Source organism: Cavia porcellus, unplaced genomic scaffold, assembly GCF_034190915.1.
Source record: "Cavia porcellus strain 051 isolate PalLab524CR breed Dunkin Hartley unplaced genomic scaffold, mCavPor4.1 scaffold_2, whole genome shotgun sequence".
Classification (NCBI taxonomy): Eukaryota; Metazoa; Chordata; class Mammalia; order Rodentia; family Caviidae; genus Cavia; species Cavia porcellus.
In genome coordinates, this window is record NW_026947485.1 from 51445002 (window position 1) to 51589180 (window position 144179).

The window sequence follows — 144179 nt, forward strand, 5'->3', positions numbered from 1 at the left end:
TGATCCAGGAGAGGTAAATACAAAAGAGACTGAGGGCAGCAAACATGCAACACCAGGCACGGCATCAGTGGACATAAAGAGATATCTTCAGGACCTCATAGATGAGCTCAAAAATGAAATATTTAATCAAATAAAGCAAGAATAAATAGATTAATAAAAGAAATGTTAAGCAACTCTCATGAAGATGCAGACAGAAGAATGGAGGAACACAAAAAAAGGAGAGAAATGTTTGCTGAAGAATATAAAGAAAACATAGAATACATGAAACAGGTCCAAAACATTACCAGGAAATAAAAAACTCCATTGAAAGCTGGCAAAATAGCTTGAAATAAACTAAGGATAGATTGTCAGAATTTGAAGACAGGTTTGCAATGTCATGAAAGGAAAAATTTCTTAAAAATAACAAAAAAAACAGGCAGTAACAATACAAAGGCTAGAAGATGACAAGAGGATCTACAACTTGAGAATATTGAATGTGAATGAAGAATCAGGGGTACAAACAAAAGAACTACAAAGGCTATTCACAGAAATAATTAATGAAAACTTCCCAAACATAGGAAAAGGAAATGATATTCTGATGTATGAGGCATATAGAACTCCAGCCACCTACAGCCAAAACAGAGCCACACCCAGACATATAAGAATCAAGATCTCAGAAATACGATATAAGAACACAATATTAAAAGCCATCAAAGAAAGGAAACAGATCATCTATAAAGAAAGCCCATCAAAGTCATGGCAGACTTCTCAACACAAACCATCAAATCAAGAAGAGCATGGAGCAAAGTATTCCAAGCCCTGAAAGAAAATAATCACCAGCCCAGATTGATGTATCCTGAAAAACTGTCTCTAGAAATTAATGGAGAAACAAGATGCTTCCAAGACAAAGAGGAACTGGAGAATTCGTGACCACCAATTAAACCCTACAAGAGAATACTGAAGGACATTCTACACAGAGAGAAAAGTACCAGGATTACAGGAACAATGGCAGAGAGACCTCAATGAATGGAGCAGAAAGGGAAATGAAGGAGAAAATCAGACAAATAATGGCAGAAAAAGAGCACAACAGAAACGAGGCAGAGAAGATTGGCTATAATCTCAAGTATAGATGGCCTTGCTACACTAAAAAAAAAAAAAAAAAGAAAAAGAAAAAGAAAAACAGAAAAAAGAGAGAAACACAGGCAGAGTAGATCAGGAGGCAGGGTCCACCAAGGTGCTCCTTATAGGAAATATAATTAACCTGAAAAAGGGTTTACAGATTGAAAATCAAATATGAGAAAACAATGCTCTATGTGACAGAGAGGAATAGGGGCAACTCAATCAGCACCTGCAGATAAGTTGGAAAGACAGGCTTTAATAGGTAAAGGAATACAACCTGATATCAAGTCCAGGAGGGAGAAGGTTTGGAAGCACTTAGGTAAATAACAGGTTGCCCTCCCAATCTAAAAACTGAAGGAGGGGGCAGGGCAAAGATGGCAGATAGATAACAGCTCGCTACAGAGCCTCCTTGAGATAGTCCATTTAGAATTCAACATAATACAGCATAGGGAGCCCTGAATAGAGGGAGATGACTTCTCTCATCCCAAGAAGAAACTAAGGTGAGAAGAACCAATTAAACATACAGTCCTGGTGCTATTATTGGAACAGCTAAAGGTTCAGTGCTCCTACCACAGCGGTGACTTGCCAAGTTGTCCAAGGTCCCACCGCTTGGACTCACTGGAGGCGCAGTCACACTGATGTCAGGAGTCAGCCATCCGAATGGAGAGCTGAGCTGGCCGGAGTCTGCATTGACCTGTGGTGAGTGATGGGAGTGGAGGCATTCCACAGAAAGGGGGGCTCTGGGATAACATTCTGGGACCAGGCAGGACTGGCAAGTACAAACGGCAGCAGTGACTTCAGTCAGCTGTTCTCTTCCTGAACGGGATTGGTGGAGTGAGCTAGGCCTGGGACATGTGACCTGGCTGAGATACAATAGGTTATCCAAAATCAATTGCCTATGTGGTGGCACACACTAATGCAGTAAAGCCTCAGAAGTTTGACTAACCCAGAGGACAGGTGGTGCATAGTAATACAGTTCAGGCCTCAGCAGCTTGACTGATCTGGAGGGCAGGGCCCAGCATATGCTACCACTGTTTGCAACTTACTAGCAAACTGCAGTGGGAAGGGTCACCTAGCCAGTGTGCTTCAGAAGAATTGTAACCAACAAAGAAAGAAACTGGGGCCTCCTGGAAGAAACAAAAAAGATGGGAAGAAGAAGCAACAACAAAAAGTCCCCAAGTCCCAAACAGAGAACACTGACCCAGGACTGGTAAATACAAAGGAGAATGAGAACAGCAAACATGCAATACTGGACACGGCACCAGTGAACACAAAGATATCTTTGGGACCTCATAGATAAGTTCAAAAGAGAAATATTGAGCCAAGTGGAGCAAGATATAAGAAAATTAATAAAATAGGTGCTAAGCACCCCTCAAGAAGACACAGATGGAAGAAGGGAGGAACTCAAATAAAAGAGAGAATCATTCGATGAAGAATATAAAGAAAATATAGAATACATGAAGCAGATTCAAAGAGATTACCAGGAAATTAAAAACTCTATGGAAAGATGGCAAATCTGCTTGAAAGAAACTAAGGATAGATTATCCAAACTGGAGGATAGTTTTACAATGTGCTAATATGAAATGAAAAACTTTAAAAATAACAAGGAAACAAGCAGTAACGATACAAAGGCTAGAAGATGACAAGAGGATCTACAATATGAGAATAAAGAATGTGAATTGTCGGGGTCGCTCCCGGCCGGCAGGAAAGACACACGACAAAGTCTGGCGGTGTGCAACCTTGCCTTTATTTGTCTCCGCGTGGGCCCCGTGAGGCCTCCTCTCTGCCACCAGCCCTTTCTCGCCGGTGGACTTTCTCTATCTCTCTCTGTGCTTTCTCTCTGTGCTTCTCCCTCATGGCGGGAGAGGCATTTACTTTTATAGGGTAACAGTGGCCAATCAGTTCAAAGCGCGCGATGCGGGCTGATTGGCTAACATCAGTTGTTGCTAGGCAGACTATTCTATTGCGCGGGCTGCTTACGTCGCCAGGGCAATCAGGGGGCAGGAAGCAGGCGCCAACTTGGCTCACTCGATGGGAGGGGCAATCTAGCTCAGGCTCCGCTCCCACCCACAGGCCCTACGTCCGCCAAGTAAGGCGACCGGTGTCGGCCGCGGCTCCCAACATCTCCCCCTATTTTATTTACTTTGAATGAATGTATGCATCGCAGCCCGCCCTGGATCGAGTGCAGAGGCTTATGCCCTGTGTTGAGGCCCACCGTAGGCCCTTGGCTTGGACCCTGGTCGGCCGCCCCCGGGTCCGCCAAGGCCTTGAGACCCTCGTCCTTTTTCCAGGGCCAGGAGTGAACTGGACGGAACCTGGATGCACATAGGCATGCACTCATGCCCCTCCGTGTGATCCCCTCGGAGAGGCATCTAGATCTGGTCAGATTCTAGTAATCCAGCGGCTTTCGTGCGCCATGGGGTAGGGCCTGGCTTAGGTCGAGTCGTGCTGGGGAGGCACGCTCTTACCCGTCATTGACTCACCTACCCTGCTGTGTGGTGTCATTAGGGAAGGAATGCGGAAGACCCGCCACACCTAGACCCAGTCGTAGGCCAGTCGAGCGAGCCATGCGTAAGCCTGGGGGTCATTGTGCCCATCACGGGCTGATGCCAGGGCCGCATGGGCAACCAGGCGTACTTGACGCCGGGCCGCCGCAAGGCGCCCATTAATAAATGATGTAACCCATCGGAGCAAGAATGGTCCTATAAGCAGGAGCAAGAACAAGGAGCATAGAGGGCCTAACAAGGGTAGCACATAGGGGAGCAAGCTGTTCCAGGCCCCCAAAAAGGGATTGTCCTGCAGTTCTTTTAGGGCTCATCTTGTTGTTGGGTCTGCGGTTGGCCTCTGGTGGAACAGGCCTGATCTTCAGTCGAGGGACTTGTCGCGTCAACCTCTCTGGGACCCACAGTGGTTCTCGTCCCGATTCCTGCAGAAAAACACAAACCGCGCCTCGGTTCCAGCTAACCACCGGATCCGGGCCCATCCATTGTCATGCCATAGATAACCGCGCCTTTGGAGGCAGGCCTTGGCTTACTCCCCCTTTTTGTTTTTTATTTTTTATTTTTTATTTTTTTTTATTTTTGGTCTTTTTCGTTTTTTTTTTTTTTTTTTTTATCGGTGCCAGGGATCGAACTCGCGATTGCCTGCTTACAAGGCAGGCGCTTATGCCGCTGAGCTAAATCCCCAGCCCCCGTTTCCTCAACCGGCGTTTTTCTCAGCCTGCTCGGCAGAGTAGCCGCCCATGAAAATACCGTCCGCCCCGCAGCGCAACGTCATAGGACGGCGGTCGCGACAGAGTGGAACGGGGCGTCACTTCCTGTGCCGGCTGAGAGAAGGGAGGGTTCCCTGTAGCGGCCTCTCGGCGGGGAGCCGCTTCTGGAGAAGAGCTCCAGGGCGGAGCGGATGGCTCTCTATCTCCTCCCCGCCAGAGAGCGCTCGGGGGCCCTTTTTCCTCTCTCTGCTTTTTTCGAGCGGCGCACGCACACAATTCGCGGCGCAACTCGGCATAGGAGTCAAGGCACGCATGTATCATTTCCCACAGGGGGCGAATAGCCGGCGAAATATCCCCTTCCAATTCCGCCGAGGCGAGGTCCCCGCCTAACTTCTCCCATGACGGCAGGTTTAAATGCCCCGTGGGTAAAAACCAGGGAGCCACCCTATTTACCTCTGTTATGAATAGTTCCAGTGTTTTTTGACCTACCCTGAGGTCTCTAGCTTTTAAAAGCTTTCTAAGGGCCTTTACCAAGGGCCGCGCCTCCGCGCTCGGTAAATTACCCATCCTCAACCTCTAAGGGCTGTTACTCACCGCGTGTGACTTAAAGAACCCGTCACCTACGCGTGAGCCTGAGGGGAGTCTAAAAGCCCTGTAGGTGCGCGCCACCCAGAGCCCAGGCTTATCCCCAACTCACCTGTCCGGCAGCACCACGCTGGAGCGTTGCACACCACCGCCGTGTCTCGGGGTTGATCAGTCCCCGTGCGGGTCACCAAATGTCGGGTTCGCTCCCGGCCGGCAGGAAAGACACACGACAAAGTCTGGCGGTGTGCAACCTTGCCTTTATTTGTCTCCGCGTGGGCCCCGCGAGGCCTCCTCTCTGCCACCAGCCCTTTCTCGCCGGTGGACTTTCTCTATCTCTCTCTGTGCTTTCTCTCTGTGCTTCTCCCTCGTGGCGGGAGAGGCATTTACTTTTATAGGGTAACAGTGGCCAATCAGTTCAAAGCGCGCGATGCGGGCTGATTGGCTAACATCAGTTGTTGCTAGGCAGACTATTCTATTGCGTGGGCTGCTTACGTCGCCAGGGCAATCAGGGGGCAGGAAGCAGGCACCAACTTGGCTCACTCGATGGGAGGGGCAATCTAGCTCAGGCTCCGCTCCCACCCACAGGCCCTACGTCCGCCAAGTAAGGCGACCGGTGTCGGCCGCGGCTCCCAACAGTGAATGAAGAAGCAGGGTTCAAACAAAAGAACTACAAAGTCTATTCACAGAAATAATTAAAGAAAACTTCCCAAACATAGGAAAAGGAAATGATATTCTGATGTATGAGGCATATAGCCAGCCACCTACAGCCAAAACAGAGCTACACCCAAGCATATAATAATCAAAGATCCCAGAAATTCAGCTTAAGAACAGGATATTAAAAGCTATTAGAGACAAGAAATAGATCACCTATAAATGAAGGCCCATCAGAATAACAGCAGACTTCTTGACACAAACCATTGAGTTAAGAAGAGCGTGGAGCAAAATATTCCAAGCCCTCAAAGAAAATGACCTCCAACCCAGATTGATATACCCTGATAAACTGTCTCTAGAAATTAATGGAGAAACAAGATGCTTCCAAGACAAAGAGGAACTTGGGAAATTCACAACCACCCATACAGCTCTACAGAGAATACTGCAGGGCATTCTAGAGAAAGAGAAAGTACTAGGATTCCAGGAACAGTGGCAGAGAGGACTCAATGAATGGAGCAGAAAACAGAATGAAGAAGATAAAGTGACAACTGATAGCAAAAAAAGAGCATAACAGAAATGAGGCAGAGAAGGTTGGTTATAATCTCTAATATAGATGCCCTTAATACACTACATTAAAACAAAAAAGAACCACATGTGGAGTACATCAGGAGGCAAGTTCCACTGAGATGCTTTTTATAGGAAATATAATTAGCATGAAAAAGAGTACATAGACTGAAAATCAAATATGAGAAAACAATGCTCTGTGTGACAGAATGAGAGAGTAATAGGGGCAACTCAACCAGCACCTGCAGCTAGGTTGGAAAGACAGGCTTTAATAGGTAAAGGAATACAATTAGAGATCAAGTCCAGGAGAGAGAAGGTTCAGAACCACTTAGGTAAATAGCAAGTTGCCCCCCCCCCCAATTTAAAACCAAGGGTCTTCATGAGGCCCCAAAATGCACAGTATATCCTGGGGAAGTGAAAGGGAAGGGAGAATCTTAAGATGGCCGAAGATATTGTTAATAGTGTGTCAGGATTTAAAACTCACATTACTCGCACCACTCTGCTTAGATAGATTTGATTCTGTCCCAGTTTGTCTACTTTCATTAGATTTGAGGGCACAGATAGCTCTCCCCAAAATAACAGGATATAGTACAGTAATCATCCTTAATTTCCTATTAACTTAATCTGGAGCCCTGTAAAACTTATAATGTTTTACAATAACTGATCTTAGTTAAATCTGATTTGTTTGATTGCTATTTGGTATCGACAGATTTTATTCAAAACTATTATGGTTGATAGTATCAAGTCTGAGAGTATAGGCAACTACACTGAAGTTGACAAGATTCACTATGATACTCATTCTGGTTTGATTATGAGCAGTTTTTGAAGTTTTACACTATCTACAAATTTTTGTCTTTATTCATATTATTATGTACTGCTATATACAATTATACTATGTCTGATGATATAGACAATTCTATTGAAGATAACAAGAGACAACACAGTAACCATTGTAGAACATCTTGTACAGTGGTTGTATATGATTTTTTCATTTCATGTGTTTATAGGAATATGTTTTGTTTTGTCTTGCTTTGTTTTGTTTCTCCCTCTAATATAGAAAGGATAGAAATATATTTTGAGACTCATGCATGCATACAGCCTATAAACAGTTTACAGAACTGATCTTATGACACATGATGAAATGAACAGATACTTTGAAGAAAAAAAGAAACTAAATTATCCAGTGCTGATCCTGGAGGGTCATGATGTGAAATTCAGCAAGACTATTATTCTTTGTAGAGTGATTTCAGCCTGCTTTGGTTTGTTTAATCTTAACATAAATAAAGGCATGGATAACTGCATGCATGTTTAAGTGTACAGGATTGATAACCATATTACTAAGTTTTGGTTGGATAGTTGAACAGAACTGTTTGCAGTCTCGCTGTTTGAATGCCCACTTTGTATGCTTCACTTTTGTAACTTGAACAACTATTTGTAAGAGGACAATATGTATCAACTAGTGATTTTTTTACTGTTTATTTTTTCATTGAAAGTATGTATTATTTCTACCCCTTTTCTGCTTTGTTTAGTCTTTCTTTAAATAAAATTTAAAAAAAAGAAAACATCTATAAGCTATTTTAGAGAATTTGGAATTAAAGTTTAGACAGTAGGAAGTTTCTGATGGTTATAAATAAAAGAAATTAATGGAATGTGTGTTAGAAAGATGAATTGGAAGCAAGATGGGAATAGGAAAGGACTTTCATAGGAGATAGGTCAACAAGATCAGTTAAGCAGCTAACTCAATTCTTTATTTAAAACATGTGCATTGAGAAACAGCTACATGTTGCCCTGAGTGCTTTGGATATGCCAGTGCCCAAACAGGGAATCTCATTCATGTGAGGCCTAGTTTCCAGGAGCTGGTACAAAGTAAACAGTAAACTCAATATGTAATGGGATCTATCCAAAAAGTAATAAGCAAGAAACATTGAGTGACAGGGAGGGAAGTTGGGGGAAAGGAAAGAGGGGTGTACTTTTAGGCCATTTAAAAATGTATTTCAGTGAGAAGTTGAAGTTGGCATTTCATGAATACTAGAGCAAGTTGGATAGGTTTATGATTTTAGGAGTCATTTTTAAGAAATTGAAATTAGTTTTTATTTTGAGTATAGAGGGATGCTATGAGAGAGAATTTTGAATAGAAAGGTTATAGAACTAGCTTTGGGTTAAAAAGAACATTTGATTACCTTTGAGAATGAATTGTGTATATTGGTGAATGGAAGAGTAGCAACCAAGAATATGAAACGACAGTTAGAAAGTCAGTCCTTGCATAATCCAGGTGAACAGAGCTAACAGTCAAGTTAGCTCTGACCAGTATGGTAGCAATGGGAGTTGGCTGAAGCAGGTACATTTTGAATATTTTGATACTAATATTCACAGAAGTTACTGGGGGATATGCTAAGGTATATAAAAGAAGATGAGTTAAGAATATCTTCGATGTTTTGAATCTGAGTTCCTGAAGAGATGAAGATGCCAGGAAGGCAGTTAGTGAAGGTTGTAAATGGGGTAAAGCTGGAGGGAAAGACAGATTGGGCTACACAGGAAAATGCAGATGAAGACAAAGTGGTTGGATGTACGTGTATGGAAAACAGAGAGAGGTCAGGCATGAAGACCTGACCATGGAGGCATCAGCACACAGATGATCTAAAGTCATGTGAGCAAATGAATAGAGCCAGAGGAAATAACAGGCTGCCATTTTGAGCACTTTGGTATTAGTAGATTAGGCAGAAGAGATGGAAATAGAACAGACAGAACAAATTTGAAGTGAAGTAGAATATCTGATGGTTTATCAGATTGGAATTGAAGTTGGTATCTCAAAAACCTATAAAGAAAGCTAATCAATGGAGGAAAGAATTGTCAAAAATGTGCTGTCGATAGCAAAATTTGAGACTGAGAACTGATCTCTTGGCTTACCCGATAGAAGACACTGGAAATATTGACAAGGTCAATTTTGGTCCTCTGGTAAGAGTTTTCAAGATTGGAATGGGTTTTACAGAGAATAAATAAAAAGGAATTGAAGACAGTAAATACAGATAATTCTTACATTTTTCTAAAGTATAAAGAAGTAGAAAGAAATGTGGCAAAATTGGCACCAAATGAAGGTGTCGTGGGTCCCCCCACCCCCAGGAGAGAGAAAGAACACACCTTTGTATTCTAATGGATGATGATAGGAGGAAATTGCTCCATGATGTTTCTGGATAGGCAAGGAGGATGACATTTAGCATACGTGTATGGAGCTCTTTTCTGGATAAGATGATGTATCATCTGTGTTAACAAATGGGAACTTAAATTATTTGAGTATAAAAACTGGCATTGAGTAGATCTGGTAGAGGGTAAAAGATAACAGGGACAGCATAAAGAGATGACAGAAACAATTAGGTAAATGTGGCAACCTTACATTGCATTTACTCATGATCTGGCACTGTTGAATTGACTTCTAATAACCATTTAATATACAAAATAGTTCTGCTGTATGTACCATTATAATTTCTGTTTTAGAGATTAGGAGACTGAGAGAAAGAGGTGTTAACTATTTTGATCAATATGCCACAGCTAAGCACAGGCTAAGATTTGAACCAAAGCACTAAAATGCAAGTAGAACTTCCGGGTGAGAAGCATTTCATACATAGGCTTGCCAAGACTCAAGGAATAGTGGGAGTACTCTCCCTGCCATAAACAAAGATTTTTTTTTTTTTTTTTTTTGGTGAATCATGAGAAGGTAACTTGGCTTTTTCTTCCATATATGATTAATTAACTGAAATACTTTGTTCAGGGAGTTCCTTAACATCAACCAGGTGATAACAAAAGACAGTATTTAAATTAGGGGTGAGTCATTTCAAGATCTCATTCTTTTCTTAAGAAAGCAGATAATTTGTGATAAAATTATTTCATGACAAGTTGTATGCTATGATATTTCTAAAAGTTTTGATATATATTATTTTTAAACAAGATTAAATTTTATTGCAAATGTCTACACTTGTTGTGTAAAATATGGGAATAATAGATAAAAAGTTTAAAATCATGTCTGTGCCATTGGGTCATCACTAAAGATAAATCACTATTAGCGCATCAATTTTAGCTGTGAGTTTGTGTTTTATATTTCCAATTTGTGAATACCAAATGTACACCCATATAGTAGTATAGTTTAAAGCTTTAAAATCTCTCATATATAATTTAAACAAATGTATTATATGTATTAAACACATTGGATAACACAAATATATTAATTTCAATTTAGTTTCTATTATAAATTAAAATACTAAAGCTTTCCTTTCTTGACAGTGCTTATGACATGTATCTTATTTCTTTTATATCAATCTAAACTAATTTTATATAAATTAGCTATTTACTACTTCCAAAGACCCCAGAAGATTTAGAAATACAATAAAATAACCAGAAAATATGAGGCATTTTAAACATTTTCTATTGACAGTACTAGAACCTTTTAAAAATAGTGTGGAAGTTCTTAAAGCAAGCCACAAAGTGCTAACATACAGTGTTTTTATATAATTTTTAGTCGTTTGAAACCATTAACACCAGCTTAGTTGCTCAATTTTAAAACCCAAGGAGAAGAAACATTTGAATGTAATATTTACATGAAAGGCTAGTAATTTATTTAAACATCTTGCTTTCTATATTTTTAAAGTACAGATAAAATAAGCAAATCTTGCAAAAATGCAGTTTCATAGCAAAAATTACTGGGCTAGAACAAAGTGGTAACTTTTGGGTTTTAAATTTCTACAGGTAACTGACACATGAAATAAGAACATAGTAGTTTCACTTCTAAAGCAGTTTGTAACCAGTGCTATGTCCCTTTATTTATAAACTATGTTATAAATAATGCTGATAATGATAATAATAATGATAGAAATAGAAATCTGGGCAAGATAGTAATTATCCTGTAGTCACCTTGAGAACAAGAAAATATTTAAGAAATATTTTATTTTGTGAAATATAGGAATTTAAAAAGTCTTATACAAAACTCTGTGCCTTTTAAATAGAAGGACAGTTCTTAAGAACTAAAACATGATGTGGGTCAGTTTAAGAAATGTTACTTGTGAACCATAATATGTTGCAATAGATGTGGGATCTTAGTCTATTCTGATAGTAACCATAGCCTGCTTCTGTAAAGTTAATGATGGGGCAATAATGGACTCAACAAGAATTTTTACTGCAGCCACACCACTGTGGAGTAATTTTGTTGGAGAGCTGTTTCTCAAATTAGTAGAATATTTCAGATAAAGAAAGGAAGTCGCCTTAACTTGAAACTGCTGTGTCATTTCTTCTTCCTTAACTGAAATTCCAACCAGGGTTCAGGAAATGCCCTAATGAGCAACTTCTCTTTTCTTTTTCCCCAACTAAGTGGATTCCAACCAGCCCAACTATTCATTACACACGATCAGATCATTTGCTTTGCTTGCCTCATTGGACATGGTGCTTGTGCTATGGGAAGAGGGATTGTAATTTGGTGCTGTTTGTAGAGGTGATTGTACTGATAGAACCCAATTGTTGCTGGTAGGTAACTAAATGGCAAGTCAGTTCTCTGTACATTAAACAAAGTAAGAGGGCCATTCTAATCAATACCTGTTTTACTTGATACGTGTAGCTTGCTTATAATTTTGTCTTGTATGATAACTAAGTATCAGGATGTTAGAGTAGTCAAGCTGTGATTTGCTGTAATTTGGGTAAAATATAATGTAATCTCTATGAATGTCTTATTTTAATCAAGATAGAAATCGCTGTTTTTAGTTCATGACAACCAAAGGAATTTCATCTTGCAGTTTAATATTCTCAGATATTTACTAAATTGGAACATGATTTAATATTTTATTGCCTCATGTTATTTTATGAGTAAATGTTAATTTCTATTTACATTCTAGCAATATCTATTTTATTAGCTTTTAGAGGTAAGAAAATATAAGCTCTGCTCATAGAGGAAAGGACACCAGACAGTATATTCAGCATGTGTATTTTTCCTTCCTGGGTTAATAGCTTATTCTTGCTTTTTATGCAGATGTAAATCTAAACAGTTTATTTAGGAGATTTCAAGTATTCTAATATAATTAGCATTTAAAAATAATAATTTCAATTATAATAACTTGAAAAATTATAAGAGGGACTTAAATTTTATTTATATAATTCTGTTTATATACAGTATACATATATTTATTTGTATGAATTATTACTGCATAGTTTCAATATTATCTCAGAATGTTTCATTAGAAGAAGCCATGTTGAGAAAAATAAGAAACATGACATAAGCTTTAATTCATCTTGAACAGTTTATTAGTAACTTATTTACTGGAAACTTCATTGAGTATTGAGACTTTAAAATAACTTTAATGGTTTTTCCTGTTCGGAAATTGTGTCAACAAAGCAAAGTGAAACAGAACAAGGAGTTGATTGCTAAGGTTATTCAGATAATTCTGCTTAATTTTTACTGTAGAAACTGAGTGTAGCTATACTGTTTCAAGTAACTTTGAATTAATACCGTCATAATTTGTTGGGGAAGGCTACCTACAATACTCTAAACTTTATGGTTTATATTTTGGGAATTAGAAAAGAAACATTTGTGTAATTCCAAAGTAAATACAACACATGCAATCTTCATCCTATTCATTACATTGGTTTTATTATTATTATTTTGTGTTTCAGTTTTATTCTAAAGAAATAGAATAGTGCAGTGTGAGTACATTTTGTTGAAGTGAAACTTGGAGTTGATGTAAAAAAATGAAACATATTTCGCAAAGTCAGCTTAATTTTAATGACTTATGTGCGAGTTGTATGTAGATACTCCAAATAATTACAAACTGTTTGAAGATAAAGAAAAACTTTCAGCATAAGTAACCTTTCCATTAATCACACTGATTAGCATGGTAAAAGTAGAAAATAACTTTTAAAACTGGTTTGGATAATAAGAAAGGAGAAATAAGAAAAGAAAGTCAAAGAAATGTGAGGTTCTTACACAATAATTTCAAATAAGCTACCAAAATATGGTTCAAATAGAATCATGTTGGATATTGATAAAATAATAAACATTGTATACATGTGGAAATGCAATCAATCTTTTATGCATTGTATAAATAAAACTATACAGATTCATCATGAAAATAATCTCTTATTGTGTAAAGAAATGGATTTCTTGATGTATAAGAAATAGAGTGGCAGAAGATACAGAGAGGTAATATTTACAAATAGCAGGTTGATATTTTTGACTACTCAGCAACAAACCCAACCAAACAGAATGTAGCTATGGGTTCCTTCCTGTATTCCTGGTGATGTTTACTAAAGTCAAAGAGAAGAACTTATGAGGCACCGAGGAGTAGAAATGACAAACACCTACAGGAACATAACCTGTGAAGACAGAGGTTACCATTAGTTTTACAGGGAAGGAAGAGAGAGAAAGAGAGAGAGAGAGAGAGAGAGAGAGAGAGAGAGAGAGAGAGAGAGACAAAACTAATAAGCAAAATGTAATCCTTACTTTACAGAGCTGTGAAGTACCAGGCAATTGAGGGAGCTGTGGAGTTGAGTTGTGGCTATTTGGAGATAAAGCAAAATTTGGCAGCCATTTACTTTGCAAGTGTAACGGATGACAGAGTTTGTGTTTTCCATTAAATTGGATTCATTGAAACATGGAAAGCCTTCGCTACTTCCTAACAAAAATGAGGCAGTTCATGTTAAAACTGGGGAGTAAATGTGAGTGGAAAAGCGAAATACTATAATAGATTATGGATTCTTTTCATGTTAAAGGAAGGCTGGTCAAGGGGAGAAAGCCTTTGTTTCTATATTCAGTTGAGGTTGAGTTGGGTTGCATTTTTCTCTTATTTTTCAGGTTTGAAAGAATAAGTAAGAGTTTGATCTGAAAATGTCTTATTGGACCTCTTTTTGAAGGCACAAATGAGCCATAGTAGGACATTAACCTGGGAATAGAAGCGGACTTTTAGTAATGTTTTTCCTGCCTCTTCCTTCTGTTCTTTTTTAAGAGTTGCCATGGAAAATTATTTTCAAATTTATTCTTCATTCTTTGTCTCTGTCTCTCTCCCCTCTTCGCCAGCTTGCCTGTTGAAGCAAAGAAAGTTCTATCCTTGTGTTCATTTCACTTTCTAGTTCTTCCTTATACAAACATTCTCCAAATGCAGAAAATTGTACATTTATGAATAAATTAAGTTTCAAATGATATTTGTCTTCTTTAGACACATTCTTACCAAATAAGAATGTAAACCATGAGTTTCTGTAACTAGATATTTGGTTCTATCCCCCATGCTTACTTCTAATACACTTTGCTGATACTCATTGTATCAAAATTATTTCATCAGTCAACCAAATCTAGACTGGTATTGACTACATTGGGTTTCTGACTTTAGGCAGGTGACACTGGTGTCTATCTTGAATTTCTAGGTAGCTAAGATGTTTACCCTCCCTGATCCCTCTGAACCTGTGTAAATTCAAGAACATTTAAACTACTGAACTATCTAAGGTTTACAACAAAAATTTTGTTGTCAGAATCTTCACAATGACACTAAATTTTGGTAGAATTCTACTTTTCTCCTTATTCTTAAGAGGTATCTGATCTTTTAATCAAACTCTCAAATATCTTTTCCATTTAGCTAACAACTTTTTCTCTTCAGTAGCTACGATTCTTTTGCATTTGCAAGAAAATTTTCACACAAAGGATGATTTGATTTTTTTCTATCTAAATTGCATCTGCCATTAAATTTTTTTCCTGTAAGCATGTTCAATCTTATAAAATTTTTCTCATTTTTTAAAAATATAAAGTATTTATTGTTTTAGTAAGATGTTTGCAACTCTAGCCATTTGGAAGACAGATTGGATGGTGAAAAACTTTATTTGCACTGCAGATAGAGCAAATACGAATTTGTGAGGTATCGCTGTGTAACACCTTGCAACTAGATGAACTTTTGAAATGAACAGAGGGAAAGAGCTTTGCTGAAAATACTACTGCCTCTATTTCATGAGAGATTTGAAGGTAATATACAGAAACATATTTCGATGTAGAGATAATCATTTAGCTGAATGTATCTAGAGATGTTTCTGTATCCTCTATTCTGTCCATTGATCCACCGATTTATTTTGTTCCAGTACCATGCCATTTTTTTTTTTTGTACCAGGGTTCAAATGCATGACCCTGTTATAAGGCAAAGCAATAGCGATTTAAAAAAAATGGTATCCCCAGAGATTTAGCACCTCCTTGCAAACGTGGGGTCTGTAACTGCTGCTAAATCCTATTTTTAAAAAATCGCTATTGCTTTGCCCTATAGCTTGAAATCAGATATAGCAAGGCCTTCTGTTTTGCTCTTGTTGCCCCGAATTGCTTTTTCTATTTATCTTAGTTACTTTTAACTCATTGCTGAGACACAATACCTGAAGCCCAAAGTTGGGAAAGGAAAGGTTTATTTCTTACAGTTTTTGGAGGTTTTAGTCCACATTCAGTTGGCTCCAAGGCAGGCTGGCATGGCTGAACTACAGTTCATGGCGGCTGCAAACAGCAAGCCGGAACCAGCAAAGAGAAAAACATACCTTTTTCCTTCCATTACATCACATCCTGGCTCCACCCCTACGTGGAGGGTGGACTGACACCAATCCAAGCACTAGACAATGAATGAATAACAAATGTACAATTCAAACTCATGAAGTCTGCGGGACACAGACATAAACCATGACACTATTCTAGGTCTCTTCTGGTTCTATATGAATTTTAGGATATTTTTTCTAGTTCTATAAAGTAAGCTGTTGGTATTTTGATTGGAATTTCATTGAATTTGTATAACAGTTTTGGGAATATGATTATTTTGATAATATTGGACATATTTCCATTTTCTGATGTATTTTTCAACATCCATTTTCAGATTACTGTAGTTTTCTTAGTAAAGGTCCTTTACTTCCTTGCTCAGGTTAAGTCCTAGGTATTTCATTTTTCTTGAAGCTACTGTGAAGTGTTACTGTTTTCATAATTTTTTTCTCATCAAGTTCATTATTGGTGTACACAAATGCAAATGACTTCTGTCTGTTGATCTTTTACTCTGCTATGTTGCTGAAGTTGGTTATTAATTCAAAGATTTTTTTTGGTGGAATTCTTTGGATCTTCTGTTTAGAGTATCATGTCATCAGCAAATAATGATGCTTTGAGTTCTTTCTTTCATATATGTGTCCCTTTTATTTCTTTCTCCTGCCTGATTGCTCTGGCTAATGTTTCAAGTCCTGTGTTGAATATTAGTGATGACTGTGGACATCCTTGTCTTGTTACTGATTTAAGGTGGAAGGCTTTTAGTTTTTTACTATTTAGTGTGATTCTGGCTGTTGGTTTATCATAAATGGCTTTTATCATAGTTATTTATAGATCTTCTCTACCTGTTTTCTTCAGGGTTTTTATTATTAGGGAGTTTTGGATTTTGACAAAAGTGTTTTGTATATCTATTAATACGATCATGTTTTTGACCTTGTTTCTGTTTATATAATGCATTACGTTTATTTATGTATGTTGAGTCATTCTTGTATTTCTGGCATAAAATCTACTTGATCATTATGTGTAATCTTTTTGATGATGTGCTACTTTTTTTTTGATAACATCTTCTTGAATATTTTTGCATCTATGTTCATTAAGAAGAATGGCCTATAATATTATTTTTTAGTTGGTTTTTTCTCTGGCTTGGGATTCACAGTGATATTGGCTTCCTTAAGTAAATTTGGGAACAGTCTGTCCCTTTCAATTTTCTTGAAGAGTTTGAGTACTATTAGTGATATAATATCCTTAAAGTTTTTATAGAATTCAGCAGTAAAGTCAGCAGGTCCTGGGTTTTCTTTTTTAGTGGGTAGATTCTTCATTATTTTGTCAATTTCATTGCTTTTTATTGGATTGTTAAATATATTTATGACTTCTTGGGTTAGTTTTGGCAATTTGTTTGTGTATAGGAATCTGTTAAAAATTTGGTGATTTGTTAGAATATAATTTTTCTAAGTAGGTACTATCTTCTGGATTTTGAGTATCTGTTGTGATTTCACCTTTTAAATTTCTAATTGCATTGATGTGAGTTTTTTTTTCCTATCATTTTCTTGGTAAGAGCTCATCTGTTTTACTTATTCTTGCTAAGAGCCAGATATTTGGGTCATTGATTTTTTTTTTTTTTTACTGTTTTTTAGCCTCAATTTCTTATCTTTTTAATTTTCTTTAATTTAAGTTTGGGGCTGAGTTGTCATTTCTTAAGTGTCTTAAGATTTCTCATAAGGTTATTTATTTGGACTTACTTTGTTTTCCTAATGTGAGCATAGATCATGATGAATTTTCCTCTTCTAACTGCTTTTATAGTGTCCCAAAGGTTTCACTGAGTTGAGCATTTATTGTCATTAACTTCCAGAAATTTTTAATTTCTTCTTTGATTTCTCCTGTGACCCACTGGGTTTTTAGGAGTGTGCTCTTAATTTTCCAGGACCTTTTGCCTCTTCCAAAATTTCTCCTGTTGATTTCAATTTTCGTTTCACAGCCATTTGATAGTATACATGGAGTAATTTCAGTTCCTTTATGTTTACTTAAGCAGGCTCTGTGGACTAGTATGTGATCTATTTTGGAAAAAGGACTATGTGGGGAATTAGAGGAGGAGGGAGGGAGCTGGGAAGAAGGGGATTTCAAAAGAGAAACAATCTGCAGTACATGCATGTACTTTCTCTCCAAGATGATTATAAACTACATTACTGTAACATGTGCAAATAATTTTTAAAAAGTTGAAAAGAAGAAATCATTTACACTGGCCATACACTGACTAGCTCCCATACAAGTTAACCAACTTAGTAAGTGCCGATGATTCAGTGATTTCTGTTGTTGCTTGATGTGCAGTTGGTAGGACACACTGTGAAATAGGAAGTCAGAAGTTCAGCATTTTTAGCTTGTTCCTAACTTTCCATGTGACTCTGAATAAGTCTTAGTGTGTCTTAAGGATTTAGAGTTAGATTGATGTCTGAAAGGAGAATGAAGGTTTGGAGTCAGGCTAGAGGGCAAAAGCCGAGGAACATGTGGTGCTTAGAAGAGTAGCTCCAAATTTGTTCCCTGGAGACCAAACTTGTACTGGACACAGGAGCTTACAGTACGGAAAGAAGTCTTTTCTCTTCCTCAGTTTCATGGGAGGTCTCAATTTCATGTTACCAACAGATTTACATAGCATGAAACATACAACAACCACTTCTCCCAAATCTGGCCTTTTCCTTCTTGTTACAATTTCCTATCAAAACAGCCGTCGAGGATTCTGCTTTTGGAGAAAAATGAAGCAACACTTTGTATAATTTGGCAGGTAACTGCTAATATGCCTTTTCTCCACAGGGAAGGACTGCTTTTCCAAATTTTTTCAAAATGCATTTCTAATTCACTTACACTTCTATTGATTTGCAGTAAAATCCATGGTTGTCTCTGAATTCACTTTGTTTTATCCTACTGTACGCATCTACAGTGGGCTGTGGGACAAAGCTTTTGAGTATTCACTTAGGATGGATTTATGTAATAATGAAGCAAACAACAATAACAAATAGCGAGTAAAGTTATTCCAGAATGTGCTAAGAGATAGACACATTTTGTAAAATAGGGAATGTAAAATATTACATCCTTTACTGAAAGATAAAAGGAGACTCCGAATGATAGGACTCATGACTGAGTATGGTTGCTTTAGAAGAGTTTGAGCATCAGAGTCATCTACAATGTCACTAATGATTTTTTGCCCCCCCCCCAGCTCCTCTCCCTCCCCTCCCCTAGCCCACCTCTGGCCTGATCTGCCCTGCCCTCCCTCCTTTTTCCCCTTCCCTCTGCTCCCTTCATCTTTCGTTTCTCTCTTCTGTTTTCTTCTCTAGGTGTCACTAGGCAACATCCTCAATTAGGTTTTTTTCATATACATAAAACATTGCCAGGTAACACCTCAATTTAGTCTGACAATATCCTTGGGCAAGTGCTGTAGAGAAAATATGTTATGTTTTCTGGGGCACTTAAATTTAAATTTTGTTGTTATCTTTCACTCATTTTTACTGAGATCTCATTGTTATAGCTTGGATGGGGAAACGGTCTGAATGGGAAAGTTTCGGGGCATTAGAAATCATGGTCATGCTAAAGAAGTTTCCTAAACTTGCACGTGAATAAAAAGGCCTTCGACTGTATTCCATTTACAGAAATAGCAGATGCAGACGTAGCAATGGACCAGAAGAGATGGCTTATTTCATAAGAGACAGGGATAAAATGAAGAAACTCATTAATGTCAAAGCAGTAGATGGATAACCAGTGACAAATATCAAGTAGGTTTGCTTCAGTATGGGCAGAGAAAGGTCATTGATTATTTTTGGTTAAACTGGTTCACAGAGGCCAGGTCTCTAGTAAAAAAGGGAATTAATTGCTTCCATTTCCAACTAATTGCCTCAACATTTCCCTTTGCTTTGTCATTGGAGATTTGGTCAGAGAGGGGAAAAGTCAAAAGTCAGAGTCTGATGGAATCTACATAAAAAGGGAATCTGAAGAGACCAAATTATGGCATTTGGTGTAATAATGATAATGATATTTAGCATTTTTCCCTGGGAGTACTGTGGAGTGTTAGAGCCCTTTTCAATCTTTAATCAGACCATAGGGCACATTTAAAAGAGTTCACTGTTTTTATTTCCACCTAGAGGATAAAGCATCACAGAGAGATGAGCTGACCCAGGGCAAGACTCTTGAGATGTTCATCCTGTATGTTAGATTGCACCCTCCGATGTTAAGTTTTAGCTAGCAGCCTGGGCTCTTCCCAGCGGTACCGTTCATTCATGCTTCCTCAGAGTCTAGATTTTTGCATGTTACTGTCTGAGATTACTACCTGTATCAGTGGATGAAAAATTGCTCAAGAACACAATATGAAACCAATTTGATACTGCAAAGCTTGTTAGTTTTCTGACTACTAATTTATGCATCAAATGCTTTCATGTAACAAGATATTCTCATGGGTGTTCTTTGAAATCTGTTCACTTCCCAGTTCTTGGGAATATGTGAGTTTTGTGATTCAGGCATTTACAGTTTTGTTGTTTTGAAACAAAAAGAAGTAATTTTGAATGTGGAAATAGCACAGAATTCAGGAAATGATAGATCAGTAAGGAATCATTCTGGATCCTATGATGCACGTCAAAGGCTCAGTAGATAACTGTTTCTCTTTATTAAATTTCAAAACTTCAATATCAATCCCTCTTCTTTGTTAGAATGCCCCAAAATACATGTCATTGATAATTAGGTATTTACTACATTGTAAGTTTTAAAAAATAATTCTTAAAAAAGAACACAGGTTTTAAAGCAAGATGGTTATGTATCAAAACAGCTCTGACGTGATCAGTTGTTTAATCTCGACAATTTATATAATTTGATTATGATTTCATTTCTTCATCTGTAAATCTGTTCTACTTCTTAGCATTTTATGGTTATGAAATGTGAAAGTGAATAAAATAGCTTAATTCCTGTGTAGAATGGGGATCTTATACCTTTAGTGATTGTTTCTTACTGTTATTATTAAATATTATGAAAATATTGAATGATTGAAAGAAGCAAAGCTTAAACATAACATGCTCATACAAAAAGAATCCAATACTCGTAAAGTTTTTTATTTAAACAAAATGCTTTCAGTTATGTTTCATTTTCTTTCTATTCTATGCGTCTACAGCAAGTCTTCATTACCCCACCATTTTGGAAAGTCTTTATCTATATTAAATCATTTAGTACTTAGAGCAGCAACCTTGGGAATTGAACAGTGCCATTGCATCAACTGCACATATTAAAGTACTTGCCTAGTGGCAGGTACTCTATGTGACCTCAAGGCACACAGCTTGTTAGTTGGGAACCCAGGTTTGAAATCAAGTGAGTTTTTTTCAAAACCTGTATTTTTAACTGTCGTTCTAACAATGTTTGTTGAAGATCAGAATATATTTTAGCACTGGCATTTGTGTAAACTGAGAAATTAAATAGTCTTTATTCTCACTTTTAAGTTCATAAGGAGATTGCAAAGCTATTTTTTTTCTGTTCATACGAAGAATAAAGAACTACTGTCAACAGTTGTATCAATGTTACCAAAAATGTCTGTTTTTATACTGTTTATTTTTAAATTAATTTTACTAGTGCATTTTAGGTACACATAATAATTACATTCATCCATAGGGAATTTTAAGTGTTTTTATTTAACCTCAGGAAATGTAATAAGTCCATTCCTTTGTTGAGATACATTTTAGTCCCCTATGAAGGAAATATCAGCAGCTGGGCAAGATTTTCTCTTGGCCACCTCTACCCTCTTGCCTCCTTTCCATACCTGTCAGATAGGGCAATGAGCCTTTTCCCCCAAGTGCTAAAGCTGAGGATCAACTCTGAGGGGAGAGCTAATTGTCAAACTCATTACTCACAACTTTTTTGTCTTATTTCTCTTATACCGGGTAACTTAATACAACTCCTGTCAAATATACAAACAGGATACACCTACTAAAACAGCAAGTGTTGTGACTGTGTATACATGGGAAACTTGGTGAAGATATTTTGATTAACTTGACTGCTCAAGTCAGTCAAAATGTAATCACCAGTGAAGCCAACCATTCTGACAGATTTTAGGCCTCCTTACAGCTTATTTGACTGGCTTGTCTGTCAAGTTGAAGTGGTCAGATTGATTGGAGATAGTCTACAAGAAAAATTTAACTTAGGAGGATGTGGGTGTCTGTATACCAGAATGTACTTTAAATAACTTTATTTGAAATCTATAGCTATTTTCCTGGGCCCAGGAAAAGTTTGAAATGACACATTGCAGTATTTGACTTTCTAGAATGGGATGTCTTGTGCTTGTTAAAGCTAGCAATATATTTATAGGCCACAATACAAGCACATCTCCCCTGTGCACATAGAAGGTTCAATATGATTAAAATTCTACCTTAACTTGGGTATTGTATTAATAAGGTATCATATTATCTTACTTTTTTTATAGAATGTTGATAGATGTGTGAACATAAAAGGTTTTTTTCCAATATTAAATTACTAATTGAGCCATTAGTGACTTGAGGTAAGCAGAGTTGATTTTGCCATTAATAGTAGCCCTAAAAAGAATTTTAGGGAGAAACAAAAACAAAATACCAAACAAAACCTTTTATGAGAGGCAAGAGAATTTGGTTAAATCACTTAAGTTATTTTTTAAAGTAAGTCTTTGTATATGTCATTTATTATGTTCCATTAGAAATGAACTTCCAGATACGGGCAGGACAAAAATAACACTACAAGGTTGAAAAGAATTATTTATGCTCGTGTTATAGTGTTGGGTTTTATGAGGCGAACATAATGAGGTAATTTTCTGTGGTAAGCACATTTTCATAAAGTCTGGTTTATGTTGGTTCTAAATGTATTTACATTATTGGTCTTAATGTGTTTACACTGATAATTTGAAATATTGTGCTATTGTTTGAAAGATTTACTTGTGTGTTGCTGCTCCTTAACCCACTTAAAATTCTGACTTTTCCTGTGAAAATGTTTTATAAATGTTGAGGTCTTAGATGATATCTTATGTACATTTCAGAAATAAATTCAATACTAGCATTAAATAGAAGCTAAGTGTAGAATGTCAGTAATAACTTTTAAATAATGACAGCTCTCAAATTAGCTGAATAGTCATATTTACTTTATGTTAGAGTCACTTTATATATCACTATTTTTCTTTAAATTTCATGATTAATAGAGGGAAAGGAAGCTTATTTTAGGTTTGCTTTCCAATTTTATGTTTTCTAGTTATTTTATGAGTAAATGCTCTCAGTAAGAGAACTCTTTGATCTGAGTAAGAAAGAAAATTAAATCAAATCTTACACTCTACCTGGTGCTATAAGTGGGCCATTGGGGTGTATACTTAAATTTTATATGTTTCTTACATGTTAGCACCATTATTCATATTTCAATGGTCATCCTGATGCTTTAAATCTTTTACATATTTGGGACTACTTTCTTAGGTTATGCAAATATGTTGTACAGATTTACCTCCTGGCAGCAATTAAAGGGGATATTTTTGTAATGTTTTCTTCTCTGTGCTGTATATTCATATTACAATATGAGATAATTTGAGAAGCAACATTATTTGAATGATTGCCATGATTGGCGCAAAGGTTCAGTAGTGAGCTCAGTTTGGGTTTGAGTTCCTTCCTTGCTTCAGAGCTGCTTCTCTTACTCTCTAGCTTCACTTTGTCTTGTGTTGTAGTGGGCAGACAGAATAAGACTCTTTGTCTCATATTTTAATGAAATGCTTATAACAGACAAAGTAGCTTCAAACAATGTGCCCAATTCAAAGCAAACGTTCTATACTTGTTCCTCTAAGTAGTAAATTACTCTATTTAATTCAGATTAATATAATTTTAACTTTGAAATCAGCACCCAGAGTGTCAAGTAGATCTATCTGATTCTAGAATCTGTGTATTTTGTGAATTCCTTGAACCTTAGCTGGTTCATTGGAAAATGCATGAAATAAGAAACCATAACCATAAAGAATCAAGTAAGCCATCATAAAATGGATCAAATGTGCTTTTTAATTAGCAAAATACTTTATAGGTGTAAACATTCTTTCTGCTAGGTGCTGTCTTTGGATTCAATGTGATTTGCCTGATTTTCCTATAATTTCGTGATTGTATTTTACAAAATTCAGTTTCGATGACAGGAAAAGCATATATAAACTGTGCCACTGATGGCAGAAACTATGAAATTATACAAACATTTCAAAAACAAATTATCAATGTGATATGTCATGTTTTTAGTTCAGTAGGCTTGTGTTTAGATGTCGTCTCAAAGCCCGTTGTGAACATAGTTGAGGCTTTTTCAGAGGTGGCTGGATCTACAGTGTATGAGGCTGGACTTGATTCATGGTGCAATGCTGGGACCAAGGCACTAGGATTAGAGGTGTGAATGCTACTCACCCTAGGTAACCTGGATAAGATATAAGGATAGAGATACTTGCAGTTGTCTCTTGTTGCCTTGCTGCCTTCTGCCCACAATGAAGAGAAACCATGAACAGTTTCTCTTCTGTGAAGCCTGTCTGCCCCACTACCTTTTACTGGCGCCAGCTGATTATGGACTGAAACATCTACAAACTGTAGGCTAAATAAACCTTTCCTCCCTTAGCTTTGAGTGTCAGCATTTTGTCAAGGCAACAAGTAAAGAATATAAGACAGATGTAAGCTAATTGTATTCAGAGTTAAGAAAATGGTTATCATTTTGATAGTTGAAGATATTTCATATATGGTAAGGAACTGATTAAAATAATGCTTGACACTGCAACTTTTTGAGATGATTTCTCTATGAAGATGAAGAAGAAGCATGGTAGATACCCAAGTTTACGCTACCAATAAATCATTTATGATAGAATTTTTGTTACCATCCAAGCAAGTGATCGATGCTAACCAACATGCGCATTTATTGCAATGTAACATAGTTCCCTTAAACACAGTCCTAGTGAGTAATTGAAGAGAAGGATGAAATTGTAAAAGTCAGTGAAGTTCTGGAGCATTTAGAGGGTGACATCGTGTTTTAGGTTGGACCAATATTCTTAGCCTTCAACTCTGTTTATCTCTTTCTGTACATTCTCTATGAGCTGATAGAGTCTTCTAATCTATTGACTATTTTACTTTTTTACATTTTGGAAATGTCTTCACTGTCTTCTGGATCTAGCCTTTTTCTTTTTTCTTGAAGATCAATACACCCAGTTACATGTCTTGCTTCATTGTTCTCTTGCTTCACTTGATCATTCTTGGCTAGCATAAGCTCTTAGCTCAGTCTCTGGGCTGCTATTATGGGAGACAGCCCCATAATAGTACATAGATTAGTGCTTTTACAAAGCCCAGGTCTTCAGTCTCAGTTGGGCCCTCTGCTCCCACATCGCAATTTAATCCATTCTCTTCCATTCTACTTAGTAGATGTTGTATATTTTACTTCTTTTATTCTCTTTTCCTTTGTACCCATTAATAAATAAATGTTAAACTCCTTCATCAGAAGTCTAAAATATTAGATTCTATGTCATAGAAACAGAATGATTCTGTCAAAGTCAGGTTTTTCATTTTAGGTCTAACTTATTTTTTAGTCACCTGTTTTATTTGTCATCTTTTTGCACGTGTCTTATAACTCTTCTTAATAACATGCTACCTGCTGTTTATACTCATGGTTTTCTGTGTTTGTAAACGCATACATACATACATAGACATACACACATTCCTATAAACCCTAATATCATCTGTAATAACTAAAATTTTGAGGATTTTTCCTTTTTTCTGTCAGATAATATGAAATATTTAAAACAAGATAAAAATATGAGCTTTGAAACCAATCTTCCTGAATCCAAATTCTATACCTGTTAGCTGTTTGTTACTCAGCATACTACTTTCTTTTTGTCTTAGTATCATCATAGTTGAAGTGGGATAGTAATAATTCCTACCTCATAGAATTTTAAATTCATTAAAAGATCAATGCATGTAAAGGCTTGAACAATTCTTGAGATATAACAAGAATTCCATATGTAGTAGTCATTACTATTGTTGTTTTTCTTCCTATCATTCTTTTATTTTACAAGAGTTTATTGAAAATCTACCATTGAGCAAGCATGAATCAGAGACTGACATCAGAACACTTGCTTTCCAATACTTGATGAAACAGGCAAATCCTTTATTTGTTTATTTAAATAAACATGAAATTTATTTCACATTTATTTATTAAATAAATGTGACAAAGTCCTGAGAAGAGAAAAGGCAGTCCTTTAAAAAATTCACAAAAGCACATGTATAGATTCTATGGATGGCACAGTACTAGGCAGAGTCCAGTGTAACTGGACGAGGGTAAGCCAGGGAAAACAGTAGGAGAAGTTTGTGTGGATAACTCTGGGGCCACCTATTCAATTTGAAGCTATGGTTAGGGAGCCAGATTCTGTGTTAGATAAAATGGAAAGCAACTGAACAATTTTAGACAAGAGAGAGTAACCCACTTTGTGAATTTAAAAACCCTCATCCTGAAAGATGTATGGGGGATGGCTTGTGAGACCAATGGAGGGAAGTGGAAAATCGTAATGAAGGTTCACAGTAGGTGATGAGGAGTTAGCCTAGAGCTCTGGTGGGAGGGATAAAGATGGATCTAAGTGAGACGTGCTTGACACCTAGAATAAACGGGGAGGTGATAAGTTGGGGAGGAAGGAAAATGAAGAAATAAGAGAAGATACTGGTTTTAAACAGGGAAAAATGGGGACAAGCAGATTTTAGGTGATGAGAATGAGTTTATGGGGCATGGAAATTTTAAGTTTTAAAATGTTTGTGATGATCAATAATGATAAAGTATAAAATGCATATAGCCTATCATATATTTAGAGCTGGTTTCATATATATATATATATATATATATATATATATATATATATATGCTACATAAAGCATAAGAAAACTCAATTTGCATATATACATACACATTAAAATACATATATGAAAATTGAATCACATTTCTCCATAAGGTCAACATTAAATCTAGTCATTGAATTTTACTTGGTTATCATTCTGTTTGGTTTGCAACCAGAATTGTGTAAAGAATTAAGTGTGTGAACTGTGGTGCTAATACATACACACAGAAACTCTCTCTTTCTCTCTGTCTCTCGTCTCTGTCTCTGTCTCTGTCTCTCTCTCTCTCTCTCTCTCTCTCTCTCTCTCTCTCTCTATATATATATATATATATATATATATATATATATATATAGCTGGGTGCCCAGCTTTCCTATATATAACACCATATATGTATACATATATATGGTGTTATATATAGAAAGATGGGTATCCAAGAAAGTATGCAAAATCCCAAAGTGGAAATATGACTTTAAGATTCATGGCAATAGATGGTGTTATTGATACAGAAGTAAACAGAAGCAAGGTACAGGTGCTGAGCCCTGTGCACCTCCCATTAATTGTCGCAATCATTGCATTCTACCTCGATCCAGGAATGGAAATTAAAATTAGGGAGTCATTAGCACAAACATATGTTGGAATTTCAACCTCGAGAATAGATGAGTGCCCCCGTCTGGAGTGTGAAGACAGAGGAACCCCAAGGCTTCCTCAGAATGCGTAGTCCCTCTAGCCCTACAGCTGACTTCTGCTCTGACTGTGTCCCTGAAAGTGTTCTTCTGGGGATGACCAGTGGCCCAGTTACTTCCATTCTGCGGCTCTGTCTTCTGCTCTTTCTCTTCATTCATCTCTGTGGCATTTGACCTTCACTACTGTTTTTGTTCTTGGTTCTTTCCTAACTTGGCTTTGTAATAGTGCACTGTCCCCTTGTCCTTGTGCTTTTTGAAGTTCCTTCAGTTTCTCCACCCCTTACATGTTGATTTTCTTCAGCATTCTTAACATCTTGTCCTTCAGTGTTTCATCCTTATCCTTCTAATGTCCATCCCATGTGACTTTATTTAAAGCCCTAATTCAATGACCTCTAAACTGGTGGCCAAGTCAGTCTCTAACAGTTAGCTGTGCATAGGTCTCTTTTTTGGATGTTTCAGAGGGACTATGACTTCATTAAGTCAACCTTGAATTCAGTATCTTTCCTTTAAAACTTATACTTTTATTTCTTATCTGGAAAATGTATCTTCTCTACTTCATGCTGTAGTATTGTACATGAATCTTCCTTCCCTTTCTCTTCCTGTATAAACCAATCAGAGGGTAACATGAGAGCGCATAGTGTTTCTTTAATTTTCCTATTTTATGGATAATATTTGGCTTATTTTCGAATAATTCTAAGGTTTGGGGTTTTTTATTTTTTATCTTTTTTTGGTACCTGCAATCAAACTCAGGACCTCACACTTGTCAAGGAGATGCTGTGCCACTAAGTTGGATCCCTGGCCCTCTGAGCAGCATTGATTTAGCCTTGGGTTTCTGTTTTTCTCTCTCAGAATGTTACTGAATTCTTACTCATTTCTTTATGTCTAGGATGGTTTTTCAATAATTGTTTTGAAATGTTAATTGATCATGTTAATATTCTACTAAAAGTTTTAAATGATTTAATTGGGTGGCAAGAACAAAGTTTAGAGGTACTTTATAGTCTTTAATCTGCCTGGTTTTCTGTTTCACTTCTTTTTATCTATAGACTACTGAGGGGAGAGAAAGAGGAGAAAAGAGAGGGAGAGAGAAAGGGAGAGAGAAGGGATGAGGGGGAGAGAGATATGTATATATCAAGCATTCTGCCTATGTAACTTCAGCTACTGGAACACTGTGATAACTTTGAGAGGTTAAAGACATTTGATTTAGGGAACTGATCTTTGTTAAGATTTCCCTCAAGTAACTTCAGCTATGATTGGGAAATCTAACGTTACTAACATTTCTAGGCAGACTGTTTCTTAGAAGTCATCAAAATTCATAATGTTACAAGAATGACAAAATTAAACTTAGAGTTGAGCATTGCATGTTAGTTTCTTTCCGATTGCTTCTATAGCAAATTTAACATAAATTTAGTGATTTAAAATCAGGACATAAATTTATTATCTTATAATTCTAGGGAACACAAGTCCTAAAGGAGTTGCAGGGGCTGTCAGCACAGTTTTGACTAGGTGTAGTGCTTTCCGGAGGCTCTGGGGTTGTTTCCTGTCTTTTCCAGCTTCTGGAAGAAGCCTGCCCTCCGGCTCAGTGGTCTGCATCACCCTGGCCTCTGCTTCCACAGTGTCACCTCCTGTCTCCCTCTGACTGTCTGTCTCTTTTTATGAGGATCCTTGAGATTACATTGGACTTCACTAGATAATCCTGGAAAATTCTTCCATCTCAACAATTTTAATTTAATTACATCCATCAAGTTCCTTGTGTGTTAATAATTATGTATCAGGTGTTAAAATTCAGATATTTTTGTTGAGGGAGGCATTATTTTATGCACTATGGAGTCATTGCAAATAATAATTGGTACATGTTTGATGAGGCTAAAATATATTTTTGGACATGTTTTCATTTTTTTTACTTTAAATGAAAAAAAGTATTTCTTTCCTTTTTAAAAGGTTTGCCTGCTCAAATCATTATGGGAAAAGAATGTTGACTCCTCCCATCTAACATTATAGTAAAATATTTTTCATATATTCCAAAACTATACTATTACACATTATGTTGATTTTTTATTTCTCAAAAGCAATTAATGTAAAAGAAAGATTTTATGAAGAACTTTTCTATCAATTTAATTTATACTAATTTCTATATGCATTTGCTCATTTCTCAAATTCATTCTTCAGAGAAAGACGTTTAAATATACAACATAGAATAGTCATTTGGTTAGAATAAGCTGAAATGAAAATAAAATCATTTCATGCCTTCTGTTCCTTTTCTCTGAGCACATCCCTGAATCTCTTCTGAAGAGCAGACTGAGATTTTCTATAAGTGAAACATTGAGATAAGACAAACATGATATAAGGAAACTAAAATTTATTCTTGGGTTGAAGGCTGGACCTCCAAATTATGAGTTTTTATTACTTAGATCTAGAGTCTAGAATTGAAGAAACAACCTAAAAGAAATGAAATACTGCTCTACATTATGGTGATAGGTTTCAGGTACAGCATTGTCCCATATAATATGATGAACCCAAATCTTGCAGTATAAGGTGGATACAGGATAAACTTAGTGAGACACAAAATAAAACAAAATTGTGCATGAATCCAGTCAAGTTCCACCAATATTAGGGAAGCAATTTCAATAGTTATTTTCCCCTTAATATTTTTAACTAATATGTTTACATCTCTAAGTACAAATAGAGTATATAATTCTTTTCTAATAGACTAATCTTAACTTTATTATATTTGGGAACTAAAATCAAAATTTGAAAGAATACCCTACTTGAAATCAAAAAATAAAAAACTGACTTCATTTGTGGCTTGTGTAATTTTAAGTGCATCTGGGAACCTGATTGGATTCAGTTTCTTCATCTATAATCATCTTTTATTTGAATTATGACCTATGCATGGAGGTAGACGGGAAATGGAGGGGGAAAGACAAATTATGATCATGACTACTATTATTTTGCGTTCTGGGGTTTTCATTTAGTCTATGAGGTCTTATGAATCTTTTCTGTAAATTAACATTTCATGCCTATGCACTTTTTATATTCATAAAGAATTGAAAGCAGAAGTTTTTTTTTATTATGAAGGAACATTGTTCTTCATTTACAAGGGTAAAATGAAGTTATGACAACTATATACTTGAAGGCCTCTCTTAGGGAAAGGCACAAAACTTGGATTTTATTAACATAGATATTCTAAACATAAGTCCACTTAAAATAGGGAAAACCAAAACCAATCATATTTACTAGCTGAATAATATAAAGACAAGATGTATTTTACTCTTTACTCAGAAAACTAGCAACATCTACAGAAATGGAGTGATGGAAACATACTTAGGAACAAAACCATTTCCAGTGTTTGTCAATCAGAATGAATAATCACAAAGTCTCATTTTCAATGAGATTATTTTAATATTTAACTACCTAAAATGCTCCAACCATATTCTTTAGAAAATTGTTAGACTAGAATATGACAGTTCTAATGATGACATTTTATTATGATAGAAATGACTTCATTAATTGATGATCATATATCAATGCATAAAATAAGTAAATGAAGGATGTAAAAAGCTTGCTAATCAAAGATACTATAGAAGCATTTGAATTTTTAAGGACCTTTTTGTTTTTTGCTTGTTTGTTTAGGACTTTTTTTTTGTCTTTTTGAGACAGGGTCTCGCTGTGCAGTTCAGGCTGGCCTTGAGCTCACTTTGTAGCCTAGGTTGGTCTCGAACTCACAACCATCCTCCCACCTCAGCCTCCTGAGTGCTGGGATTACAGGCATGAGTTACCACGCCTGGCCTGTTTAGGACTTTTTTCAACATTATGCTTTTTCAATTCTTTTCTTCTTAAAAATACATGTACATGGGGCTGGGGATTTAGCTCAGTGGCATAAACACCTGCCTTGAAAGTAGGCAGTCATGAGTTCGATCCCTGGTACCGATAAAAAAAAAATACATGTACATTTTTATAACATATTAAACTATATTAATTGTCCTGCAAAATTCTTTTGCAAGATCTGAATAGAATATTGTATTAGCATCATCTCAAATGTAACTATTTTAATAAAGATGATAAATATATATTTATGACAACAATATGAGAGATGCCAAAATAGGTTTGATTTTTATTACAGTTGTTCCCATTTTTCACCTTGGATATATTTTAGAACATATAGTATTGTTAACGCATTGATGATTTTCCATGATATTTGAAATATGACCTTTTAAGGAAGCCAGACTTGTTTCTCTTTTCTTATCTGCATCCTTGAAAGAACATTCACAACATAATAATGAAATTGATATCGAAAGGTCACTGTTCTTAGGATGAAAAATATTACACTTACGCATTGCCTGAGAGCTTTATTTTAACCTGAAAGTAACTGAAGTATAAAGCATCATCTAAACATAATTGTTGGTTTCTGAAGCAGAATATAGTTTTGCTTGATGTATGTCTTCTTGGTAAATATTAGTGTTTAAACTCTAATGCAGTCAGATAAATAACTTTTGAAAAAGTGAAGATATTTTACTAAATTTAGCTTAAGTAAATAATTTGTACATTTCTGCATGTATTGGAAATTGTTGAATTCTACGAGACTTTAAGCTTCCAAAAAACATAATTTTGACCCTAACATATTTAAATATAGGTATACATTCTAAATACAAATATATTTAATAACACCATAATGTGCCATTGTGCTTAGACAGTGGATTCTTATTAAATGAAAAATTCATTTTCATTCAGTCAGTTAGTTTGTTGAATTGGAAAAGACAATTTATCTCATTTCTTTAAGACATAAATATGTGAAGCACTCAGTTTTAATTTTACTTATTGATACCTTATAATTTCTAAAAACAATTAGCAATTAACTGTTGTACTGGAGTTTTAAATTATTTATTTATTTGCATACTTTAAGAGGCAGGATCTTGCTATAGGAATCAGGCTAGCCTTGAAAATCTGGACTCAAGTGATCCTCCTGCCTCAGGCTCTAGATACTGGTAGTAGATGTGTACGTCGTCAACCTGTATTGAAGTTTTTAAAAACAAATGTGTAAGTCCATTTGAATTGTATGATATTGGAAGATTTTATGGTACCATAAATAAGCTAATATATATATGTATGTATATATAAGTAAATATATATAAAATATGCAGCATAATTTTTTTTTGTCTGCTGGTCACTAAATAAACAGAGACAACAAAAACATATAAAGATAGTATCCAGAACTTAGGACTAGAGATGTTTCAAAATTCTCAGTGTTTCAGATCTAGAAATACAGTCCATGTTATTTATTACTTGACAACCCCTGATGATTCCAAGGGAACCCTCTCTAATCAAACCTATTTGTGTATCTGTGGCACATCATATGATTTTTAGTTTTAATGAATCAAGAAAAGCTATACAAATAACCCCACTGCAGTTCATGTGTGACTGTTATCATTAAATGTGGTTATTCTAATCTTTTAAAACTGTGATTTTCAAAACTTTTTGAATGTTGGAACTGCAGATAAGGGTGGAGAGCTGGAAAGATGACAGTAGTAGCTCAGCTGGACTATGAGAATAAAGCTGCATCTGTTTTGAAACAGTGAATGAAGGATTTGGCAAAAAACAAATAGCCCAGTAGTGTGGTGCATGCCTGTAATCCCAGAAATTAGGAGGTTGAGGCAGGAGGATCGCCACCATTTTGAGGCCGGCCTACATTTACATAAGGAAGTTCAAGTCCAGGCTGAACTACATAGCAAGATCCTGTCTCAAAACCAAAAATAAAAACAAAAGCAAGCCAAAAAACAAACCAAATAATTAGCTAGCTAAAGAGACCCCACTTGACAATGTAACACATATAAACTTGAAATAAACATTGTGTGAAATGTGCAAAAAAATCAATGAGACTAATAGGGAAAGATTTTAGTATCAGAATAGATTTTTCCTTTGTGTGGAGTAGTAGATGCAAGTCTATCACATGCAGTTCTAAGTCCTCTCATCCTTCTCTGTTTATTCCCTCCATTATCACATAGGTCTAGATGTCATGTAAATTATATTCCTGAGATAATTAATCCCAGATTTACTTCTGAGTTCTACACACATATGCCTACCTATGTCTTCATCTTCGCTCCAGAACTCCTTCAAGGAATCAAAAATGCATTGAATTAAAATGAAAAGGATTCCTTGTCCTGCAAACCGCAGTCTTCTAAATACAGGACATTGCTGTCCATCTCACTACTTAAGCAGGGAACCCTGGAGTCAATCCTTAACTCCTTTATAAACATTCTTTCAATCTAATTACTTGTATGTACATGACCACCTTACTAATCTCAGGGTTTAAAGGACCTTTTCTTTTTGCTTGAAATCCTTCACTTACCTTTTTAAAATTCATCTGACTTAACTTCTGTTGCATCACCTTTGCGATAATGAAAATAAGATATATTTCAATACCTAGAGGATTTGCAAGAGCTGATCCTGCAGGCCTGGCAGCTTTAGAGTAGGCTACAATCTTTTGGCTCTGGCCACATTGCCTCCATTCAGTGTATTTTCCCAACTTCACACATGCAGTTTTGCTTTTCCTTATATTCTTCTTCTTCTTACTCTCAGCCCTGCATTAGAGAAGCATGCTTTCACCTCTGCCTAAATAGTACATATTTTCCACACATTCATCATCATCTTTATGTCTCCTTCCTTGTAGCACTTGAAAATCTATAGTCATTTGTGTGGTGATCTGATTAAATTCTGTCTCTTCTATCTTGCATAAGCTCCATGAGGATAGGGTTCATGCTGGGCTTTGCTGACCATTGTTACCTCCTGACCGTCTACCATATTTAGGCATGCATACTTTTGAAATTAATATTGGGGATGGAGTTTTATTTAAATGACTTATTCATATTTCATCTAAGTATTTCTTCTTGATTTTATGACAGCCTTTTACTTTTGTAAGACTTGTCACATTATAATTATATGTTTAAATTCTGATTTCTTCTAATAGTGAACTCTTCAAATAATGTGTTCTGTCTATTTCGTTACTCTGATCCCTCCTAAACTATTATAGTAGAATAAAACCTGACATGTAACAGGCATTCAAAAATATGTATAGAAATGACTAATGTTAAATTTATGAACAATGTCAATTATATTTTAAAGTAAATATAGCTTAAGTTTTCTGAGTGTTTCATACCATTGTATTTTGGTTTTTGATGTGACAGTTTGACTACAGTGTCTGTGGTGATTGTGTTGTTTTGAAACCAATGTGAAGTTTCTGAACTGACTTTTTTATGATACTTAAAACTGAACACAGGGACATGCTAGCACTAAGCTCTACCTTTAACCTTCCTTCCTTCCTTCCTTCCTTCCTTCCTTCCTTCCTTCCTTCCTTCCTTTCTTCCTTCCTTCCCTTCCTCCCTTCCTCCCTTCCTTTTTTCTATCTTTCTCTCTTTCTTTATTATTTTTTCAATGCTGGGGATAGAATCCAGGACCTTCACACTGTGCTATATGTTCAATCCTTTTAAAGAATTTTCTTTGAAATTTTGAGACAAGATCACCTTCAGTCACTGATGTTGCCTAAGTTGGGCTTGCACTGGTGGCTTTCTTGACTCAGCTTCCTTAGAAGCTAGTATTACACATCACACTTAGTTGCTGATTCTTGATTAATGTTTACTGCTCCAAAATGGTCAAATGCACATACTCTTAAAAAATAGGTTGGATTAAGTAAGCAATATCTGTTTTGGTATTTGTTCTGTTTTATTTTAAAGTTTTAGTTTAGCTTTATGGAGAAACTAATCTGAACAAAACAAATGAATAGATATATAAATGGAGCGAGATGGGATCTGTAAGAGAAGCTAGAAGTATGAGCTCTTGTTAAGCACAAGAATTTCACTGCTAGAATACTAGCAAATTAGGAGAACTGCTTAATAACATTCGTGTCTTTCTAAACTCTTTTAAGAGTGGATCTCTCCTTGAAGAGAGAGAATTATCCAAATTCTGGAATTATCCAATTATCTGGAATTATCCAAATTCAAGTGAGTGGGAGTGAAGGAACATGTTCAATTACATTTTATATTATTATCCATTAAATAGCTGTGGGTTATATAATACTCAACAGAAATATGCTGACAATTATTCACAAAGCTAAGTAAAACTTTTGATGAACGGAGTCTTACTTTAGTTCAGAAGTTATATCTCAATCAGACAAGCTAGACGGTATAATTTTAGGTTTAGTCAAGATGAGATTTATGGGTATATCACATCCACAGACTGCTGTGAGGAAAGTAAAATTTGGAGAAATGAGTTATTAATCTTTACTGTAGAACATTAACAAATGTCATGTGGCTTTTATAAGTTGGTACCTAGGAGGTGGTAGATTCATAAACCCCCAAAATAGATTTTTCTCTTATATACCTCTACTATCTGGAACATAATTAATAGTTACCTATTACTCATTTGTGAAGTCCAAACTTTTTACTTCATTTGTTAAATTAAAACTTAGTATAAAATTAACAAAACTGAATAAGGACTGTCATACTAAAATGAATAGGATTGTCTTCCTCTTTGGATGTGTGTGTGTGTGTGTGTGTGTGTGTGTGTGTGTGCATTCAGGCTTATGTGTGTTTGGTGAAGATGCATAAATATTTATTATACATATTAAGATGCATAAATATTTATCACCGATAATATATTTAAAATAGATCTATCTGTAGCTCATGATATTTTTCACTCCTATTCATACTGGTATTTTAAAATGGTGTATTTTGCAGGTGGCAGGTCTGCTTGTTTGATTAGACTAGTCCAAGTAGTAGTTATGACTATTATTGCAATAATTGCTTGTGTGACGTTTACTGTCACTTCACACTTTTGAGTTTCTAAAACCGGGAACCAGAAGCTGACTCATCTCCTCCCAGATTCTCTGCTCTCAATTTAAATAAGTGGTCTCCAGGTAGATGGTGACATTAGGGTCATGGCTCTGCTTCCTGTTGAGGAATAACTTTTCCTTGTAACTAGCTTTACCAAAAAGTGAACACTCATTAAATATTTGCTCTGTGAATGTTGAAAGAATTAGCTAAGAGCATTTATCATTATTTTATGCTCTGACATAAAAAGATAACCCTTTAAAGAAGCCAAAGTTGTAAAGTCTGCCTAAATACATGAGTTGTATTTAAAAACATTTATATGATGTATAAAAATTGAAGGAGGTATGATATGAGAAAATGGTCTTAGACTAGAAAATCATGAGTTAGTGGAGTCTTTAAAAATTTTTGGTAAGGGGCTGGGGATTTAGCTCAGCAGCATAAGCGTCTGCCTTGCAAGCAGGCAGTCGTGAGTTCGATCCCTGGTACCGATAAAAACGAAGACAAAAAAAGTTTTTTTTGGTAAAATTACCATTATTTCTTAATTTTTCTTCATAGAATATATTCTTTCTATTTGGTAAGACCTAAAACTCATAAAAACTAGATGGATAGACTGCAGTATGGGATACTGAGATGTAACTGAGGAGAATGAATGCATTTGTTTATGAGAAAAATTGAACTACTCTATTAATATAGAGATTTCCTCCAGCCAGTAACAGTGGCCTGACCTGCATTCCTCCACAGCTCTTGTCCTTACTAGAGATTGTAAACCTGAGGCAAATAGATCATTTCATAGCATTTAGTTACCTTAATTCATTTACAACTAAATTATTGGTGATTTGTATGTTCAACTGCTCCTATGACTTATCTGAACCTTAGGATTTAAATCAGTGCTGTAGACCCTAAAATCCTCTTTCGTGTTGTTTCAACTGCTATTACCAGATAATAATGTCTGACTTATTTCTGTGGGTAAGATTGTTTTCTCATAGATTCCAATCAATTCTCTCAACAACCAGAATTCCTACATTGATTCTACTCAAAACATAAATAGAAAAGGAAAGAAATGAAGTCATAGATGCATATATTTTATATTTTTGATTGTGATTCTTGAATGATTATGTTTCCTGAAACTTACAGATGGCTTTTTTCTTCCTGATCAGCTCTTTTGATCAGCTCATTGTATTTTCTGTGTTGTGCATAACTCTGATTTTTCTTACTTTTGTTTACTCATTAAACACATTGCCCCTGGTTTTCTTATTAGTGAGTTTTTTTTTTAATTTTAAAATTTTTTGTGAATTTTATTTTTTAAAATACTTTTAGATTCACTTTGCTTTGTGGAGCACTTTTGGGTTCATGACAAAGTTGAGCATATGAGGAGGACTCATATACTCTCTGCCCGCACATATGCCAGCCTCCCTCACTGTCAACATCCCCTACCAGAGTGCTGTACTTATTAGAATTCACAAAGATCCAGTAACACCTCTCTATGATTCAATGTCTTTAGTTTACATTAAGGGTTCCTCTGGTTTTGTATAGTTTGTGGATTTGAAAATGTATATAGTAATGTGTATCAATCAGTAGAGTATAGAAAAGTTCCTTTGCCCTGAAAATCCAATCATCTGTGGTCAATTTATTCATTGTTCTTACCCCTCAATCCATCACAAATACAGATCCTTTTATTGTCATGTTTTCCTGGTCCCAGAATGTCATGTGTTAATATCTCACAGGATGCAGCCTTTTCATATTGGCTTTTTGTAGTTAGCAACATCCACTTAAATTTCTTCCATGCCTTTTCGTGCTTTGCTAGTTAATTTCCATTTAGTGCAGAAAAACACTCCCTTGTATGGATAAACTATTGTTAATTTATTCAGCCACCTATTAGGAAAGATGTATTGATTTCTTCAAAGTGTAGCAATTATGAATCACCTGCTATACAAACAAATGTTTTGCAGGTTTTCAAGCAGTTATGTTTTCAATTAATTTGAGTAAATAAAATGGTGCAATTACTACATTTCATAGTAGTTTCATAAAACTTCAAAACTATCTTCTGAATGGTTGTACTGTTTTGAATTTTTACCAGTGATGAGTGAGGCTTCCTCTTTCTTCATATTCTTGTCAGATGCTGGTGATGCCAGTGTTCTAGATTTTGGTCATGCTAGTACCAATAAAATGGGTCTTTTATTTGTGTCTTAATTTGCATTTTTATGGTAATGCATAATATGAAGCATTTTTCCTATACTTATGTGGCAACTATATAGCTTATTTGGAGAAATGTCTGGTAAAGACTAAGGCTTATTTTTTTAGGTAGGTTGTTTGCCTTTTCATTGTTGAATACTGAAAGTTATTTAAATAGTGCTTTATCAAATTTGTCTTAGAAATATCTTAAACTGTGGGTTGTCTCCTTGACAGTGTCTTTTGCAGAATGGAAATTTCTAACTTTAATGAAGTTATATTTATTAAATTTTTCATCATGGTCTCTAAAATATTGGCACCACACCCAAGGTCATCTAGATTTCATTGTGTGTTTTTTTCTTGGAGTTTTAGAGTTTCAGTTTTACATGTAAGTCTGTGATTTATTTTAATCTTTTGCATTTCAAGAATCAAACTTAGACTTAAATGTCTTAAACATACAGTCTATTAGTGAGACAAGTCACCAATTTTAAACTTAGAATCTTAAAAACTATCTCCTCTGTATTTCTAGTTTTCTAGTAGACAACCAAATTTTGCTGTTGAGGACTTTTGTTTCATGTTTATGAGAGTTATTGCTGTGTATTGTAGTTATTTGATGATGCTACTGAGTTCAACTATCTCCTTCACTGATTTTCTTCCTTTGGATCTGTCCACTTTTGACAATTATGAGAAAGGGTTTTTGAAGTCTTTCATAGCAGATTCATGTCTTTATCCCTGCATTTCCATTTTTGTGTCAAGGATTTTGACATTCTCTTGTTAGATGTCCCTACAGGAAGGGATGTTATGTCTTGGAGAATTGATTCCTTATTATTGTGTAATGTCCTTTGTTCCTGATCATTTTCCTTGCTCTGAAGGCTGTTCTATATGAATACATTTTTATAGTTATTTCTGCATTTTTGGATTTGTATTATAGTTTTAGCCTTCCATTTACTTTTAATTCAAATGTGCTTTTTTATATCTGATGTAGATATTTTTCTCTTTCAGTTGGAGCATTTAGACCATTTTCTTGCAAAGTAGTTATTGATATAGTTGAATTAGTATCTACCATATTTTTCACTACTTTTAATTTGTTGTCTTTATTTTGTCTCTGTACTTATTTTCTGTGTTTTTCTATCTTTTGAGGTTTCAGAAACTTCATTATGTTGTCACTTTTCTCCTTGCTTCACATACAGTTATACTTCATTTAAAAAAATTCTTTCTTAGTAGTGGTCCTAGGATTTGCAATACACATTTACAACTAACCCAAGTCCACTTTCACATAACATTATTGTAATTCATAGGCAATGCAAATACTTCATTATAACAAAATTATCCTAATTCCTCTTTCCTGTTGTTTATATTATTGTTATTTATTTATAAATAACTAAAATAAGCCCATGTGTGTACTCTTATATGTTCCATCAAGCCCAAAATTTAGCAGGGCAAATAGTAAGTCTTGAATTTCTATGTCCAGTCTGAGGCAATCTATGGAAAGATGGAAAGGGCTTGGATGGCTCTGACCCTACAGCAATGCAGATGATTATAGATCCCCAGGCTTTTCTCTTGAGCTAGCATTGCTCACTCTATTCAGTTTTCCTTAGATGACCTATATTTCTGGTTTCTTCAAACTTCTGTGTCCTCCACTCTACCTTTATCTTTGCAATCACAGTTTCACAAACAGCTCTCTTAAGAGCATGCTGCCTGGCTTCTAACATCTTATCTTGAAATCTGAGTGGAAGTCTTCCTGATCCCACAACTCTTGCATTCGGCATGCATCTAAAACCAGTATCATGTGGAGATGATGCTACCCACCTTATGGGTAGGTAGCCTGGATAGAACATAAGAGACCAAAAGAGGACTCTGCTTTCTTGCTATTTCATTGCTTTGCTGCCCTCTTGCCTTCTATCTGTTATGAATTATTTTTCCTCTGTAATGTTCCCTGGCCTTGGAGCCAACCAACTATGAACTGAAACCCTTTCAATTTGTGAACCAAAATCAACCTTTTCTGCTTTACTTTGGTTTTGGGTACTTTATCTCAGCAACAAAAAACAGTAACTGACAGATTTTGGTATCAGAGAAATAGGGCCATTGCTATAACTATATCTGAACATGTGGTTCAGGAGCCTTTGGAACTGGCTTACAGGAAGAGTTTGGAAAGTTTTGGAGATGGTGGTTAAAGAACCATCCCTGATATACATTAAGCTGTACTTGATGGAAGAGTCTGGTTAGGGCTCAGGAGACCAAAATGCTGATACAATTGCTGGCTGTAAATACAAGGCTCAGAAGGTTTCTACTGGAAAGAAAGTCTGCATTGCCTGTTTAAGGACTTGACAAAACATTTGTCTAGATTTGCTTGTGTCCAGAGACTTTGCCTGAGACTGATATTAATTAATCTTTCAGAAGAAACTAATTAATTAATTAATCTTTCAGAAGAAACTTCAAGACAGTATAATTTTGAAGTGGTGGCATGGCTTCAGAGCTTTTAACCAGATCTTTGTTTAAAATCAAGAACAAAGAGCCCAGCAGAATGATTTAAAATATTTTGAGTTTGGCCAGAAAAGTTCTAGTAAAGCTGTGGATTGCAAAGATTGAATAGAAGAGAACTTTGTTGCTAAAAAGGAAAAAGACAATGGAAAAGATAGCCTGATGATATCACAAGAAACATCAGTTTTGTAGCCTAAGCAAAGGCAAAAGACTGCTTTGAGAAGAGAGCCCCAGAACACCAGAAAGACAGCATACTAGAGAATTTATTACTTAGGACTGGGTTTGTAGTGATCAGTGATCCAGGCAGTCAACCCCTACACCAAAAGAGAAGGCAACCTTGCTGACTGCTTTATTACTGTATTCCTGTAAGTAGCCAAGAGAATGACATAAAGCAGACACTTTAAAAATACATGCACATATATGTGTAATTAATAAATGAAAAATGAATCATTAGAATGCAGTATATGAATGCAGTGTATAAATGTGGAGATGGGTAGTATTCACACTCAGGATAGACCTCCCTGTTATCCACACTCATAACTATACCAAACTATCAGTGGATTGCACACCCTTGATCCCAGCATCACACACTTTTACGCAGCCACTTCTGAAAAGCTCCACCTATGACTACTCAAGGCTTTGGGGACCCATCTAGATACAAGCCATAACACAAAGTTTCTCTGTATTTCAGTGGTCTTAATCTCTTTGACAGTCCAGTGGGACAAATTACAGTCTATAGCTGCTCTGATATTCTAGATAAAATTGTGTTCATTTTGTGAATTTCCAGAGCTCTCCATAGCCACTATAATACTTATACACTGCATTCATACACTGCATTCTAATGACTCATTTTTCATTTATCAATTATACATATATGCGTACATATTTTTAAATGTCTGCTTTGTGTCATTCTCTTGGCTACTTACAGGAAGTATAGCAGTGGAGCAGTCAGCAAGATAAATACTATCCTTATCCTTCAGGAACTCATTTTTTCCCTTCCTTATCCAGACTGTTACAAGACTAAAGCCATGTGAGGGTAGATACTATTGTTAGCCTTCATATACTTTTTGTTTACTGCTCAGTGCTCACACTTCACACTAAAATATGATTTCTTTGATAAGCAAATAAATGTACAATAACAATTATAATTTGATTTATTTCACTCTACAAAATATTGGGACATTCATGAAAAGGAATCCAACAGATATTTTTATGTTTTTTTATAACTCAGGCAATTTAACATATTTTAAAATTGGCTGCATATGGTGTGACTGATGTTTCACACTGAGTTGTTTCATTGTTCTGAAGTCAGTCTATGGTTGGAAAGTCAAATTTTCTGAGTAGTAGTGTGATCACATTTCATTAAATCTTTTCCTGCTCTGTGAAACTATTAGATTCCTCTGTTTAATATACGGATGTTGTAGAGACATAGAACAAGAGAGTACTAACTTTTCCCAACTAAGACTATTTTCCTAAAAATAAACAATATTTTAAGTATAATTGCAGTTCATCCCATTTCATATTTTATTCTATCTCCATGTAGAGTGGCCTGTAAGAAGATGGTAGTGTTTATTTGAAACAGAAGAATGCAGTATATGACTTCTTTTGTATAACTAAGATTTACAGCTATTTTTCAACTTCTTGTCATTCCATTTTGATCTTTCCATTTGAGATTTTCTAGCCTAGGTTTCTAAAACTAGGGTTTGTTTTGTTTTGTTTTGACTTTATTAAATTTAAATTTTTTATTAGTACATGTTTCGAATACATAGTGATTATGTTCTTTTCAGGAAATTGGCACATCTACATGACACATCCTAATTCTTTTTCTTCAACTCCTTCACTTCCTCCCATCTCTTCCCTCCTTTTATCTCTTAATATCCTTCCTATGTGCCAAATCTGTTATCACATCTTATTATCGATCCTTTATTTTGTTCTGTTTATATTTTGAAGCTTTCATATCAGCAACCATGTGATATTTAAGCTTGTGTTTCTCTTCCAGTATGTTTCATATACATAGAAATATGTCGTGCATCACTAGCTGAATGTTAATAGGTATGCCACTTTTCTGCATCACAGTTTCCTTGTCCGTGCAGTGTAGTAGGGTCTGTGATATCTATCCAAAGTTTACAACAGGGAATAAACTAAATTATATATGCAAATTGGCAAAGTGCCTAATACCTGTTGCTTATTATTATTATTATACAGTTGTTGCTGCTATAGTTGATATTAATGCTGCCTGGTAGATTGTACACTTCTAGGATCCTAGGATCACATCTACAGCTGATCTTGTACTTTTGAATAACCAGAAGAGTATGTGCTCCAATAAATGCTTTTAGAATCAATGGATGAAAAGTGAAAAAAAAATTAGTTAATAAATATTTTACTTGTCTGCCAAACACAAGATCCTGAGTTCAATATCCAGTACAAAAAACCCCAACAAAACAAACAAACAAAGAGAAAAAAATCCCAAACTGTTGTAAATTCTGATTTAGCCTGCTTTCCTTAGGGTAAGAAATATTTTACTTTTGTTAGAATATAACATTCTTGAGCATTCAGTTACATAATTTGAAAAATTATTTAGATTTTTAAAGTGGAATATGTTCCTTAAAACATAGGTTTTGTCAATATATACAGATTAAGAGGTATTCACTTAAAACTGTTTTATAATATAAATAGCTACCTTTAAAAAACTGCCATTGGCATTTTAATGAAATGTTATTTTACAACTCCAAGCTCATAGCAATATAATTAGTAATATGTGTAATCTTTATTACCAATCTTAATCTTTTTTATATGACTGAAAAATTATTTTATGGTACTACAATTAAAATAATGCTAAAAATGTCAGTATAACAGAATTAAACTAAAGTAACTACTACAATATTGTATCCCAAACCAGCTAATTTAAATGCAAAATACTGTGTAAAGGCTATTTATCTAGGCTAATGCATGTTAAGGGATTTAAGGAGTAGTTTGTATAACTGAAATAAAAAGAAAAATAAGCACTGTGCAGCAATTTTTGCTATTGTTTAACATGAGGGAAATATTAAGTTTATATATAGGCCACTTGAGGAAAATGTATTAGAAGCCACATCGCAGCATAGTAAATATAAAGGCAACTGGCAGGCAATACTATATTCATACCCTGTTGAAAGGAAAGCTTGAGTTCCTTAAAATTGTCTTTTATAAATAATCGGATAAAATTAACTACAATAACTGAACTGGAAATGCCTACAATTTTAACAACAAGTTTTGTAAAAGATATTTCAAAAGGCAGGTCTGTTGTTTAGTTTACATATGACAGGGGTTAGATGTCTTTCTAAGTGTTCATATCTGTCAGTTCATAGTAATGACATTACTAGTTTATTATTTTATAGCTTGTACTCTGGAAAGGTTTCCAAATTAGAATTTTATAGATGTTATCTCAGGGTAGAAACTTTAGAAATACAGAAAAGAGTATCACACTTGATAATTGTATAAACATTTTTAGTTCTCTAGTTTTTGTTTCCTCATGGACAATTTTTAATTTTCCTTAATTGGAAAGTTTTTGTTATAGTGCACTGATATTTTCTGTAATTATAAAATAAGACAACAACATATATTATATAAAAATTCATAATAGGAAATCAAGTACATTTGCCATTCTGTTTGGTTAGGTCTTTCATTTTCTTGAAAGTACTGTTGCTTTTATATTTATTCCTAATTGTTGAGGTAGTTACTTAAAAAACTGATTAGTATTGAAGTTGTCTTAGTAGTTTAAATTATTTCTTAAAAACTGTAGTCCATTAAATTTGTGTGTTAACTTAGGACACAATCATAGACCATAGGTCTGCAAAAAACTGGTTGTTACTGTGTGTTTACTCATGGCTCAAGTCCTAGAAGGAGAGCTTTGATTCACCAGATCATGCTCAATATTGTATGTGTTTGATTTTGATTCTGTAGATCTCAGCACATCTGGAAAGTCCTGCAAGGCCTCAGCTTCAGAAGGCTCAGAGACAACAAGTAAATTCCTTCATGACCCTTGACCACCAAATCATCAGTCAGACTCTCAAACAGCCACACGCTACCACAACAAGCTGTGGCCTTCTGGCACAGCATGGATGCACAAGTCCTAACAGTGGCACTGGCCTCGCAGGAAATCCAGTCACCAAGTTACTAGCTCTTGGACAGGATGGCAAAGTGGAATGGCATGTATGTCTAATGGCATTATAAACACTATCTTCAGCTTTTGAGAAAAACATTGTTTAAAGAAATTCAAATCAATACTTACCATAAACATTCTAAATGCAAGTTAATTTAACAGTAGAATTATGTTTTTAAATAATCTGTGATCATTAGTTATAGACAATTATGCATAATAAATTATGACAATTCATTTTAACTCATTTTGATTAAGTACCAATAAGGGCCAAAACATTCACTTACAGTAATGTAATGTATTTAGAAGATTTAACTCTAATTGTAGAAGTATTTAAAGTAACTTTAGTTAAAATTTTTATTAATAGTTATATTGCCAGATAATATAACTATTAAAGCAGACAAAAATGATCTGAATGACAGTAAATTTGTGCTTTGAAAGTATTTATTAGAATGACACTAATGACTTTGCTATACTTAATATTTTAGTAGATTTTATCTGTTTTTTTACTTTTGATTTTCAATACCTTAGTTTACTTTTTTAACAAATTTTTGTCTATCATTTGCTAAGTAATGAGAACTTAATAGAACTGAGGATATGAAATAAATAAGAATGTCTAGCGTTATAGAATTTGTTTACAGTGATTTGCTTTTAAATGAATTTTTAAAAAGTGCCGAAGAATAAATAGAACTAAAAACAACGAGAACTTTGAAAAAGACTTTAAATATTTCAGTGTAGAAGAACTGCACTGAAAATGGAACTTTTTGTTCTGTTTTTCCATTTTATTTGTTAATCTGCAGACATGTTCCCTGGGTTACTCTTCTAATCTAAATTCCTGGTGTTTATGACTGATTTGAGGGTGATACTTTTCAGCTATTGATAGTGCAGCTTCCTGGCACAACCAAACCATTCTCAAAACATTGTTTTGGAAACCATGTGCTAGGGGAAGATTTTTAAAAACAAATTTTATAACAATCTGGTAAAAATAAAAGAATAAGAATCTGAGAGATTTTAAGTGAAATATAAAGCAACCACACAACAGAATCTGAAACCCAAAACAATGTAAATCTCTATACATGCATTTACTTAAACTTTTAATAATGGCTATGTTAAGAATTTAAAAAATAGAATTGTAAAACCAAATTATGTATTCATTTTGTGAAGTTCATAAAAATATATATAAGATGAAAAACATCTGCATAGTAAATATTAGAATTGTACTCAGTATAGTTTATCTTACAGCCACTTCTAAGGTTCATTTTCTTATAAGGAAGATTGATTTTTAAAGGAAGAAAGTCCCAAAGGAGATGAATTTACCAGTCAATTTAGTCAGTTTTAATTTTAGGTAAAACCCAGAAAAAAAAAAAACATGCTTTCTAAATATTCAGAGAGATAAGAAACACATATCAGTTTTCTGCGAATATATATATCTGGAATTGAACTCAAGACCTTGCCCTTGCCAGGCAAGCACTACGCCACTGAGCTATATCCCTGACCTTCTTTTAGTATAGTTTTATTCTTTATTCTATATACTTTACCTTTGTGCATATAGTAAGTTTGTACATGTATTTGCAGCCCCAGTGGTCCTTCCGTTGTTCTCAGTCAAAGAACTGCACGGCTGGAAGGGTTGGAAGTCTTATAGTTGTCTATCTGCCCAAACCCATCACTGCGCGCTCCATGGTGCTTCTGCTTTAAGGATTTATTGGTGGTTCTGACGATGGCCGGGCTCTCCTGCTTATATCACTTCTCTACCTCCCTTTCATTCATTCTCAGATGTATGCCCAAATAATTCCAATTTGCTTTAAAAATCGATCTCAGGTTTTTTTCCCTGTAAGGTGCTTTACCTGCTAATTCTGCCCCTTGATTTGGTGTCGATCCTGAGTTTTCATGGAAATTCTTATATAGAAAACAATATATTTATTGTGGCAGTTTCACAGCATATTTTAAGTATTATTTAGATATTTTTCCTGTCCTGTAACTGTATGCCCAGCTGCTAAGTCAAATTTGTGCTAATAATAATCACTACTTTTTTTTTTTTTGGCAAATGAGTGAGTTCAGTTGGCTCTCTCAATCTATAGTTTCTGAAATTTATGGTCTGCTTTTTTAATAGACTTTGAGCCTTATGAGGGGTTCAAATGTTGGTTATTGGAGAAGCAGTTTGTAAAACAAATCTTCACAGTAAGCATCATTTCATAAAATTTGTAAATTAATATATGAATAGCGTTCTGATATATCTTTTTATTACTTATTTATTTTGGTGTCAGGAATTGAACTCACAACCTTGTACTTGGCAGGTAGGCGCTTGTACTGCTGAATTAAAAACCAGCCCTGATTTATTGATTTATTGGCAAATTATCTTAAAGAGTATCTTAGTAGAATTCTTGCAACAGTTGACTGAAATTCACAAAAATGTTACTTGGAAAGTAACACCAGTAGCCAACTAGTAGAATCACAAAGTATTTTCTGTAACTAGTAGTAGTGTAGTTAACTAGTGTAGTTATTTCTGCCTATATTATGGGGAGTTACAACACTACCCTTATGCAAGGTATCTCATATTGTACAATTTTACTAAAGAAAATACAGTGAGAGAGGAGAGAGAGAGAGAGAGAGAGAGAGAGAGAGAGAGAGAGAGAGATTATAGTCTTTTGAAAAATCTCTTATGTTTTTAAAAAAATCTTCATCAGTTTACATTTTTTCCATGTAGAGCAAGAAGATTATTTTCAAAAGGAGTTGAGAAAGACTATAATGCTAATAAATGCTGTTGGGACTACTGAGGCAGAGCTCTGGGAGGACAGGCCTTCTTCTGTAGCTCACTACATCCCCTTGGGCAAACTTTTGAACTTCTGTTTTCTGTCCTGCAAAATGTCAAAATGTCAGAGATGATAATACTAACCATATAATGGATTGTTGTGAATATTAAATGACCTCATGTATGCTCCACTTAGAATAATGCTTGACACATCCCATGCAATATTAGTGCTTGCTATTGTTAACTGTTGAATGATTATTGTTGTTATTATTGTTGTTACTGTTATTATTTACTGGTCATTAGAGAAGTTGGGACAATATTTACATGTACTATAGTTTACATCATTTGTCCATTGGCATCTGGATAACAATCTGTACATAATAAAAACATATTTAAAAGTAAAAACAGGAGAAAGGCATGCCTCTCCATATTGTTTGTGGGCATTGGCATGACATATTTCATGAGACCTACTCTATTTATGTGGATAGGGATTTCTGAGGGAATGACCCAGGTATTTTGCCAAGATGTCACCTATAAGATGATGGATACAAATGCAAGGAAAAACAAACTTGTGTGTCAGAACACTGTAATTTTCATTTTTGAAATATTCTAGGCAAATATGTGTCTTCAATTTAAATAGTAAAAACTTTTAGAGATGATTAGAATTCTCTGTTATGTCAGACAGCACTTGTATCTTGTCATTATGCACAATATTCTAACTATATTATATTTTGCTAGGTGGAGGATGTCATTGACGATGTGATCGGTATGGAATCAAATTTTAAAGAGGAAGGAACAGACTCTCCTGTGCTAATGGAAGGAACAGTAAGTGTTTCTAGACCCAAGGAGGAAGCCAATGAGACTGAGACAGATGATGCATGTGGCTGATTAAAAAATTAATTTCATTTGATTAGCAAATGTGGTTTATTCTGCAGTTTCAAAAGAGATACAAAATAACGGATAAATATTAGAAAATATGTGTTAGTACAAACAAGACTTTAATGTTATTGAGAATGATTATAAAGCTCAAACCATCTCCCCCCCACCGTGTGTGTGTGTGTGTGTGTGTGTGTGTGTGTGTGTGTGTGTCTATCTCTGTACCTGGAAGACAGGGAATTACCATGTCCATCAGTGTTAGGACCAAGTTCTAATTTACACATTGCATAAATCACATAATGGAGCTTCACTTCATTTTCTAGTTCTGTACTATGTATATAATTAAAAATATTGATCCCTGATACTGTTTCAAATCTATATTTTAGTAAGGTGCATGTATATTTTAAATGGTGAGCAGAGCATTGTTCCAGAGTGAAAATGAAGGAGAAATCATGCTAAATTAAGAATTTGCAGACATGTTTTAAGTAGAGATGATTATTGGAACATAGACATGATGTAGTCAAGATTTTTGGAGATAGATATAAAAAAAGGCAGAACAATAGCAAGTTAGGAGAGCAGCATAAAGCAATAAGTAAGAAAAAGAGACTATGTAAGAAAAGTTATAGAACAGTTATAGAACTCTAGGTTTATAGCCCATATACATAAAAAAATAAAGATTCGTCGGATTTGGAGGAGTGCTTATGTTTACCATCCAGTGAACTTTCAGTTGCACGTAGTACAACCTAATTCATGTGAAGTTTTACCATGAAAACAACTTAGGTACATGTCATCTAAAACCCCTAGGAAATAATGTCTGTGACCATCCCTCTTATAAATTTTCCTGTTTTCTTCTGTGGAATCTTTATTCGCTATTGTTGAACAGGCTCATTTTCAGCATGTTCCTAATTACACATATGCTTTTTTTTTTTAAACAACTCTCGCTTTTTCATACATTTACTCATTTAAAAAAAAAGTGGAAGTTCCTTTAAGATTGTTTTCAGTCAATCTTAGTGGTCCTATTCTCTGTGCCAGGAATAAATGTTTTAGAAATGAGCTTATGATAGAGTTTTGGGATGTTGAACAGGTGGCTGTCAATGGCCAGGGCTTTGTCATTAGTTATAAAGAGATCTCAAGAAAGAGACAGTTTTTGCATCTACTTATTGTTACAAGACAGTGGGCTTTGTAGCACTGGTATATTCATTTTACTGCCAAAGGGTAGATAAAGTCAGGGGAAATAAAAAGGAAAAAGAAAAACATCAAAATAAATGCAAAGACCTTCTATTTTAATGCCCTTAGAAAATTTTTGGCTATAGATTTTTATGTTGCTAATTATTAAATTTTTATTTGATAAACTGATTATGTTGGTGTTCTCTGATTCTCATTTTCAGACACTTCCTAATGGGTACATTCAATCAGGGGTGGCACTCTAAGTGAAGGAGAACTTTTTTCTCCCTTCACTCTAGTTGAAGTCCTGGGATAATTGTTACTGAGGAAACTTTTGTCCTATATCTGTTATCTGTTGATTTAGTCTGGTTAGAATCCATCCACATGTATTTCAGTAACAACTCTCTTCTTGTTTCTCACTCTTAATTAGCATAGTTTGTTGTGTGGGTATCATGGTTTATGTCTGTGGCTCCCAGGCCTCATGAGTTTGCATTGTGCATTTGTGATTGGTTCATTGTCTAGTGCTTGGATTGATGGTGTTAGTGCTACACCCACAAAGGGGTGGAGCTAGGATGTGATATAATGGCAGGAAGAAGGTGTCTTGCTCTTTGCTGGTTCCTGCTTGCTGTTTGCAGTCACCATGAACTGTGGCCCAGCTATGCCCGCCTTGGAGCCAACTGAGTACGGATTGAAACCTCCAAAAACTGTAAGAAATAAACCTTTCTCTTCCTAACTTGGGTGGGCTTCAGGTATTTTGTCTCAGTGACGAGTAAAAAGTAACTATGACAGTGGAGCTGCTCAAGCTATAGATATAGGGTGGACTCAAAACCCAGAGAACTGATAAACCTTTTATTTCACACTTCTGATCACCTGTTGTAGTCAGCGTTTGCAAGGAAAACAAGACAATCCAGGACACATAATTCATAGAATTACTTTATAAAAGTTGCCCAAAAAGTCAAATGTGAAAGAAAGAGTGTGGAAAATTCATTCACACGCTAAGACCCAAAGAACCCAGGTGAGAGTTGGGGCCTGTGGCAATACCTGCATGAGTCCAGCTTGACGGCCTAGAGCCCTTGACAATGTCTCATCCAAGTCTGTTTCATGGATCTGCCCTGGGAAGGCGCAAAGGTCAGTGTGGAAGCTTGAAAGCAAAGGTCTGTGCCAGGGGGATGAAAGATCTGTGCCAGCAGCCTGAGGGTTCTGCACTGGACACAGAAGCAACACTCAAGATAAGCAGCAGGGCTTCCCTGAAAAGTACAACATCCATCTGCAGCAATGAGTTCTCAAGCCCCTCTGACACTGAGAACTGCAGGGTATATCAAGAAGCCAGCATCAGAGGTTCTGTAGGAGACTGACCAGCACACATCTTCTCCTCCAGAGCCAGGAAGCTGTGCTCAAGTGAGGACCAGAGCTCCCCCAAAGTGAACTACAGACATTCTCAGAGACAACAAGGTCCCAAGCTCTTCTGTTGACAATAGCCAAGTTCATACCAGGAAAGATGCTTGACAAGCTCCTCCAGGAGAACCAGAGGCAACAGAAGAACCAACAACACCATGGAGAAACAGCAACACCACTTCTGTTTCTCCAGTTCTCCCTTTTATATTGGCAACAATTCTCAGATGGTCATCCACATCCCGCACCACGCTGATTCAGTTCAGCTGGTATTACAAGTTGATCACCAGTTATCAATCCACTGCACCACCAGATCCTATTTTTTCAAAGTAGTTGCATATTACTAGTTCACTAATTGTTCAAGCTTATTAAAGTTTTTAATAGCTACTATTTTCTATTTGTAAGACTTTAAACCTTTGTTCCTCAACCTCTTTTCTTTAGAATCCTTGTTCAAAAACTAAGCAATTCATTTGCAAATTTAATTAATTTGTCCCCATTTTTCTAACCTGACCAAACTCCCAGCCTGGGTAAACCCTCCTCTTTTACCACATATAAGTCTAAGCAAATGTGCTAGTACAGTTTCACCATACTGCCCTTAGTAACTTCTTCAAATATATCATTAAAATTTTACCAGAAGGTTTATCACTATGAGACAGAACTACAGTTCTTCACTGGTCAAATTTCCAATAATTAAGATTGCTTAATATGTTCTTGTTTTGCCTTCTGTCTAAAATATCCCCCCAAAGTCTTACATGTTTGTAAGCTGATTAGGTCAAGGAGGCACAGTACTCATTGGCGAAGTCAGTAACTGGATGTGCTGTTAGGAAGTGGGTCTTGGTTGGAGGTGAGCCACAGGGTGTGACTTTCAGGGGTGTATTTTTGTCCCTGCTCCTTTCTTCTCTTGCTGCTTTCTGGTTGCTATGACATGTGCAATTTTCCTCCCTCAGATCCTTTCACCAAGCTGTTTATACTTGAGAGTCAGCCTATCATATATTGAACTTACTGAAGCTGTAAACTAAAATAAACTTCTCCTCTTTTAAGTTGCAGAAATCAAGTAATTTGTCCAGACAATGGGAAAGATGCTAAATACTCTTCTCTTTCCTCCAGTCTCCAGGTTCCCCAACCATTCTTTTTTTTTTTTTTTTTTTTTTTTTTTGTATTTTTTGTATTTTTACTGGTACCAGGGATCGAACTCACGACCACACACTTGCAAGGCAGGCGCTTATGCCGCTGAGCTAAATCCCCAGCCCCTCCCTAACCATTCTTTACTTTCCAGAGGATTTTTGTTTCATGATGTATTCAGAGAGAAAACATATTATAACTTGCTTATTAGCTTTGCTTCACTGGTTGCATATGCTTTTGTTTTGGTGCTGTCGCCTTTACTGTAACAGAGTAACTGCTGTAACTAATCATCTATAGCAACTTCCATCATCTGTTTCTTGGGTTCCATTCATTTTTATTTAAGTAACTTGTCCAGCTATATCAATATGCAGGGGATGATGAAAATGGTTATTATTATTATTTTTTTTTTTTAGACAAGATCTTGCTATATAGTTCAGTATGGCCTCAAACTTGCAGCAGTCCTTCTGCCTCACCTCCCAAGTGCTGGGGGATTCAGGTGTGAATCAGCACCCTAGCTGGTTGATAGACACATCGCCAAAAACAATGTGATAAATAAAGGAGTATTTTGAAGATTAATGGAAAAATGTCTTTACTGTAATAAATTATTTAATCATTTACTGTACCTTTTGATATATTCTGCATTAATGAAACATTTATGGTGATTTCTGTCAAATAAAAGTATTGTAACATATCCTCATCTAGCGTATTCACGGGATCTTGCACTCTGTGACTTCTGGCTTTTCCTCAAAGTAAAAAATAATCGATAAAGTTGAATGTTTTAAATGAATTCAGTATTCTAAGGTAGCTGTAACAGTGGAATTAAAGACGCAAAAGAGGACTTTCGGAACTGCTTCATCAAGTGGCAGCAATGATCAGAAAAGTGCAAAGTGATGGCGAGTATTTTGAGGGAGGATTAATGACAATATGTCTTTATGTTAAGATGTTAAAATTTAAATATTTATCATATTTTATTATACCATGTATAATGATTGTTAGATTATAAGTATCAGCATTACACTAGTCTTGAGTAACATCTTGTAAAAATCAAGCCAGACCAAAGAACTTTGAACATATTTTCTTCTAACTATCCTGCTATTTCCTGACTCCTCTGCACACAAAATACTTTTGGCCCTCATTTTCTCCTACTTCCATCTTCTCAGCTCTATTCTGTCTTCTTCGATAAAGATTTTGTTCTCACAATTCTAACAGGGCTCTTAGAGCTATCTAATGTAAAACAATAGTATGTCTTCATTCTCGTCCGACTTGGCTTCTCAGTGGCACTTGACATGGTTGATTGCTCCCTTTTTGGAGAACTGTCTAGGATTCTATACTTTTATACTTATTTCACTAGTTCTTTCTCCCCTAATGGATACTTAAATGCAGACCACCCCACGGCTTGTTTTTGTCCTATTTTTCTTATGTATGTAAACATCATAGATTATCTTAATCCATCTCCTTAATGCTAACCCTATGAATCTACTGCCTACTTAATGCATTTTGTAGTCTAAGAGACATCACAAACTTAACATGACTGAAAAGAATTTTTTGATTCTCCCATAAAATCTACATTAAAGCACAGGAACCAAAACAAAAAAGCAAGCAAAACCCCAATGACAACAAACATACAAAGCAAAACAAAATCACTTTTCATCTCTTCCCTCTTACCTCCACATTCGTATCAATCACCATCTGAAAGGGAATTTCACTGCTTCTGACCACCTTCTCTCCCAAAGCAGCAGTGTGTTTGTTCATTGTTTTATTCTCAGCACCTAACATATAGGTGCTCAGGAAATGTATATAAAAATACATTTTCTGTTCAGGAATACTTTTAATGGATAAAAGACAGGAGCAGCTAGATAAGAACAGTGACAATATAATAGCTACCAAGAATTTCCTATGTATCATGTGACAAATATTTTGCAAGTACAGTTTTCATGAAAGATGCATTTACTTTCACAACACTATGAGGTAGAGGCCTACTATTATTTTCTACATCAGGAAAGAGGCTTAGAGAATTGAGTAATTTGCTCAAGTTCCCGCATTTAGTGAACAGAAGGGTAGGGGCTTGAATCCAGTCCTATATGAAACCGAATGCAGTGATCCTACTCACACCACTGTGCCAGCAGATTCAAGAAGGCAGCTACTTTATCGAGCTATGGAATTTTCAATTTGCAAGGATCTGAGACAGATCTGATTCTCTGCCACACTCTGGACGAATGTTTTCCACACTCTGGACGGATGATTGTTTCGTTTCTGAGTTGAGATCTGTCTTCTGTAATTTCCACTCATTGATCTTACTTCTCAACCCCTTTCTTTGTGAAACACGGTGTGGATAGTAACTCATTTCTTTTAACACATAAAGGCATTTTTCAATCAGGTGTCTGCAAATGCTGGTGGCATTTGGCAATCTCAGTAAACTGTGATAGTTCAAGACCATTCCAGAGAGGAGGACTGAGTAAATATTAACAACCCCCTGTGCTTGGTTGGAACTTAAAAGGACTGCATAACATCAATGAGCAAGTTTCTGTCAATCACAGGCTAGACTAGATTAGTCTTAAAGTCCAAGGAAGATCCAAAGTTCACCTTAGTGAAGAAATTTCTACACACCTCTCTCATTAGTTTTTGCAAGTTTAAAGAAAAGAAAATGATGAAGGAGAAAGAGAAAACCATTGCTATTGTGAAGGTTATAGACCCTTCAGAATTAAAACTGGTGAGCATGTACATTTTGGAATTCTTTCTTTGTTTGGAGATGAGATCAGCTTAAATACTGATTTAAATTTTAAAAAGTAATACTTAATACATTAAAGTATGTTGAAATTGTGCTCTAAAATGTGTGAAATATAATCTGTTGTGTAATAAGCTCATTTGTTTAAGAGACTTTTTATCGCTGTGGGCTATAGTTTAAAATTGCTTAGTAAAATTATTTTAGTAAAACATTACTAAAAAGTTTCATTGTGATTCATGTGGAAAAAGGATCAGTGTTTCTACAATTATTTGCTACAGTATTTACATTGAATTAGCAATTATCTTTACTGATCTAGTGCTAAAAATAGATAGTGTACATTCAAAATGTATGATACAAAAATACTCTGGTACCATTCTCTGTTTTGTATTTTTTCCTATTCGTGTTATAAGACAGTTTGCAAAGAACAAGAGATCTCTTGCTCCAGCCTCACTCATTATTTTTACTGACTCACAGTAGAACAGAAATAAGAACAATAATAACAGTGGGATTTCTCTGGTGAATGTTTGTGATGCTTTAATAAAAAAAAGTTAGAGAAGTCAGTGGTGTGTATCCTAAAACCAGAAAAATCTGGCCTACTCTATGTGAGGGGATAAACACTGAAAAGGAAGGAAAATAACCTTTCAAAAGTCAGTTTTTATGTATGCGTACAATGCACATGATACGCTTCCCTGTGGTGATCCTCCTTATACCAGAAGTTTGGCTTCTTTTCACATCTGTAGTGGTTCTAATAGTACCCTACTTGCCTTTACTGTTTTCGGCTCACACTGAATGTCTTCACAGAAAAGCAAAACACAGAATCTAAACAGCTTTGCATTTTTCATTAGTTTCTCCTGAAACTTGCATTAAATATATGACATTTTACACACACACACACACACACACACACACAAAGATTTTTTTTGGGGGGTATACTGGGAATTTTCTGAAACTATAATATATGTATGTATATATATGATTTTCAGAAAATATAATATATAAGAATATATATCAGAAAATATAATATACATAAGATTTTGTTCCCTACATTCATATTCATAATGAAATTATCTGGGAGATTATATATGTATATACACATAAATATTTTTAGAAAATTCTCAGGATTTACTAATTGATTCATTTTCAGGAAGATATTAAGTATATACAATACCTTCTCTCTTGCAGAGAGAATATAAATAGTCAAACAATAAATAGAAAATTAAATGAAAATTTACAGCTGAGTCTGCTAGATTTATAGAGTTCAGATGAAAAAAAAAAAAATAAACCAGGCAGTCATGCAGAAGAGTAGTGCAAAGTGCCTAGACCAGCGGGGGCAAATCTACGGCACAAATGCCACAGCGGGCTATTTGTATATTGAACACTAACAGATTCTACATCACTGGCCTAGAATCTAAGTTGAGCCTAGAAAGAAAGAATGATTTTGATAAGTGTTGACAGGGTAAAATGCAGAAAGTAACAGGGGGAATATAAAAATGGAGAAACTATAGTGCATAAACTCCAACTTCTTGAATATTCAAAACATTTAAGATTAAATATATTTTAGTCAAGAACCTTCCATATATTAATGTAGATAGTAAAAAGTCCAGTTGTTTTGTTAGAAAAGTAGAAAAGTTGGGTTTTACTCCAAGCTATTTACTTATAAAGTATGTTATTCTGATATAATCTATTTATTTCTCTTGGCCATAGTTGTTTTATATGTAAAATACTAATTATTATACCCCTAGAAGTTGTTACAATGATGACTTATGATGTTGTTATTTCAGTTACTACGAAATACACATATTTCACTTACTCTGGCATGTAATAGTCAACTTTCTATGACAAATCTGCATGCTATGATAATGGTTGTGTTCTGTTATCGTTTTGTAAAAGCTCAAGTGTGAATTCACAGACTCCCTGTAGTCCTATGTCCCATTTTCCATAACTGGAATCAAATCTATTGTTGGAACCCTTGAGCATAGCACGCATGTATGTGCTCACAAGAAATCTCTCAAAATGTGGATGTAGCGTGAAGTAATGCTGGGTGGGTAAAATGAGGCCATAGGACAATATTTTAAAAGGTAGACACAACAATGTAGGTTTGATGCTTGAATACAGTGGGAAAGATTTTGAATTATTGAATTGATAGATGTTTTAAGGAATTCATATTTTTAAATATGATGGTGTGTGAGGAGCAGATGGAGAGGATGAAAGTATACTAGGTAGAGAAACATAATTTAGATGTGGAGCCTAGTGACCTACGAGTATAGAGAAGAAAAGCTAAACTGAGGTAGGAGAATAATCATAGTAGTGTGAAAGACTGCATGTAACATATGGAGAGGAATGGATTCAGGACAGTGGAAAAAACATGTAAAATTCGGGTCGGATTATTTATGTTGTTCTTTATTATACTCATCCTGATGATGGTAAATGGATATATGTATATTTTCATAGTTTATTTAAATCCCTCTCCAATAATTTTGGAATCACATTTTATTTTCTCATAGGGCAGTATTGATTTTAAACATAGGCACAGTTATATTTTCCTGGAATTATAGAAAGTTCACATCTTCTTATTGATTTCAGTGGAAGTTTCATGATCATTCCTTCCAGATTTAAGTTTGAAATCTGTTGCTATAAGGTACTTCTATTATGGAAATGCATCATTCTGGTAAAATGTGATACAAAGTTCACATTATTGCTTATCTTAACAGTTAACAAATACCTAATTGGATCCTTGGTCTTTAAAAATTTCAAGAAGACAAGGAGATACATGTTAAACTGTGTTTCACAATTTTGTACAGAACTCCACATACAGAACACAATTTAAGCTACATACATTCAAATCAGTCATACGTCAAATGTGTCTTCCACCATAGTAGAGTGAGAGATTAACAAAATTGATGAATAAATCAGACTATATAAAACTGAAGAGGTAATGAAACTTCCATGTGGGAAAATTTTCTGTGGTATAATTTTTGTAGGAAGGAAGTATCATGTCAAACTCTTCATCTTATCCCCCCAAAAGTCTGTGAAACTTGTAACTGTAGATAAAATTATTTTCATACCAACTATAATTAAATACCAACTAAAATTTGGTTAACTTTATTTGAATCTCTAAATATTCCTCTAGGGACATCTTTTACATATTTTTTATTTATTTTATTTTTGGTACTGAGGATCAAAGCCTTTCTACTGTTAAACTACATCCCCAGTCAATTTCCCTTCTTTTTAAAAATCTTATACTAAATCACAATTGACAGTATTGATTCTCTGCCTCCTTTGCTACTTTACCATGCTTTGGGTAAGAAAAAATAAATTTAAATTTAAATAAAATTAAATTTTTAAATTTAGAGAGTACTTTCTAGTTTCTGTAATCCAACTACATTTTTAACACAGTGCCTTATCCTTGTACAAATTGAAAAAAATTAAACTTAACATTTCTAGACCAGTATGGCTGTTAATTTCTGTACAGTGTCAGCTCAACATGGTACATTGGGATAACTTTTTCTAGAGCTGAGGGCCCAGTTAAAGTTTCCAAAAATTCAAATTACATATATTTATATTTATATAAAAAGAACAATAATAGCAATATGTTGTGTGTCAACAAACTCGTTTTTATTTAAGTTGTTATTCACTTTGTGTATGTGAAGTGTATAACGTGGGGGCCACTGAGCTAGTGATAGTTTACACATGAGGTGCCAAAAGCACAAATGCCTGAGCAGAAGTGTCCTGAGGGCACAGAGCGACTGAGAAATGCCCTGAAAGCATGGAGTGCTGTAGATGAAGGGCGTTTCAGCCCCCAGAACACAGGGGCTTAAGAAGCAAGCTAGTGAAGCAAAGGAGAGTGGTATGACAAGTGTATAAATAAATGCATTGCAGTGGTTGAGCAGTTTCATCCTCCCGTTTGCTCCACCTGATCCCAGCTTTCTGTCTCTGTCTTTATTTTCTTCAGCCTCTCCTTGTTCTTCCCCCCAGCCACTTAGCTCTGGTGGACACCAACTGTATAGTGCCATTTGTAACATTTGGTAACTTACACATTTTTCTCTTAATACATGAAGAAGTAGACTTGATTCTGTAAAGATACCAATTTTCTCTTACCTTATTTCCTTGGTTAAAAATTTTAAATACCAAATTGAACGTCAAAGGGAATGATCTCAGAGGATGTAACTCTAGAATTTTCTCAATAGGATTTTATATGCTATAATATTATATGTGTGCTTTTTTATCAAGATAAGGAAAATCTTTTCCTAATAGACTAAATTTTATCATAATAGAATTAGTTTTTGTCAAGTTTCTGGATTCACAAACTTAATTCATTCCATGATTATGGGGAAGATGGCTGCATTTGTGTTCATGCAAGGAAGATGGCCATGATTGCATTCATCACTGATGCACAGTGGAAGCAAAATTTTGTCAAATGCTTCAGTTGTGAATAGAGTTTTCATGAACAAACATCATGAATCAAGGTATTACTACTATATATGTGCATGTTATATGCATATAGACATATATGTACATATTATACATTGTATGACAATATCTCTTTTTTCTTTAAATATCATTAAATACCCTTTTTGAAAACAACTTGATTATAGAAAAGTATTTCATTATGTTCTCTTGGATTCTAATTGCTAATAACATTTTGCTTAAGACAGAGTTCTGAGTGAAGTGGGCCTATAATTTCCCTTTTATTTAATGTCTTTGTCTTTCAGTCTTACTGAGTTGGTTCACATTTATATTGCCTCTACTCTTTGGAAGTATTTGCACAAAAGTGGTACAATTTAGTTCTTCAAGATGCGGCACTTTTCTCTATAAATTTATCTAGTCACGATATTTTACTTATGGAATGTTTAGCTTATTTTTATTTCATCAGTACTAATAAGACTAGTCAGGGTGTTATGCTACTTTAGTAAGTTCTACTAAGTAATATTTTCCTAAAAATGTATGTATTTTGCTTAAGTACTCATAATCATATGCAAATTGTTGTAATATCACATCTTTTTAAAAAATTTCAATTCTAGGGATTGAACCCTGGACTTTTGGATAGAGCAGCATATTTCAGCTCTCTGAATTGTTTTTAAATTTTGAGACAGGTTCTACAGTTTTCCAAATTGTCCAGGCTAGGTTTGAGTTTACAGTCTTCTTGCTTCAGCCTGCTAGAGTGAGTGGTGGAATTACAGTCATGTGCCACTAAATTTAGTTTAGCTCATCTTTATTTAATTGTGGTAAAATATATGTAATTGAAACTTACCAACTCTAAACATATACTTAATGATTACATGTTATGGTTTGTGTCTAGACGTCCCCTAACGCCTACATAATGATAGGCAGGACTTTTCAGATGTGGCTGGAGCTAGTGTGAGTGATGTTGGGATTAAGAATGAGTCATAACTCAATTGGCCCACTCACTGGTTTAGCATAATTCTGAGTGTGAATAATGCAAAGGCCCACCCTGAGTGTGACTACTACCTGACTAAAGGGCATGTAGCCTGGATAGAGTATAAGAGACAGAAGGAAGACTGCTGAAGTTGTTTAATGTTTCTTTACTACTTTTCTGTTTTGCTGCCTTCAGTCTTCCATGAACTATTTCTCAGCTGTAATGTCCCTTTTCAGTGCAACTGTGCCTTAGATCCAGCATATGAACTGAAACCTCTACAAACTCTGAGATAATTAAACCTTTCCTTCTTTAACCCTGGATATCAGGTATTTTCTCTCAGCGATGAGAAAAAGTAACTACAGCAGTACATTTATGACGTTGTGCAACCATCACCATTGTTCTTTTTATGAACTTTTTCTCCTGCCTAAATGGAAATTATACCCACTGAACAATAGCTATTTGTGTCCTTTACTCACAAATTCCAATAATCTGTATTTTACTTTGTCTCTGAATTTGACTACTTCATATAGTTAAAATAATTTCATGCGTGGAATATTTTAGCTATCATATTTTTTTCAAGACTTATCTATGTTATGGAAGATGTCATTAATTTTAAAGATTATTAATATTCTAACATTATATATAGAGAGATACATATTTAAATATATATACATTTTATTCATTTGTTGATGAATATTTGGATTGTTTATATTTTTAGGCATTGAAAATATGAACACTGATACACAATTATCTAATCCAGTCCTTTCTTTTAGCTAATTTAGGTGCATGCCTACAAATTTAGAAATGAAATAACTGGATCAGAAATGCAGTAATTCTGTATTTTATTTTTGAGGAAGCATCATATGCGTCTACAGTGGCTGTGCCATTTCACTTTCTCATGAGAAATAGGATAGTGTTGTACTATATTCACAACCTCCCCAATACCTGCTACTATCTTCTTTCTTTTTCCTTTTGATAATAACCAACTTAATGAGGGTGAATTAATATCACATTGTCCTTAATGAGTATTGTGGGACATCTCTTCATACGCTCACCAATCATGGTCATTAGTATATTTTCTTGGGAGCAATATCTATTGAAGTTCTCCACTTCTTTAAAAAATGAATTGTTAGGTTTTTGTTACTGTTAAATACATACAGGCACATATATACTATGTACACATAGAGAAAGAGAAAAAGGGAGTAATTATTAATACTTTATACATATGCAGAGATTCTTTTTTGTGTGGTTTAACTTTTTACACACTTGATAGTGTCTTTTGTTGCACAGAAGTTTTAGATTTTATTGAAATCATATATTTTATTTTGTCTGTGATTTCGGCATCATATCCACAATACCTTGGCCAAAATTCTATGTAATGAAGCTTTTATTCTATGATTTCTTCTAAGAGTTTTATAGTTTCTCATTTAGTTCTGCAGTGTATTTTGAAGTAACATTTGTAGTGTAAGATAAGGACACAACTTCACTCTCCTTCTCTTGTATATCCAGCACTATTTGCTGAAATGACTATCCTATTACCATGAAGTTGTTGGCACTTTTGTCAAAGATTATTTAACCATACAATAGAAGGTGTATTTCTGTTCTTGCTATTTTTCCCTGTAGGTCTGTATATCTGTCTTTATATCAGAATCACACTGTTTAGATGACTATAGCACTGTAATAAATTTCGAAATCCAGGGATGTGAGTCCTCCAACTTTGTTTTAAGATTGTTTGGTTTTTAAAGAATCTTTGGATTATATATGAATTTTAATACACAACTTTTAATTTTTTTTACATAATGCAGCTTGGATTTGATAGAGATTACTTGAATCACTGAATTACCTTGAGTATTGGAGTGGGGTAATTGCTGTGACTATACCTGACTATATGGTTCAGGAGCCTTTGGGAATGGCTTGTGGGAAGAGTTTGGAAAGGTTCGAGGATATCACCGGAAGGAGTAGAACTAGAATGTGTTCGGCTATTCTACATGGGAGATTCTGGTCTGAGCTCAGAAAACCAGTAGAAATCCTGGCAGTAAAGACTGGGCTCAGGAGGTTTCTGCTCGGAAGAAGGACTGCATTGGTTATTGGACTCCAGAAGATGTGTGTTTTAGGTTGGTAGACAGTTTGTCTGCACTTTGCTTATGTCCAGAGACTTTGCCTGAGTTGGAGATTAAGGGCAGTGGACTAATTAATCTGACTAAAGAAATTTCAAGACAATCTAATATTGAGAAAAGTGGCATGGCTATTGTTGGGCACTTTTAACCAAATTTATGTTGTGAATCAAGAGTAAAGCACCCAGCAGGATAATTTAAAATACTGTGAGTCTGGCCAGAAAGAAAGCTCCAGTAAAGCTGTGAACTACAAAGATACAGCTTAGGAGATCTTGATTGTTGAGAAGGAACAGGAGAATTTAAAAGATGGCCTAGGAACATCACTAGGAGCAACAGTTATCCACATTTTGCAGCCACAAAACTGCAAAAGTAAAAGGCTTTGCTTTGAGGAGAAAACTGCAGGGAACCATGTTCCAGAATGGTAGCAGAGGCCATATGAGGTTCTAAAATGGTGATAGCCATACTAGGATCCAGAATGGCGGGAGCATAGGGAATTTGTTCCTCAAAATCAGATTCAGAGAAATCAGAAATCTGGGCATTCAACCCCTATAGCCAAGAGAGAGAAAAACCTAGTTACTGTTCCAACTGGCAACAGACCTTGGTATCATTCAAGTGACACTGGTTTTAGGTGCATATAGAATACAAGAGTTCTGAGGTTAAGGTAGCTTCCATCCTGACTTCAGAAGACCTGGGAGGCCAGGTAGTACTGAGAGGGCAATGTGTGAAAGGCCAAAGATGAGTGTGAGACCAAAGGTGTTATATAAAACCCAGAAATCTGGAAAAGCCAGGAATGTAGATTGTCTAAGGAAACCTGCAAGGAGGGAGCAAAGCCAGGCCAAGACAGAAGCTGAGGAAGCTACAGCCACAAAAGTGCCATGAGGGTGGAGTCACTCAAGCCTTTTGGAGCTCATAATTTGCCACAGATTGATTCAGATGTTCCACATGGAACTACAGGACTTAATGTTTGCCCTACTTGAGTCCCACTCCTTTGTAACCCTGTTTACACCCCATGGGGTGGTAATGTTTGTCTTGTGCCATTGAATGTTGAAAGTGTTTAACTTTGTTTTCATTTGTACAGGGGCTCACAGCTAAGAGTTTACATAGATCTTGGAGGAGACTTGGGACTTGAACATTTTAGCAATGCTTAAACTGTTAGGACTTCGGCAACTTTTGGAGATGAACTAAATGTCTTTTGCATAAAGGATGTGCATGAGTCTTTGGGGGATCAGTGGTAAAATGTTATGGTTTGTGTTTCAATGTTCCCCCAAAGCCTCATAAGATTATGGGGAGTGGGTCTTTCAAAGGTGACTGAGTCTAGTGGTTGTGATTGGTTTGTTGTCTAGTTCTGGAATTGGAGGCGTGAGTGCTGCACTTGCCCCATGGTGGAGAGCCAGCGTACAATACAAGGGAGAGAAGGAGGTGTGTTTTTCCCTTTTGCTCTGTTTTGCTCTTGTTGCCTTTGGTACCCACTGCTACCATGAACCACTGTGTGGGGGCCACACCACCCTGCCTTGGAGCCAGCTGAGCATGGACTAAAACCTCCCAAAACTGTAAGATAAATAAACCTCTCCTTCCTTCATTTTGGATTTCAAGTATTTTATCTCAGAAACAAGAGAAAACTAAGACAGATATTATTGTCATTTTAACAATATCAAGTCTTTTATCAATGAGTATTCAGTATTTCTTATTTATTCATGTCTTCTTTAATCTCTTTCAACTGAGTTGAAAGTGGTGGCACAGAGCTGTAATACCAACACTGTTGTGGGCTGCGGCAGGAGGATCCCAAATTTGAGCCCAGACTGGGTAATCTAGCAAAATGCTGCTTCATAATAAGGAAAGATTAAGAATATGAATAAAACTAAGTGGCTGGGCAATAGATAACCAGTTTTCTCAGTACCTTGTTGAATAGGCTGTCTTTCCTCCAACACATACCTTTGACCCCTTTGTTAAAGATCAGATAGTTGAATATGTCTGATGAGGTATCCGTATCTTCTGTCCTATTCCATTGATCTATATGTATGTTTTTGTTCCATGCCATATTTATGACTTTTGTTTTGTGGTGTAGCTTGAATCAGACATTGCTATGCCACCTGCTTTGCTCATATTGTTCAGAATTATTTTTGTTATTGTGGGTCTTTTCTGGTTCTATATCATAAGAGTTTAGTATTGCTCTCTCTCTCTCTCTATATATATATATATATATACATATATATATATATATATATATATAAATTTTTTTCTCACTGGCCTTCAACTCACTATGTAGGTAGTTCAGGCTGTTCTTGAACTCATGATAATTTCTTCTCTCAGGGTCCTGACTGCTGGGATTACAGGATTGTAGCACCTCACACAGCTTGCTGTTGGTATTTTGATTGGAACTTCATTGAATCTGTACAATAGTTTTGAGTGTGTGACCATTTGACAATATTGGATCTGCCTATCCAGAAGCAGGGGACATTTTTCCATTTTCTTATATACTCTTCAGTCTCTTTCTGTTATTCTTGATTAGATTAATTCCTAGATATTTCATTTTTCTTGAAGCTACTGTGAATGTTTTTGTTTTCATAGATAATATCCTTCTCATCCCGTTTTTTGTTGGTACACAGAAATGGTAAATTTTTCTGTGTTGATCTTGTATCCTGCTATTTGCTTAAGTTGTTGATGACTTTAACATTGTGACCATTATATAAATGCAAATTAAAACAACCTTCAATTTCCATCTTATTCCAGAAAGAATGACAGTCATTAAGAAACCAAACAATAACAAATGCTGGCATGGTTGTTGTGAAAAGGGAGCCCTCCTTCATTGTTGGTAGGAACATAAATTAGTACAACCATTATGGAAATCAGTAGGAATTGATAGGAAATTTCTCAAAGAACTGAAATGAGAAATTCCATATGACCTAGTCAACCCCCCTGCTAAGTATCTTCCCTAAAGAGCTTAAGTCATCATATTAGTGATATTTACATCTAATGTTATAGCAGCATAATTGATAACAGCTAAATTCTGAAACTAGGAAAGTGGTTAACTGGGTAAATAAAATGTGGTATCTATCTACAATGGAATACTACTTGATGATAAGGATTGACAAATTTAAAATATTGTAGGAAAATTGATGCACTTGAAAAAATAATATTCAGTGAAATAAATCAGACATACAAGTTTAAGTAGGGTTTCATATCTCTCATCTGAGTGAGGCATAATACAATGAAAGAAAATTATAGAAGATTGATAGAAAGGGACAAAAGGATACATCTCTTGCAGTAGAGAAACCATACAAAGGACTAGGTCAAGGGACGAGGAGGAGGGAAGAGGAAATAAGAAACGATGGGTCATGTACATGAACCTAATAAGCCCAACGAATGTAAACACTATAGGCCATAACATGTGTGAAGACAAACAATATCAACTAGTATGAAAAAGGGGATGGCAACCAATGGGGGTAGGGGAGGTACAGGGAAGCAATTTTCAGATTAGAAGTTTACTTTTCTGCCCCTGAAAAGTATAGTTTAAGAGATGTATTCTTTATTTTTAAAAAAGATTTTATATTTTTTACTTCATATCTTTAAAACTTGTTTGTTATACATGGTAATGCTTTCCTCTGTTGTCATATCAAAGATTTTGTCTTATTGAGAAGCAAACCTGCTTTTTCTATTTTATGGAAAAAAGATAAAATAATAAGAGAATAACAATAATTAATGCATTGCATTGTTAATACATAGTTAATACATCGTTATCTTTAAAGTAGTTGCTCAGGGAAGCAATCTGCTTTTTAATTCAAATACAGTTTTCTTCAAAACCTACTATCCTGTTGCCTAATAATCTATAAAATAAGACTTATATTTTATTACCTAAGCAACTTACATCTCTAATGAGTATAGATATACATTTGTGTTGTAAGCTCTTTCATATGTATACAGAATTGCTAAATTTTTGCTAGCATTGTACTCGTACATGTTTCAGTGGGGAAAAGTCACCTTAGATTACATGAAGTGTATTACATGCTTTGAAACTGAAACCTAACAGTTTAATGATATTCAAAACGTGATTAGCCATTTACATGAAATAGACTAGTACCTATGGCATAAAATTAAATAGGATATTAATCATTGTGCTTTAGGGCATGAATTAGACAATAACCAAGGTCAGGAGAAGATAAAATGTAGTTATTGTTAAGCAGTATGAGATTCATTATCAGAATACCTGCCCCATTTATAAGGAATACTTCACCGAGTAGTGTCAGACTAGGTAACATGGACCTGACAAAGTGCTATAGTTAGGAACCTCTCGCTTTATTGTTGCAGTGTATATGTACTATAGCTCTTTTTCTTCTTTAACATTTCCAAAGTTTGCCACTTCTGCATTGAAATCCATCTGAATTCAACTCTTCTGAGGAAAAATGCCCTTTCCCTAGTTCCTTCCCCCTCACTCCCTGTCTTTTGTGCAACGCATCCATTATATTTCTCAAAGGCACAGTGGAAATGTACAATTCAGGTTGGTGATGCCTCAGCTCATAACCAACAGACTTTTTCAAAAAATGATCTTGGAAAATTTGTACTCTTAAAATGTAGTTGAATGACTCAGATCTGCTTTCTGGGTTTCCTATTGTTTTTTATCTGCTATTCATACACATTATCTTGCCAAATTGGTCAACTTTATCCCCATTTTGCTAAGGAGAAAATTGAAATGGAATCATTATTTGATCTCTATAATTTCCTTCCAAGATCCACAGAATAAAAACATATTTGTAACAGTGAATCTATATAAAATAATTTTGAGAAGTCTTAACAGTTAATGATAATGAAATAGTATATGAAATATATATTACTGTATCATTTGCAGGACAAAATGCATGTATTTGTATGCTCATATAATTATTTCTAGTTGATTTCAATTGTATTTTAATTTTTCCTTAGAAATATATAGCATTTATTGCACATACAGTAATGGTTTCTAATCCTAGACAATAATTTTGGTTTTACTATATATTTTTCTTATTTATTTCCAGTATAATTTTATAAGTGTCAAAAATTCTCACTTTGAATTGGAGTTTTACAAAACAGAAAAGTGAAATTAGGTTCTTCATAATAATCTTGTCACAGCTATGTTGGATTGTGTGTATTGTTCCTAGTTGTTGAGGACAGAAAAACAATTACTTCTTATTTAGCCTTTGAATAACTTCCCAGAAATTGAATAAAGATATATAAAATGGAAATTTTTAAAATTTCAAATTTTACATTTTAAATGCAGCTTGGTGAAACATAGTGTGTATTAACTTGAAATTTGAACATTATTTAAACAGTTTTTCTTGGGAGAGTAAATCAATAAACATATTTTGAATAATCGGTGCAATTTTGAGTTGTGTACAAAATACCTTAGCTTTTCTGAAAAATTATTTTCAAGAAGGACCTCAAGAATTTCAGTGTTGCTACAATTGGATATATCTTCTATTTACTAGAGATAAAATAGTTTTAGAGCACTTTTGGTTACCAGCTGGAACATTTATGATAATCTAGAATACTAAATATGCAATGAAGAAAAAGTGTGCCTTCCAGGAAGGGGAGTTTCTCAATAGTACAAAATGCTTCTGACTGTGTTACTGATAGCATTAAGGCTTCCAGGTGTTTGACCATTATATTTAATTTCTGGTATGCAAGGAACTTATTCAGCTTTACTAAGAATTGCATTGGTTTTGTCTGAAAGAATATTATTAATTGTATTCATTTGTAACTGTGTCATATGCTGGTTCAAGCTCCCATAATTTTGTAAACATTAATCAGAATTTTCCTTCATGCATAAATTGACTTTCCTTTTATTTAAATACAAATAATTTTTCAAAGAATATCTTATTCACAAGCATTCCATAGTGTAATTAAAAATAAACAATTTATACTCATCTCTTGTTTAAAATTAAAATGCTATATATTATCGCTATTATACTGACAAAATGATAAATGTAATGCATACCAGTGAAGATACTCATGTGCTCAGAAAGTTTAACTGATCTTTTCTTCCTTTTTCTTCTCAAGTTATCAGGAAGTATTTTGGATGTATATGGTGGTGAGCAGGAAATTTCACCAGTTAATATGGGGCTTTCAAGTGCTTCCTGCCCAATCAGTCTATCAGTGAAAAAAGAAATTACAGGTAATGTTGCTTTTATTTTTTTGCCTTTTAAAATTTTTATTAAGTACCTAAGAAATGAGTGATTGATAAATATGGTAAATAGAATGTTTTAAAAATATTATCAACATAAGGGGAGACTTTAAATCCATCTGGTTTTTTATGACAACTAGATGGATAATATAACTTACAGTTTGACCATGCATTGTTTTAAGAACTACACATACAATTTTCATAGAGAAACATAAATAATCTTCACTTAGATAAGTTCATTTTCCTATCAAACAGATATTAATGATAATTAGGAAATGATAATTAGCAAAATGATAATTAGGAAAATTATTCTTTATAGGATTAGATAGAAAAGTTTATATTTTCCTTTTAAAATTATTTTATTGATTTCATGATAGACTTGGATTTTTCAATTGAGAAAAGTAAACTCACTTTTCAATGAATCATCTCAAAATTACTTCAAATCAAAGGAATTATAGAAATTTTGTCAAATTCTTCAGTAGTTTAAAGAATTGTTTTGCTGAAGTCACACAGCTAATTAGTAAAAAATGGATTAATGATTTTCTTATTTGCTAGTTTAGTGCCAGATCTTTTATAAGAATAAAATAAAATCATTTGAAATTTTTATAACAAGTTTTTGGCTCACAGCTGAAAAACTACAAAGTAATAGTAACATTGTAAGGAAATACAAGTATGCCATTCATGAAACTTAATAACTAAAAATGCATATGTGTGGGAAGTATAGTCTTTAGGTTAAAACTAATGACTATAGTTTTGTTTTGTTTTGTTTTGTTTTGTTTTGTTTTGTTTTTTGTCTTTTCTCTTGGTACCAGGGATCGAACTCACAACTGCCTGCTTGCAAGCAGGTGCTTATGCCGCTGAGCTAAATCCCCAGCCCCCTAGTGACTATAGTTTTAAATAAATATATTTAAATACAGTGTATTACTTTATTACTTATTATTAAAACTAAAAATTCTAAGAACTTTGTAGTAAATACCTTTTGTATACAATCATAAGTTAACTACAAAACATTAGCCTGAAAGAAATATTTATGCTGTCTTCATTCTCTGTTGGGAACCTAGAGGGGTGTCAGCAAATTTGTTCTGATATTGAGTTTCTTACAGGGTTTTGTCCAGATGTCAGGCAGATATGCACAATGATACTTCACAGGTGGTTAGAGACCATACTCCCAAGGTGGTTCCTTCACAGTTCTTGCAAATTAGTGCTGCTTGTTGACAAGTGGTCTTGGTTCTTAACTGTGAGGACCTTTCCTTTGTGTTGCTTGTGTGTCCTCAAGATTTGAAAACTGTTGAATAAAATGCTACCAAAGTGGAAGCTGAAAATATCTACTGTGATTTCTCCTTGGAAGCCACAGGAGTCATTTCCACAGTGATACCTTCATTTCGTAGGTCAGCCTCATTCCCTGTTGGCGAGAACTATCAAGGGTATGAACACCAAGGAACGGGAGTTCTGGGCCATCTTGACAGCTGATGAGCACAAATTCAATCACTTATCATGAGAGCAGTGTCAGTAAGTGGAAGCGAGTGTAGAATTATTTGATAGGAATATCTATGAAATGTAGTTAGTTCCAACCCATGGGATGTAGAAATCATAATTATTTATGAAGATTTTAGGTCAGAATAATTTCTTTCTGAATCTCAAAAGTCTGAAAATAATAATGGCAATGACTGAATAATTTAATACTTTCTGTGTGTCATGCCTCTTTTATAATCATCACAGTGACAATCAGGTAGGTATTTTGTATTCATTTTACAGATGAAAAGTCTGAGACACAGAGAAATTTGGTAATTGATTACAGCTTTTACATAAATAGCCAGAAAACAAATCCATTTTTTTGTATCCCAGAGTCTAAAGGCTTTGCCATTGTCTTTCACTAAACAGCACCCTGTTCCAAATTTCCAAATGTTTGCATAAAACTATTATTATACTACTTTGGAGTAAGCAGTCTTGCATTTTTATGTAGCATTTCTGAGTCATTTTGCCTGGAAATTTTTGTAGAGTAGAACTAAGCACTGTTTCAATTGTTTTTCTTATGTTCAGAAACTGACACTAGAGCATTGGCCAAAGAGAGACAAAAAAAGGACAATCACAACCTCAGTGAGTATATCTTTCTGTTTTCCCACATGAAACTAATACAACAGTGAATGCTTAGAGATGAAATTTTATGGTCTTTTATTATCACTCCATAAGTACTTACAGATGACCGAAATTGTTAGTGCTTACAAATAAGCCATTTTGGAAAATGCATCCCATGTGAACTGTCAAAAAACAAAAACAGTTACACATCTTTCACAAAGTGAAACATCTCTCCTTGATCATTCATTCTCCAGGAGTCTATTTTTGATTGAGACCAGTGCATTTGGTTACATTTGAATGTTGTGATTCACTGATTCAAAGATTTAAAGAGATAAAAGTGACTTTGGAAATCATTTTAATAGTATGCCATTTTAATAGTTAGAAGTCTAGGCTCTCATTTTTTTTCTGTCAATTTACTCTTCCCTTCCTAATATCTTATCTGAAGAGCATTTCTCATGTTGTAATGCTGAATTCCATCTCTGGGGAAAAAGGCTTTTCATGCTTTCCTCAGGGTCAATTTAACTCTGATAACAGGTCACTTGAGATGGGAAATGTGAAGAAGCAGATTAGCAGCAGGGCTGGGTTTTCGAGGGCTTGGTCATGTCTTAAGTGTGCGACTATCTCAAGAGAGCTTGACTGATTGAGAATGAAGGGTCTTTGTTCTGAAATCCAATCCAAAAAGTGAGGGAAGAGTAAAACAGAAAAATAAATAAAATGTTAACCTCTGAAAAAATCAGTAATTTCCTTACATGCAAGTAGCAGAAATTGATTCTGAATGTACCTGTGAATCCCACCTCTTTACAAAAGGCACTTCACTCAGTGATGAGTGTTAGCTGACTGAGTGTGCAGAAACAGCTGACACACAGCTTTCTCACAAGCCTCTAGGAAATGATCTGACTTCCCGTAGACTTGAATAGCAGAGCAGGAAACTTTGATCTGGATTTTGAACAGGACAAATAAAGAGAGCCAATGGTTGGTAGTGTATCTTGAGGAACTATGGCGTCCTTTCTTTGTAAATCTGTTAATTATTACTGTCTTTCCCCTTCTCTCTGTTTGTAGCTTAGACAATAAGTCATTTATTGCAGAGTATTGTAGGTGTCTGGCACGTAACTTAACTGAAGTGTTTTCTAATCTGAATCCTCTTGCTAAGTTATCTTCCCTTTGAGGAAAATCAACCTCAAGGGGTATCATAAGTGTTAAATATCATGAATTTAAATAATCTTTGAAAACATAAATCTTGTGGGAGCATGCCAAAGTACCAAGAAGGTCCCACTTATCAGATAAAGATGTAAGGGGTATAAATCAAATAAAAAGCGCAAATTAAATATGATCCATCCTGCCTGGAGACTTTAGAAGGTCAGTAGTGAATCTAGAATCCTCAGGTTGCCAGCATTTGGAGTGGCAACGTCAGGGCAGGGCAATGCCAGCTCTCAGCTGACAGCTTACTCTCCTTTCCTCCTCAGTCTCTGTGCTGCAAGTGCCTGCACACTTCACCTCCATACACATTTCTATAAAGAGCTGCCCTTGGGTCACTTCCTGACCAATGGGTGAGCACACTGGTGCCCTGGTTCTCCCTCAAGGCGTGGCTTGCTCCCTTGAGGAGTGGCTTGCTCTGGAAGTGGGCCCAAGGAATCCGGAGAGAACTTCCTGTGCCCATTGCCGGAGTGTAGTTTAGAAGGTATTTCCTTGGGCCTGTGGCTGCCTTGCTCAGGCGGAAGAGGTCTGGCTGGAGAGAAGACTGGTTCCAGTAAGTGTGGGTGGGAGTAGGGGCCTCTTTTGCCTGGATCCAGGGGCAAGATTGAGTGAGGGTGTCAAAAACTTCGTGAAGAGTGAAATCACAAAGGGCAAAATTATTTAGCAATTTCTTAAAACATGATTTACAAATAACTTGCGCTAGACATGACCAACATTGATCAAACCAAAATTAGAATAAGTCAGTTGGAAATAGATGATGACCTAAGTGGACAGCAAGCCTCTGATGTTATCTATCAGGTAAATTTAAGTGCATTTTGAAGAGACCCTATAGCAGTGAAATTAGTGTTCCACTTTGCAATAAAACTGCAAACTTCATAGCTGTTTGCTAAGATTTCAGAAGTGTGGTTTGTAATATAAGATCATGTATGTGAACATAGAATTATTAAAAATTTTCCACTATAAAATATCTATGTGTGTTTATCAGATTTTTTATTTCTTAGTATTTTTATGTGGTATAATTTAGATTTTTATTAATTAAATGCTGTAGGAAAACAAATTAGTGAAGAAACAAAATATATTCTCTCAAAGAATCGCTTGTATTTTAATTTTAGAGGAATCCCCGTGTATTATTCCAGAAGGCCAAATGCATTCATGATAATTTACTTTGTAGAACAGGTTCACCAAGACAATTTATATTCTTTTATAACTTTTACAGTTTTCATTAGCAGATCTTAATTCTCAAGGGTGTGCTATACAAATGTTTTAGCATATATTTAAACTATGTTTTATATTTTTCATGAACTTTTTGTACCTTTATCTCCTGGAAAGTTTTAAATATATTAATTATTGCAAAATGTCATATGTAAGTATGTTATGATTCTTGACATTACAAATATAGAGTAGATGATTGCTCTTAGAGTCCATATAGGAAACTCTTTAGACATCTGACATTCACTGAATATTTACTACATATGTGAAATTGCTATGGTAATAAATGTATCAGTGCACAGCAAAAACAGTCTCTACATAAGAAACTTTATCAATACTTCTTAAATCATGAATCTTCCACATACAGCATCAGCATCACCTTGGAGTTTGTCAGAAAGATATACTAAAATCAGAACCTCTAGATATGGGATACAGATCTGTTTAGCAATCTTTCTCTGTGTGCCTAATACATGCCAAAGTTTAAAAACTTCCAATCTATAGATTATTGAAAAGTTTAAGTTAGAAAACTAAACTGATAGTCTAATCAATGTACATTTATTTAGTACCTCCTGCGTAGACCAAACTCTCTGGAGACACAAAAATGAGTTAGATGTGATTCTCCCTCTCAGAGCGATCAATTACAATTGGGTACAACTCCTGTAGTGTGTAAAACACTGAGGAGAATACATGAAAGAGTAAAGCATGGAGCATAATCTTAAAAGTTTACAGTTCTGGATGGATTGACAAAGAGTATGGGTATAAGATGACAAGCAGAATAAACATTATGTTTATGTATATGTATGTATCAGTATGAGTAAATGTAGCCATCAAAAGAATGGAAAAAGTTTTGAGACAAAGTATTTTTAAGTATTGTTAAGTTACATTGTCGTAATTTTAATTGTGTAATTTTTGTTTTTGGAGTAAGACTGTTATGATATGGATCTAACATATTCCCCAAAGGACTCGAGTTTTCAAAGATGTGGCTTTTCAATCATAAATACTTTAATTTCATCATTGATAAATTCATAATTTGGTGAAATTCTTGGGAAGTGGTAGAGACTTAGGAGAAGAGGCCAGTTGAAAGGAGTGAGCCATGGCACCATGAGCTCGGGGATTGTACTTTCTACAGCTTGTGCCAGGACTGTTCCTTTCTGTCACTCTGTCTCTGTCTTTCTCTTTCTCTCTCCCTCCTTCCCTGCCTTCCTACCATGTGACGAGCAGCTTTCTTTCTCCATGCCCTTCAAAATGATGTTTCTACCTTGCCAAGGGCTGAAAAGCAATAAAGCTAGCTAGCCATGGATTGAAACCTCTAAAACCTTAAGCCTAAATAAACATTTCCTCCTTTAAGTTGATTTTCTCAGTTATTTCACCAGCATTGCAAAGCCAACCAACAGAGACATACTTTTTATTGTTATTTTATTACTGAGAAATTCTTTCTTTTTACTAAATGGAAATATTTTTGTGTAGTGTTTTAAAAGACTATTAAAAAAGTTTATAGCTGACAAAAACTGAAATGAAATTAATGAGGATAATCAATAATATTTCTTCTTTAATAGTTGAAAGAAGAAGAAGGTATAATATTAATTACCGAATCAAGGAGCTTGGCACTCTTATTCCAAAGTCTAATGATCCGTGAGTTCAAAATTATTTCTGTAATAATGTTATGGTTTCAATACCCCCAAAAAATGAGTGGGAGGGAAGAGGGGAGTACAGAATCAATGACTAGAAACCTGCGCAGCTCATGACCAAGATAAAGCAATCATTGATCTCATTTAAAATATCTGTTCCAGGTTGGTATTAACCATCAAGGCTCTTCTGAGAGTTGCTTTTCTGAATACAGAAAATAAGCAATGATTTCTCTTCAGTTCACAATGGGTTTATTTTACAGTAATGATACAGGCAAATTTAGTGATAGTGCCAAAAACGATTTATTATGTTCACTAGGATCCTTAAATTATGATTATGACATTTCTTGCAATTTAAGATGATGAAAACTCAAAAGTAGAGCTGTCAGATTTTCAGAGGTCCCCAATTTCTGGATAATTACATACAAGTATTAAATCAATTGTAAACTGATATCAACCATGTTTTTGTGGCAAATACACAGAGTCAAACATGTTGGGGTTGTAAATCTCTAGAACTGGTTAATCAAAGTGTCAATTTAGAATGTTAAATGTTAATACCAAAACATAAAAATATAGTTTGTGGCATTATTAATGATTTCAAAATGATCTCTCCAAATTTTGGCAATGATCCATTATCCAGAGATGATGATACTTGATAAGAGTTGAGTATACTTTTTCCCTAAAGCCAGATTTACTGATTAACTTAGACAATTAAATAATATGTGACAGAAAGGAGTGTCATAGCCTCATGGCTGTGCCAGACATAAGAGCACCTAGTATAGAATGGTAGAAGAAGGATGGAAAATCTGAAGAGCTCACTCCTGGTGTGAACTCTTTCAATCATCATTTAAATCTTTTAAAGTATATAACCACAGGGCTTTTTATTAGTGGAACATAATACAAATCTTCCCTATAAAAATAGACTTTTAGAAATATAAAATCCATAATGTTTATAAAAATATGAATTACAAGGATTTAATGAGGGATTATATTACTGTATATTTTGATAGAACTTTTGATTGTCTAAATATTCCTTTCTAGTTTAAGTCATTATCCAGTACAGGGAATGACAAACTTTTCCTGAAAAGAGCCAGAGTGCAACTCTATCAGGCTTCACAACCCATACATTCTCTGTCATAGTTATTTAATTGCATCATTCTACCCCAAAAGTAGACACAGACAATATATCATGAAAAGCATGACTCTATCCAGTGAAACTTTATTGACAAAAATAGACTGTAGGCTACAGATTTTATACTCTGATCTAGAATATGGAAAATCAATTTACCACAGAATCGTATCTGAACAAGCATTATCAGAGAAACTTTGCTGTACATACTGTTTTTTTCTTCTGTATGGATCTCAGAAAGGAATGTTATTATTTGTTGGAACTTACTGTGTTATTTATAGGCAAGTCACATTTATTAATATCTAATTGGAAACATTAATTAGATGCTAAGCACAACTATACGTACATCAATTTGCATAATACACATAGAGAAAATTACTAAAGTGTGACATTCTTGAAGTCTAAATGCCAATTACACTTTGATATATTTTATATCTTGGCGTGTGGTCTCACCCACTTCTCCAGGGTTCAACAATGAGAGTTCCACCCTGGAGCCTAGAATTAGCATTTTAAAAGAGTTTAATTTAGGAAGTAGAGTCTAGATGCATTGACCTAACATTTAAATAGCTATTGTATAGCATTGTTTTGCATTCATTTGTCAAATTCTTAGATGCTACCATGGATAACTTAAAAGTTTCAGAAAGCAATACTAAGAAAAGTGTGTGGGAATAGGGATAATTATAGAAAAGGCAAGTTTTAGTTTGAAGGTGGATAAAACGAAAACATGGCATCCCTGTATTACGCCATGGTGAAACTATTGAAAACTGGATCTGACAATTAAGAAAGATCAAGCAAGATTTCAGTTGGACTTTTAAGAAATTTTAGATTAATAAGTTGAACGACTTTCACAACCATTAAAATGACTGAAGGTAGTTCTTTAAAAAATAATAAAATACACATCAGTTTATAAAATCATCTATTATGAAGTTTTTTAAATTATGTGTCATGACTACTAATGGATCATGCAACTAACCAAATAGAACAGATTCAATGTTTTTAAATAACAATAGATAGAATTGAAAATATCAGAGGATTATATATTCCACACAGGAGAATATTAATATCTCGTGAAAACTTTGTTGCAGTTTTAGGAGCTAAGAATGCACAGAATTAGAATATAAAAAATGCTTCTTATAACAGATGCATTTGAACAGGGAAGAAAGCCACAGGTTTGCAGAAAGAGTACTGAACTAAGGAAGGAAACTCAGAGCTTATCTTCTGAACACCATATGAACAGACTTTAGGGTAAGATATCACAGCTAATAGCTGAATACACTGAATTCAGTGAAGCTGACATTTGTTTTTTTCAAAGATATTCAGAAATCTATACATCTTTACCATTCAGTATAGAGGAGTTAGAAGGAAAAATAAAGAGAAAAGTTAGATTGAGCTAGTTATATTTTAGACATTTGTTTAAACATTTTTACATTTAAAAGATAATGTGTTTGAATGAACGCATATGGTAAAGATGACAATAAATCATGCATTTTCCACAGGTTCACCTGTTAGCACTCTGACTGCAATTTAAACATTGCTGTTATGTGATTTGGGCCTAAATTCACTTACACTTATAACTGATCCCTCTTTCAAAGAAAATTATTGTGCAGAGAATGAAAGGCTAGTATCCACATTCTTTCCTTAACCATGCCTTTACGAGCTTTCAGTTTTTTTAGAGGTGCATCGTATTATTTTTTAACATTGTTAATATAATGTCCTTGAAATTATGTTGGGAGAGATGGAAAATCTGATTAGTATGTGAGAAAAACTCTAAAATATTTCAAGAAGAAAATCTCCAGATAAAGTGAACTTTTGAAAACTTAGTACTAATGACATCAGGAAAGAAGGAAGAGACTGGTTTCTGTAACTACCATGAAGGCCTGTTTTAGATCTAAGTAAGCAATGCTCTAAACTCATACGTTGGCTGAGTTTATCCTTTTCATCTCAGTCCTCCTACTTCAGGTTTTTCTTCCCAGGAGGAAAAAATGAAAGTTAGGAGTCCGTAAGTTTCCTGGTACTGCTTAATCTTAGTTCACAAAGCCACTACATTTGTGTTGTAGATATTTTCTTGGCTCAGTGATAAAAGTAACGTGTCTTTCACACCCATCACAACATGAGATGCATCCTGGGAAGCAAAATGAACCCAATAGCCATTGTAGACCCAGAAAATTGATAAAGCATTTTCAAACTTAAACAAAATGCCAATAATGACAGTCTGCATTTTTGCGGAAAACAACTTTCCCAGGACCTAATGAACATTTTTCTTGGGATGTAGGAAAATGGACATTTTAATGGACATTTAATTTTAATTTGGTACTGTTACTGATATTATCGGCTGACCTGAACTGCCAATGAGACATTCAAAACAGATATCTCATAAACTGTTTTTTCTTACTTGTAACTCTTAACAAATGCATATGATCTTCAATACATTCCCTATAGATCACATAAGCAAAAAATATAAAAAATGCATTTTACATATGTCATTGTAGACCAAAATGATAAATTGGAAAATATATAATTCCCCTACATGCTTACTCTATGCAGTATTTAACACATCTACTGTAATTTAAAATTTCAGCAAGTTTATTTAGCTATTTCACTAATATGTTCTTTTTAGTTTGGTCTTATTTTCAACACAGATTGTAAATTCTCATACAATACATTTTTATTGTATATTTTTAGATATTAGATTCAGTAGCGTGTTCCATAATTTTATCTCTATAATATCTTCTGTTTTTAAATGGTGTAGTAAAATACTTTCTATGCTGTAGCCTAAAAAGATTATTCAATTATGTTTTAATTATAGTTACCTATGTTAAACTTATTATATATTTTTCTATATATATCCAGCTTTTAAAAAAATATTGGTGTTATTTGTATAGAAAAATTGGTCAAATGATTTTAGAAAGTTTATTTTGTAGCATAAAGTGATGCTACCAAATTGTGATATGTTTTGCAATTATTCAGGATCACCGTTCAGGAGAGGATTTATTTTTTTTCTTAGTAACAAAGCAACTTTATTAGGAAATAGGTTAAAGGATTGATGCATTTGAAATAATATTTAAAAATTTAGGCTTAAGTCATCAGTAATGTACATTTCCTAGTTCATTAATGCAGAAATACGGCACATAGATTTTAATCTTGGAGTTAATAATAAAAGCAATTTTCACTAAAAATATAAAAACTGTAATGGTAGAATCATGATATTGCATTTAGCTCTCCCACAAAAAGTCACTTTATTACTTCCTTTTGACACTTATTTTCATTCTGGGATTAATTTTACTATATAAGGGCTTCTTAACTATTCTATTAAAATTTCTATTCAGAAGAAATAATATCTAAGAGTGAATAATAGTCATGTAAATCATTATTTCATATTAATGTAAAAGATTTTGTAAGTTCTTATGAATTCTGCTGACATGCACAATTGTGAAGAGGTTATCTCTCCGTTCTACAGTGATACGCGCTGGAACAAAGGAACCATTCTGAAAGCATCCGTGGAGTACATCAAGTGGCTACAAAAAGAACAACAGCGAGCCAGGGAGTTAGAACACAGGCAGAAGACATTAGAGCAGGCTAACAGGCGACTTCTCCTCCGGATTCAGGTTTTTATAAGACTGTTGCCCACTGACCGGGTAGCTAACATACGACTTACATGACATTAATTTTATTCATGGGTACAATTTTTTCGCCATGCTAACGATTAATTTTTCCACTGAAAGATAGTTCTGCTGCCTTTTAAAAGTTCACTAGTTGGATTGTTTCAATTAGGTTTTGATTAGAAATTAAGGATCAGGAGGACTTAAAATACACGTATAATGAATGACAAGAACTAGACATAAGGTACAGAAATAGAGCTTGTTACATGAATACACATGATATTATCTTGCTCCCCAAAACCCTAGTATTAAATAGAATATTTTTTCTCTAAATAATATCGAACATTAAATTCTCTATTCTCTCTTGCCTCTTTCATTTGTTTAGTACTGTTGCTATGGATTTCATTGCTGAAGGCATATTGTATCAGTTTATATTAATTCACTGTTCATCTATTCAAATAACACAAAATATCAAAGTATGGGCTTTTATTGCTCTCCTTTTTTAATGTGAGCATGCTCATAGCCAGGTAAAGCATTTTCTCTGTTTCCATGAAATGGTTCAGAATTATGGTGAGAAATTATCAAGAAGAATAAATGGAAGACTTTCCACTATTTTGCAATGACTGTATTGTAGTCTGAGCCATTATGGGACACTAATATATCGTGAATTCCTTTACAGAACAATAAGAAGAGAATTTTTAAAATTCTGGGTAATTTTCTCTGAGTAACTCTGAGCACCAGATTCCATTATCTGCAAGGAATACTTATAATTCATAGTACTCTTCACACTGAATGCTCTTAATATTTTGATTCTACTTCTGGTTTATTTTCTCAGGTTATGTTCATGTTCAAAGGCATTATTTAATGATTCTTGTTTGAAATTTCAGGAACTAGAAATACAGGCTCGTGCCCATGGTCTACCATCCCTGGCTTCCCTTGGCACGGTTGACTTAGGTGCCCACCTCACCAAACATCAGACTCCTGAGCAGAATTCTGTAGATTATTGCAGACAACTGACTCCATCTCAGGGGCCAAGCCCCAAGCTCTGTGATCAAGCTATGGCCTTCTCTGATCCTCTGTCACACTTCACAGATTTATCATTTAGCGCTGCTTTGAAAGAGGAGCAGAGACTGGATGGCATGCTGCTGAATGACACAGTGTCCCCTTTCGGAACAGATCCACTGCTATCTGCCGCTTCCCCTGCAGTTTCTAAATCCAGCAGTAGAAGAAGTAGCTTCAGCTCAGAAGATGGTGATGAACTGTAAGACGTAAAAGGCTCAGTTCGTCATCAAGAGGCAATGCAATGCTGGTGCTACTTAACTGCATTCTCTGTTTCATATATTGCTTTGGCTTAGTTTTCCTTACAAGACAATGTTGTCCACATAATCATTAGAAGCAAACGAAGAACACACAGGAAGAAGAAAAGTGGTACTGGGCAATTATTGAGGACTAGGTTTGATGTTTTCCTCTTTTTCTACAAAGTCCATGTCTACTTACATTTTTCCATAAAGATATAGAGCATATGAAATAGCTCCATATTGAGGTTTCTAATGAAGCAATTCACTAGTGAAACAGCCTGTAAGAGGAAGCTAAGTGAAATATACAATGCTTTTCTTAGTCATCAATGTTTGTATTCTGCTATTCACCTCCTAAAATGTGAGTTTTTTAAGAATCAAGATCGACAGATAAGGTGGTCATTGTTTTTTCTATTCATTGTTTGGTGGATGCATCCAAAATTCAAGTCTTATAGAGGAAATAATTAGAATTTAGATTATCTATCATAATCAAAATATGAATTTACCACAAACAGGATTTTTTTACAATTGAACACGGAAAATTTATAAGACATTGGTTACTAAAATTAGATTCTAATTCCTTTAGTCAGATTAGTTATACTAATTCTAATAGTATCTTTGCATATTTGTCTCTATATATTCTAGTCAGAATAATGAGCAAGAATAATTTCTTCCAGGACATAGTCTACATTTATCATTTCACAAAAACTATACTCAGACATAAGAACACAGTGTGGGCATTATTTATTACTCTATTTTTCATTATTCTGATTATCTAATCAGTATCAGGAATCATATTCTGCTGGGTAATCACTTTTAGCAAATAAAATATAAATGTTCTCCCACTAGGAAAAATTGTCTGGTATTTAATATTTATTGTCATATCCAATATTGGATACAGACTAATTGTTGATATGGTTTTGTTCCAAATTGACAAAAATGTTGAAAATGGATTGAAAACTGACAAAAATAATAAAACAGAAACTGTGTTTTATTCAGCCCTGAATGGAGGAAAAAGTTTTATTCCCTGAAGTGTTTAGAGTAACTTATAACCTCTGCTTGCTTAGTTGCTGTTTATTCCTGATACTTACATCTGTAATACTCAGACTTTTTGAGTTTGTTTTGATTGTGAGTTAAGTTACCAAGCATGTTGCCGTGTGCTGCACCTCAGTAGATGATCTTTTATCAGTCACTATTTATGAAGGGAACTTAGGACTGCAGTAGAGCTTTGAAAGTATTAAACAGATGAGAAAGATAGGATTTTACTTCTCAGCAGGGGTGTGCTTAACATAGATGAGAAACAACAAAAAAAGGGATAGAAAACATACAGAATTATGGTGTAAGCATAAGCCATAAAGTGGTGTAAGGGCAGTGAAAATGAAAATGAATGTCCCGAGTCTAGGAATAAAGCAGAATGTAGCCTGTCTTTTGAGGCATAAATTGGGTGAAAGAGAAGTAATACAGAAGAATAATATCAGCCAAATGATAAGTTAGGGAGGTACCTTCATGAGGCACTCAGGAGAATGATTTGATCACCCAACACACACTGCTTGCCAAAGAGTTCTGGAAAATAAAATTGGCAACAAGTTTTGGAGATCCTTGAAAATTAGTATGAAATGTTGTAAAAATGAAATATTTTGCTTACTAGATTTTTAAAGATTGCAGTGTTCCTAAATTGACTGAGATGTAATCTCTCAAAAATACTAAACTTTGGAATGAATTTTTTTAAAGAGAGTCTTGAGTTTTTCTCACATAGAAAATAATCTGACATTTGAATGGTGACATAAGTGGAGAAACCCTATAGTCTAATGATTATTTCATACTTATATTACCTTGTTTGCTCAGATTTTAGAGAATTAAAATAACTTAATAGTTTGCCAGAAAAAGTTTAACTTCTAAAACAATCATTGCATGTGGATAGACACATTCATATGAAATGTTCTATGTTAAAAAAAAAAGCAAATAGATACATTTTCTCAATAACTTTCAAGAGGACATTATAGACTTTTAACAAGATAACAAAATCCCACTAAATTGATAATTTTATTGAACTTTGCAAATTATGGAGAAAGGTGTATGTTTTGGGGCCCACAGAAAATGTACCATTCTACACTGAAGCTGTTTTCTATTCTTATTTTATTCATTATTCTTTTTTCTCTGTATGCCAAGAAGATTTGCACTGTTGATGCCATTACTCTGGCATGACTTTTAATTTTGTTCAAGGCTGCCATACAGACCTGGCACAGGATAGTACAGTCTGGACATAAGTTTTGAGAAAGGACTAATATTTGCTGCTTCCTTCAGATTATAAAATTCTAAGGAATTGTAAATTCGGTGGTAGATTTTTAAAACTAGAGTACTTCTGTGTTCTGGTCAACAGCAATATGTTAAAAATCAATAAGACAGCAGTTTTAACTTGTGATGGCATGATTTTATTGAGAATCCCCTGAAAACTGTAGGCACTTTCCATAAATTTTTTTGAAATGTAGATATGTACCAACAGGCTATAGTTTGCATGCATCTAAAGACTGTAGATATCTTCTGAATGTCTCTTTGGATCCCAGGTAAAAAATGCCTCCATCAGGTCTGAAACTTTCATAGGTAGAAAATTACCTATTTACCTATAAGATAGGTAGATAGTCCATTTGATGTCATGTATAAAAAGAAAAATGGTGCCTTATTTATCTGAATGGCTCTGATCCTGGTGGTGTTCAGACTGGATATAAAAGTAAAAGAATATCAGATGCTAGATTACTATATTCTCACCACAGCTCTGCCATATGCAAATCATTTACTAGAACATTGTTCACTGTGAAAGGAGCCCACTTTTGAACATCCACTCCTCAATCGAAAAACCATGATTTCTGTGTTACATAGTTATAGGTTAGTTCTCTCTGCTTGCTAAATGTTGTATATCTGATAATAATATTTTGAAATCACATAATACATTTCCGAATAAAAATAATGCAAATTCAAAACAAATTATTTCAGTAAGAATCAAGAGAAACCCTTAGGAAAACTGATGAATAGATGGAATATTTTTGCAGAAATGAGACATACCAAGAGAATCGAATAGTATACCAAACAATTTTGTCACAAAAATATCAATTATCATGGGACTATAGTACAATTATAATTTATTAATACAATTAATGAAGCTCTTGTTCAAATAATTAATGCATAATTGTACTGCATAATTGTCATTATTTTTATTTTATTAAAATAATAAAAATTTAATTTTATCTACTTTTTCAAATAATGTCCCATTTAAGTTTGTTCTATGATAAAACTTTGATTGCCTTTTTGAATTAATCAACCTTTTCCAACTCCCAGTTGTTTTAAAATAACAAAGATTATTTTACTATTTTCTCAAACTTTTCTTATTTCAGTTGGAAAACATATGTACAAGATTGTATTTCTTCAATTTATTGTCATGTTAGTGACCATCTCCTTGTACAGGTTAAAAAACTATGAATAATAGCTAGAAGAGCAAAGAACTTTGAAAAATAACCTTCCTTTTTTTAACTTATTATTTTCTACACACATGACTAAATATGAAATACTTCATAGTTCTTACTTAAAATAGGTATTGCAAATTTGTCTAGTTTACCATAGTGTCAAAAGAGAATGTAGATTTCACAGATTAAAAAAATACATATATGGCTTTTGTAAAGTGCATGACATTAGTATTTTCTTATACTTTGCTATGAAGATACCTTTTTACTGACCTAATATTGTGGAATTTAAATAATCATAAGTCATAAGTAAATGTTGCACTGTTTTTCTTTTCTATGGACTCATAATGTTTAAAGCAGTTTGAACATAATTAACAATAATGTGTTATATATGTCAAAATAGAAGAATTTGAGCGACTGCACCAGTGTTTTGTATAATGACTCTAGGGTAATATTTGCTGGTCTTATGATATATAGATTGAAACTAGTATCAGTTCATCATTTTGCTGAAATATCAGCACTGGGTCAACCGTCTGGGCAGTTTGGAAACACTCAAAGGACTGAATTTTGCTTCAGTATTGATAATGGCACAGTCTACCTGTGCTACATGGAATTACATCATTTGCCCCTCCAGTGCCCTGCATACTGACAAGTATAAGATGTTAATTTTAGTTAGTATACATTAAGTGTATGAATATGTCAAGTACATGTATATAATATATACTAAATACATTTGGAGTGCTTATAATCTAATGTGTCATGACCCTCTTGTCATTGTTAATAATTGATATACAACAATTTTATTATTTGTATAATTTTTAATTTGAAAACAAAAAAGCTTTTCAAAAATTGAGGAAAATAGTGTTCTTCAAAATTTTCTGTGCTACCTTTCACCCTATGCAGCTCATAGAGAATTTGAGTGTATCCTAAAGTATCAGAAAATAATTATTTTGATTTTTAAAATTATTCCCCAGGAAGACTTTCCCACCTATTTGAAGATGAAAAAATACTATCTACTGCCTTAAATATAAAAGGGAATGTTTTATCTTCTTGTAAGGGATTTATATGTGTATTTCTACAAATTTATATGATTTTTATTGTTTTCTACTGATGAAATCCTTTTTAAAAATGTCTTCTTTCTACATTATGTAGTGGTTTTAAAGAATATAATTGAAGACTTTTAAGTTTGCAAGACTACCTCTACTATTCCTGTACTTCCATTTTACTTCAATAATCCTGTATTTTTCCACGGGAATAAATTTTGTTGTTACTTAGTGCTTGTTGTTATATATAAAAATTAAAACGTACAAAAGAAAGGGAGACTTTGTTTTGCTGAAATAACTAATAAGTTATTCTTTATATTATTCTTTATGATTACTAAAGCTTGAAGAGAAGCTAAAATTCAAGAATTTTACGTAGCAGCATAGCAGTTGCTTGTGGCATGCCAAGCTAAAATTAATTCTGCTATTTAATCTTAATAACAGTATAGTTAAAAGCCTTTGACTTTAACAGCTTATTTTATGTATGAATTTTTGAGGTAACATTCCTATTACTTTAATCTAATGTTGGTTAGAGGAAGAAAATATTGTTAATATAATAGAGCTCTGGAATTTGTAATTATTGCTATTTTTCATTTTTAATAACAAAGTAATGTGTCTTATTTTCTAAGAAAATGAAGAATATTGATGTATTTTAATACATACATGAATCTTTGTACAAGTACTTTTAAAGTGCACCCTTATTTGCTTTGCATGTATTACATGAAACACTGTAATTATTCAGTGTTTTAATATACTAGTTTGTCTCTGTAAAAGACTGCACTAAAAATACAGTATGGGTTTACCATCTGAAAGGATACTTAACAGACATGAAGCTTCATATCTGACAAGTATTCACTATATAACCCACGCTGAGAATGATGATGCAATATTTCCCTGTTACTGAAAGTAATTGTTACATTCGCTAATATAGTCTCCTGCCATCTGCTTCTCCATGCTTTTTTGGCTTTGATTTATGGAAAATATTTATCAAAATGTTGTAAAATTGCTAACAGGCATAATAGTAGCAGTGAGATCACTAAGAAACTCTGAAACATCTTTTAATATACTTGATGTTCCCCAGACATTCTAGAATAAATAGAATACTGCATTCTAGTATGTAAAACCATTTAAAGCTGCTAATTGGTATTGACTAGGTTTATCCCTTGATAATGGAATTAATAAGAATTTCAGCTGTGCTAAGACTTTCTAATATTTAATACCATGATTATGGATATGTTTTTACATGCCTGCTTTAAACATAAAACAAAACTGCTCTGAGGTAATTATAAACAGTATTCTATATTTAAATGCAAGTTCATTGTTTTTTACAAAACATGCCATATGAATAGATATTGCAAAATATCACCAATGCCAACAATACTCATCATTATAATTTCTATGTGGAAGAAATAATCTAATATAAATAAAATGAATCAAGGTTTTTAAATATCTGATTGAAAAGATGAATGATTGAATGGATTTTGCCTCCTGATTGTTTATTATATGTGTATGTGTTACCATGTGGTAGTTTATAAAAAGTTGTCTAATCTCTATATTTGAAAGGATTCTGCACCTAAAAGTATGTCAGTTTTATATTATTCTTTATTAGATCATTCATGAAAGAAACATTTGAAGCTATCAGCATATCTCTTCAATGGAAACACATACACACCTAACTCATTCTGCTGAATTAAAAAAAATGAAGAAAGCTGTAGCATGCCTTAACATTTCCCACAAAAATATGTAATACTTGCGATATCTAGAGTGAAAAAATATTAAAATGTAATACACACAATGATTTTAGTGACTTACGAAAGAAAGGTTAAAACCCAGAAAGTTGTGGTTACTATTACTGCCACTTGCACAATTCTGACTCTGTGGTGGGTCGGTGGTAAAAGAGTGTACAGTGAGGCTGACTGGTTACATAGTGGGCATCTATCATGTTAAATAGCTATCAGTTTCATTAACTGGTATCCATAGACAAGATTATAGCATTTTAGATTATGAAGATTTTGAAAAAGTAGACCACATTGTGGTTAAGTATATGAGTCACATAATAAGAAAAAGGTGCCCACAGGCTATTGTTCCTAGCATGGATTAAATTTACATACTGCTTCTCCTTATGTCAAAACATCTGGCTCCTGCAAATGCTAAAATTTTGTTAAAAAGTTTTACAGGCCAGGAAAAGTGGATGGGAAGTGCTGCATATGAATCATTCAAGCATTGTCATATAACAAGAGCTATGTTCAGAAAAAATTAAATTGTGCAAATATTTTCATCAAGATTAAAATTTATTTGCTTATATAAGTGAAAGGTAATGTTATGTGCATGTGTAGAGAAAACATTATTTGGATTTTTATGGTTATCTCTTCAAAAATATTTATTTCTTGTAATTATAGGGAGCAAGAAGTTTTCTAAGTCTTTCAAGATTTTCAGTCACTTTAACACTGTTAGAAGCAATATGTAGTCATGTAAAACCCATTACAGTATTTCTAACAACAGAAAGGAGATACCTGAGACATACATTCTGGCACTAAATTTCTACTTATTCAACAGTAAATATAAAAAGTATATTTGAGATGTAGATAGATTATCTTTCTATATGGCTCCCCAACTCAATAAAGTCAGTCTACCTGGTTCTTCTGTTCTTTAGTCTAACAAGATCACATGTGATCTTCCTGTTTTTATAGATTTTTCTTACCACTCTATTCAATGGTTATTATCATTACAGACTTTTCTGGATGTATCTGGTAGCTGGTGCTGAAATTCTATGATTGCATTGGTGGGTAATACATAGATTTTATCTTCACTAGATGCAGAAGCACTGGATACAGTATATCTTTAGCCTAAGCTTGCTCTGTATCCTATATTACTTAGTATAGTGGGGGAAAAATAGAACCTGATAGAGGAGGAGTTAAGATAAAAATATCCATTCCGGTTTTATTAATTATTCAGCAGAGGAAAGGAGGAAGATTGAGATTTTGAGTAACTCTTTGATTTTGAAATCATATTATTCCACTCTGTTCTACTTGTCTTCAGTAACTATTTTGAATAAACTCCTCACTTAATGTCTGTTTTCAGCTGCATTGTTCTGGCTGTCTTTGTGTCCAGAGTTGAATTGAAATGTTTGTCTTTGACAGACATTTTGATCTTGGGGAGGGGCAGAAGTTGCATGTTACCAAATGTAGAGAATAAGGTGGATGAGGACAAACTGTAATGTCACAAAGCCGCCTTTCCATTGGATAGCTCTGGGCAATACCATCTGTGTTTTTGTAAATCATACCTCATAGACAAAAGAGGACTTCCAGAACATCTGGGGAAAGCAGTAAAAATGATATGTGTTGGAAGCAATGGGGAATATTCTGATTGGATTAATAACAAGGCATCTTTTGGTATATTAGTTTTTATTTAAATTTACACTGTAGTTTTTGATAGTAATTCACGTTTCCGGACGGATCACAACTGTTTAGCAGGTAAGGAAATGGAAGAGGTCTCCTGTGATGAATTTTTTTTTTCTTTGTCTTTTTCATTTTTATCGATACCGGGGATCGAACTCATGACTGCCTGCTTGCAAGGCAGGTGCTTATGCCGCTGAGCTAAATCCCCAGCCCCTCCTGTGATGAATTCTTAGGAGACATACATATTGCTTCTGAGGTAATATGTAGCATCTAAGAGTCTCACAGTCCATTCTCTTTAGTCAGATAAATGTGATCAAGTTTCTATTCTGCATGACTTTAAAGGTTCATTATGTCTTTCTGTGCATGAATCTCTTCATATGTAAAATGTGAGCAAACCTTATAACCATGTGTTAAGTTTTTGGTAGGGTTTAAGCAAAGTAGGTGCATAAAGAACTCAGCATAATCTATTATACAGTGCTTAGTACCTAATAGTACCTAATGAATATTAGCTTTAAGTGACGATGACTTACTTTACACGATTGCTGCTGGTAACAAAGCTGTATTTATTTAATTTTTAGGGGTCATTGTCTGGTGAAATTTTATTACCGTAATTTCTGTTACACACCTCAACATTTCCTTCTATTTGTTTGTATTTGTCCCTTCATCTATTAAGCAATTTCCTTATTACAGAAATAATTTAAAAGAACCGTACCATTTTCAAGGTATTTTCCCATATAACAGCTCATTTATATATCAGAATTATCCAAAATTTCAGCAGAAAAGTGATAAAAACCTTAGGTTGCATAATAGTATTACAGATGCTAGGTCTAAACTATTTGCACTTCTCACCTCCAAATGTGATGTCTGTACTTTGTGGTAGGTACTTTTATATATACAGGAGAACAGTTATAAATACGATCAAGACAAGGTTTTCATTTAGGTAACATTTAAATAAGAGAGCTAGGCAATGAACACATAATAATTAGTATATAGCAGAAATTAGTAAGAAAGGAGGATGAAATGAAACACTGTGGTGACAGTCAAGATAACCATTTTTAAGATGATTAGGGAATGCTTCACGTACATGGGAGCCAAGATCACAAAACTGTCAAATGCAAGGCATGCAAGGACCATGCTAAGGGAAAGAGACTAAATGCTCAAAAGGATTCGATATGGATGTGGCTTCGCTTGTCTAAGGAATAGCAAGAAAGCCAGTGTGCGGTGGTCTAGTGAAAGTGGAAGAATACAGTAGGAGATGTGGGGAAAGAGAAAGGTAGTCTTCAAGTTATGCAGTTGTCACCTGGATGTCTTCTGGTGATAGATCGTTCTTCCAGTCTTGTCACGTGATGGGACCTGTGGGTTTGAATTTACTTGAAGGCTAGAATTAAAGCCACAGTGCCTACTAATTGATGTCCCAATTTTGCCAGTATTAGGTCCTATCATTCCCAAATGGTGTATCTCCCAAGGCCCATATGATAAAGTCAGTTTCTATCTTTTCTTTCCTCTCATTGGAACAAAATACTTTGTACCCACACCTTAAAGAACTTTAATTTTGCTTCTGGTTTCAGCCCATGGTTTATGGGCTGTATGGTAGAATTTACATGGTGAACGAGTATAATGGAGTAGAGCTGCTTACTGGGAGAGACAAAGAGTAGAAAAAATTAGGAAGAACTGGGGATAAAAATATTCCCTTCTAGGTCGTGTCCCTAGAGACTTTCTTTCTAACAGCACATTAAGCCGTGAACTCATTGAGAGATGATCTACTGATGAATACAGTATCCCTGATGCAATCGCTTCCAAACACTTGAGACATTTGGGGGCATTTTACATCGAAACTATAACGTTGCCTACTTTAATATTAGAAGGTGGGGGAACCTTTTAGTGGGGCCCAGTGAAAAGTTTTAGGTTATTAACTGTATGTCCTTGAAGAAGACTATGGAACTCCCCCTCTGTTGCTTTAACTCTTTTTACTGTTCTTCCATCAGACAAGGCTTTGCTCCTCTACATAGTATGCTCTGTTATGCTTCCTTGCTGCAAAACCTAAAGCAATGGGGCTGAATAATCATCGACAAACATACAAAGCTCTGAACCAAAATGAGTCTTTCTAAGTTGATTATCTCTGGTGTTTTGTTACACTATCAGAAAGCTAACATACTACGTTTTTACCAGTTAGACTATAAGCAAGCTTCTTATTATGACCTTTTACTACAAGCAAATGATTTATCAGTAATTGAAGTAGTGTAGTGGGTCCCCTGTACCCAGGATATTCCTTAAGTCAATTACTTCTGTGTATCAAATGCCTTTATCCTCCAAATACTATCTAGACAGATGTGAGTTAAGAACATTAGAACTTATTTTTATTATAAACATAACTAAAGCATATTTTAAATATTAGAATGTTGACAGAAGGATTTCAGGCCTTCTCCAACAGGATAGATATAAGCCATCATCTACGTCCCCTCCCCCATAGGCAGCAACTGTTCTGAGTTCATGTGGGGGTATTGTCCATGTGGATTGGATCAGGTAGGCAAGGTATAGAACAAACAGTTTGTAAATTATTCCTGGCAACATTATTGATTCAAGTTCTCAGGAACCTCAGCAATTTTGTTTAATGCTGTTATGAAGTGACTGATCTTTGTGAACAAGGCAGTATGTAGGAGCAATAAATACTGGAAGCCATTTTGTCCATCTGGAGGAAAGAGCTGATGTACTTGGGTTCTGAGGAACTTAAAGAATTCCTAGGAACAGGACTTGAGCTCTCATTGAATCATACCAAAATTCTCACCTTTGTGTCTCAGCTAATGTAAATTCTCTTTGTGTCTCAGCTAATGTAAGTTCCACAGTTTAAAAAAAAAATATTTCCTTCAATGTTTGTCAGTTTGGTGAGAGAACTTCTACTGGCAACTGAAAATGTGCTATTGGCTATTCCAGGACTAAGAAAGAATTCCTCCTAATCTTCTAATAGACACTGTAGTGTGTGTGAGCCATGGTCACCTACAGAGCAACAGAATATTGCGTCCATGGGTTGATGTTTAAAATGAGAACTACACTCAATAAAGTTTTCATCTGAGACATTTCAGGAGATAAGAGGTCATTCTCATGTTGAAATGCCCAATTCCTATGTCCTTGGGACACATTCCAAATATGCTAATTTCTTTCAGGTTCAGATTTGTGCATGAAGAAATTTAGATGTTGGAGAAAAAAATTTTCCCATTTTTAATAGAGCAGAATTTGTTTATAATTATTTTTTACATCCCCTTTACTATGATTGTACTCTTTTTCTTATTAATGGAAAGAATCTATGTCTAAAGAACACTGGGAAAATGTGACCTCTTTCATTCTACCATTTATCTATTTATCAAACATCTACTGATAATCGTATCTAGGTATCTAGTATGTTATATTCTAGAAGTGGGTAGACAGAGGTATAAGTTCTTTCATTTCTATTCTCAGTGAGGTAATTAATGTAGAAGAGGAACCATTTGTATTCAGGATCATACAAATTTTGAAGTAACACAGGCTCGTAATGAGGAGATTCTAAGAGTGTTTTCTGTGCTGTTTAAGGTGAATGTTTCCATAAGCTTAATTTTTTAAATAAAATATTTCTTTTTTCTTAAAAATATGATAATACTTTTCAGAGAAGTGGTTAACAGTTTGAATATATAAAATAATAGAGATAATTTTATAAATAAATCAGACCAAAATATTTTGCAATATGATTTTTTAGTCAAAATATATAAACTGAACTTAGATAAAAGTACTTGTATCTTTGCTATATAAAATGTTTGTAACTTTCATTTAGTCTTTGTTGATTAAGTTGTTTTACAACTCTGAAAAGGGTAGATAGGACTTGTAAAAATTGCAATGTAAATTATAGTGTTAAAGAAAAAAATTGGGTTTTGTCTATATAAAGGCAAAGGAATTTTTCTCATAGTAATGAAATTGATTTGAGTACAAGTTTATTGGTTATCCAAGAGAGGAATATTGTTTATGAAACTCTATGCATTTTACAAGTAAATATGAAATTGTTCTAAGTTCTTTTTTTTTTTTTTTGTCTTTTTCATTTTTATCAGTACCAGGGATCGAACTCACGACTGCCTGCTTGCAAGGCAGGTGCTTATGCTGCTGAGCTAAACCTCCAGCCCCCTCTAAGTTCTTAATAGACAGGTTTTTTCAACTTTTATTTTGTTAGTACATGTTTGTAGTACATAATGATTTTTTTTATCAAGCTAAAAAAAGGAGGTCCTGTGTGTGTGTGTGTGTGTGTGTGTGTGTGTGTGTGGTGTAGAGAGGAGGGCCATATAGCTTTAGTGAAGTATTTTCTTCTTTTTTATTATGCATACAAATATTCAGTTTTAAAATGCCATTTATAGAAGAGTATCCTTTCTCTAGAGAATACATTTACACTTTTACTGAAATTCAACAGTCTATATATTTGTGGGTATATTACTGGGCTTTCTTTGTATTTATTGGTCACTTTGGCTAAAGTGTAATTACTATACTAATTTGATTGCTATAACATTATAACAAATCTTTAAAACATAATAAAAATTCTAGACTTTTTCTACCTTTTTCAAGTTCCTTCCCTTTTCCATTAGAAATTCAGAGTCAGCCTATTGATTTTCACAAATAGACAACTGTGAGTGTAATTGAGATTATTTGGAATCAAACAATCGATTTGGAAGATTCATAATAATAATATATATCTTTATTTTTACATTGTTTGCAATTTCAGTTAGTTTAGTGGGTTTTGGTATATAAATTATATATATTTTTGTCTTTCCCTAAATATTTTATATTTTTAGTGTTACTGTGAGTGGTATTTTTCATTTCAACTTTTTATATTTTTCTCTTCAGAGTGTACAAATATGATTACTTTTTATATTGCAATGTATAACCTTGCTAATCTCACATATTAGTCCCAGTAGTTTATTTCTCAGAATCCCTCAAATTTTCTACATACACAGTCATGTCACCTATGAATAAAGACATTTTCACCTATTCTTTTTAATGTGGAAGCTTTTTTTTCTTCTGTTTCCTATCTCATTGGTTGGAAACCATAGTACAAATTAAACAAAAGTAACTAGAGCAGATATTCTTACCTCTTTACGATGTTTGGGAAGAAAGCATTCAGTCTTTTAACATTAAATTATGTCTGCTGCAGGTATTTCATAAACATCCTTTATCAGGGCATAGAAATTCTTTTCTGAATTATCTATTGTTGCCAAAATTTAATTGCTTAAAACAGTAGCATGTTGATATGTGAGTCAGAAATCCAGATATGCTTACTGGTATCTTTCGACCTGTCTTTTCAAGATTCTAGTCATCTCAAGATTCGAAAGAGAAACATTCAATTTTTAGCTCACACATATGGATGCTTTACTCTCAAATGGAGAGAGATCCTTTTGGGTTTTGCTTTATGGTCTTTTGGAGTCTGAAGAAGTGCTTAATCAGGCTAATTATTCTGAATCCCCCAGGCAAGACCTTAAGCACTGCAGAACTATTTAAAGTCTTGTGAAGCTATGCTTGAGTTTGGTTCAGTTTGTTTTTTTTCCAACATGGCTAGTTAGAACAGGCACTCTTTCAGCTTTTATAGAAGTATGTTCTTTTAATGTTCCTTTTCTCAGCTTTGCATAATTGCCGCAGGAACAGATACTTTTTAGTACTCTGCTGAATACCCAGGGGAGACTCTCAGGCATCTCTGGTTGTTGTCTCCTGTCTAGAGCCTCCCTCTCTGAGATTCAATTTGAAGTTAAAATTTCAGCTTCAAAATACTCTCCAGATTTTTCAGTTCTGTTTTCTTAATTTAGAGACTCTTGGTTTCTACCTGGGTCACGTTTTTTGTACCGTGATTTTATATTGTGTCTATTCAGGATCTGGCCAAGATCCCCAATCTCCCAAATGAGTGTATGGTGAAGGTAAATAAATGAGACAAGTGGTATGATTTTAGGGCTCCAGGAGGATCAAACCCTCTAACAGAGTTCAAGACTCTGGGGCTAAGACAAGAACTGTCTGAGTGGTCCCTATTTAGTTTTCAAACAAGAAAAAGGGTTAGAATGTAAAATGCAGGGAAACTGAACAGGACCTTGGGAGTGGTAAGGACTTTTTCAACTAACAGATTATGCTAATTTAGGAGAACTATCTTATGTTAACTTAGGAGAAGCATTTTAGGACAAGGTCTCCAGGTTGACTTTCACTGCAGGAGTGAGATGCCTGCAGCTACAATCTCTATCTTGTTAACTGGGGTTGGAGCCAGGTGTCCTCAGCTGTGCCCTTATCTTGCCCTTTCAGGTGTCTCTTTGTTCTTGGGTGGCCATGACCTGGCCATGCCATGGCCCTGCATGTGTATTCAACTTCTAACTTCAATGGCTTCCAACATCTGTCCCAACAGCAATCAGGCAACAATGAAGCTCTTACATTTGTATTTTATCTCTTACAAAGGACTATTTCCCTTTCTGATGATTTCCAGTACCTGTGTAGTCAGTTTTTCCTCATATCCATTCTGTTTTTCTTTTTTTTAATTATACTATTATTTCATTTGGAAGCCAAAACAATTGCACATAGCTTATCTTGGGCAAATACTTGTGATTTACTTTTCAAAATTATATCCAAGAATGAACATAAACATACTTGACTCAAAAAATTATAAATGTGAAAATAAGTTTGTTAAATAATTGCAAAAATGTGCAACGTGATTGTGTTAGAGTATTCTGGTGCAACAGAAGTAAAAGTACAAAATGAACAGGTTTATTGAGTTGAAGACATGGAAAGGAACACACAACCCATGGCAGCTGGGCTGTCTCCTTCGACCAGATACAGAGAGGCAGAGGGTAATATGACTTCTGGTTGAAGTGGTGCATAAGACAGATATTGATGATGTGTGAGGAACCATCGGAATTTTCTGTGCATACAAACAGGAAGGGGAGTTGCAATTTGGGCTGAGGAAGAAGCAGAAGAGGTAGGTGTTCTTGCTCTGGCTTTCCGCCACCTTAGACCACCGCCATAACTGTATAGTAATTTATACTAGTGCAAGAACCTTTCAGGTTGAAAACATAATTTATTGATTTCGATTGTGTAGATAATTTTTTTGTTTTGTAATACCTTTTCTCCATGAGTCTCCACCAATTAGTAAGTCAATTATACCCACCAAAAAACCATCTATCACAATTTTAAATTTCAAATTTTTACTTTTTTAGTTTATAATTCAATCTGTTCAGATTTCATACCATGACACCTGGTTCTTGCTTGACATGATAGAGCCAGTGGTATCATACTCATCTCCCTCTGTAAAAATATCAAACTAAAACAACTATTTGTGATTAAACTGTAGATAAGAGAGGGTCATAATTTTTGAAAGAAGAATGCCGAGCTGTAATTCTTACATGCAGGAAATCTGGAAGAAGAGCCCAGGTAGGAAGTCATGAATGCCTCTGTTGGGGACGCAGTTGAACTTGGGGCTGCCCTCCCTAGAAGATAGGATTTGGCAGGCAGGTTATAAAAGAGAGGTAAGCAGAAGATCAGGCTGTTTAATAAAATTTACATAAAATTTTTCTCAGGTCTGAGTTAATTCCTATGGTGAACATGCACAAGACAAGACTGGGAAGGGTCACATAAAATAATTGTAGGTAGGAGAAAAATGGGAGTGTTTATTTCAGAAATCAGAGAGTTTTACAGAGAAATTAAAGTTCAGATCAGATAAAGCAGAGTCTTTACCAAATAGTTTTGCCTTTTAGTGAAGAAAATCTATGTCCTAGGAATGAAAAACATATTCTAAAAATTGTGTTGACTCTGTTTATGAGTAAAAGCACAGCTTCATCAGACCCACATCAACAAAGCCTAAAACCAAGACTTTAACAGCTTCTAATATTTAATATTTTAATAATAATATCTAATGTCTAATCTTATCTAGTATTTAATATCTTATCAGAAGTAAGCTGTATACTCCTTACAGAAAAATAGTGTAATCCAAAGTTCTTCTAATATATTTTATACAATATTTGGAATATAACCCTATATCATCATATGTATAAAGAAATAGGAAAATATTATTGATAAAAAAGAAGCTCTCTAAAACATCAATCAGAGAAAACCTAGGGGTAGTCCAGCTGTTAAAATAACAAAAAGTAGTTCCAGAATGGTTGTGAATCCTCTTTCAAAGAAAATAAAGGAAAATCAGACTAGGGATTTAGCTCACCAGTTCAAGCATTTGCCTGGTAAGCACAAGGTTGTGAGTTTGATCCCAGGTACAAAAAAAAAAAGAGAGAGAAATAAAGAAAAAAAATGATGAAATGATACAATTTCAATTTCAATAAAGCATAAGACTGGAAAATGTTGACTAAACACTACAAATACAGCCGGTTGTGTTGCTATACGCCCCACCCCAGCACTAGGGAGGTTGAATCAGGATTTCTTTGAATTGCAGGGCAGCCTGAACTATATGATGAATTCAAGGCCAAACTGAACTAAATAGAGTGATTCTGTTTGAAAAAGAAAAACAAGAAGGGAAAAGGAAGGAAAGAAGGAAGGAAGAAAAAAAGAAAGAAAAAAAAGAGAAAGCTTGAAATACAATATATAATTTTAGAAGTGTTAGATCTAATAGCTTGCTATACATAGTTCAGTGTTAGCAAACAAAATCATGTTAGTGGAAAATATGAAATTGAAGAGAATATAGGCAATTGGAATATCCCTTAAAATAATGCTTAAGATACTTTGAAAACTCAAAAGATTCCATACATATGTAACTGGAGTTATATATGGAGAGACATGGAGCCAAATAAATATTTGAAAAACAAGGGCTGAGATTTTCCTAAATTGTTTAAAAGATATCAACTCACAAAAGCACAGTGGATTCCAAAAATAATGAATAAAAAGAGAAATTTCCTAATGGCACTCTGTTTGCTGGTTTTTATTTTTAGACTTGATCCTTCTATTAGAAAGGATCCTTTTTCTCTCAACATAGATTACCTTTCCAAATATTTTTACTGCTGGAAAAAAGGTTATTTTGCTTCAAAATTAAAGCCTTCCTTTAACTGTTTCTATTGTAATTATTCTACAATTCTCATACACAAATGAATGACCTAAAACTAGGGAGGAGTTCATTTTAAGGAGTAAAAAAGGAATCATAATTAGTAAGGTTAAGTGATATACTACCTTTGTTATAGTTACAAATTTAAGTATGAGCAAAAAAGCAAACAGATATTAATATGATACTCTTCACATGATTTGGAGAGTATAACTAGTATATTGTCAAGAAACAACACATTATACAATGGAAATTTTAAATTTTTAGCACATTTGATACCAATTTCATTTCTAATATGTATTAAGAAAACAATTCTAAGTGCAGAGAAAACGTTATATATTAGCATAAATCCAACTTTACTCAAAGTAGCTAAGTCTAGAAAATATAGCTTTCCGAGGCTGGGGATTTAGCTCAGCGGCATAAGTGCCTGCCTTGCAAGCAGGCAGTCCTGAGTTCGATCCCTGGTACTGATAAAAACGAAAAAGACAAAAAAAAGAAAAAAAGAAAAAAGAAAATATAGCTTTCCTACAGAGTTAATGATGGGAAAATTATGATACCATACAACAGGGCAGAAAGGGTAGGATGAGATAAATAGGAATGACCAATAATTAATCATGCCTATGAAAAATATGCAGTCTTTAAATAGCTATCTAATGATTTAGAAGTGAAGAATGTATAATGAATGTATATGACTAACATGTATAGATGTATGATTATATATACAGTAGATTATAAATTACTTAATTTAAATTATGTGCATAAAACAACTGAAATTTAAGAATATCAATATTGATTAGTTTTGGTTACAAAACTATAGTATCTAGTTGTTTTCTTCTACATGATTTTGTATTTCCCAGTGCTTCACAGTGACGATGTCTAATAGTCAACTCTTCTAAGAACAAAAAATTTCTCACCTTCCTGTTCTTATACCTCCATTTAGCTTCACAAGAATGAACGTATTTCCATATGTGTTGATTGACCTTTGAAAGTCTGCTAAAATTGTACTTCCTCCCAGAAATTTCCCAGAATCTCCAGGAGAAAGTCATTTTTGTCATATTTAAACTATCATAGCTCATTATGTTTGCATTTTTAAATCTTTAATCAATTCTAGTTACTCCCAGTAAGTCACTTTAAAACAATGTGTATAGTATTGAGATTAGAAAGATTTTTTTCTGCAAAAAAATAAATACAATACTATAAGGCTAAAATGATAGACTTGACTCTGACAGATAACAATACAGACAATTCTGGAATGATCTACATTATGGCACTGCTTTTTTGGAAACTAACAGTGATGTTGGAAGGATGTTTGATACTCATTGTGGCTCAGTTGTTTGGGAGGTAAGGTAGCAATTACTCAAGTCTGAACTTATTATAGGATTCAATCAGGATTGACCTCATTCGGGAGATAGTAATCTGAAGAACATGAACACCCACCTAAAATGAAAAGTGCTTGCAATATTCTATTAAATATTGTTTCATTTTTGTTTATTTGAGGAAACAAATTAAATAGAAGAAAGAACCATTACAGCATTCAACTAGGCTTTTTGGTTGTTCTATAGATACATCCATTAGAACAAATTACTCGCAATAACAGAAGGGTGTAGTTCCAAGAGACAGAATTTCTCTTCATCATCAAAGAGGTGGTCAGAATTGTTGAAGAACTGCTGCTGTCATCTTATCCCCCAGAGAAGTTTAAGTCCAGATCATTTCAGAGTTTCAGAATGGCTGTGCCAAAAAATCCAGTCAGTTCAGTAGGCAAGTAAGTCCATTAGAGTTGTAATTGTCTCGTAGAAAGCACTAAAAGGTTGACATTTTTCATTCTTTAACGTTAGAACTTCATATTAGTCCATTGTAGTGTTATGTTTTAAAATGAGTATTAACAAACTTTATCAAGTGTGCTGGTAACCCAGAGGAAATGACCTTTTGTACTTCTGCCACTCAGGTTATGTGCAACCTGTCAGAATCTGTTCTAACTACTACAATCTACTCTCAGAACACACAAATCTTTCCTCTAGAATGTCAGCTATGCCACAATTTTGAATTTCTTCTACCACATCTTGCATAAAAAAAGTTGCAGATACCAAGAAAAACAACATTTCCATATATGTTTTGTAATATTTTGTTTCTAATTACAAATAACAATACCCGCATGTGGTACATAATTTTAATGGATACAATCCAGTCTTAGTGTTTTACTACCATTCATAAACTGCCTCAGCAGAACTACTCAAGATTTATAGCATCAATAGAACACTTTAAATTACATCTTATATTATTATGTCGCAGGGCATGTATTACCCTATGGTCTCCCATGCAATGTCAGAGGTAGAAGAAACAAGAAATGGAGAATTGTGATTTCACTCTAAATCAAAGCTAAGTGTTGTTTATGAGTACTGGTGTTTAAGCCCATGATATTTCGCTTTTCTTTTATGACAGTTAACCCAGTGTGTGACAAAACTTAATTCAATGAAGAATTACTTACATTTTAATGTTTTGGCATCAATAAATAAGATCAGGTACTAAATATATACATTATTTTTCTAATATTAATCTTTTAAAAATGCCCCAAAGAATATTTGAATATATATATCTTAAAAGTGTGTATATGTTGTGAGTACTCTATTAATATTTGTTGACATTTCCATAAGTCTTATACATAAAGGTTCTACATTGTCAGTTAATATCTTGATATTAAATGAAAGGAATGAAACAAAATGGCCCTTGAGAATCAATCTATAGTAGTCAGTGAATTTTTGAAATATGTAATTTAGATTTATATTAAGAATTGATAGAGAACTCACATACTCAAACACAAAAGTTGGGTTTAAAGGAGTCATCACTTTAATTTCCTGACCAAATGCTCAAAGTATTAATATGTTTCATGACTATTTTTGGAGCCTGTGTAACAACTGTCGTTTTCCAAAGCTCTTTGGGGTAGTATGACCTTGATGATTCATGTAATAAAAACGTCTTTTGAATTCAGATCCACTTTTCAGATCCTTTGAATTCAGATCCTTTTCCTGTCTGAGCCTAATAATGATCCTAAGTAGTCAGAAATCAGAGAAACTATTTGTGAATCAAATGCAAGCATCTCATCTGAGCATAACCATATGACTTTCTTGGGCAAAAAAGTGCAAGAAGCAGATAAAATCAGGGTGAAAAAGCAGAGAAAACCAAACATTTGGGGTCTTGTAACCATTACTTTTAGCACACATATGAAGAAATAGTCCTGCTTCCTCAAGCACATCACCGTGTCTCTTCGCTTTGTGATATTTATGTGTGCTGCTAGGGGATTTGATTTTTCCAATCCCTGTTCATATCATCCCACTGTAGCCACTCTGGGAAATTTCTATCAACAAAAGATATGTAAACAGATAAAGAGTCATGTTTAAAAAATTCTCAAACTCTTATAAATTCAGCTAATCTCTAAAGAGAATGGTTAAAAAATCAAAGACATAGATGGGGATTATTTCTACATTCTGTGTCTAATATTTACCTGCAGGCATATATAAAATAATTCTTAAATAACTGGGGCTACTTAAAATTTACAGAATTGAACCTGTGCAGACAAAAGGTGATCTTAAACTGACACAAACCAGATAGTCTCTTAATGTTACTCTAAGGAGTTTTAAACTGACTCTGTTAAAGCTGAGGTTATTTGCCTTGGGGATGCCTAATAGAAGGGTTATTATAACACTGTCCACAAATAGGGGCCTTGAGAGAGTCAGACTATTGCACTCCATTGACAGCTAATAGATTGGACCATTGCTATGTCACAGTGATCTCCAAGGCCAAAGGTCATTATCTCTCCCTTAATATTTAAATAAAGATACTTGACAAGAGTAAAAAACACCTTATTGTAAGTGATGGCTGCAGCTCAATTTATAAGAACCTTTACAAAGTCATGCTAATTCTCGGCCTTCTTAGAATGCATGGTAACCTTTCATAAATCCATCTTTTCCAGATGTCCTTGGAAATGACAGTTATAAAACTACAAATGATTTGTAATGCAAAATGGGACTGACAGACTTGAAGATTAGGGCTCCATGTACTAAAATGACTAAGATGATAGCTTACCAAGGCATAAAATGAATTAATAAATAGCTGCTGAAGTAACCTAAAATTATTTTAAACATACTTCATAAATGCTAAATGCTAAACAACAACAAAAAGAAAGCCTACATTTAGAGTAATATGAGAAGTAGCAATTCATTTTATACAGATAATGAAAACAGAAATTCCTGCTTGGGTCAGCTGGATGAAAATAGTAAATAAGCCAGCTTTGCCTTTACATGAAGAATAGTTTTACTTTTTTATGTCATTTTTCATATGTAAACATATGAATTTAATTTTTAATGCCTTTGAGCAATATTGAATTTACCAAGCTTGATCATGTATTTTTTAACTTCTAAAAAAAAGTCAAACATCTTACTCTGTCTATATATCTAAAATGAATTATATGTTAAAACAATAAAGAATAACTTTTATTAAGTATTTATCACACAGATGACTTTTAGTCACAGGATATTTCAGGCTGTATTTAAGAAGAATGTTTTAAAGTGCCTGTTTTCAAGGAAAATCGAAGTTAAAAATTTGAAGGAAAATAAAAAGTGTTACAATGTGAGCTTTTGAGTAATGCTTAAGCAACGACTAAATATTACTCTTTTGTGTAATTTTGATCAACCCTCATGATAAGGCAGCTTTCCCATGTGATGGTCCTTTAACAGCATCAATATCTCACCTGCCTCTGAAATGACCAGGTCACATTAAGAGCGTGGAAACCTGTGGTGACCTACTGGAGAGGGACCTACCAGCCGACTCAGTTTCTACTCTTGTGTTCTCCTTGTTGTCTATCCCTTGATTTCTTATATATCCTCTGCTGAATTTGATTCTCTTTATTTTCATTTCTAAAGGACAGTAAATAAAAATAAGACCAAGATCGTATTTGTGATTGGGGAAAATCTTAAAATCAATAAAATGTTTCAGATTTAACTGTTTTTTTTTTTTTTTTTTTGCATTCTGGGAACTTGAAAATGGGCCATAGCCTATCAATGTTAATGACCTAAAACTAGAATTACAGTAAATGCTTTTTGAAGAGGGTATAATACATCTTTGAAACAGGAGATAATACATTTTCAAGTAATTTCTAAGTTTTTCTGTAAGCAGTTGCATTCATTAGATCAAAATTACTAAAACTAGGAAGTCTCTTTATACACATTTCTGAATACACATGTGCACTAAATTTAGTTAACTGTAAAATATATTTGACCACAGTGTAGAGGAAAGACATTTCCCTTACTTGCTTATTTTTCCAATTCTTTAAAATGTGCTATACACTTCCGTATGTTAGAGTGATGTCATAGCAGCACCTTAAGACAGAACATGCTTTCAGAATTTGAGTTAAAAGAAAATCAGAGCTCATGAGGAGCCCTATTAACCACAGCATCATATGGAGACTTGGCAAACTGCGCCCAATAGGCCAAGCTCCCCTGAAAAACAAGGCATCCTTTCTCGGACCATGTGATGACTGATTGTCCTTTGCCATGCAGTCTGTCTTTTGAAATGATGAAGTGATTAGAGAAGAAAGCAATGGGGCTGGACTAGCAGTGCGTCAACTGAGAAAAAAATCTTTTATAGGTATTTTGAGCTTTAGAGACTATAACATTTATTTTTTCCACTTATTATTAGCTTACCATTTATTTATTTTTGAGGTCAATAAAATAGAACTTTCCTGGATTAATTGAAAACTTGGCCTTCAGTGTTTCATTCATTCACTTGCTTTTTTATTTGGTTATTAATTTATCTTATATGATGTTTAGTGAATCAGAAACTCTTCTAGGCACTGTAGGCAATGAACCATACAGTAGCTATAACTTTGAGGACTCGATAATAATGTTACTCTTTAACATGCATCAGATGATTTGAGTGCCCTTATCTTCATTACTAACTGATACATTTTCATCAAATGTATCATTGCATTTGCCTTTCTTACTGCATTAACTGGTGGGTTCCTTCATCAAAAGACATACTCTAATTTTTCACCCCAAGGTCAATGTTGAACAAAAATTTGTGGGATGAATCATTGGACAAATTGGTAAACTGGATTAGTAAATTGTGGTCTCTATCTTGCTGGTCTTCGGTCTTGGATATTCAAGGATCACAGTATTTTCCATCATTTTAAATATTATTCCTTTCTCAAGCCAATGTCTGGCAGGGAACATAAAAGAAAAAGGCTGAAAGTGAAGCTTATATCCCAACGTGGACCCCAGACAGTGACCATGACTGAGAATAATGTAGACCCCAAGTCAAGAGGACCTCCATACAGCTTTCTCCATGTGCTCTCAAACAGGACCTGCCAAGCTGAGTCTTAAAAATTAAACACTAAGTAATTCTCCAGGTGATGATTCCTTACACACCTTTTAACTGCTCTAATCCATTATTTACTGTAATTATCTCACATATTATGTCCCCTGTTGTTCTTAAGTGACTCTTTATAACATTTCTTCAGCACATACAGTTTTTCATCACCCCTTCCCTCACTGGCTGCAATACAGAAGCTTTGTAACATATTATTCTTTTCTTTTTCTTTTTAATACAAATCTATCCTGGCAGGCACAATGGATGTGTAGACTGGATTGAATCAAAGCAGCGTTGCCCTTCCTTTTCTGTGTATAGGAAATGATACTAACAAGAATCAGATTTTCCTGAACCTGCAACAGAGGAAACAACTCTGGCACAGTAATTCTTTGAACTGGAACCAGAGAGCACATACTAACCTAAACTTCGATTGCACCCAATGCCCTGTGCAGAAAGTACGGCTTTTTTTAAGCTATTGAAATGGATTGAATTAGGTTTGTGAAACCAAATTTTGGGGGGTTTGTGAATATTTTGAATATTTTTAAAAAATTCTATGTTCACAATTTATCTGGTCAGATAAGGAGTCTCAGCATTGATTTCATGTAACTTACTTATGGGATGGATTTAAGACAGATGTGTAGAAGGTGTTTTATAAACATTTTCATTTGATCAGAAGTGAGAGAAGCAGGAAAACCAATAATTCAACAATTCTAATAAATCAACTCATAAAATCATGTTTTTTTAAAAAAAATTTGTTGTATTACTAATAGTAATCTTTCTTATGCATCCCCAAGATTTGGAGTAAAAAAACTAAAGCCCAAGATCTGCCAAAGATTAAATGGAGTAGTATGACTAAACTCTGTGAAACTTGATTTCCTCATCTGTGAAAGTGGTGGTAATTATACAACCTCACATGGTTGTTAAGGTACAAAGGACATCATGCGAGCAAGTGTGATTTTCAAATTGCATAGTTGCTAAAATTATGTAGTATTTTTATATAGTATATTTTAATTCTATCACACTATGAGCTCTTTTAAAGATAAGATCATATTGTATTCATTTTCATAAAATGAACACTATGCCTGACATATAACAAGACTTCAAATGGGGAATGAAAGCATGAGTGAATGAATTTAGAATCCTAGAGCTACAATAATTAGTGTGATATTTACTGTCAAAAAACTCATATTCAAGTAGAGGAGAAAGATATATGCACAATTTTCTATAGCAAAGCTTAAAATCATACCTAGAAAACTTCAGCAGTATTGTATTAAGCACTTCTTTGGTGATTCTGCTATTCTTTTTTCCTTCTGTGTACAAACATGCATACTACCCAAACATAAATCAAACCAATACTAACACATACTATTTTAAAATTTCTATGAATTTTAGAATGTGAACAAAAAGAATACATAAATGATTTAATCATGTAGAAGAATAAAGTCAAGATAAGGTAAGTTTTTCTGTTTTAATTCTTTTTTTAATAAGATAGGTTATACACTAATGCATATATTCTTTTAAGGAAGATAGGTGACCAATTTCTATTTCCTTTCTCTCTACCTTTGATGTAGCCCATGGTGACTGATCTTCATGATTTCTTGTGAAATGGAGAAATTAAGCTTAACATTTATTGATGTAAAAAAAAATCTTATCTTGATAAATGTCAGATATAATAACTTATATCACAAAAATGCTCCTCCAGACATGCTTTTGTTAACAAAACATAAAGTTAAGTGTGGTTTGCAGGTGTTTAATTCCTACTCTCTTAAATGGAGCAGATGACTTCCTCAGTCCTCCTTCCCTCTGATACTCTCTGAGAATGAAAAATCTAAAACAACCAGGACCTACAAATCCTAGCCATCTTTGTTGTAACTGTATCAGAAACATAAAATCACTTAACTGCTAAAGTTAGTGTTGACCGCTAACAGTTTCCGGGTGAAGGGGCAAAAGGAAGACCAGGTTAAATGAAAGTTGTGCTCAGTCCCACTCATTACTCAGCATCATTTATATAACTTAATGTCATAAGTAGAGAAAACAAAGCATCCCAAATCCAGGGACTTATCAAGGTCTAACAGAGACACCTCGTACTGCAGAGAAGAGAACTCAAACCCACAAGTTTTTCTTTTTTTAAATCCACTTTACATTATTCATTTTGTGCTAACACATCTTTGCCCAGTTGGTGATTCATGGCTTTTGGAATTGGAATAAGGGTGAGGATGATATTGAATGATGAGAAAATTATACATTTGTTGCAACCTAGGGAAGCATGTACAGATAGAACCCTAAACTAAAAAATAGAATTAAAAATAATGCACAAATTTAGTTTAAAGAGATCTCAGATTCTCTTTCACATTTTTTCTCTTTTCTCTGCATCATTTGCCCCTCAAAAGTGAAAAGAAAAAAATGTAGTTTCAGTATTAATAATTAAGACAATAGTCTAAAATATATCTATAATAAAAGTCAAATTGTATTTACAGATTTTTCTTAGTGTGTGTGGGTGAGTGTGGGTGGGGTGGGTATAGGTGTGTTAGATAATCTAAAGCAAGGAGCGATGTTGTCTCTGGGGCATTGTTAGCATTTCAGCCCCTTTGCAGGCCAGTTTATTATTTTTCCTTTCCCATTCAACTTCTGGCAAAACTCTGAAGACTTTTGTTTCCACTTTCACTGTTTCTTTCATCCCAGGATGCTTGTGAAAATTTAGGTTTTGTGCAGCAGCAAAGGTAAGACCTATTAAAATTGTAAAGATGGCAAGGAAAACCATTCAAGTAGTGCATACAGCATTAGAGTCGGTGTTCAGTGTGGTTAGGAAAAACATCTGTGAACTGAAATGCGGCGTTTTATTTAAAGAACACATGGCAACACAGGAATGCAATTCATTTTCTTTTAAAGAAAAGATCATTAGAAAGGAAGCCAGCTAAATATATTTCTTTATGCTTTTATCTCAGGAAGTTTTTTTTCTGGCCATTATGAATTATTTGAAAAATGCAAAAATCTCATCTAAAGCCTCTAAATATGAAGTTATTTTTTTCATTGTCTGAAAAAGTTCTATTCTAAGCTAGAAACAAAGTCAGGGAGATAAAATTCACGGAACTCAGTCTAACTACCCGCCTTACTACCGCTTCTCAAGTGACTGCCGTCTACCAGCCCAGCTTTGAAGAGATTCACCAACTATACTTCCAGGGAAGAACGATGTCCTGTTTTGTGAGGTGTTGTGACTTTGGTGAGAGTGAAAAGACAGAATCTCTGCAGCGTTAACTGAGATACATAGGTAGGAGTGCCATGAATAACCTGCGTTAAAAATAAGCTCTGAAATTTCATTTTCCTAAGGAAACTAAAGATAGCATTATGAAATACAATAGGTAGACCTTATAATGAATAAGAAAAGTAGTGACTGACAACAAAAATGAAAACAGACTTGCAAAATACTATCTCCCTACAATTTGGAGGACACAGCTCAGCAATGAACACCAAAGTTTCATTGTGATTAATTATGTAAAAAGATGTATGTTTGTCATTATTATAGAATAGAATTTTAGGAACCTTTAGTGTAAGCCAGTAATTCTTACAGCTGTAATATTTTCCTTATAATTTGTGACTGTATTCAGTGCTGGCACTGTATTTTTGGAATTTTAAATGCTTTCACTTTTTTCTATTTTTGAAAACTTTTTTAAAACTGTGTAGCTCTGAGCCAGTGACTTCCTGAATTAAAGTGGACCTTTTAATTTAATTTAGAAGCTACACTACTGCCTATTTGGTAAACACAGAGAGTAGATAAACATTTTTTTCAGGATTTTGCGTTAGATCCTAGGCAGAAAATATGCCCTGATTTTCATATTTGCCATTAGCATTGTTTAAAGCAGAAAAACTTTAATAAGCAGTTAAAATTAGATTATACATCAGAGGATGAATTAAATGTAATTGTGTAGAGAACAAAGGAGGAATAATCTTCTAAGGAGCATTAGTCAAATGAAATACTCTGTAATCCAGAAGCAAAGATTTTCTTTAAATAACCTGCACTTGGATGACTCTTTATGTAGTTCAAATCTTTGTTATTTTTCTTGTAAAATAGTTTTTAGCTGATATTTATGGTGCTTGTTTAACTTATGATTTTTTTTTTTTTTTGGAAATGCTTCCAAATCCTAATTTTTACCTCAGTCTCTGAAAGTATTTTGATATTTTCATACATATGTATAGATGTTCACTGTAATTAAAATGTTATCTCGACAAACAGATCAAAGACTACTGTTTTTGGAAAATAGAGTTCTTTCAATTTCTTGTTACCCTTTAAAAAAAAAAAAATCTTGTCTTTTTCTTAGATATCTGTAACTTGTTTTTCAAAATGCGATGTCCAAGAAGTTAAGCTTCCCTGTGGCACTTTGTTGGTTCTGTTCCGAAAAGCATAATTTGCTTGGACAAATAGCATATACTAATCATTAAAGAGGAATTTAGTTTGCTGTTTTGTGGACACTGCTTTAAATAGCATGGTCAAGTTCTGTTTTTCAGATGAAGCATAAACAATAAAACTCTTTGCCAAGACACTTGCATTTTTTCCCACTAGAGGTCTCTCTCGTAACGGCTTTCCTTTTGTTGAGCTCATTAATTATTTTACTCAAAGGAACAATTCTACCTTTTAGATTGGAATGCGGCACTTAACATGTTATGCTGGAAAAAGATATAATGCCTGCTTAGCTTGTTCTCCTCTTTGATGAGTAGATATTAGGTTGACTGAATGAATCACCTTGGGTATTTTATTACACGATGGCTACACTTTAGTAAAGAAGTTTGAACTTTCACCCATGCTTCCAAAAGTCTTAAAATTTGACCAGTTTAAACAATATACTAGAATAAATACACCTTATCAACAAGCGCTAAGCAGTCAGGCTTTGAATTCTCCAGAGAAATCCTATTCTGGGGTCAACCTAGATCATGTAATTACAAGCTGGAACCATTTTACATTCATTTCTTTCATATTTTCAGGGGAAAAAAGAAAGATTTCCCCATTTCTATAAGGTATATATATATATATATATATATATATATATATATATATATAATGTATTTACTATTTCCTTTTCTATTTCTTAGAAAATAAACTATTAACTTTGGGGAAATCCTTATAATATATCTTTCCGAACGGAGTACTAATTAGAAACTGCTTTTTACCACTAAAGTCTCTTGCCATTAACTCATATGAAAAGACAAGTCATTTCCAATAATTTTAAAATAAAAGTCTAAAATGAAAGTAAGTACAGAATAGTCTTAAGATATAATACAAAATTGTGTTGGACGTAGTACCATAGAAAGAAGCACGCTGACATCAGTCACAAGCTATTTAAATATTCAGAAAATCCAAAGACTGTTCGTATTTCGGAGGATGAAAGTGGGAAGACAGAGCTGTGTTCTTGACACGAGAAATTCAATGGGAAGATGTGAAATGTGAAGAAGCAGAGGAGCGTCTAGCAAATCAATTTTAGTGTTCCAGCGAAGGTAGAGTATGTCTGCATGAGCGGATACAGTGGCTAAGCACAGAGCAATACTGTATAATGAAAAAGGGCGCGAGGAAGCGAGGAAATTTGACAAGCTGCAAAATGTACCACGACCTGGCCGGGAGAACACAGACCTGTCAGACAACAGTGTTGAGAATCAGAAACTGTACTATAATGGAAGCAGAAGATGGATAATGTATTATTTACATTATTGAAATTTTATCCTGCTATCCAAAGAGTTTACCCAATACCTCTTGCACCAACTGTAAATTATTAAGCAATTAAGGACTGCTTTTTGTTCAACACCAGTTCATACATATCAGTGTATTTAGTAATTAAAGTTAAATCTACCCATATAACCACTTCAATAATTTTAACTAAATTGAGGGTTGAATAATGAATACAAATCATCAGTGACATTAAATATGGGAATAACTAGAATATATTTTAAACTTGTGGGATTAACCTGAACAGATATTTTTTTACAAAGCCGTGGTCTCTCTTTGTGAGTGACAGTTCCCTCTGTAAAAGCAGGCACAGGTGACCTGTGTGAGCAGGTGGATGGCTGGAATAACAACAGCTCAGGCATCACAGATGCCCGCGAGTTCAATCCAGAAAGGGGATGAAGAGTGCAAGTTGTTAATTTATCATGGAAGATACACTGGTCAGCAATTTAAGTGACCATCGTGGCACCCCTAAGTGACAGAATTATTCTGATAGCTGAAAAAAGACACGACTGTTTAAAATCCTACCAAACAAACAGCAGCTTGATAGAATCCTAGCGCACTCATGTGCCGTAGAACTATGCAGGCTCTAAATGTTGAAGGTTAAGGATATGCTGATGGCCTTTATTAAGAAAACATTTATATTTTAGCAGAATATTAATTGGCTCACTTTAGTGAAATGCAAAATAAGTTCTGTCATTAAGAAGCACAGATCGGTGTTCATTGCAGGAGTTCTTGCTTTGTTTTATTAGTCTGTTAGCAGACCCTATGCCCCTAAATGAAGGTTCCTTCACATTCATTTATTTTTTTCTCAGATTCATTTCTAATTTCCACACTGTCAAACACTTATTTATTTAATTTCAAATATTTGAATTTACAGAGCATTGGTTAACTCAGTTGGTAATATACAATCTGGCCAACAAAAATTAATCAAAATTGAGCAGAGAAGAACTGTTCTATACAAGTGGGAGATTTTCTTTTCTTGTCAAGGAATTATGTGGTTGAAATTAGTCCACAGCAAAACTTTCTCACTTCAAAGCGTAACTTTGAAAGAGGGATATAAAATATATTGTCATTCAAATACATAAGAATAAACTTCTAGAAGAGCAATTAGAAGTGAAGGAACTAAGCTGGTTTTTTTCCTTGAAAAGAGCTTGACATTGCATCTTTGTGAGACCTTGTTCTACCTGTCTCCATGAGCAATGTAGCTGATTACATCTGTGTCTTTATCAAGGCCCTTTCACTCGGAGAAATTATGGCATTGTAACAGTGAATGTATCCCAGGAAAAAGATTATAAGCAATATCCAAACTTTAAAGAGACATATTATACCTTTTGTCTCATTAACCCTTCAGGTAAAAATTATAAATATCTATTAGCTACTTGGAGATTAATGGAATGCAACGGACAGGGGTCAGATTGGTTTCAATTTTATTGTTTCCTTAATAATTACAAAAATTTGCTCCTGTTTTGGGGCGAAGTAAATATGAGATTGAACCCGAAGCAGGCTTTTAAAAAATGTCTCCCCTCTTATTTCTCCCTCTATCATTTAATTCTTTTCTCCTTCATCCTGAAATAGTTTTTATTCTTTATTTTTTGTGTCACTGGGTCTTGAATCTAGGGCCTTCATCACTGTAGGTAAGCATTCTAACTGAAAGCTACATACCCTTAGACTTCTATGATTAGTGTGAGACAGAATCTTCCTACATTGCTCAAGCTGGCCTCCAACTCATATTCCTCTTGCCTGTGTGTCCTGGGTAACTGGGATGGTAGGTATGTGCTATCACATCCAACCTCCTGTAACACCTCAGAATGGGTACTTAACTTTCATTCATATGTTCCATTTTAAATATCCAGTGAGTTTTGTGAGGCCAGTGAAAAGCACTTTGAAGACATTGTGAATATGTCTTAGTGATTTTTAAAGCATATTTATTATTACATATACACATATTTATTTGCATTAGTCTACCCTAGGAATATAGATTCAGGTGCTCCTCCCAGTGTTAAATTGTGATTGTAGTTACCCCTGACCTGAGATAAAAATTACAGGAAGATATGGATCAACAGTGCGTTGGCCTTTGAGTAAAAAGTTTTCCTTTATTACCTAGGCAGTAATCTATGCTGCTTTCTGTGTGGCCAGTTGAGATGTGGGTACAATTTACAAGAAAAATCCAGAAATAGGATCTTGTTTTCCTTTTGGAGATTTGTATGTTTCTTTCTCTGACCATTAAGCTTTTAACAAGTATTTCCCTTGATAGAGTGATTTGCAGCTGGAATAGTATGTGTTACGCTGCTCTGCCAGTGCCTGTTCGGCACACAGACCTATGCAAGTTTTGCATGGACCAGCCATGCGCACTTGGATGTTAGCTCTGACTTGAGGGAACTTTAAGATGAATGTGACTGTTTATTCTTTAAAGATATTTTTCTTAATGGGCAAAGATTATGTTTCTGAAGCAAATGTTTGAGTCATTTCGTTGGCAGTTTAGTGGATAACTAAAGTGACACTGAAAACCTAGTACAATATCATTGATTTTATTTGACTTTTAAAGACTTACTTTATTTTCATAGAACCCTGATATATTTATATAATTTTTTCCTTAGAAGTACATGTAAACAATTTTTTAAAAAAGATCTTTGTTAGTAGTCATGTGATGCATCATTCATACAACTAAATTTTGGCATAAATATGAAAATTGAACCAGCACAAATATTTTGAGAATTCAGTGAAGTAAATCACACATCAGCTGTCACGAGGAGTTGCAACTTTTCTACATATTGAGTGGCATGTTTGGTGTGCATAAGCAGAACAATATATAATCTGTTAGTGTACATGAGATCTCACCAAGTCAAAATTATTTTCAAGTTGCATTTTTCAAGTTGTGCAAAGTCTTATAAATAAGGAAAATATGCAATAAATAAATAAATGTAAAATGACAATGATCTCAAATAGGAATTTTTTAAAGTAAATCGAAATGATCAATACAAATATTCCAATAAATGTTATCAAAGATCGAGAGTTTTACAATTCAATTATGGTAAAATTATTACTTTAATTAAAATTGTTTTTCTGTTTTATGTGTTTTCACTGAACTTCTGATAATGGCTCCTTGGCAATATCAGAAAAGTCTTTTTTGCTTCATCTTTTGAAAGTCTTATCTCAAATCTGTGGACCACATGAACCATGTGTGAGAGATGCCTGCTGCTGTGTCTCCCATGCAAGTTGAGGCAAACCAGTTATGCTGAAGGTGAACCAAAGGAGTTCGGGGTCATTCTACGTCAAAAGGGCATTGATGCATCCTTTTTTTTCTTTTTATTGAGTTTATTGGTGCATTCGTAAAGGAGGAAGCCGGAGAACACCAAACCTAGAAAGAGTTTGGAATAAGAAATTCTATGTTCAAGGACCTCAAGTGTCTGTTGTAAACAACTCTTTGAAACTAAAGCATTTATTTGCTTTTTTGTCTTTACACAACTTTCCTCACCTTCACAAAGATGCATCAGTGATACTTTAGAAAAAGTTTTAACTGTTTTATGTCCTTAAAATTATTACTATGGATTATCTCTTACTATATTCTCCTGACTTTATACTCAGCTTGCATACATTTGTGGGCAAAATTGTTCATCAAATAAATACAATACAAAAGCTAGATCCTTGAGTCTAATTCTGTGTTTTTAAAATAATTGATATTTATAATTATGGTAAAGTGAAGCTCAGTGCCAGCTTTCCCTTACTTTTAAAAAAAAAATGGAATTATCCTATTTTGTAAATGAAAATACCACTACCTACAGTGGAACTTTATAAATAAAATGATATCTTTTGTTTCCAAAATTAGTAATATACTAGAGCAATTCAATAATAATAATAAAAGCAAGATATGGCAAATTGTGGCAGTAATGTTAGGACCATAATCTCATGAATTATCTTGAAGTAAACAATGTAGCTGCAGTGTGGCCAGTAGTATTCTGAGGGCAAATGGAAAATTAATAGTAAAACTTACTATGTGTAGCATCAATGAATGCTGCAAAATTACTAAAAGAAATCATAATTTGAACATTAGCCTGAAAATGTCATCAGTCTAACTTGAGAAGAAATGTTAGTTCTTCTTTTTTCCCCCCTTAAAAATTAAAGATTTGTGTATAACTTTTCAAGAAAATTTTAAAACCAACCCTGTGGGCAAAACAAAAACAAGTAGAACTAGCCAGAATAAATTAACCTACTGTAATGGGTGACAATATTGACTAGCATTTCTCTTTGTCACAAATTATTGTCTGAGAGACTGCAATATCTGAATTATATTTTGTATTAGAAAAAAAACTTGAATAATAGAAATTTAAGGGTTTTAGTGTAAGAAATAATATGCATTTGGAAATCAATTCATTTTAAAATTATTTAAATACTTACTTTTTGTACATAAATCAACCATATTACTCTAACTTATTTTAGTACAAATGAATGGATATGTCCAAGTAGTACCTTCATTTCTTTCTCAGAAAGTGGCTGAAGCTTGAATTTCTATAGAAAGATTGACAAAGCTTAAATATATTAGTGCATAGTAGTAGATACAATTTTTATAATTGGATCTGATCATTCATTAGAAAGACTTTCTGTGAGTTCTTGTCTTTTAGTACTCCCTATTGGGAGTACTCCACATCTTTGATTATAAAAAGAGTATATGTGAGGAAATACAAAGAAAAATTTATTTTGAAAATAAATGTATCACTCTTCTTTCAAGTGCACAAATTTCTGTGAAAATAGCAATACTGTGACTTAAAGGTATACAGAAGTTAAAACATATGCTATGTCTAATAAACGAAAGTTGCTAAATATATTTTACCCACTGAAAGAAATGCAAATGCATGGAAATTGAGTAATGTGATCTATTTCATTTGAACTTGGGCATGTTTCTTGTCACAATCTATTCCACATTATTTTCAGTCGTCACTGAGATTGAGCTGCTCCAGCATAAACAGTCCTCTTAATCTTATTAAAATGCTATGCTAAGTTTTTTTCAAGTACTTAGCCAGATTGTGTACCATAGACTAAGAGCATTACTTTAAGTGTTTTCTAGGAAAGAAAAGATTCACAGTCTTGAAATGTTCATCTTCTTTACATGAAATATATGTACAGTCATGTATTTTATGATTTTATTTTATATACAAAAACTCTTCAAAACTGCTAAAAGAGAAATGTATCCATCAGAAAAACAAAACAAAACAAAACAAAATGGTTGCTATACTTTAATGTACTGGGTAACAAAAAATATTATTTACATTGCTTTCTTGGGGCTCTTAGCATTGGTAAATTCTGATATGTCAAGTTATACTTCTTAATTTTAAGGACTTTTTGAGTTGGAGATGCTTTATACTCCTACATTTTCAGTCAGGAAACTTACAAAGCAATGCTGGCCTTGAAACAAACATGTGATCTCAATCCTAGGGATGCTGACAAGACTGACATTTAGACAGCAACCCTGGACCATGGAATGGGAAAAAATGGGGAGAAAGTTTTAGGGAAAGAGAGGATTGGGAGACAACCACTGAAGGAGTGACACTTCACAAGATTTTTTTATTGTTCATTATCGGTGATACATATTTTGCTTAATTTTTTTAACAGTTTACTACTGTCCAACTAAATGAAAGTTTTTTTGCTCAGTGATAGAGTTCCTCTCAGTCAAATACATATATGACTGAATGATGCTTCTTGAAGTAAGAGTTTAGTCCATTTATGTGTAGTCCATTTGCATCAAAGTACACATTGATAATTCCATTCGCAATAATATTTCTGATGGCTGAACAAAAATAAACTACATAAATCATGCAAGCTGTTGAGATTTTATTTTAAAACATCCTAAGTAATTATTTTTTACTTTTCAACTGAATATTTTGCTGTTATATGGGTACAGGTGAGATGTACTTTGTCAGTTGTAAATTTAATTTATCTTACAGTGGCATTATTAAAGATTTAAACTAGAAGGTTTTTTTTAGCTATCGCAAAACTCATTTTATCATACATTTGGAATATAATTTATGGTCTTTAAAAACATTTCAAAAGAAGGATGACTAAAAATAATCCTGGACGTGTGCATATATTATGAGTTCCATTTTATAAACATGGAAATAAGGGCTTTCAGAGATGAGATGGCTTTTCTAAGGGTGAATTCTTATTAAAAATAGAACTAGGATTAAAGACTTGGATGTTTTAGACGAGTGCTCTTTTCTTTTCACCAAAATGTTCTCTTAGTTAAGAGAGTACACTTTTCAACTTCCAGCTAGTCCCTTCACTGAATTATATATCTATATATTTAATAATGTGTATTTAAAGTGAAGTCATTAAAACAGTTAAACTCTGGACTTTTAGGAAAGCAGGGAATATAAAGAGCTTTGGCTTCTCAAGAGTCGGTCCCAGCCAAGAGAGCCAGGAGACACATTCTGTCAGAAACTGCAGAGAGTATTTGTAAAATTTGTCAAAGGAAAAATTCAATTTTTCAGATACAGTCTTTACCTCCAATCCAGATTCCATTCACCAGAACAAAAACTAAAGTTGAAAAAGAAAACACAGCTACCTGAATGCCTGTAAGAGAGGCTGTGCCACTCTGCAGAAGACCTGCCTGATTCACTCAGAGTCATGCTCAAAGTTTTCAAAACCCAGCTAACAGTGCGACTGTGTAGATGCATGCATCAGTATTTATTTTAGGAGTATTCATTAAAACTATTGAAATGCCAAGAATGACTGGAAGAAAATCTCAAAATATCCTTCAGAACATTAAACAACATGCTGAAGTTCAGGGAATGCTAAAACGGAGAGAGTACAAAAACATAGACTAACAATGGTTTGCTTTTAGAAATCCCAAGCTTCTATTATAGTGTGTGCCCATGTATGTACATGTGAGGTCTTGGTTTCCATAGTGACACAACTGTTTTCATACATATTTATCACCGAAATGCCAGAAACCCGCACTTTCTATCAAAGAATGCTACTTTAGCTCTTAATAATTGAAGTTAAAGCTGATTTATTTTTTATGTCAGAGTGTTTTAAACAGATTCCTCTATCACCACGAACTGAGGCTGCATTACAGTCATTTGCTCATAAGCAGTTTATTTCATACGTGACTTCTGGAAAATGCTTTTGGTTTTCAAAAACTGGAGAAGACTTTACATCCTTTCTTCCTTCAGTCAGCACCACAGGGATCCCCAGCTAAGCTTTCAGAATGTTGCGGAACATGCATAGCAGAAGGCACAAACCCTCAATTTCATTAATACATTTCATAAAAAGGACTCTCACACTTCGCTTTTGCCAATAGTCAGAGAGAATAAAATTATTCCCTATTACTAAATTAATACTTTGAGAAGTAAATGTCTAACCTTCAATCCAAGTTTCAAAGTTGCTTAAATTTTCTTGCAGTCTGCAGAGACATTTCCGGTTTAAAACTGCTCCTCTTAAAACAGAGCTATACCTGGATGTACACTTGAATCACAGGGGTCGACCTCTTCTTAGTATGTCATGTGCAGCATCTAAGTAACAGTGCTCTCATTTCTAGGCCCCAGTACCATGCTTCCCTTGTTACTTAACTCAACTTTGCTTACCAGAGCCACCCAAAGGACAAGGAAAACAATTGCGACAATTAATAGGTCAGATAATCCATTCAGGAGATGAGTGAAAACATGATGAGTTACAAATGGTCCATTCACAAAACCTCCATGAAAGCCCTTAAATGATATCATAAGATCGTGGATAAAAATATATTGGGACATCACAGTAAAGAAGGTGAATGAAAACAAAAAGTCTAAGGTGTCACTGAGAAAAATAACTTAGGATGCAGAGAGGTCAAATGCTTCTCGGGCCTCGTAGGATAAGATACTCACCTTTAATCTGGATTCTACTCACCAGAAACAAAGAGTAAAGGAAAAAAATAAAGCATATCTATTTAAATGCCTATAAAGGGGCTGTGTTACTCTGAATGAAGACTTACCTGATTCATTTGGCTTGATGATACTTCATGTTAAAAACCCAGTTAACACTGCAAATGTGTGGGTACCTGCAGTAATATTCATTTAGAAGTATTCCTTAGGACCTTGTATCATAAAGAGAAATATAGGGGCTTCTTAATTTGGCAATTTAAAGTGATTATGCTCAGTGTCCTTATAATTATCATGCACATTAGTCCATAAAAATGCCAATTTATTTGTCACAACCATTCAATATATTTTACTTTTTTCTTTGAACAAATAAGCCATCTTCATGACTAAAGCTTCAAGAACAATAAATAAAGTATTTTCATATTCTGATATTAAAAAAGAAACACGAAATCTACTGTAAGAGAAAGTAGGTAGAAATCTTGAAGACATAGGTACAGGCAGAGAGTTCATGAACAAAACTCAAACTGCATGGGGAGTACTTCAAAGAATCAACAACTGGGATCTCATCTTATTAAAACAACTTTTACATATCAAAAGAAATCACCAACAGAATGAAAAGACAATCCACAGATTGGGAAATTTGGGAAAAAATTTTAGTCAATTTTTCCTCAGAAAAAGGACTTCTATCTAGAACATATAAAGAAATGAAAAAAATCAGACTGCCCAAATTCAAAGACCTATTCTATACATGGGTATCTGAGATGAACACAGATTCCTGAGATGAAGAAATGTAAGTGAAAATAAATGCATGAAAAAAAAATGTTCAGCATCATTGGTCATTTGAGTATGAGCAGGCATTGTGGTATTCTTGGTTTACAGAACGTTATTTTGTTTTTAGTACACAGCATTGAACACATGATCTAACACTGGCCAGGCAGATGCTTGGGCTGCTGAGTTAAATCCTGGGCCCCCGTCATTGCTTATTTGAGAGATGTAAATTAAAACAACACTGAGATTGGCTACTATCAAGAAGTCAACCAATAACAAATACAGTGGGGCTGTGGGGAAAAAAGAACACTTTTTCACTCTTGATAGGAGTGTAGATGTGTACAATCACCATAGAAATTGGTGTGGGGACATGTGCACCCATGTTTATAGTAGCACAATTTGTAATAGATACCTCTTGGAAACAACCCAAATGTCCATCAACTGAAGAATGCATAAAAAAGTGTGAGCTTTTTAATATAATGGAGTACCACTCAGCCATAAAGAAGGATAAACTGGAGACTTTTTAGGTTAATGGTTGCAACTGAAGATCACATTCATAAGTGAGATAAACCAGACCTACTTATGTAAACATCATATTATCTTATTAATGTGAGAAATCAAGAGTAAAGAAGGTCTAAAATGTACAATAAATGTTGTGAATTGGGAAGAAACTGTTAAAAAAGACAAACTTTGATGGAGGTGAGGGGAAGAAAAGAAAAAAATATATGTACAAGATAGTTAGAATAATTATACAGTTAGTTTCTCTTCATTCATTGAAAAGAAATGTTTGTGCTAATATGGTTTGGAGAAGATATCATGCCTATATCTTGTACTCTGAATAACTACTACAAAGACAACAATACATAATGTATTAATTATTGATACTGTCCTAGTGACCTGTTTTGAAACTGCTTTATTGTTAATTTAAATTTTCCTCTTTAAAATACAAAAGACATGAAAAAAATCATAATTATTGTCATAATAAATGTTTACCTAATGGTTTAACCACTTAAAAATTTTTAATATTCAAAGCATACACATGTTTAAAATAACAGAGCACATTCCATTATATTCCATTCAAGAAGCAAATTCCATTCAAAAGCTTGATTTATTTATATATTTATGAAAACAGTATGTGTTTTACAATGTTATATATAAACACTACATACTGTTTCTAGTATGCATGTAAAATAACATTAAAATTTTGTTCTGAACATTACTTTTTCAACTTTAAAATACATGTTAAAATATTTTTATGAAATAGTTCAGCATATTTGTTAAAGACTCTCATATTACTAAAATAAACTCAAATTTACTTTAATGATCCTCTACAAACATATTTTATTTCATACTTATCTTGTAATTTTATTTACATATTTTTACTTCCTTGTAACTTTACCATTAGAAATTATAGAGTAATGATAAATTTTGCATTCACATATATTGGTAGAATTATACTAGTGTATTTACTGAAAAAATTTCTCAGTTAACTAAAATATGTACACTATAAATAAATATTGCTGTCAGATAGGACCCTAAAACTTGTAATAATTCATAATACTGCTTTCTTTATGCTTATTTCTCTATTAACTTAACATTTGGGTTTTTAAGACACACTCTATAAATGTGTTTTATAAAATATGATGTTTAATATTCATTTATTTGCTCTATAGCACATTTTATACTCTGTTAGTCTATTAAAATGTGCTTTCTTGTTTTTTTCTTAGCAAAAAATGCTACAATCATGTACAAACAAAACTTATTTTGATTTTAACTAAGTAAAATTATTAAATAATTTGAGCAAGATTATAAAATTTTCAATTTATGCCTTTCTATTTAATAATATATTTAATCTTTCTGTTTATTTAAATCTTTTAAAAATATAATTTATAAATCCTAGAAGTCTTTGTGCATTATATCAACTTTATCACTATTGAGTATGATTACTTTTAAAATAAAATTATATTTGATAAGTTATTTTGATAACAATATACTTATATACAATATACAATATACTTATATCAAAAAATAATATATTTTACATTTAAGCATATACATAGAGAAACATTTATCAGTAAATATATGGGATTAATACCTGATAAAACTGATAAAAATACTTGACAATATTTTTGAATTTTATTAGAATTTATGTGCTTTGATCTGTAACTTATATTGATCCTTAGTTTTTGTTGTATGTGTTTTATCAGTTTTTGATACCCAGAGTGTGCCAGGTTGGTATATTTAATTGACACCTTTCCATCTGAAAATATTTTGAAGATTAATTATTGCAGTTTTGGAACTTCGCATCAGGCCTCGAAAAATTGTAGAAAATTCAGTTATACAATTTTCTTAACATTTCCAGAATTGTAATTCTTTAGAATGTTTCAAAGTTACTTAGTTGGCCCAATTTTTGTTTTAAGTTTTAGAGGTTTTCTTATTGAAAATCACTCATTTAGAGATTTCTACATTGGTTAGAATGGGCTACACCTTGAATGTTCTTGTGTTTTTACTCTGTCAGTCACAGGATCTAACACAGGTTTACACCTTCATGATCTTCTATTGTATTATCTGCTTGTTTGGTTAAAATAGACATAGTAATTTGAATGCACTATTTTTAAGGCCAATTTGTTGATATCAGTTCTATGCTTTTTCTGTTTGTGAACTGGTATTTTTTTGCTTTTAAACTTAATTCTTTTGTTTTCTTTACCTTTGATTGTATTTAATTCAACTACTGGAAAGCACATAGTGTATATGTTTTATTTTTCTTGCTAAGCAGTTAAAGATTTCAAAGTGATAAAATTGTTTCTACTCATATTAAATATATGTTTACTATGCAGTGCCTTCATTTTTATTTTTTCTGAATATTATGTAATAAAAACTTTCATTTTCTTTCTGTACAAGGAGTCATTTAGGAGACTTTATTTTTCTACTGCAAAGTAGTTTTTAATTTGTGGCAGCGTGGTCCAATAGAGGTGCTTTCGGAGGCACATTGAACCAATATTATGTCTTAATATATGATGGTACTTAATAAATAGTGAACACACTGAAACTAAATTTATTAATATGAAAGTATCTTTTCCATTATTTTTCCTTTTAAGAAGTTCTGTATTTGTAACATGAATTTCTATTTCGAATTTAATTTCTATTTAATACCATGGATTCCCATTTTTGCCTGTCATTCTTACCAAAATTGTTACTCGTTCTGATTTGTCCTGCTTGCCCACACCAGTAATGGTATAATTGCTTTCAGGAAGGGCCCCTGGGTGGCATCCTTCTGAGTTCCTTTGTATTACAAACTGTTTCCACCGCATTCAGAAAATTTGTTTTAGGTTTTAGCCCAAAACAAATGTCCCCTCAAATATTGTGCACATTATTCTGTCATGCTGTCACTAAATGTTGCAAAACACAAACACTTCTGTCTCTGTTTTCTAATATAAACTAGAGTTTGGGAGGTAGTTTTCATTTGGACCTGAATGTTCATCCATGTCTTACATAGCTCTGAATTCTATTAAATCTCAGAAATTTTTACCTGAACCTTCAGAGGACACTTTGTGATCTCTCACTCAATTACAGATTTCGGAGTTAAGACAGCTATTTTTTTTTGTTTGTTCTCTTCCCAGTTATGACTCCTGCATCTGATTAATTCTGCTTTCTCTTATGTAACACCTCCCACCCATGTATCTAATGTCTCCTGTGTTCCTTCTCTGAGAGAAAAGGACCAGATGCCATTTGTTGGCTCAAAGCTTACACTGTCCTGCAAGAAAACACTATAACTTGGAAAGGCATCTACTTACAGTTCCAGCGGTTAATCTATGTTTACAAAAGGCCCATTGATTCTAAGTTTAGGTAAAACTAATGAATTCCCTGAGAATCATTGAACTTTTTCATCTTTTTCTTTTGCTTGGTGAATTTTATGACTTGTCAGGAATTGTATTGGGTGGCAAAACCATGATTAAAAAATTCAGTAAATAAAAAGAAAGTTTCTTTACAAAATAGGCAGCCAAGGTGAATTCATACCCTAAATAATTATTCTACTCAGTATGCTCACTTTGACTTAATTATAGGAGGAATCCAATGGCCTCATCCTGCCTAAGGTTGCTGGCTGAACTGTCCTGGCAATGTTACCATAGGCTCCTGCGTATCACAAATGGTGAAGGAAACTCATATTTTTCCTTGATGACTGTGATACATTAAGGAACTTTTTATGCTAAGACTGTTACTCTCAAATTCATCAGTTTCATATATTCTCATCTTCACACATCACAGGGGACTGGAAGTTAAATCTAAAGGATTTTTATAAGCACTTTAGTAGTTCATAAAATATGGGGTGTCCACAAGAAAATGCTGCACCATACCTCTGTCTCTCAGCAGCCATGGACATGAACACAGGTTGTTTACTAATACCCTGCCCAAGACCATCTATTTTTCTATCTATTATGGATGTGCCATTGGTAGAAATAAGGCAACTGCTACATATATTTCTTACAGTTTTAGACAAGGTCATACAACTAATATAGCCTAAGTCATCTTCAAAATTTAAGGTGAAAAAGCTTTGAAAATAATTTTAGCTTTCTGCCTAAGAACAGTCGAAAAAAAATTGGAGGGCTCAATAGAATAGGGTAGGATGGAGTGCCAATTCTTCCACACACAGCCTTTCCCTGCCTAAAGAGTTACTGTTCTTCCTCCTTGGCTAGAATCATTCATTCACACACTCTTCATAACGTTTGCCAGTAACTATCAATTTATTTTACAAGAGTTTCTTTGATGATACGACCTTTGTCTGAGGTTATAGAACTACAGAGTATAACACCCACAGTATGAGATCAATTAATATTGGACTTTACTGAATTTTTGACAAAGCAGCCACTATAAAATATTTACTTCTACTTTTCTATGTTGAAAAATTACAGTAGATACTTCCTAATGTATGCTTTCTTTTATACTATAGAATATTTTTAAAGTCTTGATTTGGCCTTTTATTTGCTTATTCTTGAAATAAGAAAAGGAAATTCCAGTGGGAAATTTGCTCATAAACACATCATTTTGGTTTAGGTCCCCACAGTATTGGTTCACTTGGTCTGGACTTCTGATTTTAAATATTCATCTGGAGAGCTGGTTACTTACATTAGGATATAGAAACTTCACTAGAGAAGCAAAAAAAGAGGCTCAAATGTAGAACTTTTGCTGCAGAGAAAGTAGCTCTTTGTGCATGTGTCTTTATCTGGTGAAACTGGTTGTGATTGTTTATCTTGACTATCAACTTGATTGACTTGAGAGTTTAGTAAAACACACTTTTGGGTGTATCTAGGTGGGTCATAGGATCATGACACTTGGAGATTATTTTCGGTCATTAGCCCCTTCCTTTCAAGAGCTCTTCCTCTGTACTGTGTTTCCTGGCTGTAATGAAGGAGTATTTACTTCACTATGCCTTTCTACCATGATGTTCCTGCCTTGGATCTAGTAGACCATGGACTGAACATTTGAAACTGTGAGCCAAATTAAAGATCTGTTCCTTTAAGTTACAGGTGTCATTTTGCCACAGCAATAGAAAAGCTGACTAATTTACAGGCGCACTGAGACAAAGTTCTCTGAACTTCTTTACAAGCCCCTGGGCCAGGTGTATTGATACCTTATGTGGTTGCACTTGTGCCTCCAGCTGGCATGATCACCTCTTTGTAATTAATGGTGGGAGCTGAAAGATAGAACACCTACTATTTGAAATTTTCAGGTAAAGGACAGATAATTTTCAGTTCAACTGGGTAGCAAATATAGAAAAATGAGTTGCAGTAAGATATTTTTGGGCATTCAAAGTCACATATAACTGTTTTCTGTGCATTTTTATTTGCTATTTCTGACAAGCCAAATTATGCTATACACTGTGGAATTACTTGTACTAGTCAAGAAGCCATGATTAGCTAGTTATATTGTTAACTTTCTATGAGGCCGTGTAGAATGACACTTGGGGTGTAAATCCAGTTTCTTCACTTATTATTTAATCTGGGAAGATTTACTTAAATTTTATGTATGTTATTCTTATTTTAATTTTATATGAAATTGGTCAAATAAATATACATATCTTACAAGTCCAACAGAGCATTAAGAGTAGCAATAATATTAAACATTTACAAAATACACTTAAAATATTAAACATAATTATTGTTTTCTCGGAAAATGAAGTAATTCTGGAGTTTCCTCAAGTAACTGGCTAGAAATGCTCTTTATTTACAGCAGTACAAGCGATACAAAATTTAGATTCTCCTTTTGCTTTGTGGATTCTTCTTGCCACCACATTTGTGTTTCCTATTAAAAAAGGTGTTGGTGGTTTGCAAGATCATCCTCTGATTGCCTTCTGAGTTTCTGCACCACTTTTTCCAGAAGGAAAATTTGAACCAGCTTTCAGAAGCTTGTCATTTCATCTGTACTAAGTCTAGCAGAAATACTTGCTATTTCTGACAATGGAAATGATAACTCGTCTGTGGTCTTTCAACTGATGCAAATTAGTGTCTATTTTTATATTCCTTTGGTCATTTCAGGAGCTATGTAACAGGATAGAAATTATACTCCTGGACTAAAATGATCAGCTTTTTCAATATTCCAGGACATAAGCAGAGGCTTCATTTTGTATTAATCACTTGACTGTATTGAGAGCTAATAGCTAGTATGCTACTCAAAATTCAGAGGGACAACAGTGTGGAAAAGATATTTCAACATGAGCTTCACTGGCTCATGTCTGTGTTGTTTATAAATTTTAGCTTAAACCTCCTCACTAGAACTTTGCATCTTAATATATTAAATTCCCTCTTTCTTTAGTTAACGCAATACAGATCTAATCCTTATGCAATGATTCTAGCCCAGGCCTCTTTCCAGTCCTCTGGAGTTATTTATATGCAATTTTCAAATAGAAGTGATCTTTCCTATATACACTAATAATATTTATATTTTTAAATGAAACACAGACTGAAAGTTGAGGTAGATGTTTGTAAGGTCGAAGAAACACAGAGATTAGATCTTTAACCAAGGCAGACAGTTACATATTGAAAATATCAGTATCGTATTTTTGTCATTTTTATGCTCTCATTGGAGATGTAGATGCCTGAGGAGAGGAGGTTTTCTTTTTAAAGCAAACAACCATATTTGTTAACAGCTATGGAATGGATCATATGAAGATCAGTGGCTGTTAGGACAAAATATATCTGAACAGTTCCCAACAATGAAGTCCACATTGTGAGAAGAATGGAGTTGGAAATGACTGGTTATATTTCAAACAATCAGTGACCAAAACATCAAATGTAAAATCAAAACTAATGAGGCAAGCATTTCAAGTGATAAAATCAGTATTTATAGAAAAACTAAGTAAAAACAATATTTTAATAGCACTGTATACAAATCTTGCCTTAAACATTTAAAACCAACAAACATAGGGTAAATACAGAATTAAAACAAAATCTGATAGCAACATACAAGCTTCTTGAAAAATATAGCTAACATTTATTACTATACAATCTTCTATTTCCAATCCTCTGTATTCTTATCTCCAGAGAACATTGGTTTTTTGAAAGAGGAGTTCATGGACCTCTTTTTTATTTTTAATTTTTAATTCTTTTATTTTGGAGAAAGTAAGACCAAATGAAACAAAACAGACTAGAGTCAATCAAAACAAAAGGATGAACATGGTACATGACTTAAAAAATACAAGGAGATCTACAATGGCTACCATAATGCCTCTTGTTATCTTCAAAAGAATTGCCCATACTATCTTGCATAATAAAGTTGAAAAAAATAGAATAAAACCAATGAAAACAAAAAATAGAAACAGTATAGGACTTCAAAAGAAGATAATAGTAAAACTACAATGGATGTCATAATGCATGTTACTGTCTTGAAAGTATTTACTCCTCTTAACCCACACAGATCTTGTTGCCATTTGAAAGTAGAATAAGATGTGTGTAGTTGGTGTAACGGTTAGCACTTTCTGCTTCCTACTGAATGAAGTTAGATCTGTGAAGAAGATAAATAGCTTTTTGACATGTAATACAAAGTTTCCTATAATATAGCTCGAGTGCTAGAAGTTTATGCTATTATTGCTAAACATTTTAAAATATAATTTTCTTTGTATATATTGTCTCTAGTTGCTGAGTCTCATATCTGCTTATTTGAAAATAAAATACATTTATTATCAACCTTAAAAAAAACAAAACAGCTGCCACATTCAACCTTTAAATTTGGGATCTGTTGACTTACCAATATATGTGTCAGATCAAAGATTTGTGAATTTTTCTCTAAATGGTCAGATGGTAGCTATTGTAGGCTCTGTGGGTAACATAATGTCTGTAGTTTTTCTGTTTAACATAATGGAGTATAGAAAACATGTAAGTGAATGGACATGGCTGTGTTCCAATAAACCTGTTTACTGTTTGCCAATCCTAGATAGCACAATTTTCATGTAACAAACTCAGTTCACTCTTTTTTATTGTTTGCATTTTAATGTTACATAAAGGTGCATTATTTCATTACTTCTATTTCTGAATTACAGAATAGATAATGCACATACCTTTGTGTGCAACTATATATATATATATATATATGTTATATTTGTTTTACAAATGTTTTTGGAATAAAAGAGTATTTTACAAATGCATTTTCAAATAGCATAACTGTTTTTTTCCTAGAAAAGTCGCTTTTACCTTTCCATTATTGTCATTGAACTTATATAAATAAACAGCACAAAGAAAAACAAAAATTTTTTTTATTTTAAAAAGAGTGCCCCGTTATAAATACTATGAGTCAATCCAAAATTAGCATTCATGTAAGAAAGAGAAATCAAGATTTAAATTAAAACCATTATCAGATACCACCCAATACAATCTATGCAACATACAAAGCATTCAGGAATATGGGCAGAAGAGTAATGAAGAATATAGAACTTTTCAAAATGAGGACAATCCAATCACATGCATCTGACATGTGAATAAATTCCATTTGAGATCTTCAATAGAAGCACTGTATGTTAAAGAACAAAAGAGGCCGCTTCAGGCTGTTTTTCATAATTTTTCTAAGTCTTTGTTTTAATGGAATAGAAGAGTTTTGTAGGACTGAAAGAGAAAGAAGCATCTCGCTCTGATGAGCTTTGCATTTGCAAATAGTACCTGCCATCTGAATAAAGTGCGGTACTCTGAATGATGGTGAGATTGTCAATGATGCATTTTAAATCAATATAGCTCCAAAAGAAGGCAGGATCTTTCCTTCATTTCACATTTCAGTATAAACCATTTTTTTCTGGTCTTTTCCTAGGTCATAAATAATAAGATAATTTAATTTTGGAAAATAGAGGAAATTCTGAGTCCCAATTATTGCTATTATCTCAATATCTGTAAGAAAACTTAAGAAAAGGTTTGCAGTTCTGCTTTGAAGATTAAAAGACAGTGAGCAGTACTTAGGAAGTGGCAGTAATCTGTAAAGGGAAAGAACAGGGCAAGGTGGTCAGAAGCACTATTCCTTCTACCAATGTAAAGCTCCTACAAGTTTCAAAAGGAGCTCCCATAAGCAGGAAATACACAGTCTGAATTCAGATAAATATATTTCACAAGATAAGTTTTGCATCAGAATGATCTCAATTCTATGAAAGAGAAAAAGTTGGTTGAGTTGCCCAGTGGCTCTTTTATGGCATCTTTTGTCAGAAAGCATGAGATAAAAACTTTGGAACATGGTGGTGAAGGGTGATACAATGTTTGGTGACTTCTAAGCCGTATGACCAGAGCTTTTCTGTCTCACAGTACAGAAAAGGATTCTGGTAAGACAGAGCACTGTGGTTTCAGGAAAGGCTGTATTAACAAGAAGAGTATGAGCTCTAATGTAAGGTCCAGGGAAACAGCAGAAGATCGAACACATGAAGAAAACAGCAAATGTCTCTTCCCTCTGCAACGAGTCTTCACTCAGACCTCCAGGGCTGCATCAGTTGCACAGTGTCACTGTCAAACCTGGGCTCTGCATTCTAATAATTAAAAGAGACTAGAAAGCATTACCTTTCTTGTATTCACTCACTTTTCTGTTATAATAGTAGAGAAATAAGCCTTTTGGGGGAGCGCAGTATGTTTCTTGATGAACCAGAAATCACAATGGGATTTTGATACTCAATTTTAGCCCTAGGTTAAGTCAAGGAGAGCAGCGTCTCAAAATTAGAATAAAATAAAAGAACTCATTAAAGACATGCTATAACCAGGAGCATTTAGTATTAGATAAGACTTTGAAAGAAGGTTATAATAAATAACCCTTCTACAATGTCAAGAAATATATCGGAATTTCTGTCTCAGATACTATCACTTAAGTAAACCTGGTGACCATTCTGTGTAAAGAAATTAATAATCACTCCTTTTCCTCTGACTAGAACTAGAAAGTTTATTACTCATGTAAGAATGGAGAATTCTGTATACTGACTCTTGGTAACTATAATAGCATGTACCTGGTAGATACTAGTTAGTTGATAAATCTGGCTGTCAATAAATGCTGGGTTAGAAGTGTCATTGCCTTCAAAGATAAAAAGTAAGCCAGGATTAGTTAGCATATGCCTCAAAAACCAGCAAGTAGGGAGCTGTGGTAGAAAGACTGATTTGGAGACCAACCTTGGCATCTTAGTAATACCCCTTCTTGAAAAAAATAGGAAAAGAAAAAAAGTCTAGAATTATAAAAATTAGAGGTAAAGAAAACCATATGCACAATACTCTTATATAAAAAACCATGAGGTTCAACTTTTTCCATGTCTAGGTGACATAGTAATGAAATGTTTGGTGTTGGTGCTGCCAACTTAAAAGTCAGTGAAAATAGCATTTAATCAAATGTCTTATTTCTCCGCAGATGCTTGTTTGTTAGGAAAGGTTGTGGTATTGATGTAACACTGCACAGATCAGTGCTGACACAAGTAGTTAACAGTCTACCGTTCATTATAAGTAAGGCTGCAATGAAAATACAAGGAAGAGCTTTTTCCTTTTTTTGTTTTTTTTCTCTCTTTGTGATGGACCAAAGTGAGCACCTGGTGTTAAGGTAGTCATGTATGTAACCCCCTCCTTCTCTTCCCACAATTATAGTGGGCCTGCCAGGAAATGTTTAATTACAATGACCCCAAGAGTCTGTTTTCTTCTATCCCACATGGATGGTTCCTATTTATTGTCATGTGATGATGTTTTAAGAAGAGAAAGGAAAATATCAATGAAGGGAGAGAAGCACAAAGAAAAAGAACGAAGAGAAACTTTTTACATAATAAAGCTGATTCTGCCCGTCACTCAAAGTTAAAGAACATATGTGGTGACCATTTGTGAAAAGGAGTCTCATCTCATTTAGGTGTTATATTTCAATACTTACACTGAATTCACTGAAATCCTCTACCAAATGTATTGTTTTAAAAATACAGATTTAAATGTATGTATATGCTTTAAACATATATATTACATAGCTTATAGGTGATAATCTCTTATAGTACCCCATCAAAGAAATAGCCATCCATTTCAATTTGTTGAGCTTGACGTTTTTCAGAGTGGCATGAGTTTAAAAGATTTTAAGGTAGTTTTAGATGTATATGATTTTAAATTTAAATACTAACTTTGGGACAGAAGGCAAATTCTGTCTTCCTCACATACTTTTTTAAAAATAAATTCCCAATTCATATCAACATGATATCATTTTGAGAACTCTGGTAGTAAGGAAATCTGCTTCATCTTATTTAAGCAGCATTTCTTCAGTATATTTGACCAACACTATGTAGAAAAGCTAACTCCTCTTATAACTTGGTGAGGAGAGAAGAAATTCCAAGTGTAGAAAATAAAACATATATACCTGTAAGAGCAATTTCAGCTGACAGAAATAGAGATGATTATTTCATGATGACTGAATAAATAATACGAATGTAGATCTCTTAGTCCAGGTTCTTAGCCGTAGGTAACATAAATCAAGCACAGAAGATTGTGAGGATATTGATTGGATGGCCCTCAAAATTTCTGGGGTAACAAATATAGAGGTTTATGTGATAATATAGTTAAAATTTAAGTCACTTTGTAACATGAGTCATATAAAAACACCACTGTCATCACCCTGGGCATGCACAGTACATAGCACATTTTATCAGCAGCCACACCAGTGCTGAATCTGGAATATTGCTTCTAGCAGTGCTATCCAGTGGCCTCTGGAAAAGGGATGCAGAAACTGCTGGTTCTGGTGCCTTCATCTGGGTACTTCTTTATGCTTTAGGCTCCTCCATGTCACTCACTGTGTTGAAATCTGGGAGAGTCCAGTTTGTAGTCACATGTTCAACTGCTAGGGGGAAAAGGGAAAGTCACCTAGCAGTTGGAGCTTTTATACTGCATCGCTGGCTCTACTTTATCTTTTTTATATCTTAGTACAGGAAGATGACTGATGGAAAATCATAAAGAAAGGTATCCACTGAATCCACAGAATAAAAAAGGTCAGTTGTTTGAGCAGGTCCAAGGTGATGATTTCTTAACCCAGTGCTGCCACCAAATACCTGGATTTTCTCATCTCCTTCCCCTGTAGACTTCAGTAAGTTGGCTTTTGGCCCTAGGTTAACTTACCATGCTGGTAGGATTGTTAAAAATATCTCTAAGTATGACACACCTAGTCACCAATAACCAGTGACTGGAATGTAAAGAAAGCATATGTCCCCTGCTGTCAAGTTTCACAACCAAGAAAATTTGGAAACCCTTGCTCTCCTGTTTTTATGGTCATGATTTCATCATACTTCAATTTCTCAATCCATCATTAATGAGACAAACTGAATTGCAATAATTGTTTTCGGACAATCTTCCTGAAGCCTGAGAAGGTATGGTCTGCATTAAATCATAGGGCTGTCTGTTTCCCGAGCTCTTCAGGTTCTATTAGCAAGAATACTTGGAGTTCTGACTGTTAAGAAGACCACACAACTTAAACTCCCCAAGGATAAATGTTGGCTTCTTTTACTGCCTCTGAACCCTAAGGGAACAGCAGCAACAAGCCATGAAGAAGCCCTTAAGACTATTTACAAACGTGAATAAATTCTTGAAAATGATTTTGGTTAAAAAGATGGTAAGGGAAGAATCAATAATATCATTACTTGTTATTGTTACCTACACAATGATCATGCAGGACTTCACCTTGTACCTCATCAAAAATGTACAAAGCCACTACTAATATGGGAACATAACACCATGTTTTTGAAACTTAAGGAACATTATATTAATATTTAAAGAAATGATTTCAAGGAATACTCTCAGTTTCAAGAGAAAGAACCTTAACCCAAGTAGTTTAAGAGAAAGGACTTGTATCACACAATGGAACTGTCTGTGGGAGAGACTGTTTTAGCATAGGTGGATGCAAAGCCTTAAATAGTACTATCAAAGGCCCAGTGCTTCCATCTTTTTCTTCCAGGTAGACACAGACTGAGAAAGACATATCTCTGACACAAAATAGCCACGGATTTTAAGGCTTTATATTCTCACAACTTCAAGGCTGAGAAAAATAGAAAAGCAAATTTATCTGAAATTAAAATTGCACTGCCTGTGGTGGGGTCATGTACCCACCTCTGGACATTAAACTGACCCAGGTAATGTGTTTGCTATGATGTGTTAATGGTCATCCATGGAGCCTAAGGGAAATCAACCCTCCTGAGAAGCCAGACACTAGAAGAATGGCAGAGGATGATCACTAGGTTGAAAGAATGGCCAAATTTCTCCCTCAAAAAGCTAATGAATCAAAAAATAACCAGAATAGGTTAGAGGTAGGTATTGATATGGGAAAGAAGTTAGGAAGAAAATAGTGGATGGGGTGGAAAATGACTAAAAAATCTAAATGAAACACGAGCTTTACATACTGATCAGAGAAAACACTGAAAAGAGAAAAGCCTTTGCTTCAAGATTCCCAGAAAATGTATGTTTATTTATATTTTAAAATTCCAATAGTTCTTAGACTTTCAAGAAATGATTTTTAATATTCAACATCATTTATTGAACAATTACTACATGCTAATTTGTAAAGTGTTTTGCACATGAATTTAGGACAGTGATATTTGAAATTACACTATTTATATTTTAGTACTTGAACATGTACTACTCATGACTTTTTGCAGATTGCTTTCAGCTCTTTATGATTCTTCACTCATGCATAAAATGAAGAGATAAGGAGTTTTGAATTTATAGGGATGTTGTGAAAATTAAAGAAATTAAAATGTTTACAATATTATTTATTGAAAAGCAACAGCTGAGAAAGTAATTAAGTAGTAATATTATTGCTGTTAGGAAGTATTAATTTGTTCAAGTCTTTCAATCTGTAAGGTAGATATTATTATTATTTACCACAGTAAAACTATAACTAAAAAGAAATTTAGTAATCTCTCAGTTCACTCAAGTAGTAAATAATAAATTCTGGGACTGAATCTAGATCTCTCTTTGATACTCTCCAATAAACCATTAATTAAATCACATTTTGGATTATAGATCCTCTATTAAGTCTCCTTGGATATAGAGAAGAGACAGAGAAAATAACAACTACATCAAACAGACATTCTTTACCTCTTTATACATCAGCACATTTTGTAATCCATGGTCTTCAGAAGCAGTACAGGCTATTGTACATTAAGTAATAAAGATCATACTCTAGAGAATAGTTATTCTCAAGGAGGAAAGAAACAATCTCTATCTTCATTTTTAATTCAAATTCAGCCATAGCCTGAAAATAATAGTAACTAGAAATTCCAACAGAAAATGTCATTGATCATAAACCAGGTAGACTGCATACTATCAAAGACTTAATTTGCTAGAACCAGGAGTCCATCTTTTTCAGTTAAAATAAGACTAATGCTTAGCATATCAATATTTAAACTGAATCTATTTTTATTAATTAGGATTTGAAGGTTGTCAGAAACTCACTGCAAACCATCAATTACCTGATACCTGGGATGTCCCTTATACGAGTATCACATTACACAGCCATAAAAAATTCAGGGATAAAGTAGAATGTGCAAGAAAATCTTCATTTAAAATTGAAAGAATGAAAATTAACCCTTATTCTTTAAGAGGTCTTACATTTAACTTTGTGTCGTTCTAGGTTTTGAAACTATTAAAGAATATTGTAGATACCAGTTCTTTTTTGTTCTTTCCAATCCAATTGAATCTACTTTAAATAGCCATAATTGGTGATTTTCCAGATCAAAGGTCTTCCTCAAATCAATGAGCAGAGCTTGTCTATATTGATTACCAGCCATGCCTATGAAAATATCATTCGTTACCTCGGGAATGATAGTGGAATGAAGAGGCTAACACCAAATTGGACGAAGATCAATGAGTCTCATGTAGATAAAAATAAGCATGTTACCTGAGAAGAGAACATCAATTTTTTATGGACCCTGGACCAAACAGCAAAGAAAAAAATTATCTAGTAGGTCAGTCTTCTGAATGCTCAGAATATCTTTTTATTCATAGTGGAACTTCTAACCTAACAGAATTTCATCAAAGAAGAGAAGACACAAAAGGGCTGAGAATTCTTAATTTCTGTTGATTGCTATAAAACCTGTTTTGTTTTTAAAAACCTAGTCCTTCGTGTGTCTGCATATTTATGAAAACAATCAAAATTTTGACTTTTATGTATGACTTAGTTTAACAAAACTATTCCACCATCCATGTAGTTTCAACTACTACTGTATTAGCATTAATATAGCTGAATAAGAGAAATATTATTCTGGGCTAATATATAAGGAACTATATGTACAAAATACTGTCAGTTAAAAAACCCCTAAGATTTTGGCTAAATTTTAGTTTTCCTCTATTATGCTCATTGTCCTCAGAAGATTAAATTACTTCCAAACATGGGCAGCCAGGAGGACTATTAAGGCAACCCTGCTACTCAAAAGCCCAGAAAATGTTAGTCAAATCAGTGTTGGTACAAGTATACAGATGTTAAAACTTTTTGCTTTTACCACTACAAGTCTTTGTCAAAGAGAGCTAAGGCAGACACATAGCAGGTAGAAGTGAAAGACCGCTTGTCAAAGACCTTGATGTATAATTTACTCAAGAGAAAATGAGTAGGACAAACACTGAAAAACTGGAAACATACCACAATGTTCTCAGGCCACTCAGCACTGTATATATTGAAGGGGGTTGTATGGAATTTATAGTTTGTTTCTTCATGACTGCATTTCTTAAAATATCTGCAGTGGCTATTTATATCTACTATAACAAGAACAAGATTTTATTTCAAAGTAAACATATTGCAAAAGATTATCTTGATAACACTACCTGGGTAGATAATGAATAACTAACTTAAATGATTATTTGTTTGATATGTAGTATTATACTTATGTTCTTTTTCATTTTCTCCGTACACAGACAACTTTGATTAGAGAAGCATCTTATAGTAAATCTTCAATAATTACTAATATATGATTACAACTGATAAAATGCTAGTTAAAACATATTTATAGAATCAATAAGTGTGAACAAGTTATATACAAATATTATCAATTATGAGGCTAAAATAATATTATTTTAATATTACTTAAATATTTAATATTATTCGGAAGAGCAGGAATAATTATTAGAAAATTGTTCCAAATTTTCTTTGTATTTTCCTTGAGAGAAAATGAAACAAGTAGCTGTATAAGTTTCTGTTACTTAATGGTAGTTGTCAGTTTATAATAACTTAAAATATATATAACATAAAGTATACTATTAATGTATACAAAATATTTGGATTTATGCACAAAGATTTGCCATACTGGTTGCTTTCAGGAAAGGGAGAGGTGATAAGCAAGTGAGATAAAAGACAAACTTCTCACTATGCACTTTAAATATTGACTATGACTATAATAACTAATAAACAAATATATTGAAAAAAATTAGATTTTCTTGATAGTAATTAGGAAGTTAATACTTGCATAGTTAAATATTTAGAATAAAAATGCATGATTATAGCAGAGGTCCTATCTCCCCATTTTCTTTCAAAAAGGACTAATTAGTTGCTTTACATTTCAGTCCTTACAAAATAGCTATTTTTATAGATACTTTCCCAGTTACCTTCTTTTGAACAACAGTACCATGTTTTACAAGTTACTTTGTTATTGGTAGAATCATCTGAGCTTTGTATGGCCTCAAATATTAACTGATGAGATTTTTACAAAGCGGAAACAGAAATTTAACTGAGCTTTATATCTTGATAGATGCTGGACTCAGTTATAAGTAATTCTGTTAAACATCACTTAAAATAATGTATTTTATGGTTTCAAGATCAAAATAACAATGAAATTATGTTCTAATGTTAAACTCATGGGCTCTCAGCTCTTGGGTTACACTTTCCAAGAATATAAAAAGAATGAAAAAAAGTGCTATATTGCAAACAATCATAGGCAAAGCTAAAAATTAAATTTTCTGGAGAATTTGTTAAATAAGTAAAAGTTTCTCTAATGATGTTCAAGAAATCAGGGTAAAAGACGTATGTGAGGAATAAGATACTATATTAATGAAAGTATTCATAATTATTTTATTAGGTTAGGTGATATGCAATTTTAAATTTATGTAACTGAGGAAATTAGGGTATGGCAAAGCTGGCTGGGGAAGTAGCAATGACCTATTAATTCTAAGATCTCAGATACATGGGCAGAACAATCCCCAAAGCCTTGCACGTGGACTTCTGAGCAGGTTTTCAATAGTACAGCTTAGATCTGACATCCATGTGAGACATGGAATCCTAGCCCTGTCTCTTGGGACCCGTATACATAAGTTCTTGTGGGTTTCCTCTAGACTCGAGCGGCATAACAGGACTTATATTTCATGAAGAGCTTGCTCTCGTGGTTTTCTTCATGATATCCTGCTCTGTGTCTGCCAGGGTGTACTTTTATCTCACTTTTTCTTCTTTTATTTGACTCAAGCTCACTCTGTAGAACCAGTCTCTCTTGCTCTTCACTTTTGCTTTTTTCAAATAAAATCTGTTACCATTTTTTGCTTGCTTCATTCAATTCTTTGTTCAAGAAGAGAAGAACCTGGAATCCATCTCCAAAAGGAGACATAAGCAACACAAATCCCGGTAACATTTATTTGGTAGGCCATTTTTAGAATGTGCTACCAGGTAGCATAATCACGGTAATTACTATATTTCAAATAGTTTGGTAAAAATGTGATTGCTTCATTTGTATTGCTACATATTTGTATACTCATGCTGATCTTTGGATCTTCCCATTGGAAAAGTTCAACTACCATGTTTTGTGGTGACCTCATATTTGTCATTGTGAGATATTTTTTAAATGTCCTAAAGAAACTTCTCATCAACATTTTGCAAAACTAATGGTGAGGCTTTTGGTACTTTGTGTTTTTTCCAGATATACAGTCATTTTCATGTATTGTTTAGTAAGGCTCTGATATTCAGACAACTTTTATTCCACAGCTCTATAAAATATCTCCTAACTATATAGATGGCATAAAAACAGGCAAAATTGCCTTTGAATCACATTATGCGAGATGCATTACAACTCAAGGAGCAGATGTTATCCAAAACTAAAGTCATTTTAATAAAAGCTTTGGTGTCTTTGAGATTTTATTTCCCAGGGTGTCACGGAGACTACAGGATAAAAGCCTTTCTGTTTCATTAGTAATGACCACTGTATCATCACAGAGTTTGCAAATTATCCACAGCTACTTCAAATAAATACTTCTCTGCAGTGCGGTACTCTTAAAATATTTTGGGTAGTTGAAATAAATCAAATGCACTCATGCCCTCATGAAAAAAAATGCATGAAAGTTGAAAACACAAACACTACTATGGCTTATGGAATTTGTAGTTTAATGTAAACAGGGGGACTGAAATGCTAATCTTTTATTTATTTAAAACAGTGAGTAAGGTCAGGAAAATAATTCACCACAGCGATTCTGGCATGTAAAAGGAAAATGAAGGCCCTGTCAGTCAAGGAAGGAATATGTGTACAAAATTAGTATACTGAATCCAACTCTTGTTGTTGATTTTGGCATGAGATCACACTTCTTTTATTGAGAATAAAACTGACTGATGAGGTTTGTTTTATGAATCATGTCTACCAAAATATAAAGAGTTAAAAATTTTTAATTCTGAAATTAAAATCTATTATAAGTTAAAACCACGAAGCACACATTTACATACAGAATACAGAAGACAGCCTTTTACTTGTAAACAAACAAATTTAAATTAAATCAATTCATTAATCTGGTCAGATATTTTGAACAAAACATTTTTGTTGCTTTAGTGGAATTCTCATACTTAAAATTTTCAAATGAGGGTCATGTGAGTCACTCTTGTTTTATCAGGTGGATGGTCTGTACTCTACAGTATACAGAGCTTTGATAAAAACCAGCTGCTAGGACCTGATATTGGTTAAGGTTGAAAAACCAGACAGTGCAAACAAATATTATAACTTGGCTCAAAATACTTTCCACATCTGCCAACAATTAGTTCTATATCAGACCTAGAAAAGTATGCCCCACAAAGGATTGGATTTCAGAGCAAGCAAATAAACAAGGCTCCTTGCATCATTCCTCATCAAATGGATGCCGAGGTACCTGACTCCCAGACTGAAGCTCAGATCCTCAGTCCCATGGTTCAGCAGATAGTGTTAGATTAAAAAGTTGCAGTCACATTGCAAATTGAGGGTCTAATCAGATCACTGACTTAAGAGTGCACCCAACAACTGTTTATTATTCCATATAGAAGAGACCATGCAGGGGTTTAAAGCCACTAACTTTCAGAAACAGAAGATTTTGAAAGCACCATGCATGATGTCATTTCTGGTCAAGATTTATGGCACGCTTAAAGGTGGTAAATGATGAAAAAGAATAAAGACCAGTCTTCCTGCCTGTATCTATTTTTCCCCTTCAGAAATCCAGTCTTCTAACTCTGACTTGTCTTTCTTCTAGGCTCATTCAACTTTTGTAGGATGATAAACCTAATCTCTGTGGTTTTTAACTCCTTAGCCCTGAAATAAATTTCCTAAGTACATTGTCCCTCGTCCTTATGATGATTTCCTGACAATCGCTTACTTTCTACCCTGAGAGTCGTCATCTCATTCTGTTTCTTCTATGGCTCGTAGGTCTACTGGTCTGCCATGGTAATACCTACAACTGCAAATCGATTTGAACTGGTAACCCTGTTGTCAAGGCCACAAATTATTCCATGACTCATGTTGGGTGCCATCATTATGGCTGTCAGATCCTGCTCCAAGAAGAGTTTAGGTTCTCTTTTTAGCCAGTCAGTGTCTCCCTCCCCAACTTCTCTTCCAGGGACAGCCATCTTAGAGAGGGAGACTGCTGCACAGATGTGGAACGTGTCAGCTTCCTTACCTGAGTCAAGGCACTTTCCTCAGACAGCTTCTTCCCCCACTCTGCTGCTTTCCATATAGCTGTCACCTCTTGCTTTTCTTCAGATTTTTGGTTACTGAATCGATCCTCTTCTGGTGTTTTAATTAACAGATTCATTGAAAAGTTAAATTTTTTTTCTAAACTGTCAGCTCTACATCTCTATATCTCTTGGTTCTTTTTCAGTTTTTGTTTTGTTTTATCAATAATGTATGTCAATAATGCTCAAAAATTAAAGATAAGACACAAAAAATGCACCTCTATGTCAGATGTTGAATTGTGGACTATAGGTAACTGAATTGAGTGAGTAGAAAAAGGATGTATTGAACAAATAATTCTTTAGAAACAACAAACATTTATTTAAGAATACCAGTTAAATATTCATTAGTAATAAAGCAGAAAAGTTTGGCTATCGAGCCTCTTCAATATAAAGAGAATATTCCACTTGAAAGAATAATTTAATTAAAAGGCAAAGCTGGCAGGAACTTTATAATCTGCATGCAATGCAGGATATTATATAATGACCTTCATTTAAAACTCAAATCATTAAAACTAGTAAGTCTAACTGGTGACAAGGGAGATTTCAACATCAGGCCCAACAGCTTAAAACTATGAATAAAAATCATAGCTTAAATGAATCAGTCCATTGAGAACTTACTGCAAAGTAAAAATGTGAGAAGAAGAGTTACCTAGGCCGTGAATCCTTCTGCTGTACTATTTTATCTCTTGACATGCGCTTCTTTCCCCCCCAGAATTTCCTCTTCTGTATAAAATAAAACAAAATCTATTTTTTAGAAAAAAAATTATTTTAGAGAATTTGGATGCACCAGAGAAAATAATCTTCAGAGGTGGCTAAATCACTTCTCATCCACTGCAATCTCATCCACTTCTCATCCACTGCAATTTGTCACATATATCTCCAGAGAAACGAACCTTTGAAATAAAGTGGGGAGGGGAGCTCCTTGCAGGAGCACAGAGAATTGACCATTCACTCATAACAATTTCTGGGCTTTTCTCAGCAGGAAACGCTACCTGGAAACTAGGTGTGTAGTTGCCATTACATATATCTTTGTTTTGGCATTGATTTCTGCATATCGTAGCCACTCAACACGGGTAGATTAGAATCAACCATTACATACACATTTAACTGGGAGAAAGTTTACTTTTTTCCTAGTTGTTGAAATTTTTTCTAAGCATTGGAGCAAAAGGAGCAACTGAGATTTTGTTATAATTATTTGTTTGCTTGCTATTTCATGAGTTACCTGATTTCCTCTTTCTCTTCTCAGGCTGCAGACACTTTCCATCTACAGGGTCACTTCTAGAGGGGAACAAGGGAAATCTAGCAAAGACTGTCTTCTTTGCAAATACTGTGAGAAAATTACTAGCAGAAAGATGAAAATTAAGTCAAAGTAGTCATTTGATGCCAAATGAAAAATTGTTATGATTGAATCACAATAATCTTAACTCTTTAGTATTTGAATTTGCAATAAATCAATGAAATAAAAACAAAATATTCCTTCACTTGGTGAGTTTGTTCTCTTATAGACCTAGTTTAGTTATTTAATCATGAATTGATGGATCACTCTTGTTAACCAATAATTCAGTCATGCAATTAGAGTAATTAGCCAATTTGATTAAATAAATTGATTCATAGATAAATATGTGTCAGTGGTGTAAGAGAAGCTAATAATAAGTAGTCTTGTAGAAGGAAACAGGATCCTAGAAACAGGATAGTGGGAATGGTCTTTATCGAATAATTATTTGATCACCTATTACTGAAAACAGACAAAATTCAATTTTAGTAGAAAAAATTTTTTACTGTTCTTTGAAGTGTTCAGATTAAGTTCCAGTACTTGGTCATCCTCATAGCCTGGTCACATTAGACACAGGATGCATGTGATTTCTGGACTGTTTTTTCTGTATCATTATGGTAGATAAATGATTTCTGTTTTTTTTTTTTTTTATGATTTCTGTTTTTATTCTATTTTAGTTAGATGTAATGTTATATCTGGAATATGTGTCTCAAAGGACAATACAAATATGAGGCAGTTTTTAAGTCACTAAATTTCAATGAATATGTATTACCAATTAATGATATGGCTATTAGCATTTCATAATGTGGCTAAAAATGAAATGTGTTTGTAACTGCATAAAATATGAAATGATTACCAAAATGTATTTGATACTATGCAGTAGACTGATAGAGTTTCTCTTGCAAAAGTAATCCCTGTAAATCATTTTTTCATAATTGCTTGGATTTTCAATGATCTTGGTTTACAATTAAATGATTAAAATATGAATTAAAGTAGTATTACTAACCTTAGAAAAACACACAGACTGAAAAACAGAAACCCTTGTATTAGTTGGCATCAGTTTAAAATTTTAGTTTTATGGTGTATTAGAACATACATATGAAAATTTGTACACTACTGATAAAAAAGATGAAATACATTTAATAGCTATGTCACATAATATGTGGGAAATAATATCTGGGATATTATTTTTATGGAATAATGAATAAAAATGAATTAAATTAGATGTAATGTTAAACTAATTCTAAAATTTCTTAAGCTTTCAAGGAATGTTTTGTTTACTCTGTTCAAAAAGTTAACATATAAAAATTCACAGGGCTTATCTTGACACTTTATTTCTATTTAATGAATTATTCACATTATTTATATAATGACACCTATTGCAGAAACTATAAGTTGGTATATTGACAGTTGATAAAGCATAAGGTTTAAAGATTAAGGTTACAGTTCTATCATTTACAAATTTTACCAAATAGTTTCAATGTATTTTATTTTTTCTTTTCATTAATAATTTCTAACACAAAGTTGTGACGAGGATGGAGAGAAGGAACACAGTAAAGTCAGAGCAAAACAAATTTTGGCTAAATTGAATTATAATCCTCTATCTTACCTGAAGACAGATACTACAGAAGCTTAAAACTGACATATGCAATAGAATCTCCAAATCTAGTGAATGTGTATGCTTAATTTTGGTATGGGAGAAGATGAGTAAAGTATAGTAATGTAAATAAACTGATAATTGTTTTGAGAACTCAGAGACCTGGGCAACAACATCAATTGTGAAGGGGAGAAATTTTCATTATGAGTCTCATTTTGACCTGCATCATAAAGGAAGAAAGGATATATTTATATCAAGGGGCACAGAGAGAAATTACACAGCAGGAAGAAAAAACAGCATTTGAAAGGTAGAGTTATAAAAGAAGCTAGAATAGCCACAGAAATGATGACCAGAGCAGCATGTATCTTTGCAGAGTCATAAGTGAGGAAGCAGAAAAATGTCTGTACACTTATATTTTGTGAAGATTTTGTAGTGTAGCCCAAAGCCAAAAGAAATTTTTTGGCATGTCTATTTTGCTTTGAAGAATTGTTACTTAGCAGTAGGGTCAATGAATTGTAATGTGAGAATCAGATGCCTAAGGAATGGATAGGAAGTCAGATGTGTAGACATGGAGACATCAACACACAGAAAGTGAGTTAGAATCCTTGGTGGTGACTGAGGTAATCTTGTGAGAGTATATATAATTAGACTAGAAAATGATCAAACAGAGTTCTATGGAGCTCAAATATTTCAGGACTTGAAGGACATGGCAGATCAAAAGGGACACATTATTCAGGAAGAAACACTACAAAAAGTCAAGACAGATGGTTTACATCCTATGCCTTGAGATGACCATGGTGGATATAAGCAAAACCATGAAAACAAACAAACAAACCAAATTTCTTTGCCAATGACTGTTCTTACACAATCTGGTTTAACAATTGTGACATTGAGAGATTGGTATAGTATGTTTCATTGTCTGATGAAACATTTGAAGCTAAGAATTCTTCAGAGTCGGCCAGTTTTCCTAGAGTAGTCACATGGAAATTAAATAGACCAGAGTAGTTAATGGAAATTGAATAGACCAGTATAGTTGCCAGAAGCTAGTAAACTGAGAAGGTTTGGACCTGGGCTTTGTTTTCTTCATGAAGACTGGAGTATGAAATAAAATACATTTTCAGAGTAGACTTTCTGGGAAGCATGAATGGGAGTTTTCAAGGCAAAATAATATATTCATTGGAGCTAGTAGAAACAATAATCTTAAGAATCCAGGAATGCACAATAAACTAAAACGTGAAGCAGTAAAATAAAGAATAGTATTAACTTTCATAATTTTGTAGTTTTCTGCCACAATGTCTGGCTTTATGGCAGAAGGGACAGAAACAAAACTTGTAAAGTTTTTACTCCATTAGTTTTGCCTTATGTTGCTAGATTATCATTCATTTAAATTCTGTATATTTAAGGTTACAATATAAAGCACAATCACTAACATTAGTGACTGGCCAATCAGCTGACTGAAAAGGTGTGAATGTTGAGAAACTACATATTTAAAGAGATTCCAGATACATGATGGCTGAAAATTACTGTCATGAAAAAGATGAGTCCTGAGTTGCAATATTTTAAATTTTTTCTAGAGAGATTAGAACTACATATTTTAATGTCAAATCTAATTTTAAATACTGAGTCATAGAAAACAAGCAAAACACTATGATTAATGCACAATCCACTACTCACTGGTGGTTTGTGCTCTAAGTGAGTCTCCTTGGGCACTAGAAAGTTCTGTCTAGATGTCTATAAAAGTGTATAATGATTTATAACCCTGTATAATGCATTCACATTTTTATCATAGTTGACTAAATTTTCACCCAAGATTTGGAAAACGAAATTATCTAAAGAAAACTGGCTAATTACTTGGAAGCTGGCACAAACCTAAATCCAGAGATCTCAGAATTTAGAACTATCATCTTAGACTCTCTTATAAAGAATTTCTATTCTGATAAATCACATTGAAATGGAAATGTGAAACCAGGCAAAGTTTTTACCACACTCTGAACACTGACACACTTCTGGGATGCCTAGGGAAAAATGTATTTTAAAACAATTGAAATATTAGTTTGACATTTCTTAAAAGTTTTTCCTATATGGATAATAAAAAGCTACTTCCTGAATACATTATACATGATAACACTGGAAGAAGATTAATAAAATGTTTTTTCTCATCTTATACATGCATGTCATGTAGTATATGCTGGAAACACAGGATTCTGAACCACGATCATCTTTCCTTGGTACTTAAAATAGTAGGAAAAGCACAGATCAGAGCTGAACATTCCCTGGCTCTTGTCACTAGCATACAAATGTATTCGGATGACATAGCACTACTTAGAGTAGATCTGGAGCAGAAATAACTCTGGCTTTTGACTGATTTCAGTTTCACTTGTTTCTGGTTTAGAGATAATAGATTAGCATTAAATAGAAATAAGTCAAGGTCATGGTTTTTTGGTCATAAGTGAAATTCATCAGTCTCAGCCTTTTCCCCCATATATTCTCTGACTTGAGCTGAAACTTTTCCTATTCAGATGACTTATGTTGGGGAATTTTAGTAGTATTTCTATAGTAGGTTTCAATATGATGTTCACAGTCCTTAGTAAGAAAATTACACTACCTGTCAAATTGATGTTCAAATGCTGCCATGCCTTTATGGGGCAGCTCTCCTCTCCTTTGATTTTATATTTTTCCAATAGAGCAGACAGATTTGTTTCAAGTTGAGATGAGACATTCATTATTAACTCAAAAGGGT

At 34.1% G+C, this 144179-nt stretch overlaps 1 protein-coding gene across 3 annotated transcripts; it reads left to right on the forward strand.

Moving 5' to 3' along the window:
- The first annotated feature begins 11470 nt into the window (after nucleotides 1–11470).
- On the forward strand, nucleotides 11471–84778 carry Tfec (transcription factor EC). 3 transcript variants are annotated; one of them, XM_003475135.4, is made up of 8 exons: nucleotides 11471–11617; nucleotides 44580–44828; nucleotides 48263–48349; nucleotides 68325–68439; nucleotides 70489–70545; nucleotides 74484–74559; nucleotides 79139–79286; nucleotides 80168–84778. In XM_003475135.4, the coding sequence occupies exons 2-8, from the start codon at nucleotides 44652–44654 to the stop codon at nucleotides 80543–80545; spliced, it is 1038 nt and encodes a 345-aa protein (XP_003475183.1). In that variant the 5' UTR covers nucleotides 11471–11617; nucleotides 44580–44651; the 3' UTR covers nucleotides 80546–84778. The 3 variants fall into 3 exon arrangements, with proteins under 3 accessions (XP_003475183.1, XP_063097957.1, XP_013013932.1); XM_063241887.1 differs by lacking the exon at nucleotides 44580–44828 and having other exon boundaries at nucleotides 11479–11617; XM_013158478.3 differs by lacking the exons at nucleotides 11471–11617; nucleotides 44580–44828; nucleotides 48263–48349 and adding an exon at nucleotides 54596–54788.
- The last annotated feature ends 59401 nt before the right edge of the window (nucleotides 84779–144179 follow it).

Excerpts from the sequence above, each read along its gene's own strand:
- Tfec (XM_003475135.4), top strand. The coding sequence starts at position 44,652 with ATGACCCTTGACCACCAAATCATCAGTCAGACTCTCAAACAGCCACAC. Across the intron at positions 48,350-68,324 it reads CTGTGCTAATGGAAGGAACA|TTATCAGGAAGTATTTTGGA; the intron begins GTAAGTGTTTCT and ends TTTCTTCTCAAG. Across the intron at positions 68,440-70,488 it reads AGTGAAAAAAGAAATTACAG|AAACTGACACTAGAGCATTG; the intron begins GTAATGTTGCTT and ends TCTTATGTTCAG.